This window comes from Schistocerca serialis, chromosome 8 (genome assembly GCF_023864345.2).
Source record: "Schistocerca serialis cubense isolate TAMUIC-IGC-003099 chromosome 8, iqSchSeri2.2, whole genome shotgun sequence".
In the NCBI taxonomy this organism is placed as follows: Eukaryota; Metazoa; Arthropoda; class Insecta; order Orthoptera; family Acrididae; genus Schistocerca; species Schistocerca serialis.
The window spans coordinates 298731259-298875437 of NC_064645.1; the positions used below are offsets into that span (position 1 = coordinate 298731259).

The 144179-nt window shown below is 42.2% G+C and overlaps 1 protein-coding gene across 1 annotated transcript; it reads left to right on the top strand.

Moving 5' to 3' along the window:
- The first annotated feature begins 32033 nt into the window (after positions 1 to 32033).
- LOC126416976 (uncharacterized) lies at positions 32034 to 90966 on the top strand. Its single transcript, XM_050084861.1, has 5 exons — positions 32034 to 32360; positions 38588 to 39078; positions 59921 to 59999; positions 70079 to 70183; positions 90781 to 90966. Exons 1-5 carry the CDS (start codon positions 32034 to 32036, stop codon positions 90964 to 90966), a joined length of 1188 nt encoding a protein of 395 aa, XP_049940818.1.
- The last annotated feature ends 53213 nt before the right edge of the window (positions 90967 to 144179 follow it).

Sequence of the window (144179 nt, forward strand, 5' to 3'; positions counted from 1 at the left end):
AAGGGTGGCTAGCGGACAAATGTAAGGATGTAGAGACTTATCTCACTAGGGACAAGACAGATACTGCATACAAGAAAATTAAAGAGACCTTTGGAGAAAAGAGAGCCACTTGTATGAATACCAAGAGCTCAGATGGAAACACAGTTCTAAGCAAAGAAGAGAAAGCAGAAAGGTGGATGGAGTATATAGAGGGTCTATACAAGAGCGATGTACTTGAGGACACCATTATGGAAATGGAAGAGGATGTAGATGAAGATGAAATAGGAGATACGACACTGCGTGAAGAGTTCGACAGAGCACTAAAAGACCTGAGTCGAAACAAGGCCCCGGGAGTAGACAACATTCCATTAGAACTACTGATGGCCTTGAGAGAGCCAGCCCTGACAAAACTCTACCATCTGGCGAGCAAGATGTATGAGAAAGGTGAAATACCCTCAGACTCCAAGAAGAATATAATAATTCCAATCGCAAGGAAAGCAGGTGTTGACAGATGTGAAAATTACCGAACTATCAGTTTAATAAGTCACAGCTGCAAAATACTAAAGCGAATTCTTTACAGACGAATGGAAAAACTGGTACAAGCTGACCTCATGGAAGATCAATTTGGATTCCGTAGAAATTTTGGAACATGTGAGGCAATACTGACCTTACGACTTATCTTAGAAGAAAGATTAAGGAAAGGCAAACCTACGTTTCTAGCATTTGTAGACTTAGAGAAAGCTTTTGACAATGTTGACTGGAATACTCTCTTTCAAATTCTAAAGGTGGGAGGGGTAAAACACAGGGAGCGAAAGACTATTTACAATTTGTAAGAAACCAGATGGCAGTTATAAGAGTCGAGGGGCATGAAAGGGAAGCAGTGGTTGGGAAGGGAGTGAGACAGGGTTATAGCCTCTCCCCGATGTTATTCAATCTCTGTATTGAGCAAGAAATAAAGGAAACAAAAGAAAAATCCGGAGTAGGTATTAAAATCCACGAAGAAGAACTAAAAACTTTGAGGTTCGTCGATGACATTGTAATTATGTCAGAGACAGCAAAGGACTTGGAAGAGCAGTTGAACGGAATGGACAGTGTCTTGAAAGGAGGATATAAGACGAACATCAACAAAAGCAAAACGAGGATAATGGAATGTAGACGAATTAAGTCGAGTGATGCTGAGGGAATTAGATTAGGAATTGAGAGGCTTAAAGTAGTAAATGAGTTTTGCTATTTGGGGAGCAAAATAACATGATGGTAGAAGAAGAGAGGATATAAAATGTAGACTGGCAATGGCAAAGAAAGCGTTTCTGAAGAAGAGAAATTCGTTAACATCTAGTATAGATTTAAGTGTCAGGAAGTCGTTTCTGAAAGTATTTGTATGGATTGTAGCCATGTATGGAAGTGAAACATGGACGATAAACAGTTTGGACAAGAAGAGAATAGAAGCTTTCGAAATGTGGTGCTACAGGAGAATGCTGAAGATTAGATGGTAGATCACTTAAGTAATGAGGAGGTATTGAATAGAATTGGGGAGAAGATGAGTTTGTGGAACAACTTGAGAAGAAGAAGGGACCGATTGGTAGGACATGTTCTGAGGCATCAGAGGATCACAAATTTAGCATTGGAGGGCAGCGTGGAGGGTAAAAATCAGAGAGGGAGACCAAGAGATGAATACGCTAAGCAGATTCAGAAGGATGTAGGTTGCAGTAGGTACTGGGAGATGAAGAGCTGCATCAAACCAGTCATAGGACTGAAGACCACAACAACAACAACATATATACACATTTGCAAGTCTGAAAAGAACCAACATAACAGCCATATGATGCTTGCTAATGGTAGAAAGAAATAGGCTTCTGCTAGCTTCAATCATAGCTCAGTCTTCTCTGGTACGAAATTTATCAACGAAAACACTCGAATTGTTCTGTAGGATGTAAAGCGCACTGGCAACCAAATAAAATGATAATGAAAGGGAAATATAGGAGCCTTTCAACTTTAATCATCCTCTTGATTAATTAACATAGATTAAAATGTAAAATAGAAGGTGAACTGAAAGGATACTTTGTATGTTGGTTTATGGACCAGCTAACACAATGTTTGTTAAATGTATCTGGGGAAAAATAGACAACTTTGTTGAAAACAAAATTGGAGGAGTGGTAAATTTAACAGTAACAATCAAGGGACATGGGAAGGTTATAACTACACTGATTATTTTACAAAGACTGGACCTAGCGTAGGAATGAGAATTTCAACAGAGAGAGAAATGAGGAAAAAATTTTGAAAGCAGAAACAGACTTTGTCCAGCGCTCAATCGACCCCAGCAGCTATACTTGCTATATGTAATGGGAGCTCGAAATATAACGAAATATTCCGTGGGAGATGCCTTTAATAGTTTTCACGACGCAAATCCAGAGAGATACTGGTAGTATGTAAGGTACACCATTGGCAATACACATTCAGTAACTTCACTGTTCAATTGCCATGGGAATGTTATTGACGACAGTGTCACTAGAACGGAGTTACTAAGCACAATTTCCGAAATCTTATCCAAAGAAGATGATATAAAATTTTCAGAATTCGAATCAGGAACAGCTGCCAACGTCAGTATTTTAGTACATGTTGCATGGGGGCTTAATTAAAAAGAGAAGACTAATATTAATGAATAAATGCACTAATTTTACTAGCTGTGTGACCGGTTACGAAGTCTCGTAACCAGTTGGCCCTGACTAGTATTAGCACGCAATCTGACTGCATAAAATAAAAATAAAAAATGAAAAGGAATTTCCATTAACACAATTGATTAATTAAGTCCCCTGCAACTATAAAAGCTACGAAACAACAAAGCACAAGTGGAACTGTTCTGTGTGTGGCAGTGTGACTCAATGTACATGTATCTGGCTCGGTTCTTTCTTAACACGACAGAATATTTTAAACACCATTTACAATGAACTAATTGAAAAACCAGAAATACTATAACTACACATAGAAACCAGAATTACAAGTCTAATAAAGGAACACGAGCCAGATGCTTTGTTGACTGTACCTGTGAGCAAGAGGGATTGTTATTAAAGAAAACTGTAATACCTTTTTACCTCATTATATATTGACGAAAATATTCCATTACACCAGGATCATAAATCAAAAGCCCATCTCCTTTCTCAAATAAATTCTGACAATTGCATCTTCTTCCGTCTATACATTACACCAACCGAAAAGTACAACATTTCAGTGAACACTCAGATCGTCTACCCTCTCCCCCAACAGAATAACGACTGCTCACGACATCCTCTGAACTACTATTGCGCCCAGTGGAGGCGGCGGAATAAAAATCTATGGCGCAATCTCTGGCGCTGTGACTCAATGTAGCCACCTTTCAATGTCCTCGGTGTAGCGTAGCGAAGCAGCTTGACTCACTTACTACAGGCGGGTATTTCGGTCAAGATTATATACAATCCAGGTTCCTTTCAGAGTGTGCTATTATAACAGCTCCATAATGAGCAATTATATACAACCACTCGCAGGTTAGAATCCTGCCTCGGATATGGATGTGTGTGACTCCTTAGATTAGTTAAGTTTAAGTAGTTCTATGTTTTAGGGGACTGATAACCTCAAATGTTAAGTCTCATAGTGCTCAGAGCCATTTGAACCAACTGAAGAAACAAAAATAGATGGCGCTTTACTTGTCAGACTACATAAATGAGAACACCTGTCATGCGCACAACCCACTGATGTTTTTATAAACACGCCGGGTACACAGCTTTTCCTCCTTTCGTGTCTGCGACTTTTGCCATGACTGTCTCAATGCAGGATCGCGCTCTGCTTGCAAAGCTGTATTACAAGAATGATGACTGTGCACACGTCGTTCTGCAGAATTTCCGGATACTGAAGAGTTTGAAAAATGACGTTGATCCGATGACTCCCGTGGGACTGGGGGAAATGATTCTAAAATTCGAAAAGACGAGTTCTTTTGGTGTTCAACCTAGTATAGGGAGGAAAAGAACTGATTCGACGTGAGTGGAACAGCGGACACAGCAAAATCAGAAGGATACGAGTGGTGTTGTGCAAACGTGTAGTGCACGGACAATTGCCCGAACATTGGATATACACGTGGGCACGGTGCGTAAAATCCTACGAAATATCCTTCTTTGCTATCCATTAAAATTACCCATGTGCACCAGCTGCTTCTTGTTGATATGCCAGCAAGAGAGACCTTTGCTTTAGAATTTCTTGCTAGCACGGAAATGGACAGTGATTGGCCGTGGAAGATTTTATGGACAGACGAAGCCCACTTCCACCTGACAGCAAATGTCAATACACAGTACTGTCGAATATGGGCTTCAGTCCGTAACCGCGCTGCTGCTACGGTCGCAGGTTCGAATCCTACCTCGGGCATGCATGTGTGTGATGTCCTTAGATTAGTTAGGTTTAAATAGTTCTAAGCCTAGGGGATTGATGACCTCAGATATTAAGTCCCATAGTGCTTAAAGCCATTTGAACCATTTCGAATATGGGCAACGGAAAATCCACATGCAAATCAACCAGTACCATTTCATCCTTCAAAAGGTCACTTATCATAGGGCCATATTTTTCGAATAGGCAGGTGCTTCCAGTCCTGTTACCTGTACCGTCACTGGTAAGCGCTTTGAGTGTATTTTGCGTAATGACGTCATTCTAGCTCACCAACAGCTTGGATGTGTGGATGGGATCAGTTTTGCTAGATGGCTCACCTCCGCACATTGCATATCCAGTTAAGCAGCTGCTGAAGCGCTATTTCGGAAATGCTAGAACTATCAGCCGCCATTTCCTTATAGCCTGGCTGTCCAGATCACTTGATCTTAATCCATATGACTTCCCTCTGTGGAGGTATCTGAAAGACGTGATCAGTGTTGCGACTGCAAACTTAGCTGCATTGGAGGCACGCATTGCGTAACACATTCTGAACGTGACCTCCGAAATAGTTTCATTCAGTTGTGGAAGAACCTGTTTCTCGATTTCAACTTGTTGCAGTAAACGGTGGACAGCATACTGAACATGTTTGGTGTCAGTCACATGGAAATTAGTAGTCCGATTTAATTTTGATTGATACTTGCTATGCGTTTTTGGCCTCAAGACAATTAAAAACCGATGTGAGTGATGCTTTTTATTCCATTTTTGCCTCAGAACAATTAAAACCGATTTTTACCTTCCGATGTGATATTACCTTGCAGTCGTGGATGGGCTTACGTAACTAACAGTATCACACATGTACACCCACGCTCACTGAGTAGTACAGTTTGTTTAGCATCAAACGTACACCTTAGGCATTGTTTTATGATTCATTTGTCGTTTGTAGTCGACCACTATTAAATTATGATGCTTACAGCGCCATACATTGCTACATTCTGTAACTATTTATTTTTCTTCTCGGATACTTTTTCCCCCTTCTCCGATAATATTCCATTGCAATTTGATGTCATTCTGACCAGTGATGTTATTTCTACAGCGGTTTGAAAGATTAACTTTAATTATAATCACCCTGTATATTGTGTTCGAACATTATGAATTACTTTGAAGGAAAGACGATTTTTTGACACACAGCACAGATTCAGAACATATCATTCTTTTGAAATACAATTACTTATTTTTGCACATGAAGTAATAAGTATTATCGACAGAGGCTCTCAGACTGATTCCATATCTGTAGATTTGCAGATGCTATTGATACAGTTCCTCACAAATGACTTCTAATCAGACTTTGTGCCTATGGAGTGTCGTCTTAGTTGTGCAACTCGATTCGTGATTTCCATTCAGAAATGATACAGTTTGTAGTAACTGATCGGAACTCATCGAGAAAAACAAAAGTCATATCTGACTTCCCCAAGGAGTTATCAGAGGCCCTGTGCTTTTTATGATCTATAAAAACGATATAGGAGCCAATGTGTGCAGCTCTCTAAGACTGATTGCAGTCGGTGCTATCGTTTACTATCAAGTACAGTCACCAGAAGATCAAAAACAAAAAGAAAAATGTTTTGTACAAGATATCTGTATGATGTGAAAAGTGTCCATTCACTCTAAATAATGAAAAGGAAACCATTAATCTATTGTTACACGACAAATCACACAAATCCAAATGCAGCCATCTCAAATAAATACCTTGGGAATATGGTTATGAACAATTTAATTTGGAACATTTATTTAGAAAATAATATGGGAAACGTTTTTATTGGAAGACCACTTACAAGATGCAACAGTTATACTAAAGAAACTCGTTTGTCGGTCCTGTTCTGGAGTATTGCCGCAGGATATGGGATCCTTACCATAAAGCATTGATGAAGGACATCGAAAAACTTCAAAGAAGGGCAGCTTTTGTTGTACTGTCGCGAAAAACGTGAGAGAATGTCTGGAGTGTGATACGCAATGTGGGGTGGCAGTCATTAAACAAAAGCGTTTCTCGATATGGCTACATATTTTCACCATATTTTGTTGACGCCCACATACATAAGGGCAAATGAGAAGCGCCGTAAGATAAATCAGAGCTCGCACAGAAGATTTTAGTGTTCCTTTTCTCCAAGTGTTGCTTGATAGTAAAAAGGTTGAGAAATAGTCTCAAGTAGTTCAATAAACCCTTTACCAGGCTACTGAGTGTGTATTGTAGATTAGTCACGTGGATGTAGATCAGTAATGAAATACGAGGGCTGTCTAGTAAGTGAGTTCGGATCGGTCGCTAAGTGGAAACCACAGTGAAAATCAGAAACATTTTATTTGCAAGAGTTAGCTACACTTTTCACATACTTCTCTACAGTCGTCGTTCCGACTTAGACATTTGTCGGAGCGTTATACCGAATTTCCAACACCATCGTCATAGAAGGTAGTCGCTTGTGCTTTCCGATAATTCTCTACGCTGGTCTATAGCGCGTAGCCTGCACCTAAGTGTTGTCTTCGTATCCAGCGTTTCATGTGAACAGATATGACACTGAGGACGAGCCAGTTAGGGCTGTGTTGTGGCTGATCGAACACTTCCCATTGAAAAGGCTGCAGGAGCGTCTTCACTGCTCCTGCAGAGTGCGTCTGAGAATTGCCATGAAGAAGGAAGTGCGTGGCAGTTGTGTTAGGTGGGCTGCATTCATTAAGGCGAAGCCTCTCAGCAGGCCCTCCTACTTGGCGGGAGACATCGTTGTTCTAGGCACCTTTACTCGCTCATAGTGCGCTCACGACTCAAAAGAGCGGTTTGATGCGGTCAACGGTCATACTAGAGACACTACCCAACATATCTGTGCAAAGCTTCATCGGGATTTCACTGTCGTGTCCATTTCGCGACCGGTCGGAGCTTAATTTCTGTACAACCCTCGTAGCTGATTCTACTAAGGATTGCTCTATTAACAGCACGAAGTGAGGTGGCGCAATGGTTAACTAACTGGACTTGCATTCGGGAGGACAACGGTTCAATCCCGGGTCCGGCCATCCTGATTTTGGTTTTCCATGATTTCGATAAATCGCTTCAGGCAAATTCTGGGATGGTTCCTTTGAAAGGGAATGACTGACTTCCATCCCCATCCTTCCCAACTCTGATGAGAACGATGACCTCGTTGTTTGGTCTCTTCCTCAGACACAACCCACTATTGATAGACCATAATGTGAGAGCATTTGATGTACAACCATACCAACTTGAAATGAAATAATAAGCAACCAGCTGCATAAGACAAATAAAATTTCTTTTATAGAAGTGGTTGCTTATTATTTCAATATAAACGACTACAGTTGATGAAGATGGATAAAATACTATACATCAACAAGATTACTCAACAACTCACACTCGAATGCTTGGTAGAGAGTTCTTCGAACAGCATTCACACTATTTACTTACCGTTCCTCTCTAGAACAGGACGTGTGAAAAACAAACATTTCATTTCGTTGGCTCAAATGGCTCTGAGCACTATGGGACTAAACCGCTGAGGTCATCAGTCCTCTAGAACTTAGAACTACTTAAACCTAACTAAACTAAGGACAGCACACACATCCATGCCCTAGGCAGGATTCGAACCGGCGACCGTAGCGGTCACGCGGTTCCGGACTGTAGCGTCTAGAACCGCTCGGCCACCCCGGCCGGCATTTCATTTGGAATTATGATTTCCCTTATTTTGTTACGATCACTGTTTCACCACAGGGACCACTTGTAGACATTAATATATAAAACAAAATTGTGACTGTAATGATAACAGAGAAGTGAAAGTAGTTCAGAGAAACAAAACTGCCGTTAATCAAGTACTTTGGAAAGGATTTGAGGGGGATTACTTAGAACATAAAAATGAGAAGAAGTAAAAGTTAATCAGTTTTATTTGGAAGAAGTGGATTTGCAAACACTCTTCTATTGGAACTTTTGGGGAGGGGGGCGTAGGCAGGGTGAAAAGGCTGAGAACTTGGAGATTTAAAACATGGAATGAAAGTCCATGGGAGGCAATGGGTTGAATGATGTTTAATTGAGAGATAATTTGTTAAATGAATATTTGGAGATGGTGAGAAATGAAGAAGAAGATTAGGAACATGTAAGTTATTATGTTGGTTTAAATAAAGAATTTTTATTTGAAAATATGGTGAGGCGAGTGAAGATTCAGATGCAATCAAGTTCTTAGACAAAATGGGGGTTTATCGCAAACTTGTAAGTTATGTATAGTCTGTTGTATTGAAAGTGTCAAAGTCAGCTCGCAGATCGGATGGTACTGGTATTAAAGATGCTTTAGCTACTGAGAAAATGCGGAAGAACAGGTGTAACAATGGGGACAGAGGAAAGGTTTCTCTATAAAATTAGGATGAATGCGTCTGCAATCATGTGGTAATTTCAGTAATCCTCTCTGGGTAATGTTGGCAGCATTAAGTAAACAACTATATGCAGAGTGGTGGATAAGTCATGGGAGTATTTTCTGTAAGTGATTTAAGGGGAAACTGAGAAAACTTGATAAAGAGTTAGTGAAAGTACTAAAAACTTTCGAAGATTAACAGCATCTTTTTGATCAGGAGATGACTTCCTTCATAGTGGCGTTCAAGCTTCTGATTGATGAGAGAAATCACTTGAAATTCTCCTACTGACGGTCGTCACCTGGAAGGTGACATTTGCATGCACAAATGCAGGAAATAGGTAATGCAGCGGTATACCCCCAACCCGTCCTTCACGATATAATAGTTGAGGGGCAGGAGGTGAATGATGACCACCTCTAGCATCACCTATACCCTTAGAAGTATGATTTTGAATTAGAAATTCTTTGAAGACACTCAAGTTCTCGTCTCCAGGTCCACTCACAATGTAACCTCTGTCTCTGTGGAAATTGTGTCTGTCCAAAAGAATTTCTACCGTTTCTTTCATTTCACAATGCCAGAGGGAGCTTGAGGACCTCCATTTCGTCAGAACTGATGGTCCGTCCTCCTGTAAGGTTGTGTTCTGCTACCATTGGCCAGTCGGGGTGGCCGAGTGGTTCTAGGCACTACAGTCTGGAACCGCGCGACAGCTACGGTCGCAGGTTCGAATCCTGCCTCGGGTATGGATGTGTGGGATGTCCTTAGGTTAGTTAGGTTTAAGTAGTTCTAAGTTATAGGGGACTGATGACCTCAGAAGTTAAGTCCCATAGTGCTCAGAGCCATTTGACCCTTTTTTGCTACCATTGATTTCTCAAGATTTCTATAATTCATCTACAAACAGTGAAACCCTCAGCTATCATGCAAACTATCTGCCTGCGTAATTTTCGCCGCATTGGGAGGTCACTTTATAGACACCAAGTACTCACAAGTTTTGGTAGTCTTTCACTGGACACGTTAAATCATTAATCTTCTGAACACAGGAGGGGCGCAAGATCAACCCTGACAAAAAGAGAGTCGCCTCCTTCCTGGTTTCACAATAAAAAAAAGTGGTAGATATTTTCAAGCAGCCACAAAAAAAGGTCCATGCGAAACTGGAAACTCTGAAATGGTAGTAATGAAACAAAAAATCTCAGTTCAGAAATGAAGATGAAGCTGCTACGAAAGATAACTTGTAGTAGACCTAATGATGATAGTAAAAATATAAAAAAATACTGAAGGTACATTACACGTACTAGTGTGAAGTTGGAGCTGGGGAAGGAATTTATGTGGAAAAGATGATAATTATATAGTTGACGTAAAGGTCAGGGGAGCTACAGTAAATCATAGCAGACTAAACATAGAACAACCCTTGATAAAATTTACAATTGGAAGTTTTGCATTCAGAAATGGATTCCTGATTATGCCTGACCTGAGTGAATATTTCATTGTTGGTATCAACTAGTTACACAAACCAAAAGCAGTTGTGAACTGGAAAGAGAAATACAGTTAACTCGTAAATGTGTAGTATTCTGAACTAGAATTTAAAACTTATGGGCTTTCTTTCCCTTAATAGATATTACATTAAATTAAGAAGTAAAAAGTATTGATACGATACTCTGAGGCAAAAATAAAAACCATAAAGTGAAGTTATCCAGCAGGTTTATACAGGGTGATTCAAAAAGAATACCACAACTTTAGGAATTTAAAACTCTGCAACGACAAAAGGCAGAGCTAAGCACTATCTGTCGGCGAATTAAGGGAGCTATAAAGTTTCATTTAGTTGTACATTTGTTCGCTTTAGGCGCTGTTGACTAGGCGTCAGCGTCAGTTGATGCTAAGATGGCGAACGCTCAACAGAAAGCTTTTTGTGTTATTGAGTACGGCAGAAGTGAATCGACGACAGTTGTTCAGCGTGCATTTCGAACGAAGTATGGTGTTAAACCTCCTGATAGGTGGTGTATTAAACGTTGGTATAAACAGTTTAGAGAGAATGGGTGTTTGTGCAAAGGGAAAAGTTCTGGACGGCCGAGAACGAGTGATGAAAATGTAGCACGCATCCAGCAAGCATTTGTTCGCAGCCCAGGAAAATCGACTCGCAGAGCTAGCAGAGAGCTGCTAATTCCACAATCAACTGTATGGAGAGTCCTACAAAAAAGGTTAGTTATGAAACCTTACCGTCTGAAATTGGTTCAAGCACTGTCTGCAGCTGATAAGATTAAAAGAATCGATTTCTGTGATTTTATCCTTGCTCAAATGGAAACAGATGAATCTTTCGTTTCAAAGATTGTGTTTAGTGATGAAGCAACTTTCCACACTAACAGGAAAGTCAACCGTCACAATGTCTGTATATGGGGCACTGAGAATCCGCGGGAAACAACTCAGTATGAACGTGACTCGCCTAAGGTGAACGCTTTCTGTGCCATTTCAGCCAATAAAGTTTTTGGTCCCTTTTTCTTCGAAGGTGCTACTGTAACTGGACTACAGTATCTGGAGATGTTAGAGAATTGGTTGTTCCCTCAGCTCGAACAAGAGGCACAACAATTCATATTTCAGCAGGATGGAGCGCCACCACATTGGCACTTATCTGTCCGTAACTACCTGAACGTCAACTACCCGAGGCGATGGATTGGCCGCCAGGCAGCCCGTGACAGAGCACTTCATCACTGGCCTCCAAGAAGCCCTGATCTTACCCCCTGCGATTTTTTCTTATGGGGGTATGTTAAGGATATGGTGTTTCGGCCACCTCTCCCAGCCACCATTGATGATTTGGAACGAGAAATAACAGCAGCTATCCAAACTGTTACGCCTGATATGCTACAGAGAGTGTGGAACGAGTTGGAGTATCGGGTTGATATTGCTCGAGTGTCTGGAGGGGGGCATATTGAACATCTCTGAACTTGTTTTTGAGTGAAGAAAAAACCTTTTTAAATACTCTTTGTAATGATGTATAACAGAAGGTTATATTAAGTTTCTTTCATTAAATACACATTTTTAAAGTTGTGGTGTTCTTTTTGAATCACCCTGTACTGTAGTGAATGAATTTTAAATACTTCAGATATAACAAGTACATCATACACCAAGTCCAAATTTTGTTGTTCTTACTGGCTTATATTTATGACCTTCACCATAGACTGATTAGTACTGTGTTCTGTAGCACGCAACCCATCTGTAGGGGCAGATGAATCTCTTTGTATATTTATGTATTCTCACTTCTACGAAGTATGCTGCCTAGGAGCTTTGACATCTGAGCAACCAAACTTATGCCTCTTGTGAAAATACATAATTGTTTCTCGCACTGAGATGTTCCCTCGACTGGCGCCATGAATTTTGCGAAAGCCCACAGCAGATGGCAGTGCTAATCTTCCATTTTCGGTAACGCTCTGAATGTTTACTAAGAAACGTGCTCTGCGTAAATGTGACCTGGGCATGAACGTGCTCTAGTCTCCTATTTTCAGAATTTCAAGACTGGTGCTATCTGGAAAGAACAAATATATTTTCATGAAATAATCAGTTCTCTAACACAACAACAGTTTTTTTCAGTTTTGCAACAGAAGCTGATTTTTTAATTTTCTGATTAACAACTTTTATATGTAACAGTGTTTTCTTAATTGTTGTGTTAATTAATTCATTCGTTAATCACACAAGTACTTGATGTCCTGCAGGAAAAATGAACAGTTACTTTTTTAGTTAATTTAATGTAGCTAAATTTTGTCCTGGGATGCGTGTTTGCTAGAGAGGCCATAGTTTTTGAACAATATCAAAAGTGACATTCAAACACGTTTTCTTGAATATAAATATCTTCAACATTTCGCGGCCCTGTCAGGAACTGTATAAATATTAATTTTAAACTGTGCAACTGAGGCTGTTGATTATTAAAATTAAAATTAATTTTTCTTGAATAACTCGAAAACTGTGGCTTCCCTTCGGAGATGTTCCCAGAACAATATATTCTAATATACTTCATTAAATTTTCTACAATAAGGTCCTGGTCATATCTTCTGTAAGACAAATAGATTGTGCACCATGGGCAAGGCAATAATAAAATCTCGTTCATAGTTTTGGAAGGATTAATGGGTTTTCTTCCTTTCTCTTTCAACCTGAAGTGGAATAATGAAGAGGATGAAAGTTGTCTTTACGTTTACTGGTTGAATCGATACATCCAATGAAAAACAAATCAAGAGAGTGGGTCCACTGCCTTAGATGTAAAAGGTGGTCCACAGGGAACACGTTAATTATTGTTTGCATGATGATGAGTTAACGTTTAACTAACATTCAAACTTCTGTACAGTCCACTCACATTAATGTGACCACCGGCTGCGTTCGATGCGAACGTGCAATAATTGCTCACAGATGGCAGCACTAGCAGTGGACGATCTGTAGAGCGTCGCAGGATGACGCAAAAAATAGTGTAGTTGTTACCGCAAAGCAGAAATGGAGCAATTTATCTGATGTCAAAAAGGGATTTTGGGTCAAGAGTGCAAGCATTTAAAATACAACTAATTCTGTAAACTGTTCGCGTGCCGCCATGGTTAATGTATACCATACATGGCAAAATAGTGCTATCCAAAACGGGCACTGAGACCACTGTGGAGTACCATGAGCCATAGATAGCAGGTGTGGACGATGGCTGTGTAGATGTATACGGGCGAACAGACATGCTACTTTTCAGCAACTGACCTCCAGAAGAACCAAGGGGCTACAAACAGAACCTCATCAATCAGGTGCCTTGTTCATGGTCCCAGTCTGACTGTTGTTCATCGGCGACGAAGCTGGAATTTGCACGCCAATACTGCAAGTAGAAGTTCTATGAGTGACGACAGGTGTTTTTGTAAGGTGGATGACGCTTTTACGCTGCATCGGAGAGATAGCTGTTGGCATGTATGGTGTGAAATGTGTGAAACAAAGAGGGATAGTATGGTCTTGATTGTGGCTTCATGGAATTCCGTAAATGATGTCGTCATTCTGGAAGGCACAATGGATAGACAAAAGTCTGTATCTATCGTTGAGAACCATGTCAGCCCCTACATCCAGTTTGTTTCTCCTGGACTCGCTGGCACCTACCAACAAGACAGTGCAACGTGTGACACATTTCACGGTGTGTTTGCCAGGTTCGAAGATTCCATGGATGAATTTGCTGTTCTTCCCGGGCCACAAACTCCCCGGATTAAAAACCGATCGAGAATCTCAATTGGGCTGTTCGTGATATGGATTCTCAACCAAGAAACGTGGCACATCTGGCCATGGCACCAGAGACCACGAGGGTCCATATCCCCATCGGTACCTTCCAGAGCCTCCTTGAGACTCTTTTTGCAGGTCTCGCAGAGCTCTATACTTTTATCAGATGATCACATTAATATGGTTGGTATGTAGGCCACGTCATTCCAAGAGGTGAAAGTTCGCCAAAATGATTGTTTTGTATTTTACCACGTGTGAGCAAGACTTTAATTTTGTTTGTACCTAATAAAATGTAATTTGAAAATATTATTAGCGTTGTTTTGTTTACTCATTACTGAATTTTGTGAAATGCATAAACATATACCTGGGGCACATTTAACCTTTCGATTTGAGCATACGTAGATTTACTTTGTGCTCTTATATGTAATGCTGAGTTAGAAGGATATATGTCAAGTTATACTTTAATGCACATCGTTTAAGACTAAACAATTTTAAGAACGATAAATCCAAATATTTAAAAAAATTCCGAAGATAAATGAACTTAATTCAGACCCTTTCTGAACATACAACCCAGAGAAAAATAAGCAAAGTGATACGCCCTGAAAACCCGCAGGACAGGACGGGTAGTTTAAGGTGTGGAAAGGGCCAAAATAAGCGGCTGTCAGTTACACTCGAACATACAACCTTTTATTTGATCAAACATTACAAGGGCCAAGAAATTTTTTTCTTTAAAAAAAAACACAGCTTTAGTTTTGGAACTCAATTAGTGGCTGAATGCGCCGTAGAATCTCATGCCTTAAGGGCAAGACCACTTTAATTTAAAAACGGCTGAAAGCCAATAAATTAAAACTCAATCAAAATTACAAATTTAAAAGGCAAAGCCTTATCTTAAAACAGTTCCTTAATTAGGCTGGAGGCCCAAATAATCTGACAATTTAAGAGCAAACAATTTAAATTCAAAATCGGATGAAGGCCCAACACTTAAGACTCAATAACATTAGTTTTAAAAATGGCAAGGATTTACGTAAAACTGTTCTTAAATTAGGCTGAAGGCCGAAACCATCTGATGCTTAAGGGAAAAACAACCTTAAATCGGCTAGAAGCCATACAAGTACACACAACAAGAATAAACAAGAAAAGGGAGTACACCCAAGGGAGCTCAGAAGTTCTGAGGGACAGCCAGGAATTCAGACACTAATGCTTGCTTAGGCAGTCGGTCCAACCATTGTCGATCTGACGACAACCCAACTGAAAACGGACCCACTGAAAAAATAGCCTCCGCTTCACCCGACCAGCACACAACAGGGAGTTCAATGGAACAATGTAGAAGGTATTGGCGCCCATAACCAATTATAAATTGAGCTGTCGAACTACATACACACTGTGCTGGACAGCGACAACATGATGAGGAAAATACACTGCCAGAATTTACGTCAACGGCCAGGGCAGGTAACCGGAATGTTAACGGCCACAAGGCAGAAGATTCTGCTAGTGCACTACAATTCAAATAACCAAATACAGTTAAATTCCATCGGAGGGTGGCTAAAATGTGCTAACTTGAAAACCAACGTTGTTGCTCATGAGAATATCCCAACAGCCGACAAGGAACTCCAAACGACACAATGTGAACAGTCGTGAGTTGATGGTAGATTAAGTCAAAACCCAACTTTCATCTCCAGGATCGGTGAGCCACGTACCTCTAAGCAATGGGAACAGCACCACACACTCCGACACAACATAGAGGCCGCCAGCGGGCACGGCCAAACCACACGCTGTGGTGGTTTCCTCGCTGCTCCACACCAACCGAACAACTGCCTACACACACCCATTCAGATACTATAAGCGCCAGACCAAATATAGTCCAAGGTGCGAATATCGATACACACCGCTGCTGCTACCGGCAGAAAGAGAGGATAACAGCATAATCGCGATAACTGAGGAAGACTTAACACAGAATAGCAACCAAGGTTTAATCCAACACGTAGCATGAGCCAGCCACAGCTCACAAAGCTAAGAATGCAATTAAATTATCTTGTAAAAGAGTATGAAACATATGCCATTTTAGCGTCAAATCTCCAAATACTAACAATAAAGCATGTCTGGAAATTCACTGACAGAAATCCTATTTACACCAAATATACTTATAGCAACAGTTATAATGATGGCATGTTTTGCGGGGTGCAAATGCCGAAAGAGCGTATGGTACAGTTCATATACTCATTTTGTGTTCTTTGCACGATCGCTACCGGTGTATATCTCATAATAAGCACGTCGCCTGAAAACAAGCATACCGCCAAAAACTAAATAAGGAAACCTTCCGTTGCAACGTTTCTCTAATCTTCATTAAATTCTCTTAAGTTACATTTAATCACTTCATATCTGATGAGTCTCATCAATTCTCTTCCAACTTTGTACCTATTCTTGCTCTGAATATTACGAGTCTATGATGAGTTGCTCTTCGGACGTAGCGTACAAATGTCACATCAGGTGCAGTTATTTAACAAAACCCAGAACTAATTTCAGAACGACTAATTGAACGTGGCATACAAATGTCACATCATGTGCAGTTATTTAACAAAACTCCGAAGCAATTTCAGAACGACTAATAAAGACCCTGTAAACATTGCACATATTTGAAATTATACGTTGCAATAAATACATGAAACCTATGCGAGTCAGAATGTACACTGTCAGGTGCCTTTTTCGGATATCTGAGAACTATGTCTACAAATCTAACAACTGAGACATCCTCGCATGCACTGCGATCTCACGGGGAAGAAAATAGAAACAGTGCTGTGTTGTACATGCTAAATGTTTTCACCCATACCGCGACACAGAAATGTGGCTGAAGAAAAAAGAAGAATATTTCCTTCCAAATGTTGTACGGCCTGGTGCCACTAAGATTTACCATCTCTCTTTAAGACGAAAGGGGTGGAAACATGTGAAATATGCCAACACTCTGTTCCTGATGTCATCATAAAAGGAAATTCTTCTAGGGGAATTAAAAAACCAACAGAGCTTCCTGATTGAGGTGTGTGTTGATTCCACTTCAACTTGTTTTCCAAAAGGTACTAAAATAGATTTATAAGGTGTGATTTATGAAGTGTATTGTCATTAACGTCTACTTCTGATACTAACAAGCACCAGATGTCCAGAAGCTACATATTCCAAATCATTATGAGATTATTAATGAAGCAGTTAGATGTAAACCACTTATACAAATATTCATCTAAGCTGTGTCTCCTTAATTTGAGTTTAGAGCCTTGATTAGTATGCTGAAATAGCGTTAACAAATATTGTAATTTTGAACCACCTTTTAAATTAATCGTACGATTATTTATATAGGTTATAAGAGTTGACCAAACACCGGTCCTTGTGACACTCCTCAAGTTATGTTCTCTCGTTACGAAGTTAATTTAACGCATGTGAGAGCGTTAATGAAGTGGTCTTCCTTCTGTTATGTAGGTAAGGAAGGTTCCATCCATGGAATGCCATCGGTGAAACGAAACTTCAGTTTGGCGGCTATAACTTTGTGAACATACAATCAAAAGCTTTTACAAGCAACATGATATACCAACAGTATAATTTTCTCTCGTTAGATCTGGAAGCATGTCAGCTGTGAGGTCTTGAACTGCTTTCTCTGCGGAGAATCCTGTAGCACTCAAATACGATGTCAGTGCACTTGTCCGTTATCGGAAAAACACACTGTGACGTAGCACTAAACAGGTATAGTTGTGACTAAGGTAAACTCATTACACTGTCAATGTTTCTAGGTCGGTGGTGCTCACACTATCTACGACGATTACGCACAGAGTCACGATGAGCTGAGCCAAGTGTCCTCACTCCTAAGTGCAATTATTTTGTGGTCGACTAATATGAAAGTTAAAATAAGATGCAGCTAACTAATTATTATTCTTAGATCACTTTCTCAAACATTTTTAAGATGGGAAGGAATTATGCAAATCTCTAATTAGCAGTGGTTTGTTTATCTCCTGTTTCGCTCATAAATGTTACTACAGCACATTTAAGTGCTCCCAAATTTTATCCTAAACTGATAATCTAAACTGTCTCCAGCTGTACTGTTTGTCGGCCGGCCGGAGTGGCCGAGCGGTTCTAGGCGCTTCAGTTAGGAACCGCGCGACTGCTACGGTCGCAGGTTCGAATCCTGCCTCGGGCATGGATGTGTGTGATGTCCTTAGGTTAGATAGGTTTAAGTAGTTCTAAGTTCTAGGGGACTGATGACCTCAGATGTTAAGTCCCATAGTGCTCATAGCTTCAACGTCCGCAGCTTAGCCTGGTACTAAACTGCTGCAACCTGCTGGCTGTCGTCACTGTCCCGTTTGACGATTGCACGCGAACAGCACACGTGCAGCGCCGTGTGCTCATGAGCCGCGTGCAACGTTTGCCCGCCCCTGCGCGGGGTCTAACCGGACAGCTAAAGGGAAATTTCGCATCCAAAATGCTATCGCATCTCCCTCAGGTTTCATAAAGCACCCCGTCTGTATACTAAATGATTAATAATTTATTTAATTGCTATCGTATCACCGCAGTAAATTTTTCATATTAAACCTATATTAGAACAACTCATCTTAATTTTGCTTTCGTATCTTATAAATTATGACTGATATGATTACTACATGGAATCCTGAGTGGTCTCTAGCTATTGAACTGTTCCTTGTACTATTACTAAACCTTCCAAAGTCCAGTGACAGCACTGTAATTTCGCACATCATCATTAGTTAGAATGTTGGACATGGTGCTGCATTTTCTCCATTCTGGCTTTTATGTAACTATGTCATAATCTACCACGTTTCACTGCTTTGTTGCGTCAAAATTTACAATTATTTAAAAATCTTCTAAAATATTAAAGAAAATTCTGTCAAATCCTCTACATTATATTTTTATGTCCATATAAACATACTCTTCAAATTTCAGCTGCGTATATCCTCCTCTGTCGCCTGCAAAGATTACAAAAATGTCAATTTTTGTGGGTATTGCTTTTTCAGCTTTTCTCAAACTTAGTATTTCTTAAAATTGCATCATACTACACTGTTCTATGACAACATTATGATATTCTAACAATATTTCATTTCTGTGTTCTCTACAGTGTGTCCCAAGTCTTAGGGATAGGTTCATTACACCTAAACAAGAAAAAGTCCAGTACACATGGGCTCTAAAGTGCATACGTTAAGAGTTGTCAGCACTTGTTAATCTTCGATTGTATGAAACAGACCTCTTCTACTGCAAGGACATTGCTTTCCTTATTTTGGGAGGAGATAGTATGGACCAGACAAGTAAAAATTTTCCAGTTACCATGGGTTCTAAAATGCATACTATGAGAGCTATGAGGACTTCTTCAAATTGCCTAATGTGAACCAAATCTCTTGTTCTGGAAAACAGCTCGTAAGATATACATTTTGGAGCCCATATTTACTAGTGATTTTTTTCTTGTTTTGGTGTAAGGAACCTGTGCCTAAGGCTTGTCGGTGTTTTTGGGACACCCTATAGTTGTACTATGCTTTGTCTGCCATTACACGGACAAGGTGCGCTCTGTATGACCTGGAGGAAGGGTAGGCAGACCAAAGAGATTCCCTCTTTTTTTTCTCTTTACCTCTCTCTCTCTCTTTCTCCCTCTCTTTCTCTTTCCATGTATCTCTCTAGCTCGTCACCGTTACTCTGAAGCCAAAAGCGCTTGCTTCTTCATAGTACCCGTAACTTTTCGAAGAAAACCTGGATGCTAATCATCACACGTGGCTATGAATTCCCTTAACTGAAGTACATCACATGAAAGTGCCTCTAGGTGACAATTCCACGAACTCTAAATACTCCCTAACGCAGTGCCGGCTGTTTAGATCATATTCGTTAAATAGTCATCAAGAACCCATTTTACATACAATGACAAGTCAAATCAGTGTATCTGGTGTTCGTCTACTGCTTTATTCAACAAAGCAGGCTGTCAGAATGTTATCATAACATTGTCTGAAGTTTTCTTGGCCATCGTTGCATGACATTTGGAATCATGTTCGTCCAAAAATACTAGCTTACTTTTACTCCCCCAACACGACAGCGGATCACCATTTCGTTAATTAAAACCAATGCAATGGTATGCATGCCATCGGTTCAGTCAGCAGTAAATGTGTCGACACAGAGAGGTCCACAATCCTTGATTCATTTCAGCGATGAGACAGTAGCGTAGACGGAACGTTAAAGGCAGACAGGGAGAAAATGTGATCACCCAGAGCTGACGCCATACTGAGTGGTATAGTATATGCTTTTACTTACAGTTTACAGGTAATGTTTTATATCAAATAAGAACGAAACTCTTTGGAGGTAAGGAAGAATATGTTTAATAGTCTTAATCGTGTACTGAACACAGAAGAACGATTGACTGGGAAAGCAATGACATACGATAGTACTGAGGAATAGTATAAATGAGATTACCACAGACTTGAAAAAATTGGTAACCACGGAGTGGATGTACTGAGGGAATTTTAGTACTTCGCCTATATATATCTGCTAGTATCACATATAGGTCTTACTTCAGAAAACAGTACCTCAGGATGTACTTCCAGAATGCAGAGTTGCATTGAACTGAATGAGAGACTGTAGGAAAAGCAGAAGAAAACCGAAATATTTCAGATGTGGTACTACAATAGTACGGCGACAATAAAATGGGCTGGTAAGATGTGAGTAAATGAATCGGAGACATAGACGCTAGCTAGACGGAAGGACAATATGAGGGGGCATGTGTTATGACATCGGGAAATTATTTCGATGGTAATACAGGAAGCTGTAGAGGATACAAACTATAAGTGTAGGCACAGACGGCGATACATATAAAACAATCCAGGAAGTTGTGCTTCTCTAAGATGAAGAGACTGATACAGCTGAGGGATGTGGGATGGACTCGATCAAACCACTCAGAAGAACAAACAAAAAGAAAAACGATCATGAACTTTGTAGGCAACACAGGATAGCTTATTTAGAGTTCCTAATGCACGTGAGGGATGCTGCTGATTGAAGGTGTACCGAAGGGTCGTCAGTCAAGCCTGGAGAGATCATCTGCTCGCTAAAGTTTAAAAAATCGGGCTATGAAAACTGTTGCCCCATTGCTGTAGACGATTCGAATAATCTATTATAAACCTATATTGTAGGGATACGTTTGGCCAACAATTAGCCTTAGCTTCAAGTTCTCTTTTCTTTTGCAGTTGACCTCTAAGGTAGACAGATATTTCTCAAAAGTTGGAGTGGCAATGTCCTATCAGCAAACAACTCTGCCTTAGACAAAGAAATCTAGTTGAAAAATGCGTCTACTTACACTGAGTCGTGCATACAAACGTCTCTCTCTCTCGCTCTCTCTCTCGCTCTCTCTCTCTCTCTCTACAAAAGCAGCGATTCAGTGACGTAAATACTGCTGAGTACCTTATCTGCTGCTGCCAGAGAATTATAACGCAAGAAGAAGAGTACGAAGAAGAAGAGGAAAGAGAAGGAAAAGATAACAGCCATTCAACCAGTTACATAAAAAATTTTCGATTCTCTGGCAGTGAAAAATACTAAGTAACAGAGTCGTTATGACACTAACCCGATTCTCGGTAATTGGCCTCCATAAATAATAAGTTCTCACTTCACTCATTAACTCCGAAATGAAGATGTTAAATTTTTCATATAAACGTTAACTGTGGCCCAGAAGTGGTGAAGCGCACCATTACTTATCTAGAGAACAGAGGCGTGGTTGCCGATGCTGGAAGATTGTCATACAAGTCTTCTCGTAATACGAAAATAATGTATGTGGCGAGTAATGCTGATTAAAGCATACATAAATGACAAGGGGACCTTAAAATCGGCTAGCACAAGAGATTTCAAATAGTTTCTCCAAGCGAGGAGGTATACCATAGAACATCTTCAGGACAAGCGAATTCATCGAGTTACTAAGTTTCCCTGCAAAACGGGACGGTAAGAGCTTTTTAGATTTTTCATTAAATAACAAACATCATGGCAAGTACAGATGCTGTTTTAAAAATTTCATCGCTGACGAAATACCGGTATTACTGATGCAAGGGAAAAGACAAAGATAACTATGCTTTTCGGAATACTAGTGTGGTGTCAATATATCTATAATTAAGTTTCATAACAAAAAATTTCTGTATCAGGCACTTTTCATGTGTTCGAAAAATTGTCACAGGAATTAATACATGCAGACAGTTCGATTGTTGTTCAGTACATCTGCTATGGGGGCATCTATTGTTCTTGGGTGCTGTTTCAACATTAAGAGTTCGTACATTCACAAATTGCTTTAAGTTTGGTCAATAACATTTATGCAACGAATTCTCCATACAACCTTCGTAGGTTTCTCAATGTATTTTCTGTTTAAACAAAATCAAGCAAATCTTTTACGTGCTCAGTTAATTCGGATTGACACGCACACCCTGTGTTCCTTTGAGTCCTTTAATTTATTCCTGTTGACTTATTAGCTATATTCAAATAGACTGCTAATCAGAAAGAAGAAAATATTGTAGAAAGTTAGCAGTTATACAAATCTTCAGTTATCGCTGTATCTTATAAGACAGTTCTTCCATGAGAAGCGAGTTCTTTGCACGCTGTCACCTCTTTGAGATACGCGAGGGCTATTCGGAAAGCGAGGAACGATCGCTAGCGAAATGGAAACCACTTTGAAAATCCGACGAGGCTCTTCACAGACGTTTTGGGTAGTGTCTGTAGTAGGCCCGTCGATCGCATCAAGACGCTCTTTTCAGTTGTGAGCGCACTGTGAACGAGTAAAAGTGCCTAGAACAACAATGTCACCCGCTAAGTAGGAGCGCTCGCTGAGAGGCTTCGCCTTAATGGATGCAACCCACCTTACACAACTGCCACGCACTTCCGTCTTCATGGCAATTCTCAGCCGCACTCTGCAGAGGCAGTGAAGACGCTCCTGCAGCCTTTTCTATGAGAAGTGTTCGGTCACCCACAACACAGCCCTAATTGACTCGTCCTGAGTATCATCTCTGTTCACATGAAACGCTGGATACGAAGACAACACTTGGGCGCAGGCTACACGCTGTAGACCAGCGTATCGGAAAGCACAGGCGGCTGCCTTCTATGACGATGGTGTTGGAAATTTGGTATAACGCTTTAACAAATGTCCAGGACGGAGCGGCGACTATGTAGAGAAGTACTTGGAAGATGTAGCTACATGTGTAAAGAAAACAGTTTTGATTTTCACCGTGGTTTCCATTTCGCGACCGATAGTTCCTTACTTTGCGAACAATCATCGTACATCGTACAGCTGTAAAAGAAGACACTGAAAGAAAATGCCCAATCAGAACTGTTATGTATCGTTAAGCGCAATTCATCAAAAATGCAACAAAAGCGGTTCCACTTAAATTTATGCCGCTTAACTAGTTTAAAATGGTACGAAGGGCAACAGAGTCGAGTTCACGAGCAGCTTAGCAATATTATCCCATTTAGGTAGTTTCACCCGTGTTTGTGATGTCGAAAGTGTCCTTCAGTTTGTTACAACGCCAGTAGAAATGACAACCAACGTAGAAAATATGTATGACTGATAACCTGATACTGTTTGAAATGTGCGACAACCTTTAGTACACTAGATCGCTGCCTTAATACCTGCTTTAACATTTCTCTATACAAGGTACACATTCCAACAGTGGTTTCTGCACAGATCATAATTTTTTAACGTGTCAATAAACGTCTATGGATAACACGTTGAGGTGCGACAACTTATGTTAATGAGACTGTAGTAAAATACACAACTGCTGGTTTTGCTTTTCCAATTGCCGATTACTGAACTTGAAAACAAGAGTACCAAAATAAAATACACTTCTGGGACATAAAAATGGGCATTCAGAAACGTAATACTGTTTCCATAAAGGAGGCTGTATTGAAAACAGCTATAATAATTAACATTTACTCATGTGATCAATCTGTAAACACGGGAAACCAATACAAAAATAACTTTCTATGCAAACTAATAGATTCCTATCCGTAAATAGCTGAAATTGTCTCTGGAGAAAATTGTGCTTACTTAAAATTTTCCAGCACATCAAAACTACGTGCCCCGCCGGGACTCGTTGCCTCTCCTGAAGTGCTTTACCGAGTTCACGACTGATATTGTTATGCACTTCACGTCAGAACTGAAATGAAAGTGGAACAATGGGGGGAACTGCGCCAAAAAAATTAAATCGATTTTACATGGTAAAAAATGGTCAGTTTTTCCAAATATGACAAATTGATTCTTTTCTTTTAATTGCTTTACAAAGGGTTAAACAACAACTACGAAGTGACGTGAAACTCTTTTCGACCTCTGGATGCCAGTATGCCATGGCCTCTGGTTGATAAAGCGAAACAGGTCCTCAGGAGAAATTAACTTTCTGCTTCGTCAACGACACAAGAGCTGGATTTGATACTGAACGTCAACGCTGTTTACTCGATTCTGTTTTGGAAGGACTTTCGAGTCGGTCTTCAGGGACCGATTCTGCCGACTGGAAAAACGACCGTCAAGTCTCGTTGCCCAAACAGGAGACAACGTCGGAAAAAGAGGTTGTTACATAAATAACTCAGTTTTTTCCTTTCAGGCTGTAAAATCATGCTGCGAAGTAAAAGGCTCTGATAAATAGTACGTGCAGAAATGGCGACAACGATGTTTCGAGAGTGTCATATAGAAACGACAGTAATGATATTATAAAAGTTTCTCGAGTGTAGAATTTTCCTTTCACATCTCCAAGCCTGGCTGTTTCTGATAAACTGCGCCCTCGGCAGCAGTTCTAGCAATTACTCAGATACAACTGTTTTCCGCTAGTCGACGTTCAGGTCGTTAGGAACAAGGCAGAAGCTAAGTCGAAGATCGATTGTGAAGGAAATGGACCTTTCATGGTTTTGAGAAACATTACGGCGTTTAGTTAAGAAGTTAAAGAAAATATAAAGTGCTTGAGATTTTGTTCCACAGTTAGTGAGAAAACAAAACGGCTAGCCACTATTTTCAGATTTTTTAGCTTTCGTTCTGTAGGCTGATGTCCTTACTGTCATAAATCTAAATGACCATAATGGGAGAATACAATGCCTCTGAACTTCCTGCGAATCGTACGAACATTGATGCCAACTAACGATTAAAGACTATCAACATTAATATTTCAACTGTTCCTGTGTTTTGCTTCTCAGTCAAAACAGAATGTCATTTGCTGAGACAAGCGTGGAGAACTGCTTAAAAATCACACTCATGATGACTCATCAAACAAACTGAAATCAGACGGTTACACGTACCGAGAGAGATGACGCATTAATTGAGACACCGGCTATGGATTCTCTACGAGGGCCTGAATCGCTTAATGCGATACCAGCGAACATTACATTCTCTGCTCCATTCTCTTTAATTACATTTAATTTAATTTTATAGTACTGTTACTGTTTATAAATTTCAAGAAATCATTGAAAGTGTAGTTGTGGCTAAATACTTAATTACAAACTCCAAAGCCTTGGGTTACAAAAGTCCTGTTTCTCCTTTGTTTGGATTCCATTTTAAAAAGTGAGTTCTCCTCTAGTTTCCTCGGTAAGCCTCTGCTTAGCGTTGTAGACCTGTGACCGCTCCACAAACCAGGAACGCTCTTCCAGTTACGATTAATAAAAGTTTCAGGGTTGTTATGCCGTGGTTGATTGGATTTCTAGTTGAATCCCATAATTTCTCCCGCATCTGCAGAGAACTTTTTCAAGTGGATCGCAGCTTCTCTGAGTGTCCGATTTACACGCTGACTCGCTACTGACTGCAGCAAAAAAATGAAATGAGCGTGTGACATTGTTGGCCGGGAGGTCCCATTCAGGGAAGTTCGGCCGCCAAGTGCAAGTCGTATTTCAGTCGACGCCCCATGGAGCGACTTGCATTCCGCTGATGAGGATGAAATGATGATGAGGACAACACAAGACCCAATCCAGAGGTGGAGAAAATCTCCAAACCAGCCGCGAATTGAACCCGGGCCCCGCTGTGCGAGAGACAAGCACTCAACCACTCAGCTAATCAGGAGGGCGACTGCAGCAAAATTTCGTTTACACATGCTTCCGGTACAGTGGCGTGTCGTCTCAAGTTTCGAATAACTGAGAGCAATTGATCGTTGTCGGTTGCCGTCATCCGCTGTTGCTATCACTCCACGGCGGAAGACTGGTACATTTCTTCTGCATTGGTATTCGGATGTCATTCAATTTCACGTCCTCCTTCTTAGAAATTCCTGGGATATTTAACAATGTCTATGACCTCTCTCTGTAGTCTTATCTGTTTGTGACTGCCAGTACTTCAGTCCTAGCCTAGTTATTGTGGTGGTCTCGCCTCTGCAAAGTGTGTTCCGCAACAGCTGATCTGTCTGCGCTTCTAAAGTTTCCCTTGTTCTCTTCTAATTGTTTTTCACTGTTTTTTTAAGTGTGCCTGTACACGTGCCCACAATTACACGTAACCCTACAAAATTCTTGCTCTCTCCAGCGGTTTTCCAGCATCCTTAGACAAATTTAGTTTGTCCTGTAACTTCTGGGTGAGCTTGTAGATTACCTCGAGGGCCCATTTCTTCTAGATTTTTTTCTATGCAGTCAGTCCTTAATGAAAGGCAGACAAACTCTGGGTTTACACACTTTTGCGCATTCCTATGACTTTTGTGCAAGTGTGTCAACGCTTTTTTTACCTCAGCGGATGAATAGCCATTCCTCAGCAATCCACGGGTGAGGTGTTTTAATTAGCTTCAAGCAGCTCCGGTCCGGAGATGTTCCTTGCTCTATCCGCCAACATTTTTATAATACCTCTCTTTAGTTGTGGATAACGGTTCGAAACCCGCTGTGGTAACGGTCGACATGCATGGGCTTTCCGTGAACTGTGTGGCCTAAGATACCACCTTAATTCCTGAAAATAAGCACATTAAGAGAATTTAATCATCTGCCTGCCTCCTTCTCCATGATAAATTGAAACTTCGCTAAATCCCGTTGAGATGCTTGTGAAAACAACCTAATTCCTCTGCACCATGCCTCCACAGAACAAAGATATCATCCATGTTGCGAAACCATATATTCAGTTTATTGTTGACAGTTTCCAACGCCTGTTTTTCGAATTTTTTCATAATAGAATTCGCTGATCTGGGATTAACTGGCTCCTCAAAGCCGCGCTTTCCGTAATCGTTCCATTTGATGTACGGGCTCGTTTTCTTGTAGTACTGCTTTTTACTATGGTTCCGCTCAGTGAGGTGTTCGACAGTTGAATCGAATTGTTCCACCCAATATTGCAGAACTAAGTATTGCCCTACAACCACGTATTCCAAATGGAAACGTAAGTTCTATAAACAGACAAACGGCGTGGCTATGGGAAGCCCCCGGAAGCCCAGATACAATGGTCAAGAGATATACAGTTAGAAATTGAAATAGGATCTAGCATACCACTGAGCACTCTACTACATGCTGATGACCTGATAAGTATATAGGAAACTGAATATAGATTAAACTGAAATGCAATATATAACAATTTAACTGTGTTTGCGAGTTAGACAAAGACAATGACTTCCTCTCAGACCGAAAATAATACAAGAGAAAAATTTATAACAAGTATACCACTTCAGTTGTCTAGTTTTAACTACGACAAAGACATTGTGAAGAAGATTAATACACATAACAAAAAAAGTTTTGCATTACCCCGGTTCCCAGAATTGCTGAAGATAAACGTTGACTATGGATATTGTATCACAGACACAGTCCCTTTGACTGTTCATAGATGTCACTAAACCCGCCAAAAGTTGTAAACAACCATACATGAGAAGCGCCAATTAGACGGAGGGGGTCAGACAGCCGATTAGTACCAGTCATTCCACCAGGAAGGAGGTACACGACTCGTGTTGTCTGTAGTTAAACCATACCTAGACGGTCAATACCGCGGTTCGATCCCGTCCGCATTGTTACTTTGTGCGAGGAAGGGTTCTGAACAAGGGAAGTGTCCAGACGCCTTGGAGTGAACCGAAGCGATGTTTTCCGGACATGAAGGAGATACAGAGCGACAGGAATTGTCGATGACATGTCTCGCTTAGGCCGCCCAAGGGCTTTTACTGCAATGTATGACCGCTACCTACGGATTATGGTTCGGAGGAACCGTGACAGCAACGCCACCATGTTGAATAAGGCTTTTCGCGCATCCACAGGAGGTCGTGTTACGACTCAAACTGTGTGCTATAGACTGCATGATGCGCAACTTTACTCCCGACGTAGATGGAGAGGTCTCTCTATGCAACCACGGCACCATGAAGCGCGGTACAGATGGGCCCAACAACATGCCGAATGGACCTCTCAGGATTGGCACCACGTCCTCTTCACCAATGAGTGTCGCATATGGTTTCAACCAGACAACCGTCGGAGACGTGTTTGGAGGCAATTCGGCCAGCCTGAATGCCTTACACACACTGTCCAGCGAGTGCAACAAGGTGGAGGATCCCTGCCTTTTTGGGGTGGCATTACGTGAAGCCGACATACGCCGCTGGTGGTCATAACAGGTGTCGTAACGGCTGTAGGAAAGATGAATGCCATCCTCCGACCGATAGTGCAACCGTATCGGTAGAATATTGGTGTGTCATTCGTCTTCATGGACGACCATTCGCACCTCCATCGTGCACATCTTGTCATTGACTTCCTTCAGGATGACGACATCGCTCCACTAGGGCAGCCAGCGTGTTATCCATTCATTAATCCTGTCGAACATGCATGGGATAAATAGAAAAGGGTTGTTTATGGACGACGTGACCCACCAACCACTCTGAGGATTCCACTCTGAATCGCTACAGTGGAGTGGGACAATCTGGATAAACGGTGCCTTGATGAACTTGTGGATAGTACTCCACGACGAATACAGGCATGCCTCAATGCAAGAGGATGTGCTACTGGGTATTAGAGGTACCGTTGTGTAGAGCAGTCTGGATCACCACCTCTGAAGGTCTCACTCTATGGTGGTACAACATGCTATGTGTGGTTTTCATGAGCAATAAAAAGGGAGGAAATGATGTTTATGTTGATCTCTATTCCAATTTTCTTTTCAGGTTCCGGAACTCTCGGAATCGAGGTGATGCAAAACTTTTTTGGTGTGTGGAAGCTACAAGCTACCTGGAGGACAATGGGAAAAACTTTGGGAAGAACAAGGGAACACAAATGAAATTGTATCATGTTATGGCTGAAACCATTCTTGTACATGGTTCAGAATCATTGATAACAAAAAAGAAAACATGACATAACAGGAAGCGGAGATGAAGTTCACGAAATTTGTAAGTGGCTGTAATAAAACTTGTAAGCTACAGAGAGGAGAGCCCAAGTAGGGACACCACTGTGTGAAGTCAGGGTACCTGTTCGAAAACTGGCAAGCTTCTTTGACGCTAGTAAAACAATAGTAGAGTGCAACTTCTTACTCACTTTATTTACAATTCGTTGCTCTCCTCACCAGCTTCTGCTGTTGCTTGATTCAGCTGCGTGTTGGATTGTAGCGAACTGTTGTCCAGTCAGGTCAGAATCTGCACGCCCAGGAGAAAGTGTTAGCGGCCCTAACGACTGCATGGGTGGCTGGCGAGCTGGGACAGCCATTATCCAGCATGAAGTGGTCTCTTGCTGGCGCGTCCTTGGTCCCACTCTGAATTCTACGAGGATATCTGATGACCCAATAGCGGTGTACCTAGAGCCGGTAGTCGTATGCTTGGAAGATTATCTCCACATTGGCCTGGTAGGTATCTGCTCAGAGATGTCTGAGTGTGGACACCAGAGAGGTGCTACTGTTGGCTTTCACACTACAGTTCAAGCTGGCAGGATTCTGCAATGTGGCGTTGTTGCGAGACAGTTTCTCCATCAGTAGATGACAGTTGTAACGTTGCTGCAGCTATTAAGACATAGTTTCACTTCAGTATTGTAATCATGGAATCGAGTGCTGTTACTGTCATTGACATCAATCTCAATGATCAACCGGCACCAGCAGGAAAATTGAATTATTTAAGTGGAGCTTAGAGGAGGCATTCTGTGAGGCTCAGGCATTAATGATTGCGTGTGCCCTTATTCTGCCAAATTCACTTACAAGGTTGTTAACTGCTGTATCAGGGCTGCACTATATGTTCTTGTGTAAAAGATAGATTTTCTGGCAACATGTCTTACACTTGTCTCACAACCTTTGGGTTTCTGTCACAGTTGTCTTTCTGCTTAATGTGTGTTCTCACTCAGCGGATGGTGATGTAATGTGTCTATGCTTGCAACATACTGGCACATCTCTTACTTCAGCCTATATCTCTGTCTTAACTGTGGCAATGCAAACGAGCTTTAATAAAAATTTCTACGTTCCTACAAGAAACTATTCTGTGCTGTAACGAATCTAAGGAATGAAATAATAACATAAGATTTCAAAATCATTTCAGCCAAGGACAAGACAGATGAGAACTGAACGAAATGGGTGTTATTGATAGGATAGTACACTACTGGCCATTAAAATTGCTACACCAAGAATAAATGCAGATGATATACGGGTATTCATTGGACAAATATATTATACTAGAACTGACATGTGATTACATTTCCACTCAATTTGGGTGCTTAGATACTGAGAAATCAGTACCCAGAACAACCACCTCTGGCTGTAGTAACGACCTTGATACGCCTCGGCATTGAGTCAAACAAAGCTTGGATGGCGTGTACAGGTCCAGCTGCCCATGCAGCTTCAACACGATACCACAGTTCATCAAGAGTAGTGACTGGCGTACTGTGACGAGCCCGTTGCTCGGCCACCATTGACCAGAGGTTTTCAGTTGGTGAGAGATCTGGAGAATGTGCTGGCCAGGCCAGCGGTCGAACATTTTCTGTATCCAGAAAGGCTCGTACAGGACCTGCAACATTCGGTCATGCATTATCCTGCTGAAATGAAGGGTTTCGCAGGTATCGAATAAAGGCTAGAGCCACGGGTTGTAACACATCTGAAATGTAACGTCCACTGTTCATAGTGCCGTCAATGCGAAAACGAGGTGACCGAGACGTGTAATTAGTGGCACTCCATACCATCACGCCGGGTGATAAGCCAGTATGGCGATGACGAATACACGCTTCCAATGTGCGTTTACCGTGATGTCGCCAAACACGGATGCGACCATGATGGTGCTGTAAACAGAACCCGGATACATTCGAAAAAATGACGTTTTGCCATTCATGCACCCAGGTTCGTCTTTGAGTACACCATCACGGGCGCTCCTGTCAGGGATGCAGCGTCAGGGGTAACCGCAGCCACAGTCTCCGAGCTGACAGACCATGCCGCCGCAAACATCGTCGAACTGTGTGTGCAGATGGTTGTTGTCTTGCAAATCTCCCAATCTGTTGACTCAAGGATCGAGACGTGGCTGCACGGTCCGTTACAGCCATGAGGATAAGATGCCTGTCATCTCGACTGCTAGTGATATGGGGCCGTTGGGATCCAGCACTGCGTTCCTGGACCCACCAATTTCATAATCTGCTAACAGTCATTGGATCTCGACCAACTCGAGCAGCAATGTCGCGATACAATAAGCCGCAATCGCGCTATGCTACAATCCGACCTTTATCAAAGTCGGAAAGGTGATGGTATTCATTTCTCCTCCTTACACGAGGCATCACAACAACGTTTCACCAGGCAACGCCGGTCAACTGAAGTTAGTGTATGAGAAATCGGTTGGAAACTTTCCTCGTGTCAGCACGTTGTAGGTGTCGCCACTAGCGCCAACCTGGTGTAAATGCTCTTATAAGCTAATCATTTGCATATCGCAGCATCTTCTGCCTGTCTGTTAAATTTCTCATCTATAGCATGTCATCTTCGTGGTGTAGCAATTTTAATGTCCAGTAGGGTATAAAATATACTGCAAAGGTAATGAATTAGTGGTCGGCTGAAAAGAGAGAACAAGGCTGACGTCGCAGGAAGTGGCTCGATGATTGGGACCAGAACAGGTGACAGTGTCTCGTAATGCTTGGAAGTAGATGATAATGATGATGATGGTTGTGACGTATACGTACTGTACTAACGTTACATGAGATGACACTCGGCACATGCAGGTAGTGTGGGCGGGATGGAGCTGCCGCCGTCGACGCCGCCGGCCGCCCGTCCGCCACACGAGCTGGAGTACCTGCTGCGGCTGCTACACTGGACGGGTGTGTTGCGGCACCCGCGAGCAGAGTCATGGGCGGCGGGCGCCTACTACCTGCGGAGCGCGGCCGCGAACGCCGCAGTGGCGGCCTTCCTCTGCTCGCAGGCGCTGGCCCTGTGGAGGGGCGGCACCGCCGACATAGACCGCTTCACACTCCTGCTCTCCACCTTCAACACCGTCGCCGCCTGGCTCTTCCGCCTCGGACATATCGCCGTTCACGAGCGCCAATTTCACTACCTCGCCGCCCAGGTTTGTACTCTACAAGATGAAGTGTCTCCGTAAGGTAATGTGAGTGTCGTGCTAAACAAAAATCAGTATAAATCTTTCTGTCAAATTAAAACTGTGTGCCGGACTGAGACTCGAACTGTTATGGTCTTCAGTTAATGGTCTCTCCGTTCTACGCTATACTGTGCAACCTTCTATACACTCGAAAAACTATTGCAGCCTACATCCTTTTGGACCCGATGACTACGCTTGTCTCCATGTCTCCCACTACAATTTTAACCCCACACTTCTCTGATGATTCCTTCAGTCACAGAATGTGCCCTACAAACGATCCCTTCCTTTAGTCCAGTTGTACCACAAGTTTCTTTTCTCCCCGAGTTTGTTCAGTATCTCATCATTAGTTACGTGATGTGCCCATCTACAGCATTCTTCTATAAGACCACATTTCAAAAGCTTCTATTCTCTTCTTATCTCAACTGCTTATCGTGCTGTCGGCCCCGGTAGCTGCGTGGTCGGCGTGACAGACTGTCAATCCTAAGGTCCCGGTTTCGATTCCCGGCTGGGTCGGAGATTTTCTCCGCTCAGCGACTGGGTGTTGTGTTGTCCTAATCATTATCATTTATCCCCATCAACGCGCAAGTCGCCGAAGTGGCGTCAACTCGAAAGACCTGCACCAGGCGAACGGTCTACCCGACGGGAGGCCCTAGCCACACGACATTTCATTTTCGCTTATCGTGCTCATTTCAGTTTAGAGCAAGTATGATGTATAGCAGCGGGCTCTAACTGTAGAGAAATTTAAGTTACTGCAAGTGAGTAGGAAAAACAAGTACATGATGTTCGAGTACAGCTGCTTGACACAGTCACACAGATAAACATCTGGGCATATCGTTGCAAAGCAGTATGAAATGGAAAGAGCATATGATGATTGAAGCAGCGAAGGCGAATGGTCAACACCGGTTTATTGGGGGAATTTCGGGAAAGTGTTTTTCATTTGTAAAGTAGACCGCATATTTGACACTAGTGCGACCCATTGTTGAGTACTGATCGAGGGATCCACAGCAGGTCTGAATAAAGGCAGACGTGGAAGCTGTGCAGAGGTCAGTGCTAGATTTGTTAGTGGTAGATTCGTACAACACGCAAGTATTAGGGAGATGCTTTGGGAATTCAAATGGGATTCACTGGAGGGAAAGCACCACTGATAAAATATGGAGAACCAGCATTTGGGGCTGACTGCACGGCGATTCTACTGCAGCCAACACACATTTCGCATAACGACCAAGAAGATAAGACTAGGCCTCGCATGGAGGCATACAGACAGTCATTTTTCGCTCACTCTATTTGCGAGTGGAACATGAAGGAACTAGTAGTGGTACACGGTAGTCTCCCTCACGCATCTTGCCGGCTTGCGCAATATGCATGTAGTTGTAGATGTACATGTACAATATTGCACCCCTGACCCCGACAAGTACCTGCAGAAAATACTTCCCATTACTATAATTTCACGTCTCATGTTAACAAATTTCTCTTCATCACAAACGCGTTTCTTGCGATTGCCAATGTACTTCGGCTGTCACCCGTAAATTTATTGCAGAAATAGCAGAATAGTAATTAGATTAGTTAGTAGATAGTATATCAGTTAATAGTTAGTAGATATACTCCTTTTAGTGGATATACTCCTTTTAGTGTCTCATTAATAATCCAATTCCCTCAGCATAGCCTGATTTAATTCAGCTCCACAGCATAACTGCTGTGTTTGTTTTGTTGGTGTTAACGTTATATCCTCGTTTCAACGCTGTGTTCATTCTGTTAATCTGCTCTTCCAAGTCCTTTGCTGTACCTGACAGGATTACGGTGTCATTGAGAAAACCTCATATTTAATTTTTTCTCCATATTTTTCCTTGATTTCCCCCGCTTCCTCAGTGAACAGACTGAGTAACGTTTGGGACGGGCTATAACCTGTTTCCTTCCTTCGCAAACACTATTTCCCTTTCATGACCTACAAATGGTTCAAATGGCTCTGAGCACTATGGAACTTAACTGCTGAGGTCATCAGTCCCCTAGAACTTAGAACTACTTAAACCTAACTAACCTAAGGACAAAACACACATCCATGCCCGAGGCAGGATTCGAACCTGCGACGGTAGCAGTCCCACGTTTCCAGACTGAAGCGCCTAGAACCACTCCACCACGACGGCCGGCTTTCGGGACCTTCGACACTTATAACTGCAGTCTGGTTTCTGTAGTAAATAACCTTACAACTGCACCTTTCAGAATTTGAGACAGTGTATATGAGTCTACATTGTCGAAAGCTCTTTAAAAGTTCAGCTGCAAACACTTAGAAATATTTAGACGAAAATTATTGTGACTCACAGACTTTGCAAATCCTTGTGAATCAAACACTTTGATTCTTGTGAATCACACAGTCAGCATTGATATCACTTCTAAATTGCTCATTCATGCCATCTTTCATTGGGGGACTCTGGGTGTTCCATTAGGTACACTGGCCCTTTGTCACCGTGTTATACGCAAACAGTCACGCTCCTAGAATGTAACAAATACTGAAACATCAGCTTCAGTTGGAACCAGTTTTGAAAATTCACTTACCATTGCCAATCTGCTTGCGTTTCGCACGTCCGTCAATACTTTGGACCATACCTTTTATATGTTGAGATAATTTGTCCCGATGGTGTGCACAGCGGCTGTATGAAGGTTCAGTGCCTGTGCAGTTGTTCTAAGGCTCTCTCGAAAGTCAGAGTACAACAAATCGCGCCAGGCAAATGCCGGCATGGTTCTTTACAAAATTTCACGGTTGATTTCCTTCTCCATCGTTGGCACCATCCGAGCTTATGCTCCGTCCCTAATGAGGTCGATGTCAACTGGTCGTTAAAGCTAGTCTTCCTTCTTTTGTTCTGGAGGCAGGAAGTTACCGACATACAGCAGTTCACTCGACATTCACCAGAAAAATTTTGAATCCCAAACGGTAGCCCCATTCAACTTGCAATTCCGTTATTACCGTCATGAGACAGCGTAGTAATACGCTGATAAGCCAAAACATTGTGACCACTGCCCATCACGAAGTTGGATGCTGCCTGGTGGCGTTGCAGACTCGTGACACGGTAGCAAAAATATTTCAGTGGAGCAGACAAGGACGGGGGATCACCCCAGAGGGGGTATGGACTGGAAATGGGAAATCTTTTGAGATAAGCGACTCTGAAAAGGGGCAGTTTATCGTTATACAGAGCCCGTAAACGAGTGTCTCGAAAACGGAGAAGCTGATAGAATATTCACTTGCTAATGTCGAAAGCAACTATGGAAAGAGGTAGTAGGACAGTGAAACTACCACTAGGCACTAAATGGCTGGTTGCATGGAGACGACTCTTCACAGAACGTGGGGTCCGGAGCTTCGTCTGCGCTGTAAAGCCTGAGCATCTCTGCGGAACGAGAATAATGCTGGTGCACGCACAAGTGTTTCAGAGCACACTGTTCATCCAACATTTTTGGACATGGAGATCTGCCGCGGACAACCCTACATCTTTCCATGTTGACCCAATGTCATTCGTCAGTTACGACTGCAGTGGCCACGGGATTTAACTGTCGATCAATGGAAATGTGTCTGCTGTTTCCGTTGGATTACACTTTTGCTGCACTAGGTCACTGGTTGTCTCCACAAACGACGTCATCGACGTGAACGGCGGTTCGAGACGTGCAGCGCGCGGATGTAGGCTGGTGGGAGCAATAGTATGTTGTGGGAGAAATTCTTCTGCTCTTTTATAGGACTTGTGGTAGTAATCGAAGAAAATCGAAGACACGCTGACAACTTCGAACCACCTGCATCCTTTCTTTTTTGATGTCTTCCCCCATGGAGATGTCACGTTTCAGCAGTATAATGGCCCGTGTGAATGAGCCAGAAGTGTGCTGCAGTGGTTTGCGGAGCATTATAGTGGACTCATGTTAATGCCTTGGTGACCAAATTCACCTGATGGAAATCCTATGGAAACTATCTCGACCACATCGGGCTCCATCACCGCGTAGGCAAATCACCGGCCCGTTATTTACGCAAATTACCTCCACAAGCTACCAATAAATTGTCGGACCCCTGAAGCTCATAATCATTGATGTATTTCGTTCCAAAGACGGACCATCTATTATGCAGGTGATCATAATGTTTTGGTCATCAGTGTATGATCTTTAAATAAGGCACCATCCAAGGTTAACGGTACGGTTTCAGATGTGTAGATGAGTTTTTGTTTCCATTTCATGAATGGCGTTCAGGACAGAATAAACTCTTTGAAACTCTGGAAGTAGCGGGGATAGAGTACAGGAAGATAATCGTTATCTACAACTTGTATAGAAACTAAAAGGCAATCATAAGAACGGTCGGACATGAAAGGGAAAAATTGGTTGAGTAAGGGAAACCCAGAGGAAATTAGGAAAGAAAATTAAGTTGTGGGAGAAGAAAGACATACTTCCCGGTTTGAGGACGACACTGTAATTATATCAGAGACGACAAATGGCTTTTAAGGTCATTGAACAGGGTGCACAGCATCTTGAAAAGACATTGTATAAAAGTGAAACAAAATAGTTGAATTAAATCAGGCGACACTGACGAAGTTAAGTCAGGAAATAAAATGTAATAGAAGATTTTTGCTAATCTGTTGGCAAAATAACTGACAATGACCAAATGAGAGGGGAGAAAAAGGCAGGCTAGCAATACCAAGGAAAGCATATCTGGATTTTAAAAATGCCTAATATAAATTGAAGTGATAGAGAACACGATAAAGAAGAAGGAATCGTCATTTTGGTAGTGGAGAACAAAAATTTAGAAAAAAAATTTGGAGGAGGCCAAGCGTCGACTACTGTAAGCAGATTCAAATTGTTGTAGGATGCCTTAATTTTGCGGAGATGAAAGGGTTTGCAGAGGATAGGATGTTTTGGAACGTTGCATCAACCAGTCACCGTTCTGAAGACCACAACAACTACCTTTTTTATGATCTTGGCTTGAATTTTGTAGTTTACTGTCAGTAATCATATTCCACCGTAACTGTTGCAATAACTATCTCTCTTCGCCAAATATTATATTTGTTGCGCTGAGTAGAGCCGTTACTTTTAGTTGTGTTCAGCACACATCAACTGTCGTTCAAGAGTCACGCTTCTCATTTCACAATCTCTAATTCTTTTCTACTAATCTCCCAGTTTTCTGGTCAAATTTTCTTTGTGTTCTGCCTTGTGAAACCATAATTAATTCAAATGTCTTATCATTTTATTTAGCAACTATTAGTTTCCTTGTTCATAATTTTCCTCTTACTTACGAAGTAATCATTGCTATATTTTGCTACTTTTCTCCGATGTTTTCGTATAATTTCTGTTCATTTCTGCGTTAATTCGAAGACTCATTTATTTTCCAAGGTTTCTTTCTTTACAGTTTATGTAAGGCACCTTCATGGTCTATTCTAACACATTCTTACAATATCATCTTCTCCCTCTAAATGTACTATATAGGAAATTTACTATTCTTTATTCTCGGTTTTTGTTTTTTCCAAAATATTGACTTCTGCAATTAAGATAAAACGGGCAGAGTAAATACCACATATGTAGAAAATATTTATGGTCAGTGATTGACAGTAATATAATATATCAGTCATGTGAAGCTAGCAATGTTCCCCATTTGTTAATGTCGTTCTATTTGAAACTTATTTATTATTTTTAATTGGTTGAAAGTAACAAATATCAATTTTTTTCGGTCATTTGCAGTAGATAAGTGTACTTCACATAACAAATTCTCCTCATAGTATGTTAAGTTGGTCTTGAGTGAGAGATACTGGACAGATATTTGTGAGAAGAGGGGCTCAAATCTACATTTGACTGTCCTGGTTTGGATTTCTGTAGTTCGCCAAGATTTACTTTAAGTGGACGACAATTTATTGAGCGCGGCCATGGCATATTACTACTTTCATCCATCTGCACCATTGCTGCATTACAATGACGTTTATATAGCGGGGATCTGAAATTGAAAACTTGTAGTTTTCATTCCATAAGATTATCTTACGCTGAAATTGGTTATTGTTGTGTATCTTTATATTTTGTGTAAAAGTATAAGTCTACTTGGAATAAAGTAATTTCTTGGTGGTTTTGTGACTAGTAATATCTGACAAATCTATTTTACCTGTTGTGAAGAGAAGAACTTTTGTATTAAAGGCAGTTTATCTCTAAATTAACTTGACTCAGTCACTGTCTTTTTTATCTGTGTGCAGGTGGACCGTGACTTTGGAGACTTCCTGCGCCCACGTGATGTTCACCTGATGGAGACACATGACCAAGATCTGCGCAGATTCGTGCTGGCCTACATTTGGTTTGGCACCGCAGGCTGCCTGTGGTGGATCGTATTTCCGCTGCTTCGCTTTGGTTTCTGTGCTGCAGGATTGCCGTTTATCTTGGAGCTCCCATACGATGTGGCGAGTCCACTCACATTCATCCCCACTTGGGTCTTCTGCAGCTTCATCACTATGCACGTGACATTGCTTACTATAGGTGTGGACTCCTTCAACGTGTCCCTCATAGCACAGCTGCGGGTGCAGCTCATCCTACTCTCCAGAAACATTGTCGACCTTGCTAATGAAGACCAAGACCTTACTTCAATCAAACATATGCCTTCTGAAAATTCGCTCTCATCTGACGCCATGAGTGGCATTCAAATCAGACATCAACTACGAAAAATGATTCTTCACCATCAAGCTATTATTAGGTAAGTGAAGATATACTGGCTTATGATGTACATATTATTTCGAGCTCAAATGCATTATAGTAGCAAAATTTTTAAACACGACGGTTCAGGCGTTAAGGGGAAACTAGTTTTTGGGCTGGCAGGCAGCTCTGCGACTTGTCTTATGTGTAAAACAGCAACATAGAATACTAATTGCAAAACTAGGTGGCAGAAATGGAATACCATGTTTTGACTAATTATTTCGTATTTGACGTTGTGCTAAGAAAGACTAAATATTGAAAGATAAGGAATACATTTTTCACCAGTGTATTATTAGTTAAAATTAGTGCATTGATGACCGTGTGATAACATGATAACTGAGGTTCGTGATATGAGTCTTATTCTCAAGGTTGAGTTTTTTGTGTCACAAGCAGACCGCGCCTACTACTCATCACCGATTTAGTCCAAATTGAAAGGAATTGGCAGAATTGACGGATGTGGAGGCTCCAGAAAAAACAACGTTTTTACCACGGATTTGGCGAAGCATTAGCTATTTGAGCTACTGTTATTTCCAGGCCACTGTCGGTGCAGCAGAAAGAGCACAGGACGTTAATCCATGGTTCGTGTCCTTGACACCCTATGTGGGAACTATCTTTTATTTTCAGTCTTTACGTTACCTCACTGCAGATAAACCGAAACAATCGTCAACGTATTGCATTTATTAATGTTTTCATCAAAGCCATGAAAAGGAATATTTTCACTGATGCAGTTAGGCCCTACGTGCAGGAGACCAAATTCCTTTTCCTGACTGACTCTTGGGGAGAACAGGCAAATCCACAATTATAAATACACAATTATAAATCCAAAATTGTACGAAGAGATTTTTGAATATAAAGAAGGATTGCCATCGTGGAGTATTATAGTGAATCCCCCAAATGCACTCTCTAGTAAAAACCTGCTATGTCTGATTTTATTGTTAGAATTTTATCAAAAAGCTTCAAAACTGTGGGATGAGAGAAAACATTTCATGAATGGAAACCAAGTTGGTATTTCTACAGAGACTTTAAAAGTACCACGTAATTGTAGAAATGCGTCTTTTATAAATTGTGCATGATGCTGAGAAAATTACTGCTTTATCTGTTTTTACCATGAATATGTGTAAATCATCAATTCTATTCGTATGACTTTACAGTACAAGGTATTCATGTTTGATTAAGTTACAGTTTCTGCCTGTTTCAAGCAAAAGAGCGACCAAAATCTTTTTTGATAAGCTGTAAGACCTGTCGGTTACTAAGACACGTGATGCACATAATATCACGCCACTGGAATGACAAGCATAAAGAATGAGTTGGCAGTTAAATTGTTTACTACAGGCATGATGAACAATAAGTTTTGCAAGTGTGAGTGTGATGTGACTAACAATGCGCACATGATATGATTTAGGTAAACTATCAAACTAATATTGCAAATATTCTGTCAGAGACAGCAAAGGACCTGGAAGAGCAGTTGAACGGAATGGACCGTGTCTTGAAAGGAGGATATAAGATGAACATAAAAAAAAGCAAAACGAGGATAATGGAATGTAGTCGAGTTAAATCAGGTAATGCTGAGGGAATTAGATTAGGAAATGAGACAATTAAAGTAGTAAATGAGTTTTGCTATTTGGGGAGCAAAATGACTGATGATGGTCGAAGTAGAGAGGATATAAAATGTAAACTGGCAATAGCAAGAAAAATGTTTCTGAAGAAGAGAAGTTTTTTAACATAGAATTTAGATTTAAGTGTCAGGAAGTCGTTTCTGAAAGTATTTGAGTGGAGTGTAGCCATGTATTGGAGTGAAACATGGACGATAAATAGTTTAGACAAGAAGAGAATAGAAGCTTTCGAAATGTGGTGCTACAGAAGACTGCTGAAGATTACATGATTAGATTACGTAACTAATGAGGAGGTACTGAACTGAATTGGGGAGAAGAGGAATATGTGGCACAAATTGACTAGAAGAAGGGATCGGTTGGTAGAACACGTTCTGAGTCATCAAGGGATCACCAATTTAGTATTGGATGGCAGAGTGTTGTGTAAAAATCGTAGAGGGAGACCAAGAGATGAAGACACTAAGCAGATACGGAAGTATGTCGGTTGCAGTAGTTAGTTGGAGATGAAGAAGCCTGCACAGGATAGAGTAGCATGGAAAGCTGCATCAAACCAGTCTCTGGACTGAAGACCACAACAACAACATTGCAAAGACGCCTTAGGTTACGTCAAAACATACAGATAACAGCCCCATACTCAAGCTAATATTTTGGTTTATAACATGAATATGAAATGCTCACAATGTATCGATCATGGCCGTTGCTTAGAGTTGATATTGGCAAGATTCTTCCTACACACATGAGCATTTTCATGTGCTAACGTGACACATTTATGAAAAATACACCGAAAACGATTTTAGTATTGTTGATGGAGGGAACAGTTATAGAGAACCTGCTGTAAAGAAAACAGCGAAAGTACTAACGTACACTGAGACGTTTGTCGACTACATGAAGGAGATTAGAAGTGCGTGTCGCTGTCACACGATCACACAAAAGGTGTGGTCACTACACTTAGGTCGGTGCGTCTCTCCACAGAGTGTGGTGAGTCAGAAGGCAGTGAACTGCAGCATGTGGCGTTGCAGGATGGTCCATATTCTCCATTGCTGTTGCATTAGGCGCGAAGAACTGGACGGCCGTCGGCACGTCCAACGCCAGCGTTATAACGAGCAGCGGTAGCAATTGCGCAACTGCGTCCATCAGTCGTGGCAGCTGGCCTGGACGTCTGGATTATCCTCTCGTCGCTGTCTTCTCGGCGCGTCGCGTCTCGCCCCGGCCAGCAACACCGACGAGGTTAACTCGTCTGTACTTAGAAAGAGAACTGCTGAGAGCTCATGAGCAATAACACATGAAATGATGTAGAGTAGGTTCTACATATGTGTACCCTATCTAAGGAATTGTCGTTGGAGGTTACTATTGCAGGGGATATCTCGTACAGACAATTACGTGGATTCTCCGGAACGCCGGAACCTAGTTATTATAATGCTCCCCAGAGGAAGAAATCCAACGGCGCAATCCCAGCGTCATACCTCAACGACTGAAACAGACGCGCGTAATGCTTTTTACAACTAGCAGTATGTTGCGTGGCCTTGATTAGGCGTTGTCCCTTAAGCCACTTGTGTTTGCGCCGACGTGGCGTCAGTGTGCATCCATGACATTGTCGGGTCAAACCTTTCAGACTGTAGAAATTCTTTCAATCCATCTATGGCATGGATCAGCAAACCAGTGTTTAATAGTATTAGTTGAAAACAGTCTTGGATGCAATTTTAATTTTTTTATTTATCAACTATGCGTTTCACCTTATTTAGGCATCTTCAGGCTGATCTTAATTTGGTATTTCTTAGGACGATCCATTAGAGAGTGTAGCTAAAGGTCATCGTCGAATACATCAGGCCAACATTGCCTTCGTTAACCTCAATAAATACTTTCTATTATTTGCTCCTGTGAACGTGAACGCGGCATTCAGGTCTTGGAGTCACTCACGTCCATCTAGAAAGTATTTACTGAGGTTAACGAAGGCGATGTTGGCCTGATGTACTCGACGATGCCCTTTAGCTACACTGTCTAATGGATCGTCCTAAGAAATACCAAATTAAGATCAGCCTGAAGATGCCTAAATAAGTTAAAACCCGTAGTTCATAAATAATAAAACTAAAATTGCAGCCAAGACTATTTTCAACTAATACCTTCAGACTGTTGTCCTTGACATGCTGTTGTGTGGCCGAACATGCACAATACTTCGGCTATGTGTGCAGATTCTGTACGGTTGGACAACAAAATGACACAAGACACAACAACTAACATCACTATTACTAACATCACTATTACTAATTCTACAGGTAGGTCCTTAACTAAGCCATGGCTACCCAAGATCTGTAAGTTCCCACGCACTCAACACATTCAGATCATTAGGATACTTAAGTGTACTATGCGGCTACCTATGTACCTGTGAAATTAAAATTGTAACTTGGCCCTGTAAGTGAAAGTTACTTGCCTATGTGCAGACGTTACTGAGCAGAAACCTATGTGGAACATACTTTGGAAACAATATTAGAAAACTCTTAAACTAAGATGTTGTTCCCAAGGGTGGTGCGTTACTGGAGTGAGAGAAGACAGAATAGTTAGAGTCTTGTTTCTTGTCTAAGGTTGCAACTTCTTATCGATAATGCCGCAGAGTTTGTTCACCTACATGAGGGACATATTTCATTATTCATGCGTGACAAGTGTCGATGCTCCCTGGCATCACACTACAACACAAAACCTAAATCCATACTCTCTAGATATGCGTCCATGCATCGGTGGCACGGTTACGTCCCTAATCAGAATTGTACATCCAGAGACCTCGCTGCAGGTGCTGATGTCCACAACAAACGACAAATAAATGAATACCTGCTGTTTAGGAAAATCCTATTCACTGTAGACACAGAAGCCTCATGACTATTATCTTAAGAAGCAGTTGGTTCACCACTTCATCACTGCCGGCTCAAATGTTTTACAATCTCTGTAATAGCAAGTAAAGATAACGAAGACGCTAGACAACATGTCTTCTCTCTTCCATCATTCTTTGTAGACAAAGACTGGCGTTTCTTCTTTGCTCAAGCTAACGGGGAGACACATTAATTGGACCCCTCACATTTTACTAGTCACTACCACGAAAGTTCTCTTTACACAGACTGAAAACGTATATCTAACTAAAATCAAAATTTGCAATAGAAGTTGGAAGTAAAAAAAATCACCCGCTTGTTCTCCATGCAGTGGATTCCCACAATCTAATAGTAGACCAAGCAATGAAGTGTTTCAGGTGGCTGATTTGGTGAATGCCCATGAATTTCCCAGTTGATGACTGCTGTTATGGTTAAATGGGTGATGTTTAACGATCTTCCCTTATACCCCTTCTTGTTCAGGAAGAAACCCATTGTGCCTGAACTCTCACCTATTATCATTTAGGCGGTAGTGCTGGTTGATCCAGCCCCCTGTTTGGATTGTATCTGTTGACACCTGAGACCTATGTTTGCATACCCCACTTTGGAAGTGTTTCTTTTCTTCCAGGTGTTGTATCGGTGATGAGGGCCACATCTCCTTTCAATCGTGCTCTATTCATCCTGCGTATGTTCTAATTCTTACAGAGTTTTTTTTAAGGATTCATTATCGTTACTACATTTTCCAATCAATGTTTATTGATGGTATGGAGCTTCATTCGACAAAAGCCAATTATTCCGGCATTACTGCATAGATCATAAGGGCACTGGTTCCTTTTGATCAGAGCGTCGAAGAATTTGACAGCATGTTTAAATTCTGAGGGGACCAGGCCTGCGTTCCTGCGTCTTGGTAGATCAATAGTCCACCATGAACACATTCCTGAATTATTTGAACAATGTGGATGTTGCAGCGATCGTAAGCGTTCTTTCTGCCTCCCTGTCCTCGAGCTGCCCACATACAAAATCTAGTTTACATTTGAGTAGCCACTGTGGAAGTAGCGAGAGGTCAGCTCTTGGGGTGTAAGATGTTCCTATTATCTACGTAATTCTGAAATTTTTTGATAGAAACAAAATGTTCGAAGTCCAACGTGTCGTTCATCTGTCCGCGCAATGTTTCTCGGAGCTGATTCCGTTTTCACGATGCCATCATCACTTAGTACAGGAGTCGCCACATTGTTCATGTACTTGTCGGTTCTGCATAGTGATATGCAGTTGTCTGCTCCACTCGTCGTTCGGGATATTTGTTCCAAGGGCTCCCGTAATTTTGTAATTTTGCAATTTCGTCACAATGGTCGATGAATTTCACGCTCGCCTCGTCTAGTACTTGCATTCACACCTCGTGACCCTGGTCTCTTGGCCCTCTTGATCTCCTTCTGAGCCTTCTTTGCCTCTCTGTGCATTGTCGTTGCTAAGAGTTTAGCTTCCTTCAAGGCATGCACAGCTAATATTCGGGTCTATTTGCCTTCCTCTTTCACTTCTGCTCTAATGTTTTTGATCATTGATTGTGCCCTATGTTTTGCTCTTCTTTCTGCTTCTTTTTCTCTCTGTGTTGCCCTTTCTTCCATTTTTCTCAGGAGTATTAACCGATCGTCTCTGTTATGTTCAATTTCAATCCTATTGTAGCATGGAGATGTGTGTGAATTTGACCATGCGATTGGTCGACTAGGTACGCCAGAACTTTCCTCGCCATCCAGTCTGTCTTCTTGATCATTCTCACATCATGATGCAATCTCATCTTTGTTCTTATTTACGGTATCATAACTGTGGTGGGCATCAGCCACACTTTGGAAATGATAAAACTCAACTGTGTGGTCGACCCCCTCATGTCACATGTATCGTGCATCTCTTACATCAGAACAGTAAGTTTCAAAATGGTTCAAATGGCTCTGAGCACTATGGGACTTAACATCTGAGGTCATCAGTCCCTTGAACTTAGAACTACTTAAACCTAACCAACCTAAGGACTGCCCAAGGCAGGATTAGAACCTGCGATCGTAGCAGTAGCGCGGTTCCGGCTGAAGCGCCTAGAACCGCTCGGCCACCGCGGCAGGCAGTAAGTTTCACGTGCAACGACGTGGTTAACTTTCTTCAGGAGATGGCATCGAATTACGCATACGTAAATCTCGCAAATAAGGTATTAAAATAACTATAAATACATAGTCCTGCACATTGATGTTCACGACACAGTTTAATAACAGAAAATGTATCATATAGGAAAGGAGTGTCTCATTGCCTCTGGCCCGTTTTAAAATTACTGCAGACTTCATTATTTTGTTATTATTATTTTGTCACTGAGGCTCAAAAAAATCAAAGGACCCCCAAACATTTAAGAAACTAAACTGAAACATATACGCAAAAAATTACATTTATCGTTCAAAACCTTTCATAACTGTTCCTCTTCTTGCGACATCCTACTGATCTTGCTCAATGCCTTCTCTACTCACGTCTATCTGTTCTGACCCTTCAACTATGACTAAATCCTCCATGCTAAAGTGTGCCTTTGCATGCACTAACGCTCATACACACTTTATGTCTGTCTTACTGTGCACCATATTCGGTATTGTGTCAACTTCCTTCTGTCCCCGAGCGTTACTGCACGTGATCATATTCATTGGACATTAATATACAAGATTACAAAATTCGCTTCATGACATAACAGATTTGCCCAGCATCTGGTAACCTTACAGATACCTAGATACCATAAATGAATAAATAACGATCACAATATCTTCTAAATCACATCGCCGGTAAAAACGTCGCCAAACGACAAAGAGACTTTGTGCAGAACCCGCGGAACCAGAATCCGTTGCAAACAGAAGTAAATGAAAAAAAGGCGTCAGCAAATAAAAAATCTTATATGAACGCAGATCTAAGTGTACCACAGATGGTCGCTAAATGAAAATTACAAAATGAACTGCATATTTGATCTACTTACACATTACATGATATAAGAGAAGAAGTTAGTCTGCCCCAGAATCTCGCAAGGTACGAAGACTGAGCATGGTTCGCCAATTTATAGAATTTTCTGCTGTGTATGAGAAGGTGAAACCTATCACAGTAATGGTCCTACCCAGACTCCATCACACTACCCTTAAGACTCGATGTTACCTATAAATTACCCAACGGAATCATTATTTTAAAATGCCCTGACACAGAATCATGTTGCAATAGCTCTAGTATCTAACTATCTGTTGAATCAATAGAATAAATCAATGACTACATGCCTCTTCAAATAAAAACGGAAATGAAACATAAAAATATTGTTTACTAAACAATTACAAAGTATCGGGATTAACATTCTACGAAAACCAAAGTTAATTGCTGACAACAGCTAACAAGATAGGCAAGCAGGGGAACAGGTACCGCATCCTGGCTGCTCATTAAATTACTAATCCAGTATTACCCAACGATTAATCTAGAAACTCCATTAGCCCACTGAATATCATATTAAACGATTCTAAGCCCTAAATCAGGTTTAGCGGAGCTGTGGGAATGGTAAACTTCGTATCTAAATACTAACCCGCATCTAGTGAGCCGAGCTGCTGTATATGCTCACCAGTCTGCGGTGGCGGTAAGTCGGAGGACTGTGGTCATAGTGGAGAATCAAAATCTCACCCGTCAGGACACCTAAAAGTGGCACGACATCTCGAACCAGCGACCCGTCTCCATCCACAACCCAATCAAGAGACTCCCTTTTTTTTTCCACCAGCTCCTGACTCGGCAGTTTGTGCCAATCTGAACAAAAACGTCTATCAGGAAAAATGTTACTGTTTTCCGCCAATAGTGTTTCAATGCCACGTTTAACAAATTCCCACCCTGAAATGTTACCAGTCACAGGCCAATCAGAGTAGCTCTTCCTTTCTAGTTTATCCTAGAAATTTGCGTCAGACGTCAGCTTGCGGCTCCGACTCAGAGCATAGTTTGACACTTCTGAATTTCCCGAGGCCAAATCAACCTGACGTGACCTCGGCGAGGTCCCTGTTGTCACCGTGGTTTGCCCCAATATTCTAAGACTTGCACTTTTCCGTCATAAATTGTGGAGCTGTAGCGATCATATGAAACCGTAGCCCTTGGACATCTCAAGAGAGGGGTCATGCCAAAGGCCGCTAATACCGACTTAGTGAAAAGGACAGGTAGGTTCCGTGAGCTTCCGTTAGTGGCCACGCAAGCCGGCGCAAAGCTTTGAGTGCCTATGTAACATCAACCGCATTCAGAGAAGTGTGCAGTCTGTGTATTTCTCAATTATTTACGGTCTTGAACTGTCAGCTGGTTTACCGAGGACCTCTGAAACTTTACAAAATACATTTCCCTGTAACGAATCCCTATAATTATCTTATGAACTCTAGGCTTCTGAAGCATCAAATAATTTTTAACTGAAAGTAAGTGTGTCGCTGTCTTCGATGGAGGCCGAAAAACAACTTTTACTTTGTCTTCATAAACAAACTGGCCATCAAAAGCGGCAAGGGAATACCCATGGTGACACCGTGAGTCTGTTCAAAAATTTCGTTACTAAATAAAATGTTTGCAGTATTAGCTTCTCTACTTACGGAGACACTTTGAAGCGAATGGGCAGTCTCCGCAGCGGATACGTAAAGCGCTACCAATGAGGCCAAATTTGGCCATAAGGAATGTGGAAGAAGACACACAGAGAGATTTAAATTCATGGCTTTCCCTGTCATATGTGGTAAGCTTATCGTCAAAAATATGGTGGATTCAAAGCAAGCACAAAGTAAAACTGATTTTTCACCTTCCACTGGAGACAGCAGCAGTCTCAGTTCCCGTTAAAAATTATTTGATGCTCCAGAAGGCTAGAGTTCATAAGATCCCCTTCCAGAGTGGCCCATCATACATCGAACAGACGACTCGTACAGTACATGGAAGAGTCAGGGAACACAGCAGGTACACCCGAATCTCACAGCCTAGGCAGAGTACAATGATATGACGCTGCAAATGATCAGTCTTCACGTTGATACTGTACTGCCAAAAACAATGGACATTTTTAACCATTCTCTGACCTCTAGCATTTTTCCAACAGCCTGGAATCTGGGACTCATAAAACGGTTACCCAAGAAGGAATCCTCCTTACAGTCTCCGACTACAGACCCATTCGCATTCTTACGGCATTTTCAGTGCTTTAGAGTACACAGTTCACTAACAGCTTACTAATTATTCGACATCAAATAAACTTTTATATGAATACAAGTCCGGTTTCTGGCAGAACAGTAGCACGAAGACCTCTCTTATAAAAGTGACTGATGAGCTGAAACAAGCTACAGATAAACAACAGGCGACTATTACGTGCTGTTTGCGTTTAGCAAAGCTTTCGAAACTGTCGTCTTTGACATTCGCCTTGATCTCATAAGTCAAAATTTTTCTTCAAGGGCTGTAGAGTAGTTCGACACATACATTACATTCCGCCAACAGTGAGCAATGATTGGAACAGAAAAGCCACAATGCAGGGATGTAGATTCAGAGGTCCCACAAGGATCAGTAGTGGGTCCTTTACTCCATCCTTTATAAGTTAGTGACGGGTCAATTACTCTTCCCCACTGGAAACATCACCTATATGCTGACAATTTTCATTTATATCTAAATGCAGTCACAACAAACCTATGCAAAGCCATCCAGTATGTAAATGCTGATTTACTTGCCGTATCAGTGTGGGTGCAGAGAGTAGGTTCGAAACTTAGCTCATATAAAACACAATTAATCTTAGTCCCTCATAAAAACTTTTTCATCCCGCAGTTCAAATCCTAAAAGGCAGAGAAATAACCTTTTATTCTTCTGCAAATAACTTTACCACAATTCTGAGCCACCCTTTAGACTGGACTGAACACACAGTTACTGTCTGTGAGAAAGTGTCAGCGCCACTTCATTCCCTGCGTAAGTATGAACATGTAGTTTCTTCCACGTTTAAGAAGAAGCACGTAGAGACACTAATACTCCTCATACTTGACTGCAGTGATGTCATTCTCCAAGGACTTTTATATGAACGCTCAAGTATAACTCGATGCTGTACGAAAATACCAGAACTTTATCGTTCACGCTTGTCGGTGTGTGCTGTACTAAAATGTCGAAATTCTAGAGTCTAACCCATCCTTTTGGACTGGGTGGTGAACGATTTGGAATTTATTTGGCGAGAAACTTAACTAAAACAGATATGTGTTCCAAATTGAACAAGTCATAGAATCCGTCACTTTCCATAATAACCTTGTAAGGACGTCGCCACACCACAGTTCACAACGACACATTGACTTCCGGAAGAGGATCGAGCGAGTAATCAGAGGTTCACTTCAAGCGTATGTGTACTTCTTCGCCGCCGACCAATGTGCAGTCCGTAGGGTTAAGAGGACGGAGCGAGTGCTGCAGCGGCAGCAGCCGCCCACACTCAGCACAGCGATGTAACAGCAGGGGGACGCATGTGCGGCCGACTGAGTTTCGACTCCGCCCGCCAGTGTGGAGGAGTGCGCTGGTGACTTGGCTTCGGTTGTCACCGGTCGGCAACCAGTGCATCTCGGCTCGTCGGAAGCCGCAGTCGGTCGCCCCATGACGACGGCTCTTCCGACGAGTGAGACGACGGCATGGGCGTCACTACAAATTGGGGACTTTCCAGCATTGATGACTGATTTGCTAAGTTAATGTGACTGCCTACTGCGTCTTCTAGCTCTCGTGTGGAGGCAGAAAAAATGGTATACGAAACCACCAGACGAAAAGGGCCTGCTACTGAAGAGGACATGCAACAGCAACAGTAAGAAACAAGCCGTCGCCTTTAGCAGCGAGGTTGTTACCTTTCTCAGAAGCAAGAAGGTCTCTAAGAAACGCCTTCACAGAGACTACACGTCCACCAACTAAGGATGAAGAAGTTTTCGCACAATCTCACAGGACAGCCCACGCTGCCAGCTTGCGGCAGCAGACATTGCGATATCCAACAACAACTTCATACCACTGGCAGACATTGATGACAATGATGAACCATCACGCACTACTGCACCAAGGGACCGGTGCACGACACCACTTTCGATTGTCCTGCTTTTTTCGTAACATGACATGACTCTCCACTATCTCGTGAAGCAAGCCGTGTAGGAACACCCATTTCCTTCAAAACAGGCGGAAAAAACACGTATAAAATACGCCCACACTCCCTGGAGGAGAACCACACTATTACTGGCGTGGTTGCAGGATGTGACACTGACTTGATTCATCTACAGAGGCAGCCCTCTAAAGATGTCATAAGGCAAGAATTACAACAAGAAAGTTATGAAGTGTGCTCTCTCAGCAGAATGTAATCACCACTCATAAACTCTGCAGTGCGGATGGTAATCGCTGTTCCCACCAACAACGAGCACGTCCGAGGACTTTGGAAAACAACTTCAATCGCACCATTTGACATAACTGCCTAAGACTTGCGAGCTAAACATCGCCCCCCACAATGTTTCCGATCCGAAGGACTAAATCACGTTGTCTACTGTACCATGCTAGTGCGCTTCGTAAAAGGTAGCCATTAACGTCACACTACGCAAGGAGAATAACAACCCCTTCTGCGTCGACTGGAATAAAGCCGATTCACCAGCTAGAAAGGATGGAAGGTATTCAGATGACTAACCAATAGGCTTGAGAAATCATCCCGCACAGCTACAACAAGACAAGGTTTGTCGTACATTCAAGCCATAGCTTTGAATCGGACACATCAAGTCACATGTTGTGTACTAGTACAACACCCTGCAAAGTCCCCACCTGTACCAATCACGCAAGTTTTCACGCAGCCTATCACCACTAGTGGCTCACAGCTACCCTAGATCGCAATAGATGTAACGCGAGAAACCACTGACGAAATCCTACAGGCTGGAGGCCGAACTACCACCTTTGGCCTTGTCGACCTGGCTAAAATGCTTAGTGTGGTACACCGCACCTTGGATACGATCCTTGCGCAGCTTCTCATAGCTGCAGTACCGAATGGGCTCCAAATTCTGACCCAGAAACCCAGCCAACTACAAGAGGGCTCTGCGACTGGCTCTCCATCTTCTATGTGACTACACTTTGCGGGAACGTAGCTATTGGCTTGTGTACAGCGACTGAATGAACGAATTAACGAATCTAGATACTGAAAGGACGCTCTACTCTCATACCGTTAGCTCTGCATATATGCATACCAGAAACGTGGGCAACAAAGGCTAGTACTGGCTCTGTCTACGATGGCCATATCAATTTCCTGTGATAATAGAATAAATAAATAAAATAATACGTAACAAAACTGCTACTTCGGGAACAGTACTAGGCTCCACTAAAATATGCTTCAAGTAATGGCAGACCACAATAGAAGACTGAAGGTAAGACATAGTTCATCCTAAACCTGAAGAGTTTCCAGCACTAAAGCTCGCGTCGTCGTCTTGATGCGTCGTGCAGAGTCCTTCGGCTCAGTCTGAAGATGGCTGAATGTTATACGGCCGGAATATTAGAAGAAGAAGTGAAGGAGTTGTGTCTCACTCTGTTTTAGATAGATCATCCAACTACAGAATGCATTTAGGCATCAGATTTACTGGCAGTACACTTTTTACCACATAATACAACCATGAAGTCAAGAGACTGTGCTTCTCAAGAGAAGTTAGGATACTAGACTTATATTTTGGAACGCTATGGATGTAAAAACGTGTGATCTCTGTATCTGACTGAGTGAAAGATTACGGAAAGAACTGACACGCTTGTGGTTTATTACACACATTGAGCCTTGTTGGTCAGAACTAAGAGAAAGATGGTGGTCCATTTCTGACAAATAAAGTGGAGTAAATTCGTCTTCACGCCTTGCAGATCAGCTTAAAGCCAGCGAAGCTCGTGTATACAATGCTATGATATGTTTCATCTTAAGATCTATAGAATTTCCAATGAAACAATGACCTATGAGGGCAAGTGGATACAAGGATTCTTATTGTCATAAACCGCACATAATGGAACACGAGTGTACAAATGAGAAGGAAACGAAGCGATTTAACCTTAATGCTCTGCTCTGATGTACATAAGTAGAAAACCCAAACAGTACATTGATTTGCCTATCATGTTGTACGAAAAGAAAGCTCAAAATCAAAGCAGGAGTAGAGGCCCAAGTGAAATTTTAGACTCAGAGGAAGGAATACGATAGGTAAACAAACATCTAAAATGGCGTTCATATATCGGTAAAAGGTTGGAGTAGAACAACATAAACATAAGTAAAATGCCAAAGAATAAACTAAGATCAACACCAGTTACAAAAATACCCTACGGGTAATTTTTAAACAGAAAGAATATTTCCAGCGATTGCTGCAGATTTTATGATACAGCCCTCGATAAAGAAGACCTATGGAAATAATGAGGACAACTTGGTGAGACCGGCACATGGTCACCTCACTTATCTTTTGAGGACAGCGTCATAGGTTTGCGGCCAGCACAACTGAGTCCATAGCAGACACTCAGATTACCTAGGATGTCTTGTCGTGAACAAGCGAAATAACAGAAGAGGTTGCAAACCTTTTCACAACGGGGACGAAAAACCAATGGCTACTTAACGAGGGATAACCAATCCTATAGCATCCAAAGGCAGTACAGTTGCAATGGTAGGATCGTTATCAATAGATATTGATGTCACATTACCACACGTCTCATGTAAACAGATGAAAGAGCTTACCTTACGAAAGTCCCTACCAACAGTGGATGTAACAGCGGTCTGCCTCGATCAGTTAACATTGTTCATATCGATGTTACCACGCAGTGAGAGATCAAAGGTGTCCCTCTCTATGAAATTTGAAATTTTTCTGGATGAAATACCCGATTTAATTTGAAAAATATTTTTCTTTCGCGTCTTGATCGCATGTAGTGGACTTACGATATTTACCGGCTTCAGTTCGTATGAGTCATCATCAAACTAGCGTTTTGGTTTTTATGAAGATAACACGTAAATCGTAAAGTTCAAATTTGTTGTCTCTTGAAAACCATGGGCATTAGGTGACTATAGGGCTCTTTACTTTTCCAAAAAGCAAGAAACTAGTTCCTAAGATGAGACGAGTTGAAGCCAGTAAACGATAATTAATCCACTAAATATGATCAAAACAGGCACGGATTAAAACGGCTCCTTTCCTGCGTCGCTACTTCTTAGATATAAAGATTTATCACTTCGAGTGGGTAGTTCAGTGTCATGATCACATACATACATTAATCCTTGTTCCATTGATCACGAATACGACAATTCGTAATGATGTGGAACGTGTCACTTTAACGTAAGTTTTCTTTACACAAATTAGTTAATAATTTTTTTACAGTTACTACCTCATATCTAAAAATTCATCTGTTGAGTAGACGGAGTTGTCATTCAGAAATTATTTTAATTTGCTTTTAAATGTTGGTTGGCTATGTGTCAGACTTTTAATGCTATTTGGCAAATGACCGAAGATTTTTGTGGCAGCATAATTACCCTTTTCTGTACCAAAGTGAGATTTAATCCAGAATAGTGAAGATCATACTTTCTTCTAGGGTTCTAGTTATGCATTTCGCTGCTATTTTTGAACTGGGATGGGTTATTAATAACACATTTCATAAGTGATGATATGTATAGCCAAGGTAAGTGAATATCCCGAGTTGAAGCTGATCTAGAGTGGCCTGCAGCTATTATACCGATTACATGCTTTTGTGGAATGATCTCTTAATGACGAATTGCCCCAAAATATGATGCCATATGAAAGCAGGGTAAACTACAGCCGTAATAAGGGGAAACTACAGCCGTAATTTTTCCCTAGGGCATGCAGCTTTACTGTATGGCATGGAGAGCTGCATCAAACCAGTCTCAGGACTGAAGACCACAACAACAACAACAACAACAAAATGAAAGCAGTGAATGAAAATAGTCATAGTCGACTAATTTACCGATATGTTTGTCAACAATATTTGCAATCACCCTAATAGCATAAGTAGCTGAACCTAACCGTTTCAGCAGATTAATCATGTAATTTCCTTCACCCAATAAAAATACACAACATTTGTAGTCGAATTTAAGTAGAGAATGTTCCTGGACAGTAAATCAGCAGCACTCTTACGTTGGGCACAAGAGAACAATTTCCTCTTCCTGAGACAACTAATTGACGAACAGTTTTCGAGTCTTTTATATAGTAATGAGAGCTTTCTTTGTAACGAAGTGCTAATGTTTTTCCTTCTCCATCAATTTGCCCACAGGAATACCGAGTTGATGGAGAAGTGTTTAGGCGCCATGCTACTGAGGCAGAGCTTGTCCATCGGGACTGCAGTCTGCTTCCAACTGTTCCAAGTCGCCTTAGTGAGTATCACAGCCTTTCTTGTAAAATTTTTACCTTTGTCAGATATTGTTAAAAATGGTGACTAGGGTATATTTTAATCTCTTACTTGCGATAAAGAGGAAAAAGTAACATTTCTCATAGGAATAGCAACGATCAAATACTGAGAAGCTTTTATCTGACAAATCAGCTTCATGGAAAGTTGAAACTCCTAGTTAGAGAGCAACTGTTACCCTGTGAAGACTCCACCCCCCCCCCCATTTTTTATTTCGCCGTCAACACAATTATCACAGTATTTGTAACAAACTGACACATAATTCTGGTGATGGATAAGTTGATATCTCCATAAACAGGCAATTTATATCGCGCCTTTGACCACCTGACCGATATATCTGTAGCAAATCTCTTACGTGTTGCTGCCCAGAACTAACTGTCGAAACAACTCCAAAACGTAACTTTTACTTTACTTCCCTTGACGTAGCTGAAAAACTAGTTGGTCACAAAAATAATTTTGCTATTTCTCTATGGAATTTATCTTCTTTCCATGAAAGTTCCCTTTCAGAATAATGCGCAACGCTAGCAACAGCTTACCTTTTGACAAATCATTTGGAGTAAATAAATGCTTTGGAAAAGCTGTTCTTGGTTTGCGACCGCATCACAGTGTAAAACGCGGCCGTAGTGAACATTGAGGGGCCGAAGCGTGATAACAGCCGTGCACCGCGAGAATGAATGCCGCGAGAAGTGGGGAAATCCACTGACATGAGTGACTTCGACATAGCCGGCCGGTGTGGCCGAGCGGTTCTAGGCGATTCATCCTGGAACCGCGCGACCGCTACGGTCACAGGTTCAAACCTTGCCTCGGGCGTGGATGTGTGTGATGTCCTCCGGTTAGTTACGTTTAAGTAGTTCTAAGTTCTAGGGGACTGATGACCTCATCTGTTAAGTCCCATAGTGCTCAGAGCTATTTGAACCACTTGAACTTCGAGATAGGTGAGGTTGCGATGAGGCGGCGCCTGGGAACCAGCAACTCGGGACTGGCGAAGCTGGTCGACTGTTTTCGTACTACTGTCGTGAGTGTCTGTGGAGACTGATTGAAGACGCGGTGAAACTGCGAATAGGCGACAAGGTGTTAGAAGTCATAAACTCATCAATGAAGAGGGAGGCCGAAGTCTTGCATCCTCTGTAAAGTAGGATAGGTGGCGATTTGTGGCATAACTTACGACGCAGTACAATGCTGGTCCAAGCACAAGTTTTTCGAAGCACACCTATTGGGCACACATTGTCGATTGATGCAGCAGTCGATCGCTACGTGTTCCCATCTTGTTCCAGAGGTATCATCATTTTAGAGTGCAGTTGGCAGTAGATCATTGAGGGAGGGCCGTGGATCAATGAAAAACCTTCATCTGGGTTGGTGAATAATGTCTCTTGTTACCCCAGGTCGAAGGCCGTATTCAGATACATTATAATCCAGGCGAACAGTTGCTGAAAACACGCTCAGGCGCAAGCCACTGGCAGCAGTATTACGTGGATTTCCATGTAACCTGTAGTAGTAAAAGAAGGTACAACGGAAGCTGTGCTGTACGTGAACCTTATTGCGGAACATGTGCGTACCTTCGTGCTTGATGTCTGTCGCGAAGGGTTTGGCAAATTGTAGTAGGATAACTGTGCCTGTCTTGTAGAGTTGACTGAGGGCATGATGGTGAACTAACAATTAAGTCTTGGCCACCAAATTCGTGTGATCTGAACCCGATAGAACACACCTAGAACGCTACTAAACGCCATCTGCCCACCCATAAACAACCGGTCGGTAATTTGTGGGAAACGCGTGGCATTTAGGTAGACGTCTAGTGCCACTCGAGAAACAAAACAAGGACCTTACGATTCAATGATACACAGAATCTCTGCGTTCTTGCTTTCCAAAGGTGGGCCAGCACACTGGTAGGTAGGTGTATATAGAGCCAAACTCGTACTGGATCGTCGTTGTAAGAAGGTAATACAGTTTGAAAAGGTGGAGTATGTAATATACAACCTCTGACAATAAAGTTCGGTGAAAAGTCCTAGGAACTCTCCAGACAACAAGACCATTGAGCCGAACTCGTACAAGGTGGAAAGATGACATAGAGAAGGACATCGCAGCATTAGGAATTTCCGCAGGGTGGAGAGAGACTGCGAGAGATAGGAGGCGGTGGAAGCAGGTAGTTAATGCAGCGCGTGGTCTACAGGGCCTGTGAACGCGGAGGAGGAGGAGGAGAAGAAGAAGAAGAAGAAGAAGAATAGCCCTGTAACATTAACATAGATGAACTACGAACTACAGTTGCCTTACTACCATTCGAAATAGTCACCTGCCATAAATATGCACCACTGAGTCCGCCAATACATGTCCTGGAAACTTTGCGCGAAGCCTTCCTTTGGAATGGTGTTCAAAAGCCGCGTCACGTTTCGTTGGATGTCAGGAATATCGTCAAATCTCTTTCTTTCAAAGCCAGTTTGACTCGAGGGAAAGGAAAGAGCTGGAGGACTGAGGTTCGGCGAGTATGGTGGATATTCAAGCTGCATCACACGCCTTTTTTGCCAGGGGCGCCAATCTCGCTTCCGTCGGCCGTCGTAATTTAATATATTATTATTGTTATTATTACTTTTTGATTGTTGCCGACTTACGTGGTGGGCCTTCATAAAAATGATATTTCATTCAATTTTGATTTACGATTAAATGCTTTTGTGAAGTTCTCCTTTTTAACAATATTAATCATAAATTATTTGTTACATTAATGAATGTTAGACTCGCTGAATCTTAAAACATGAGCATACAAGTTGAACATTGGAATAAACTTTTCATATTAATTTCCTCGGATAGTCAGTTAACTTTAAAGCAAAAGATCTTTAGTTATTAATTACAATTGCGGCCCACACACGCGCGAGAGTATTTTTTCTTACCTCCGTTAATCATTGTATTCTAGTCGGAGTCCTCGCTCTGGCTCTCGGCTATGGTACTGAAAATAAGAACCTTAAAGCTACGTGTTTTCTGCAACGTCGGGCGGCTGTGGAGAAAAATTAATATTATGTTAATAGCGGGCGATTTTTTTGCTTCAGGTAATTTTTCATAAGTTAATATCGCCACGTAATGTCGTCTTTGGCTGCGTCGACCGCTGCGATTGCTGAACTGTAATTACTTGAATGAAGGTTAATTCAAGGAATGCGGACATGAAATCGGGATCACCTCTTACAAATTAAAAGTGCACAATAATGTTAAATCAATATATTATCTGCTTAACTCATACAAATATGCTTACATTTGCCAGCACTCGAAAGATGTCCGTCTACACGCAATCAAGACAAGAGAAGGAGAGAAGACGACTGAAAAATTAACAAAAGAGCGTATCTTGTCGTGTCTTTAGATCATTTTGTTATATTTCTTTGCATTCGAAACTTAGACAGAGAAATTATTGTTTTACGGCTACATGATAAAAACATATTATTCCGTTTTTAAATGTCTCTTCTTTATAAATACTGTTTTTAAGTGTTTTCGTAGTATAGCACTGGGGACGCTATAAGGGCCTGTGAACGCTGAGGAGGAGCAGAAGAAGAAGAAGAAGAAGAAGAAATGCCCTGTAACATTAACATAGATGAACTACGAACTACAGTTGCCTTACTACCCTTCGAAATAGTCACCTGCCATAAATATACACCACTGAGTCCGCCAATACATGTCCTGGAAACTTTGCGGGAAGCCTCGCTTTGGAATGGTGTTCAAAAGCCGCGTCACGTTTCGTTGGATATCAGGAATATCGTCAAATCTCTTTCCTTCCAAAGCCAGTTTGAGTCGAGGGAAAGGAAGAAGCTGCAGGACTGAGATTCGGCGAGTATGGTGGATATTCAAGCTGCATCACACGCCTTTTTTGCCAGGAACTGTTTGACGATATTGACTGTGTGGGGGCGAGCGTTGTCGTAAGCAAAACACCAGGAACCTTGTGCGTACTGCGGTAGTACCTCGCGTAGACATTGCATGAAACGGGTCAAAATTTCAACGTATGTGCAGTGTTCAACGTCGTTCACTCTGGTAGAAATTCCTTGTGGATAATGTCCTGACTATCTAAAAAGTTGACGAGCACCGTTTTGATTCGTGATTTATCGGCTCTGACCTTTATCCGATGAGGTGATGTCGGAGAACGCCATTCCATGCTTTGCCTTTTCGCTTCAGGGTAGCACCGGAGACACTAGGTTTCATCCTCAGTGAGAATACGGTTCAAGAAATTGGGTGTCGCATGCACCGTTTTGACAAAATCCTGTGACGCCTTTAAACGTACCTGCTTCTGATCGTCAGTCAAGTGATGTGGCACAAGACGAAAACACGTTTTCCTCTTCCCCTAACTCCTGGGTAAGGATTTGTCGTACGGATTCACGGTTCATCTGCAGTTCATCTGCTATCAAGCGCACAATTAATCGACGGTCATTCGTGATTAATGTCATCACTTTCTCAAAGTTTTCATCGCTGACGGCGGTCGCCGGTCGTCCATTGAGGGGATTGTCAAAAACACGTTCCCGGCCTCCTCGAAAACGGACGAACCACTCGTACACACAGTTCATGGTCAGTGCTTGAACCCTTAACACATAGCAGCAGTGCATGTGTTTCTTTCAGTGTCTTGCCAAGCTTAAAGCAAAATTTTAATATATTTAGATTAAAGTTCAGTCTTGATCACGTATGTCTGTTTTAATGAGTAACCGGTTTCGGTTTTTTCTATAAAACCATCATCAGACCCATTGGCTCCCTTGGGTTGGTAGGTGGAGCTCTCCTTGCTGCTGTGCAAGGAGAGCTCCACCTACCAACCCAAGGGAGCCAATGGGTCTGATGATGGTTTTATAGAAAAAACCGAAACCGGTTACTCATTAAAACAGACATACGTGATCAAGACTGAACTTTAATCTAAATATAACAATTAATTGATCACTGAATTCCAAAAATGTTAACCAAAATTTTAAATTGATCCTTTGCTCGTTCATTTTCCTATTGCCAGTTCAGAGCTAACGCACTAAACAAGCGCTTTGTCCAACAGGTCTAACACGGAACATACACACGATGCTCAACTGAACTACGGTTCATGTGCAAACAATGGTGCTGCTTACACCATCATTGTATGCTCAGCAACAAACGGTTCTGTCTCCCCAATGCAAGACGTAGTGCAGTATCCAGATCGTATAACTTCATAGCTGAGGCATGCCTTAGATAAAACCCAGATGTCACACGATTACACACATAGTGCACAGTCATCATACACTGTTGTAATACTCGTAGATAGTGTAACACCAGTAAGGCGAATGTCTGGGGGGGAACGAGTTGGATAATACTCTGTAGTCATCTGCTGACTGATGTAGCGCTCTGCACGACATATTTCGTCCCAGTCGAACTTGTAAATCGTTATTTTAACGACCTTCGATGCATTTTCAATTTATATTCTCGCATGCAACCCCCAGTCATATTGCGCTTCTATACAAACGTTTACACATTTCGTTCCACTGAGAGTTAAATTGCATGTGGAACTGAAAAGCATGGGTATACTCCATGCCTTCTTCTCCAAAGCATGTGCACTCTGTGGCTGCACTAGCACAGGGATGTTGTGCTGGGATGGGTAACATGTTGGTACTGTCCTCCATCTTGCTGCTCTTTAGGACCACCAGCAGTGTTCGATGTCTTGGGAGCTCGCATGTCCTCATCACAGAGATCAATGAGTGGGACAGACAACAACTCCTTGTCCTGCTCCAGCAAGTGGGCTATGTGCGCTACAGGATCCCACGTGGTCGCTACAGGTTCAGACGTGCTGGAGGTTGTTGCTGCTGCAGGTCTAGAGGTCGCTGTAGGTCTCGACAAGATGGAAGCCGAGGTTGCTACAGGTCTGGACACAGCAGAGATCGGCATCTTGGCGCTCGGCCATGTACGGTTGGAGGCATCGATGAATACTGCTGAACAAAGATGAGGAAGCATTACATGTGGACCAAGATGCAAAAACAATCAATAATAATAATACTAAGGACAGAGAAAGATGTGATATGGGATACTCACTTTTCCACTTCTACCTGTTCTGGAGAACTGTGCTGGATTGCAACTGCTGTTGGCGATTCATGGTTCTTCGTCTTCTTCTTCTTCTTCTGCTGCTGACTGACGGAGCAAGACTGAGGTACCAGGGCTGCTGAGCCTACCCTATATCACCTTCAGTAATGTTAGCAGATATCGCCATCCTACTGGCTCAAGTCTAACACATGACTGGATTAAGGGTTCCTATTGGTTCCCGCCATTTCCCCCACCCTGATCTGCCATCTTGATTACGTCACAGGAGGGGTGAGAGTGCCGTCTGATGGCAGTACTGTGTACTAGGTCAGTTGGACTCTGGACCTCGTGGTGAACACACTTGATGGTGGTAGTGCCTCTAATTGTTTAAATAAAGACTGCATGCAAAATAAAGAGTCCTTTTCCCGCCATTTTCTAGGCAGATGACTTATGTTAGTGGAGGTAGCCCAAGTAACATCTTTTGCCACCATTTTCTTGGGTTAGCAGATGTAGCTGTGGTGTGTTGCATTGTCCTGATAGAATTTGAACTTCCTGCTATCTTTTGGGGGAGGGGAGAGGATGGGGCTAGGTTAGTGGAGGTAGCCCAATTGAACTATCTTCCCAGCAAAATTCAAACTCCCCGCCAAATTCCACCATGTTGGTACTCGTGTCATCAGCTGATGTCACGGTCGCCATTTTCGATGATGTTATGTGCTGTTGCCAAGTCTACAGGCTGCCATCATTGCCGCCAACTTAGATACATCTAATGGAGAGTGGTGTGGTAAATACTTTGCCCTACTACTTGTGTCTTCTGTTTCATTCAATAACTTTATGGGTGGTAGATGTGATATAAACATTCGAAGCATACATGCTCGTCACACCAAGTACATCTAACGAATGCAATCTCCACAAACTACAACGTTCCTTCGAAAGATTCGAAGGAAACCAAACTTTTTAGGAATTAATTTTGATGTATACAACAGTTATGATAACGTTGTATGAAAAATCAGCACTGCAAGTTATAATGAATTATGCAGTGAATCTTAATTACAACCATTCGGTTATGCAGTTCCCGCAAGGTTATCAGAAGCAGACTGTAATCTAAAGCCTCGAAATTAGGTATTTAACTTGGTGATAAACATAAACATCACATGGCTGGCACAAAATTGTGTAGTTTGGTGGTATTAATTTTATTGAGTATCATCATCTACAAACATACTATCATACAAGATGGTATTAGTTTGTTCGTTCTAAGAACTCAATATCAGACAAAACTTGTTGTCAGCAATATATGCTTTAAAAATGTTCTCAATATATGTTTTGTAAACAGCATTCTTCTATTCCCCGCATTTCAAGCAAGTGAAGAAAACGATTTTTAACTAGTTGGTTAAATGATTGGTCTCTTCTATATCCCGAGGTCTAAATTAATCATTAATTTATTATAAGCATCAGAAACATTTAGACGGATATTTTTCTGACGATGTGATGGAATATTGCGCCCTGTACGAATGCGTTACGTTATGCGCAAGTGTCAAATTCTCGTTTCCGCAACATCTTATCCGCAATTGTGTTCGTACGACGAGGCTTAAAATTTAAATTCCTTACTACTCCAAGTCGCCTGAGAAAATTATTTGCCCACGTTCTTATTGCTCTTAATTAATTTACTTATCTCCTAATACGATTAGTTTCACTGAGAAAAAATTGCAAATTAAAAAAAGAAGTGCAAAATGCAGCTGGGAATCGAACACACTTTCTCTACTCACAAGCCAGATGCCTTGGTCGCTATGCCAGTGACGCTTTCGTTGAGGAGCGTATACCTAAGAGGCCCTCGTAAAACTTTCTTTACTTGACTTCTGTGAAAACATGCGGTTACGGACCCCATATACATGTATGGAAAATGCTGAATTTTCGATTATCTCTCAGCCGAGTCAGCTCTGAGTCGTTGGCGTATTATGAACTTTAGGGCTGATTTTCTCCGAAATAGGGGCCGTTGAGCCAAAATATCTTCGAGTCTTCCAAATGGCTCTGAGCACTATGGGACTCAACTTCTGAGGTCATCAGTCCCCTAGAACTTAGAACTACTTAAACCTAACTAACCTAAGGACATCACACACATCAATGCCCGGTGGAGGATTCGAACCTGCGACCGTGTAGGTCTCGCGGCTCCAAACTGTAGCGCCTACAACCGTACGGCCACTCCGGCCGGCCGAGTCTTCCATTTTAGGTTGTAAGCGAGTATCCAAATATGAACCGAATCAGTTGGTCGTGTCTGAGGCCTTCCCACTGTGAGGAGCACATATAAATACATAAAATATTTCTTACGTTTCGTCAAAAAATATAGTAGACGGAATACTCTAATTTCCATCAGTAAAGTATTCTAGGCAAGAACACTCCCAATCAACCTGCAGCTGTTTTGAACATCCTCAAAAACTTCACTAGGCACATTTTATTAGGTGCGGTATGCTTTTGCGTTCCTCCAAACTTTGAAATGGATTACGTAGTCAGTTATTGTAGGGCATACAGATTTACGTGAGCTCCAAACTATGGTGTAGATCGCTAAATTTCGCTTCAACAGATCATTACCAGAGGTGAAAGAAAAGATACATAAAAAGTCCAAGGATTAATAGGGGGTGGAAACTGACGATATTACACTGCTTGACAATAGCTAAGGAACAGAGGCACTGTTGGACAGGAATAATCACAGAAAATGATGACGACATGAAACACAGCACGTACGCTATACATCTGTAGTGGTATATTTACAAAGGAAAATTGTATAGAGTTCACCATTTGGGAAAGCTGAATAGCCGCTCGGGGTAGCAGCGTGGTTTCAGGCGCCTTGACACGGTTCGAGCGGCTCCCCACGTCGGAGGTTCGAGTCCTGCCTCGGGCATGGGTGTGTGTGTTGTTCTTATCATAAGTTACTTTAAGTTAGATTAATTAGTGTGTAAGCTTAGGAACCGATGAACTCAGCAGTTTAGTCCCATAGAACTTACCACAAGCTTCCAAAATTTTGGAAAGCTGGAGTACAGACGTAAATAATGTTCAGACTCACCACATAAAGGAAGGAATAAGTCCTCATCGGGCACTAATGAGCATTTTGCATCGGTTATTCATCCTGACTACAAAGCCGTTGAGGAGTCGTTGGTGGATAGTGTCCTGCTACTCCCTGAAGGCGGTTTTCAGTTCTTAAGCGGTTAGGGAAGGGGAGTTCGTTGAAAAAGATATCTGCCAAGAGCATCCTAATCATTCTCTAGAGGTTTTAGATCCATAGTGTACGCAGGCCATTCGATACGTCACTATCTTCAGTTTCCAGGGTGTCCGATACCTTGCTGTCCTGTGTGGGAAGTCGGGACCTACCGCAGCCCTAAACAGACGGACATGCTCTATAATAATCTCCCTGCAATATCGCTGTGCTGTAATGGAATCCTGCGAGAAAAAGGTACAACGGTGTGCGGCCATTCTGCAAAATGATTGCCCACACTACGACGCCTAGACCACCCCGATGAGGTTCGTGAACATTCTGTGGTGTGTAATGTCTTCCCGTCTCTCTTCGCACTAACTGCTGACCAGTATCATGTGCCAAAATGAAGTGGGATTTCTCGGAAAATGTCACTAAGGTACACTGTTGCTGACACCAGTCAACAAGCTCTCTACAGTCAACAATGTCGTGGTTGAAGTGGGATGCATTTCAAAGGCTTCCAAGGATGCAAACCAGCCTGATTTAATCACTGCGAATTGGTTCTGGCAGAGACACATGTACCGGTAGAGGCTGCAATGTCTGCAGCGATCTGCCTAGCAGTGAGATGTCTGCTCCTTTTCACTATTAGGGCAAAGTATCAATCCTCTTGCCATGTGGTGGTCCGTCAACGATCACCAGTAAGTTTTTGCAGAGCATTTCCACCTTCAGCGGCCTTTTTTAACCGCAAAGCGACACTTTTGGAGACATCCATTTCTATGGCCACTTTAGTGACACTTTGACCGACTCCGAGCCGTTCAATTGCTCCTCCTCGACGGTAAGCACCCAAATTATGTCTTCCAGACGTATTGCAATACCACCCAGAATGTCGAACTTAACGGTTCTAAAGACTCCTTTCGTGAACCATCGAACTGCATAAACTACCAAATGCACGCAAAGCGTTCGGCCAGAGGCTTTGGGGCAGTTAACATGTCCAGCCTCTATGTTTCCTTTTGATATCATTCAACGGATGTTGCGTATCAGCTGGAAATGGTTCTATAGGAAGTGTTGGTTGTTCTCTAGCAAATGTCGAGCAATATATGAAGGTTATTTCTATCTTCAAAGACACATCCAATACGTGAACGGCGTTATTAAGATGATATTTGACGTCATCAGAAACGCCACGTAAAAATTTCATAAACGCATTTGCGATATGTGCTCTTGCATTTCTCTGCTTGAAATAACCGCACGTCTTTTTATTAGTTATTGGTTCTCCAACAAAAAAGTTCAGCTCAGTCTAGAATGAAAGTCATGATACATTTTTAAAAAAATGTTGTAGGTAAATGGCTAAACGTAACGTACGAAATGACACAGTACCTGAAAGACAAACTTTCGGATCTTTTTGAACATGGTGCCGTAAGATTATTTTGAAACCCACCGACAGAGGTAGAACCATTTTGAAAAAGACAGCTTCGTAAGCAAATTGATCTTCCGTGACGGAGCCACTTTTTATCTTTTGGAAAACATCAGCCGACACAACACAGGCAAATGGAGCACAAGCAACCACATGACACTACTGAACACATATGTGTTCTGTACCGTGTCCAACAAGGCACTCCACGAACCGTTCTTCGCTGAAGGGTCGATGGTATCGCTTATCTCGACATGTTACAATTGTGGTTCATGTCACAATTAGGATTTCACCAAGATCACACCTCTTCAAATTTACACCGTTGTGTACGAGATTACCTGAATGAGACGTTTCCGCGGTGATGGACACGCTGTGTTACGGCTCACGATCTCGCGCTACTGTAATGGCCACTGATGCCACCGGACTTGTCGCTTTGCGACGCTTTCTTCTGGGGATACAAGTACAGTGTTCATGTTCCGTCTCTACCACAGAACCTCGGAGATTTGCGACGCCGCACTGCAGCAGCTGTACTCACTCTCACTCCGATATGCTGAGTCGCCTATGTGCAGTAGTGGACTACGGGTTAGGTGTGTTCCATGTGACGAATGTTGAGCTCATAGAACATTTATAAACATATGAAAAAGAAAACCTGGGATCTCTTTAAGGTACTGTATAATTTATTACGTTGTTTTTGGCCACTTATATGTACCGATTTTCTGAAATGCTTCACGGACTACCCCGTATACCGCTGATAAGAATTTATGATCTGGTGGAAAAAGTTTTGTCCAGTAATTTATGTTCCACAGACTGCACACCAAACTCGTTTTTTCGCATCATGCAGAAACTCTTTGATGTCTTTCAGAACTGTGACATGCATTGTTCTGAGACTTACGATAAAAGCAACCATGCTTCATCAAAAAAAAAAAAAAAAATAAATTGTTTCATGATCAGGGTCTCCATCATGAACAAAATGCAGCGGCCTATTATTGCACTGATGTCGAGTAACAGTACTTTAATTGTTTAGGCCGTGCGAAACCACTCCTTTGCAAATTTCCAGTTTGCGTTTGTCCACAGTCTGTTAGCAGAAGGTAATGAAAAATCGATCTGAGATGCTAAATGGTAAAATGATTTTTTCAAACTTCTATCCAATTCCGCTCCTCTCTTTCTCTCTATGTCTCTCTCTCGTTTAGTTGAAAACGATACCCCACTTGCCAAAGTACATTTCGGCGCACATGCTGCGAAACGAACCTGCCTCCACGTATCACTTTTTCGTCAACACTGGGCACAGAATTCCTGCGTTCGTGAAAAACCTCTGTTTATGGAGAAACGTGAAAAACCTCTGTTTATGGAGAAACATTATATTTATAAGTAAATCTACGCCCTTTTAATTCGATAATGACACAGACGTCTACGTACATAAAGAGGAGTGTAGGTTTCTTTGTATGTAATTCATACAAATCTACAAATTTATTTCGATATTGAGGGCGGGCTTTGCGAACCAGATTCTGACAAAGATTAATAATGAAGGACCGGATGTTGGCTGCAGCTGGTTCACAGATGATGCACACTTTCACCTGGGTGGAGCCGTGAAGAAACAAAACTGACTTTTTGGGGTTCCCAAAATCCATATTTTTGTGAAGCCAAATGACTACAGTTTGGGCTCCAGTATGTATCAGAGGCATTATTGGCTCTTCTTGCAAGTGAGAAACGATAAGTAGTGAACATTATTTTGAAATTTTCGAACAATTTGTATTAGGGGATTTGCCAGGCCCCGAGTGGTTCATTCAAGGTTGGACCAGACCTCATCGCATCTAACAGCTGTTTCTCTGTCTTGATGATGAAGTCAGGAATACAGTCAGTGCGTTGGAATATTGTGAACTTACTGACGCAGGGATGGATAGGCCTCCACATTCGCCAAATATGACTCCTTGTGTCTGCTTTTATGAGGCACATTGAGAGGCATTGTCTACCAGAACCATCCCATCAAACTGGACGAGCCTTAACCGGCGGTTTGTGTGGCATTTGAATCCATTTCTGTTGGCATATTACAGGGTGTGACGACAAATTTCATTATTAATTTGCGCCATCTCCATATTGGGAGTGGTGAACATTTTGGAAATATTGTGATGGGATTGTAAAGACTGCTTGTAGAGGACAAGTTTAATTATGCACGTGGATACTGTACCAACAACACTGCCTGCAGCGCCATCTGTTAGCAAGTTTTCGAATTATATAGAACATTCTGAGTAAGTCTTGCATAAAATTCTTACAGCATTCGTGATAAACATATGTTTTTTTCCACTCGTCCATCGATCATAGCTCTCGAGATATTTGATTGTGAAATCTTGCACTCCATTGCTATACACCCTGCGAAATAACAATTCTTTCAAACTGCATATAATTTTTAGAACCTCTGTACAATAATCGAAACATATGCAATCCTCTATTTTTTAGTAATGATATAGAATATTTCCCACATTAAATAAATAATGTTTCATGTTTTCTGCATGTTATTTACCTGTGAGAGTGTCGTTATTACAATATCGTACCTTATATCAGTATATTATCAGCCACTTCCAGTTATCATGGTAGAATACATATCTCCATTTAGAGACTACTCAGTCTACATTACCTCATAATATTAGATTATGTGCTACAGATATTAAATTTTTCGATGGACACCTTATTCAGTACTGCACGAGGTATATTTTAGGTTTAATAGAATAACGCTCCATATTTTATTTCCTATCTGCACCAATACCTACGTCCGTACGATACAAATCACTGAAAAGTGCATGGCAGAGAGTACTTCCCATTATACGTTTTATTAGGGCTTCTTCCAAATCTTTCTAAATTCCCTGAAAGCCAGCTCTTAAAGTTTGGTAAGCACACTTTCTCGGCGTAGCTTGCGCCTACCTTCAAGTCTCTGCAGTTCAGTTTCTTCAACATCTCTGACACTATTCCATGGTTGAAACATACCTCTGAACTTCTGAAATGGTTCAAATGGCTCTGAGCACTATGGGACTTAACAACTGAGGTCATCAGTCCCCTAGAACTTAGAACTACTTAAACCTAACTAACCTAAGGACATCACACACATCCATTCCATGCCCGAGGCAGGATTCGAACCTGCGACTGTAGCAGTCGCTCGGTTCCGTACTGAAGCGCCTAGAACCGCACGGCCACCGCTGCCGGCTCTGAACTTCTGAGTGTACATTCAATGTTCCTCCTTAGTCTTATTTTGTACGTATCCTACAAACCTGAGCAGTAATATGGAGAGGTCGCACGAATGCTTTATGAGCAATCTCTTTTGTAGATAGAGTATATTTCCCAAGTCTTCGACGAATACACCGAAGTCTACTACCTGGTTTATCTGCGAGTCGTCCTATGTCATCGTTCCATGTAATATCCATGCAAAGTGCCCCACTCACGTAACTGTATAATTGACGGATCCCAACTGTGAGTCGTTAATAATGTAGACATAGGGTACTACGTTTCTTTTCTTTTTTTCTCTTTTTTTCTTTTTGAAGTTCACAATTTAACATTTCGGGCATTTAAAGCAAATTACCCATCTTTCCACGACTTTGATATCTTATGAAGATCTGATTATCTGTGCAACAGTAGATAATCGCATCATCTGCAGAAAGTCTGAGGTTAGTGTTAATATTGTCTGCAAGGTCATTTAGATACGGCATGAGCAGCAAGGTTCACAACACACTTCTTTGGAGCAAAAATTACTTCAATGTCTCTTTTCTTTTCGGTTTCTTTTCTGCCTGTTATATAAAGTCGCCAAGTAGGAATGAAACCAATGTCTATCGACACCAGCAGTGTTGCAAGTTTTAAAAACCTCTGCATCTGTCGACGACTCTCCGTCGAAGATAGTGTGCTGTGTCTACCATACCTATCAATCTACAATACACTACTTTAGATAATAACTCAAGGTGTGAAACTGAGTCAGATGATATTCGGAAGTCAAGAAATACGGCATCGACTTAACCGCCTTGATCCATCGGTTTAAGGATGTAATTGGAGAAAAGTGCGAATTGAATTTCACATGACCGATATTTTCTGAAATCTACGATGGTTTGCATGTAGGAACTCATTCTGTTCGAAATATTTAATTACTAGTGAGCTCAGAATATTAATAAGATACTGCCATAAACTGATGTCAATGCCACTAGATGGTAACTCAACGGTTTACTTGTGCTACCCTTCTGGCAGACGGGTGTGACCTTTGCTTTCTACCAACCACTGCTCACGGTTTTATGTTAGAGGCATGTACGGGAGATTACTGGTACAAACGAGTCTAACTCACGCAAAAATCTGGCATAGAATCTGATAGAAATCCCATCGGGTCCTGGACATTAATTCTGTTTTTTCGATTTCAGCTGTTTTTCAGTACAATTGACTTTGATATCAATCGTTTTTCTAATGATGCAAAAATTAAATTGGAACAATACCCTTTGGTTTTCATTTCTGAAGGAACACTTGAAAGCAGAGTTCAGCATTTCTGCTTTTGATTTGCTACCCTCAATTGCAGTCCTTGTCCATGAATATGTAGACGTTTGTTTCCTTTTCAGAGTGCTGAAAGCCTGGCAGAGGCCGGAAAGTTCGGCTGCTATCTGTGGGTCATGCTGGCACAGCTCTTCGTCTACTGCTGGTTCGGAGACGAATTCATAACGGAGGTGAGCTGCACACGCCTTGCTAGGTTGACTGAGTTTCCAATTTGAGAATGAATGTTGTATTGATACAACGATATGATAAACCGTTGACCTCCGTGTTTAATGGCTACCCAGAGGCTTGTTGTGTGTATTTTGAATACAGTTAATATTGGATTTATGATATTACTTATTACTCTTACAGATTAGCACTAACATATACATAATTCATTCCTGCTGACGGATCTTGATTTTCTATGCCATACATCAAACCAAACTTTAGCACTTAGAGTCTCATTGCGCTCATCCACTAATGATAACTGGCTGTTTAACTCGGAAGAGTTGACTAGTAAACCACTTGCATATGGTGTGACACATAAGGTCTATAGATTTAAGAAGCCACAATTAACGTTTACAGATGTGATTCTTGAAGTTTTCTCGGCGTACTGAGTATTCTATGAGGTTTCGAAATGGCAGCCGGATCACGTTAACTTCTTGCAACAATTCTTCTGAGATTCATTCAGCTATCTTCAGGTGCGTGTCAGTCACTGGAGACTGCTGTTTTTTTTCCTTTATTGTGATTTCATTCCTCTGTCCCATATGGGCAGGGGAGGGCTGGCAGCGGCACAATCCGCCCCTCTTCAGCTGAGTGACATTATAGTTAGTAAAAGGAGGATAAAAAGGGGGCCATAAGAACATAAGAAGTGGAGACAATAGGGGTTAAAATATACATTGACACAGAGACGTTCATTTTGGGACAGATAAAAAAGTTGACATAAAGTTAAAAAACAGAGATGGCGATTCGTGGAGCAGGTAAAGTCATGCACACAAGTTAAAATTAGGCCACAGAATTAAACAATCCTGAATGAAGACACTTTGAAACCACTGTCACAGATGGAGCACACAAGATGAAGAACAAAAACTGCCGGGAGGGACCTGACGAGGGAAACAAGGTCTGAGAGGAGGGAAAAAGATAGGAGGGGAAGATGCAGCTGGAGTAGGGGCTGGAGGGATTGAGATGAAGAGAAAATTGGGGTCGGGGGATGCACCAAGGGGTGGAAGATGGAAAGGGAAGGCAAGTCAGCAGGGAGCACAGAGACACAGAAGGGGTGTGCAGGAAAGGAAGGGAGGTGGAGGAGGTAGAAAAACCGCTCAGGAGAAGGAAAGAGGAGGGGAGAGGGAGTCCTGAGGAGTGGGATGGAGGGAGGTAGGGTTAGAATTGGTAGGATTGGTAGATATCAGAGTGAAGCTCATCATCCTCGAGGGGTAAAGGCGTGGAAATGGGCTTGAGATAGAGAGGGTGAAAGACACCAGGGGGTGGGGGGATCGAGTCTGCTAACGCTGTACAGGGTGCAGACATGTTCGAGGAAAAGGAGAAGATATGGGAAAGGGATGAAGTCATAGAGGATCTGCATGGGGGACAAGAGGCAGATAAGGAAGGCAAGGTGGAGTGCATGGTGTTCAAGGATTTACAGGGCTTTATAGAATCTGGAAGAGGCGGAAATGCAGGCAACACTGGCATACCAAAGGATGGGATGGATCAAGTATCTGTAGGTGTAAAGGATGGTGGTAAGATGTAGTTCCCATGTCTCGCCGGACAGGAGAATCAGGAGGTGGAGTCTATTGTGGGCTTTGTGTTGGATAATAAGGAGATGGGAGTCCACGTGAGGTGGCGGTCGAGGGTGAGGCCAAGGTATTTCAGGGAAGGACTGAGGTCAATAGGACATAAATGATGTAAAAATCGTGGAGCCAGAACGAGCGGTTAGTATGACCTATGATGATTGCCTGGGTCTTCGAAGTGTTGATACGAAGGAGCCACTGGTTGCACCAGGTGCTGAAGTCGTTGAGGCGGGTTTGAAGGGTACTTTGGGACCGTCGAATCGTAGGATAAAGGGCCGTGAAGGCGTTGTTATCAGAGAATTGAAGGAGGTGAACAGGTGGGGGAGGTATGGGCACATCTGCAGTATACAGAAGATAGAGGACAGGGGAATGGTCACAGCCTTGGAGCACGCCAGCAGTGGTATAGTAGGTATGGGAGTTGGTACTGTGGATAGTGACATAGGGTGGACAGTGGGAGGTAAAGGAAGCAAGGACAGAAGAAATTGATGGGAAGAGTGTAGGTCCTGAGTTTAAAGAGGAGTCCATGATGCCAGACATGGTTGTAGGCGTCCTGGAGCTCCATGGAAACAAAGACAGTGGAGTGATGGGAGTTCAGTTGGAGGGAAAGAAGATTGGTAAAGTTAAGGAGTTTGTCATAGCTGAGAAGGAGGGCCAGAAGCCAAACAGGGTAAGGGTAAGGAGATGGTGATGGTTAAGGTGGTGATGAATATGGTGGGAGAGGATGGACTTGAAGACCTTACTGAATATGGAGGTGAGGAAGATGGGACGATAAGAAGAGGTGTAGGAGGGAGGGTTGTTGTTTGATGTCATATGCGGTAATGGAAGTGTTTATGTCTGAGGAGAGTAACTGCTCCAAGTGCTCCAGAAACTGGCAGCCAGTGGCAGGACAGAGATATCGGTGCATTCCAGGATTGTGGGGAAGAGGGAGTAGATCAAAATGGGGATTGTTGGGAATGGAGAAGAGTTGGGAAGCAAAATAGGTAGTCATACCGAGATTGTCAGGGAAGGGGCAGTTGTCATGGAGAAGAGGGTAATGCATGTCAGGATGGCTACCAGTAAGATAAGTGGAAGGCAAACCAGTACTTGGAGGAGTTGACAGGGAGGGCAGAGTTGAAGCATGTATGTGTTTGGCACCAGTCCCGGCGTTTCTTTGCTGTGAGGAGTTTTTGGATGTGCCATTGAAGTTGCCAGTGGTGGAGGAGTGTACCCCATCATGCCCACAGAGGACATCCTGTGGAAGAAGAGTAGGTTGGCGAGGATGGACGTGTTTGGTAGGAATCTGGGCCTCCACATCGTCAGAGGAAGAAAGAGTTAGGGGTGACGTCAGAAGGATGGTGAAAGGTAAGGGGGTGGCTTTGGACCAGTGAGGCAATGGATTCCCAATAGGCTTCCCAGTCGACATCGTGGTAGTCATGGAGGGACTTCAGAGGGGCAGCAGGGTGAGCAGCAGGAGGGGGGCGATGGGAGACAGGGTGGTGAGAATGACTGGGAGGTGGTAACTGCCAATGGGTTCGAGGTCATCTGTGGCGATATGACCAAAGAGGCTGGGGGAAGTGAGGAAGACATCTGGAGTGGAGCTACTATCAGAATGGGTGTGCTGTGAGAGGGGAACAAGGTCACCATGGAGGATGACAAGGAACTGATGCTACAGCCAAAGGGTGGCAGGGTCACAGCTGTGGATGTTGAGGTCAGCAGCAATCACATATGTGGAGAAGGTTCGGTCAACATGGGAGATGAAGTCATAGGGGAGATGAGCTGTGGGATGGATATAGACAGCAGCACAGGTGATGGTGAGGGAGGGAAAAAAAGACAGGAGATGGAGTCATTGAGAAGGGGTTGTGGCCGGACAGGGATATGCTTGAGGTGGCCAATAGCGACACCACCTTGTGAAGAGGGTTGTCAGTGTGGTGAAGGAGATAGGGAGAGGTGTGGACTACATCATGAGGTTCGAGGAAGCTTCTTTTAAGGATGAAGGAGTCGACCTGGTGCTGCGACTGGGTATGCATGAAGAGGTATTTGTTGGCAAGGAGGAAGCAAATGTTTAGGTATAGGAGACAATACTGTTGGCACCCCAGGAGGTGGGGGGCGGGTGGGAGCTGAGGGAGGAGGACAGAGAGGCTTCAAGAAGGGAGTCTAGTCAGGTGAAGGTAAAGTGGGCCTGGTTGTGGGAGTATAGGTATTCAGATGGAAGACGGAGTGGGCAGCAAAGGAGATTTGCTGGAGGGTGTAAGGGGGTTGGAAGGGGTTGATATTCTGGAGGATGATGTGTTCAGCCATAGGTTGGGGCAGAAGGAATTGTTGGAGTGGATAGACTGTTAGATGTGGCGAACAGGGACAGTGAGCTCAGGGTTGGTGGGAGGGGGTTTGACTTTGCATTTCGAAGAGAAGGTGTAGTGGGGTGTGTTGCAGGTGTTGCAGGGAGGAGGTTAGGACACCGTTTGAAGAAGTGGGAGGCTTTACAGTGGGGAAAGGTGTTTTTTTTTGTTTTGCAGTTTTGGGTGAGGTGGTCATTGTAGAGAAGACCGTGTTCATACCAATAGGATTGAGGAGGCGATTGGGAGGGGTCAATGGGGTAGGAATGGCTGAAAATCAGGGGTCCCTGAGCGAGGAGGTGATCTGTAGAGGAGGCAAACCATGTAAACACAAACATCAGGAAGGTAGGGCCGGAGTTGTTGTAGATACGTCAGTCCAAGCTGATTTCCAGGGCAGGGTGGCATTCAGTTACGACAACACCTCCACCTCCATGACCACAGGGCTGAGTTCTGTGATCATGGCGGTGAGGGTTGGTGGACAACAAGGGGTTTTGGGCTGATGGGGAGAGGAGGAGGTAAGGTAAGGTGTTTGAGGCCATTTTGACTATTTTTCGACCGTGACTGTCTCAAGAAATATGTAAAGGTTTTTTAAAATTACCGCTACCAGTCACAAACTTAGTCAACTATTGTATTAATTATTTATTGTTTATTTAGCGACTTGTTTCGAGGGTTAAACCTAATCTTCAGGCTAAATGGTAAGGTGTGATGGATGCATGAGGGCCAAACCTAATGCAGGGAAGTTTCTGGATTAGATCGGTGTGGAAAGAGGGAGAAGGGGATAATATGAGCAATGGGGGCACTGGAGATATACTTACAGAGTTTGAGGGTGCAGGCAGCACTGGGGTTGGAAACGATGAAGGTATACAGGTTGGGGACTAGGGATGTGTGAGGAGTGGTGGTGTCCATGAGGGGATCAGATGTGAGAGAGGTGGGCAGTGGTTTTTTGGAGGAAGGGGTGGAGGCGAGGTGGACACTTTGAGGGTTTTTTGACAGGGATGGCCTGGGGTTGGGGTGGATGGGGAGGTGAGGGAGGCAGGCCACTAGTGTGAGGCAGAGACACTTTGAATGGATGGTGAGCGCTTTGTGGTGGCGACTATGGTGCAGCAGGCAGTGACTCTGGCAGGGGAAGCAGGGGCAGTCGTAGCATGGGAGTGAGGAGTGGGGGAATGTCGTCCAGACAGGAGGTAGCAGCAGGAGGGGGAGCAGGAGCAGCAGTGGGAGCAGGAGCAGAGGGAGGAGGAGGAGGAGCAGCAGGAGCATGAGCAGGCGCAGGAGCAGCATAGAGGTGGTGATACAGGGGTGGGCAGGAGATAGAAGGGGAGGAGACTGTGAGGAGGTGGATGGGGGAAGCCCAAAACGGACACTCCATGAGGTAACAATGGGTGCAAGGGAAGGGAGGTGTATATGATGGTGGTACTGGGAGTGCTGCCTACTGGCGACATGTGTCACTGAGGTGTGTCCCCCAATCCCCACTCGCATGCTACGACTGCCCCTGCTTCCACTGCCAGAGTCACTGCCTGCTGCACCATAGTCGCCACCACAGAGCGCTCACCATCCATTCAAAGTGTCCCTGCCTCACACTAGTGGCCTGCTTCACCCACCTCCCCATCCAACACGTCCCCAGGCCATCCCTGTCAAAAAACCCTCCAAGTGTCCACCTCGCCTCCACCCCTTCCTCCAAGAAGCCCACTGCCCACCTCTCTCACATCTGATCCCTTGTGGACACCACCACTCCCCACACATCCCTAGGCCCCAACCTGTATACCTGTATAAAGACAGGCAGCGGCGACGACGAACACTGGGCAGCAGACAGCAGCAGACTGCGGCAGCAGACAGCGACTGGGGAGGCCTTCCAAAACTTCGATTTCACCATGAGAGTAGTCCAGGCTACAGAATCTTCCGTGTGGACAGTGTGGGACTCCAACCCACAGAATCACCAAGACTGCTAGTTCATGGTGTTGGCTTTACAGCAAAAATGGTTGCAGAGGCGCATGTCCATTGGCCCTCTCAGAGGAGCGTCCTCTGTTGAAATCCGCGCCCTTTCAAAGTACAGTTCCATCTGTGGTGCGCAGACGTCTAGGTAAAGGTGAAACTACATTTCCGCCCTCTGTCGGACCGCGTGCTCGCCGCGCTACAAACAAACGTCACATGTCGCTAGACGTTCACTATGGTAAAATGTTTTCTCTGAGAAGAAATTAAGGAGATCACTGGATCCGAAGCCTTGTCCAGCTGAATGCCGCCCTCCAATTTTTAAGACCTTGCGCTACACGTATTTCCACAGGTTCTTTAATTACAGAATCAGAAAATCATCTCGGCGAGGCCATGAATTTCGTGGCAAAATAATCCATTGAGTGTCCTGTGGTAATAAATAGCTACGGCCGTCTTACTGGGCTGTGAAAGGTCTGTGTGACGCTCATATTTAACGCACCTTTCATGTACTTTGTGGATCGTCTGACCTACCTTTGCCACACTGGAAAGGAATTTTGTTGATTCTGGCCTTCCATGGTCTCAGATCGTCCTTTACTGAACCGAGAAGAGCACTAATCTTCAACAGTGGGAGGAAGATTACTTTAACATGATGTTTCCTTAGGATCCGCACTTCTTTAAACTAAAGATTAACGACGTTTGGAATGAACGCTCTGGACTTGTGCAGCTCCTTACCTCCTTGATGTTGTGGGTGACCACCTTACTTCCTTCATTAGCGCTGTACTAATCTAATGTGAAGAGTAATTATTATCTTTGAACACCGACTGTAGATGTTCTATCTCGTTTGTAAGTCTGTCTCCATCAGAAACCACATCTGCCCAGTGCTCCAACTTTCTAAGGTTCAAATGGTTCAAATGGCTCTGAGCACTATGGGACTTAACATCTATGGTCATCAGTCCCCTAGAACTACTTAAACCTAACTAACCTAAGGACTTCACACAACACCCAGCCATCACGAGACAGAGAAAATCCCTGACCCCGCCGGGAATCGAACCCGGGAACCCGGGCGTGGGAAGCGAGAACGCTACCGCACGACCACGAGATGCGGGCACTTTCTAAGGAAGCTGGTAGTTTGTGATGGGGGATGGTAGCTCGACGCTTGCAGATGGAGATCCACATATTGTGAGGACTTATTCTATATGGAATGCCCTAATGATTCATCCACTTTCCTAGTAATCAAGAGGTCCAAAAACGGTAAGCAACCAACCTACACGATTTCCATCGTGAATTGGGCATTCTTGTGGCTTGAATTAAAATGTTTCAAGAAACGCGACAGTTATTCTTCACGGCGGGGCCACACTACAAAAATGTCATCTACATATCGCCAGAATCTCGATTTCAGTTGTGCTTCATCAAGTGCTCTTTCCTCAATGTCTTCCATAAAAATGTTTGCTAGCAGAGGGAAGACAGGACTTCCCATGGCAACACCGTCAGTTTGCTCAAACTAATCATTGTTAAATAAGAAGTAGGTTGAGAAAAGGGCATGATGAAAAAGTGCTGTTATATTGGCTGTGAACTTAGCTAATGAGTGACAAAGAGACCGTAAGAGGAACCTTAGTGGAGTGTGAGATGAGATACAAGCTCACTAGTAAGTCATTTCACAGAATTGAAGTGACTTCAGTCCATTGATAAAGTCAATAGAATTCCAACCATGGTGCGTGCAATATGTCATAAAATGTCTCTGTAGAGAGGCAAGATGTATAGCCAAATGATATGTGTGGGTGTTTATATTATTGACAATTTAATGGAACCTTTCCTACTTTTTACTTAACAATGACTATTTTGAGAAAACTGACGGTGTTGCCATGGGCAGTCCTCTCTCCCCTTTGCAGCAAACGTTTCTGTAGAATACTTTCAGGAAAGAGCCCTTGATTCGGCAGAATGGAAACCGAGAGTCTTCTGGCTATTTGTAGATGACACTTCTGTAGTGTGGCCCCATGGAGATGAATAATTGTCACGTTTGTTGCAGCATTTTAATTCAGTCCACAAGAATGCCCAATTCACGGTGGAGGATGGTTGCTTAAAGTTTTTGGATGTCTTGGTTAGTAGGAAGGTAGATGAGTCATTAGGGCATCCCGTCTACTGTATGTCCACACAATATGTGGATCTCTATCTGCAAGTGTCAAGCTACCGTCACCCTTCATGAACTACCGGCGTCCTTAGAACGTTAGAGCACCGAGCACGTGTTGTTTCTGATATATGCAGACTTACAAACAAACTATAACTTCTACACTCGGTGTTCAAAGATAATAATTACTCTTCACATGAGATTAGTACAGCGCTAAGGGGGAAGTAACGTGGTCACCCACAACATCAAGGACGTATGGAGCTATTAAAGTCCAGGACGTTCCTTTCCTACATCGTTAATCTTTCGTCTAAGGTAGGCAGGAACCTAAGGAAACATCAAGTTAAAGTAATTCCGGCAACCGTCGAAGATTACTGCCCATCTCGGTTCAGTAAAGGAAGATTTGGGACTTCGGAAGACCGGAATCTACAGAATCCCTTCCCAGTGTGGCACAGCTTACATGGATCAGACGATACGCATAGTATGTAAAAGTTACGATGAATACGAGCACCACACTCGCCTTTCGCAGCCCAGTAAGTCGGCTGTAGCTTCTGTTTCTTCTTTTTGTCGCTTTATAGAATGACGTCCCATCGTCAAGAAAGTGGCTCTGAGCACTATGCCTCGGGCATGGATGTGTGTGATATCCTTAGGTTAGTTAGGTTTAAGTAGTTATAGGGGACTGATGACCTCAGAAGTTAAGTTCCCTAGTGGTCACCGCCATTTGCACCATTCTGAATTTGCCTTTGGTTTTCTTCATAGTTTTACGTGTTTGAGCAATTCGGACTTTTGGCAGTATCGGAGCCATGAGTTGGGGCAGTGGTTCGGGAGCTGCAGGCTCCTGCGGTGGATCGTCTCTCAGAGCATCACCTCTTCGAGCCTCACTCTAACGACCAGCGGACGCTGCGGTGAAGGACCTACAGAACTCCCAAGTAACCATCAAGAATGTCATATCCTGACAACCTCCATTCCACAACAAGCCTTATCTCCAACAGCCATTAAGAGATTTAAAAAATTTTAAATCACTGACATCTTTCCCACTCCCACACTTTACGAAAAAAAAAAAAAAATGAACGTGAAGACAGCATGTGGATACAGCTCCACCTTCTCCAACTTCTTTCCCTACCATCGACACCTTCATCCTCTGCAAAACTGACCCAAAGTTTCTTAAATCTAAATCCCTCAGCTTCGAAATCAGGAAACACTTGCCCAGCCTCCACATCCAGCAAATCATCACAAGAAAAGATTCCATCTTACTAAAGCCCCTTAATCCCATCTTTCATACTGCCCTCCTCTCCAAAATTCCTCATATTAACTTTGGTCCCAAAGCCTCCTTAACACCTCTCACCACCACACCTAAACAACCTCACCCTCCCCACCATCCTCCCACTCTCATTGCAGTGGTCACAAATGTCAACCTTGGAATCATGGATGAAGAAGTGGCATCTGAGCTGGACAACCACCTATGGATTAAGAATGACCAGAGTCCCACTCACCCTGTACATGTCTTCTCTGATTCTGCCACCACAAATCTTCTGCTTAAAGAGGGATCCCTGATCTACCACCACTTCCACAAGGTTGCACCTTCAAAATCCCTCACAGTTCTATCACTGCCAAAACTGTCTACATTACAATGACCACCTTACTGCAGATTGTAAAAGCCCACCTACCTGTCTCCACTTTAAAGCCCCCCCCCCTCCCCCTAGCATCCCCTCCTTCCTGCAACACCTGCAATGATTCCCACCCCCCTTACTCTGTGAAATACAAAGTTAAGCCATAACCCATCAAACCTCACTATCCTAATCCCTCCCAATGATGGCCCCACTCATCCCAACAATTTCCTCCCTCAACTTTCACTACTGAAGATATGATCAAATTCATTACAATCGTCCTCCAAAACATCCATCCATTTCAATGTCCACATACCCTCCAAAAAGTGTCCCTCGCTGCCCACTCCATATCCCATCTCAGTTCCTGAACTATCTACTCACACAACTAGGTATACTTCTTTTCACCTGCCTGGACACCCTTGTCTATAACTACTCCGACCTCATCCAAACAAACCATTCTCATAATGGCTCGACAACACCACAAAATCCTGCACCACAAGATCTGCTCCCTCTCTATCAATAAACACCTTTTAATGCATACCCTATCCCAACACAACGTCCATACATTTATCCTTAACGAAACGTACTCCAATACTATCACACGATCTGCACCCCTCCCTATAGCCTCTACCACACAGGTAATATCTTTGCCCTGGTCAGAGATGGAGTCGCAGTTGGCCACAATAAGAAAATTCCTTTTTGGACACCACCATTATACAATACTCATACCGAACATTTTATCCTTAGCCTCTTTCCTCCACACCTTAATCATTATCTTTGCCTCAACCTACATCTGACGTAACCACCCCATCCTAAATAACTTCCTCACCCACATAGATTGTACCTTTACCACTTATATTATTACCACAGACCTCAACATCCATAGTAGGTCCCCCACAGATCTGTGCAGTGGTGTCAGTTCATTGATACCCTGCAAGGTAACATTGTTCCCATCCCACACTGCACATGTCACGAAACAACACTACGCCTGTTGTCATCCTAGTAGCTCTCAGTCGCCTTGGACATCTCACTGCAAAAGTCCTTGATACAACTGGAAATGAACACCTACCGCACTCTTAACCATGTCCTCCACACAGCCTCATCCCCATGCACCCCATTCGAATCACTATTCAAGAGTTATCCAAAACCATTTCCATACCAGCTGGGATACCTATCGAGAATTCATACAAATGCAGATTGTAAGTCATCCCCTGTCCTTCCAGCAACCTGATGATACCCCTCATGCTGCGTCCTTCCTACAGCGACCTTGTCAGACGCTATATCCATACCATTGGCCCTTCCTACATCCTCAAGTCCTATTAATCCGAGAATCCCGCCACATGTACCACCCCTTTTTTGTAGACTTGGGACGGATTCACTCTCACGCCACCAGCAAATACAAAGATATATCAGGAATTTATTAAATGAAAAAGAATCGCCGTGACTAGCGCCAGACATGCACCAAACTCAGTGCTACGCTCTTAGTTAACTCTTCCAAGTAGTGGAAAGTATTCCATCGACTCACTGGCTGTAATCGCATCCCTTACTGCGTGCTTCTCCACGATAGCCATCCCATACCTGACAACCTGAGCAAGCTTTGCATCCTACCTGTCTGATACCTTCTCCATCCCTGAAGACCCAAATTTTCATTACTCTCTTTCCCCTACCATCCATTAACGGAGAAATACCACTGGCTCGCCCCTGGCTCACAGGTTTCACCACTTGCGCAACATAAAACACACAAATTTAGATACACCAATTACAGCAAGTGACATAAAACAAGTACTCCACAAACATGCAACACTTTCCCCAGTTACAACTGCATTACATATCGACATATCGATACCGTGAAGAATGCACCCTTCCCTTCCTCATTACTCTTGCAGCCTTTACCCCACTATCCTCTCCACATGTTACTATAGTCAACAATGGAAAACATCCCAAATCCTACTTTTCCTCAAACCCCCAAAACCTCATACTGATTCCCCCTCCTAATACAACATATGCCTTACCACAGTGTCTAGAAAGGTCTTCAAATCCATCCTCTCCCGGTGCATCCACGAACACTTGAACTAACACAAACCTTCTTCCCGTTAAACAGTGTGGCTTCCGTCCGAAATTTTCCTTTGGTGACGAGCTCTTGCACCTCACTCATCTCCTATCCTTCAAATCTGCTATTTTTGTCTTCTTTGAGATAGAAAACGCCTACAACTGTGTATGGAATTTCAATTTCCTTTTCAAACTCCAGACATACGCACTTTCAGTTAACCATGTCCGCTTTATTGGATCTTTCCTATCTTATCACCCATCCTCTGTCAATTAACAACACCAATTCCTGTACATTCCACCCTACTGCATGAGTTCTATCTCTCTCCTCCCCTTTATCTCCCCTACACTGTTGATATGCCCACACCAATATGCTGATGACACCACTTACCTCGCCACCCTACACTCCAGAAATCCCAACGCTTCCTCAAAATTCATCTCTATCAGTTTACCTCCTGGTGTAACCAATTGCTGCTGAAGATCAACCACACCAAAAACCAGGCAATAATTAATTGAATCGGTCAGTAGAGAAAGGAACTATGTGACTTTTTATTGCTTTGCAGAAGAGACAAGAAAATGTCTTATTGTTAAACTGTCCGACAGTTTGCACTGACATCTTCGGGATTTGTTGCACGCTGATCATACATATTTTGAATTAAAATAATTTAAATGTATTCTAAAAGTTCTTCTGAAGAAACAAATTTAAAATTTATAAAATAGTTTCTTTCTCCAGTCAACAAGGGAATTTAGCACTTTTCGCGAGTGTGACACACTCAACATTAAACATTTCTGGTCTAAAACTCAAATTTAATGATTAACTAACGACAAATTATCTTCAACTGAAAATGGAAACAACTACTTAATGGAATTAAAAGTTCTCTACAGTTCATAATTTATCACAGTGAGTTGTCACTTGTAATCGGCCATTTCAATATCTCCTCATAAAAAATCTCAGCGTCTTCTCCATGGATGTGCTTAACAAGTTTCTGAATGTCTTCAGTTTTCTTTTTATTGATTCTAACCTTTTTCCATCACATAGCCTTTGCAACCCAATTTGAAGGGAAGCAAGTTTAGTTGTTGCCATATTAAAGGAGTGACTTATGAACTAACTGACACAGCTGTTTATGAAAGGATAGGCAGTCATGACTCCCAGTTTCGTTGCTTCATAACGAAATTCTTTGAACATTGCCCCATAAAAATTTTGTTCTTCTTGACGAGGCGTCTTGAGAAGTGCTGCTTCACTAGACTGCTATTTTTGGTAATGACGAGGCCATTTTTATTTTGACCAGGTTCTCCGTCTGAGAACAGGTGCACTTCTATAACATTCGTTGTTATATAGTTTTCAATGTAGTAGTACAGGAATTAACAGACTTCATTCGCTCCCTTTTTCGCTTCACCTTTATGATACAAGTACACCCTGGAAGGCCTGGATTTTATATCATAAATGCACTAACAGTTAATCCGCAGCTGAGTAAATGGAAAGTTTCCTGCAGTGGAATGTTTGGCAGAGGCAAGTTTTGCATGAAGTCGAAAGCTAGTCCAACAATGTCATTGCTGCCCATACATTCTTGCTCAGTTACTTTCATGAATTTATAAAATGTCCTGCTGCGCCGTTTGTGAATATCAAACTGAAGTTGTGCAGTTCTTTCACTGCTGTCAGAGATATGAGGACTTTTTAACATAGCCTGAAGTTCCTCATATTTGGCAAATACATCAATTTCGGGACGACCGAAAGGAAAATTGTAATTTTCACGAAAATATTTCCTGTAGAAGTCGTATTTCACATTTGCTTCTGGATACTTCTTAAGGAACATTTCGTGCATAGTTTTCAGCTCCAAGTGTGCATCAAGGTATTTTATTTCCTTCCCAGGACAGTGAGTTTCTTTGAGTGGGAAAGATGCAGTGTGGGTATGTATCAACTTTATTACATTTTCTGGAATTTTAGTTATGCATGGATTTGTTCCATGTATGTCCTTTGGAATTTGGCCTTTTTCTAGTACTGGCAAATACGAAAAAATACGTTTCTGCGATACAGCATGAAGACTCAGGAAAGCACGTTTGTAGAGACGAACTCTTCTACCGCAGACAATGGTGTGATAAACAAAGGAATGTTGTTTCTTGATGCTATCGATGTCACTGACAACTTTTATTCGCTCTCTTTTCGTGATGTTACCTGCCACAATTAAACCATGTAGATAAATATCCTTACTATCTTGTTTTCCACGTTTAAAATTTTTTAAAGTATCACGATGCGATTATCTTTACTGATATGCTGGAAACATTCCATTTGGCATCTGGAATTTATTAAGTAATCTCAAAGCATATAGCACATGCTATGGAATTTGTATTACACTGAACATATTGAATGGGTAACTGTCAGTACTTACCTGCAATTAGCAGCGATAGATTCTTCAGGAACTGCTTTCCCACTGTAGTCATTAAATGGCAATCCATGAACTCTAGCCTCCTTGATCCTCTTCCTCTTGTTCTCATTTTCATTTCGCTATGTTTTGGAGACATTTCGAAATATGAAATTCAATAACTTAAAACGACAATCAACAATAACTATGAAACTGAAACTTCCTGGCAGATTAAAACTATGTGCCGGACCGAGACTCGAACTCGGGACCTTTGTCTTTTGCGGGGAAGTGCTCTGTGGGGACGCGGCGTGAGTCGTGCTTGGGTAGCTCAGTTGGTAGAGCACTTGCCCGCGAAAGGCAAAGGTCCCGAGTTCTAGTCTCGGTCCGGCACACAGTTTTAATCTGCCAGGAAGTTTCATATCAGCGCACACTCCACAGCAGAGTGAAACTCTCATTCTGGAAACAATAACTATGACACATTGCGAAATTTGCTCCAAGTTAGTGTTTTGTTACGCTTTCTGCTCCTGCTGCTACAAACCAACGCCATCTAGTTTGAAGGAGAGGTAATACAAGGTCATTGACAGTACAGTCTGCTGGTGGGACGCGACGTGCTGTGGAGAAAGGAACTAAGTCACTAACTTGATTCCTTTCTCCTCAGGACGTAACAAATCTACCTCGTGTTATTCCCACAGGAAGGAGTCAAATATAGTTCGTTTCACGCCAGTAAGGTGCGTCTTGACCTGTTTAATACATTTATGTAAAAAAGTTAAAATCGCCAAAAAGTGACTGAGTTTCTATCTCCACCGCTGAATTAAATTATAGGACGAACCACTTGCACCTTGCAGCTCAATGACTTTTACCTTATCAACAGTTTTATTCAGGTAACTAGCACACTAAAATATCTTCAACTAACACTCATCGGGCAACTAATGTGGAACCCCTAACTACTACCATCCAAAAGAATGCCTAGAGTAGACTAAAACTACTCAAACCACTACGAGTTCGAACTTGGGGACTACACCACTCCAGTATTCTCCACACCTACAAATTTCTTACCCAACCTATCCTTTGTTATACAAATGTTGTATGGATCTCCACCCCACCAAAGTCCTACAAATCCCTCCAAATCCTTGAATGCCATGTTTCCACATTTGTTTACCTTCCCCCACCTGAATCCTCTACCATCTCATAAAATTCCTACCGCTCCTCACCCACAAAGAGCATCTACGTTTCTCCTATACTGTCTGCAAACCCCATTTTCTTCCCTTAGATCACCAACCCTCGTACGCTTCCATGCCTTAACCAACACATCCCTCCATCCCTACACCTCCACATACTCCATATCCTATCTCAACGTAACTTCAAACATCTCCTGCTCCCAGACAATGAGATTCGCCCTGATATTTATTCCTCCTACCAGCTTTAACCCTTCCCCACCTATTTAAATCCACATCAGCGCTCCTCTCTCCTTTTGCCTCTACATCCATCTTTATCCTTTTCTTCTTGTGCCTCTACCTCCCCACACCTCATTACTCCCCTTCACCCTGAGTCCTTCCCAATATCTATATTCCCACTATCTGCTTCGCCTCCTATGTATCATCTCCATAGTTTACCCAACTAACACATCTCTATCTCCTTAAGCCCACCCCCCCCCCCTCCACCCACCCACCTACCCAACGTCAATGGAACATATTTCCCTCTTCCCAGAATACTTTTTCACCCTGTGCAGGTCCTTCGGATTTTAAGTGAAACTGCAGTGGTCCAATGTTTTATCAGAGAAGAATTTAACCTTATAGAAACTGTATTTTTAAATTGATATATTCTTTTACCTTTTAGCTGTCTGTCATTAATTATTGTTTTAACTTACAATGTAAACACTTCTGATACTTTTATTTTTCAATCACTTTTATTATCTTTTGTGAGCACACTTGGCTGAAGAATGAGGTATTATGCTGCTGTCAGTCCACCCCTGTCCATAAGGGGCGCGGGGGAATGATATAACAATAACGAAAAAACGTAACAGACTCCAGGGGCGGCCACTCACCTGAAGATGGCTGAGGCGAGAGGGCGAGAGGGCGATGTTGCGTTGACGTGTACAGTTCATAACCTTGTACTAGGTTTGAAACCGAAATATTTCGGCAAGTTTCAACTTGACATGGCTGCAATTCCAAAACCTCATAGAATGTTGGCAGATGCTTTGAAACTGCAATTTATAGACATACTAAGGGCTCTTATATTAGAAACCGTGCTCCCCCATTATGCCATGCCATGCCATGGCTAACGTTGGCGAACAGAATCTTCGCTTGCAAGATTTCGATCCCTCAACATAAAACTCAGATTCACCGCTTTTCAATATCACCTTTTTACACGTTTGGAAGATTTTGCGAAGGCAAACGTTATCGTCACGATCAGAATTTGTGAGAAACACTCATCAACTTTCACAACGTTTTTGTGAAATTTTGTAGCACAGATGGATTGTAATGTAAATGCTACAATTCTGAATAAACCTTGCCTAGTACTAAAAAACCATTGATCTCTAATTTTTAGATTGGAAAGAGTACTAAATTCTGGTCGCTTGTAGTACGTTGTCTTTTCTATATTTTATTGCCCAAAATTCCTTAGTGTTAGGTTTAGGCCGGCGGGTGGAGCGAAAGTAGTAGTTTTATCGCGAGGCACGCAGCAGTCTCATGTACTCACAATTTAGAGATCAAAAATTTCGCAATGACTTTTATTGAATATCCACTGGCTGAGGCGAGAGGGCGATGTTGCGTTGACGTGTACAGTTCATAACCTTGTACTAGGTTTGAAACTGAAGAAACTTCTTGGTGCATGGATGCGGTAATACAAGTAATTTGAAGGGATGTCGTGCAACTTCACGTATGCTGAGTGTATTAATATACACATTATGAAATGGAAACAATCTGACTCTTTATGAAGAATGGTTCAGATGGCTCTGAGCACTATGGGACTTAACTTCTGAGGTCATCAGTCCCCTTTTGAAGAATGCCATAGGTATTTGCCTTCATGGAGAATACGGTTCGGAACACTCAACTCCTTTTTCCAACAAACTGTAAACAAATTTATTGTCAACGGGGACATTTGCAAAATGTGGATGTAATAGAAACCATCTATGTTTGCACATTTTCGTCGTCAGGTAATGTTTTATTGAAGGAAAAATATCTTGAATCTTCTTCACTGAATTGTTAATACAGCTGGTTGAATATTAATATCCCCAGGCATAACACATTTAACAATTTGTGTGAGAGAAACAGAAATTCAGGGTACAGAGAGAACTTACACACAACACACAAATTAGTTATGTACAGTTCTCTCATGGAAGTGGTTGAAACTCCGTCTGAACAACAATATACAATGTCGTAAATAGGGCTGAAAACATTAGCATAGTTGGTGCGGCGATTTTGAGTACTAATTGAAAGGGTTTAACACAAATGTTAGGACACTGATACATTTTTTCGTATTACAATAATTTCATGTTAAATGATGCATACAACATAAAATTGCGTTTTGGATCTCCACATATCGCATAATAGTAAAGACAGAGTTCCTGCTTTCAGTCTGGCGGGTATATACTGTGCAGTGGAAGTTTATATTCTGTATTTTATTGTCTTTTGGAAAAATCAGTTACTGATTTTTGTAGTTTTTCAGCATCTACCTTTCAACAAATTCTTCGACATTGTCTCTCGTATTCTTCATTTTCTTAACAGATAAGCATCTACATACTGCGGTTGTTTTCCACGATGTTCTGCAATTCTAATACAGTAGAGAGAGAGAGAGAATCAGTATTTATTTAATTGTCAAATTTGTCGTTGTACTCTACAGCGACGACATGTTTCGAGCTGTGAACACTTCTCAAAATATCTTCAACCGTCACAATCGCACTTGCACAGCAACATCAACTGTAAAGGCGGGTCCACACTGAGCGCACCGCGCCGCGCCGTGCTGTGCAGCGCTGCTGCACCCGGCGCACAGCTGTAGCAGAGAAGCAGAGAGGAGAGTCCCGTCCGCGCCCCGCCGCGCCGCTCCGAGGCCCGCGCTGTGTTCCAGTTGGAGCGCGCGCGTGGTCTGAAGATGGTGCGAGCCGAAGCCTAGTCTAAACTGAGCGCGCGCCAACGCGCCACTTCCTTTGATGTACCGACAACAGCCGGAAAACTGCGCGGCGCGGCACGCTCAGTGTGGACCCGCCTTAACAAATTCCTCTAGTGCTGTTGTAAGAAGGGTAGAAAATTTTTCCTAATCATTTCGTTAAATGGTGGTTCAGTTTTCTTAAGATCAGCTTGTTCCGGAGGCGCCAAAGATATGGTACTTTGGAGAAAGCTGCTGAGCAGAAACAATTTTAAATCGTGTTTGGCGTTACTAGATTTCATGCAGTATTTAACATTTGTAATGTATCTAGTACACTCATGGAGAAATCTTTTACTTATATTTTGAGCAATATTTTTTCAACAATTGCATTCGCCGGCCGCGGTGGTCTAGCGGTTCTAGGCGCTCAGTCCGGAACCGCGCGACTGCTACGGTCGCAGGTTCGAATCCTGCCTCGGGCATAGATGTGTGTGATGTACTTAGGTTAGTTAGGTTTAAGTAGTTCTAAGTTCTAGGGGACTGATGACCACGGATGTTAAGTCCCATAGTGCTCAGAGCCAACAATTGCATTCGATAGTGAAATTTCGAGTCTTATGTGGTACCTTGATGACATTGTTGTTAAACGCTGGAAATGTTCAGAGGTAAAAATAAGAAGCATAACTTTTTACTTAGTATCAGGACAGTTATAACAAATAATTACATATTTACGACTTGACAGTAAAAAATCACTTATCCAATTTGAGACCCTTGTCGGTAAACACAGTAGCCTCCATCCATTCAAGTTTTTCTCGCCGTATAATCGGTTGCTAATGTAATTACATTTTTGAAAGTAGGTTTTTGAAATTCATCTAAATTGCGTCATACCAATATCAAAATGATTTCCTTGGAGATTTTTACACGGAAAAATAAATTCAGGATAACTGTATCAAAAAACCAACACGAAACGTCATTTAACACAAAATCAATAATTTCGCTACACAGTTCGACACACTCATTACTATATTCGAAAAGTGACTGAAGTAATTAAAAAGTTGCAGTACCTGAAACAACAATGAACATACCAACAGCAGCACCCAATTTTAACTTTGTTATTTCTAACGGAAGACAGGAAATATGGCGCGACGACAGAAAACATATATTTGATCATCCACGAGCCGAAAACTTTTCCTGTTTGTGATTTTTGTTTCGTTTAAAAAACGTGTGAAATTATGAAATACTTTTTCAGGACCGCAGTCGTATTTTGTATTAATCGATAAACGTGTTAAACGTTTTCGTTATAAAGGTTTAGTGTTAAGCATTCTGAAATTAATCTCGTTTGAACATAAATAAATATTAACTGTGCAAATAGGAAAATGTCCCAAGTGCCATTTTTGAAAAAAAAGTCTTTTCATTCCCTTTTTGTTCTTGACAGTCAGCTAGTTGCCTATACCTTGACTTGATCCAGGTCCAAACCGTGAAGAAAGTCTCTGGAACAAGCGTCAGTGGACGGTGCTTGGTCTTTTCGCCAAAGACCAAGTTCCGAAATGTAAAAGGTATGCGAAGTGCTTTTTTAACAGAAATCTGCTAGTTAAAGAAATTATGCTGTATTTGTGTACTCTTAGTACCACAAATGAAACGTAGAGCTACAGTATTAATCACACTTAGATCGAGGTCATTATTCCTGCTATTCTGTCGAAAAATTGGCATTTCTGGGACAGTGCCTGTGTAAAAAATGCAAGCTAATTTTTGCACGAAGGAAACAGCCATCAGCTACTCTTAATAAATAGCGTCGTTACTGGCATCTGAGTCACATGTTCATCTTGAAATGGCTGTTCTCGTTTATATTTTATTTACCATTGTTTGCCTTAGTTGTTGGAAATACAGCCAACAAGTAATATAAACAACTACAAGGGAAACATAAATTTGAACATGTCTGAAGATTAATGTGGCTGTTGGAAACTGGTAACGGTGCTATTTTTGGTAAATAAGTAGCTTTATTAGCGGTGGCTAGTTGTTGTTTTGTTCTTTGCAAGAATAAGCTTATGAAAACTTTCTTATTGGCACCTGTAACTCAACAGTTTGCTCGTGTGACACTTAGAATGTTCTTAATACAGTAATTGTTTTCTGTTTGTCCCATTATTTTTCTTGTGATGCGGTTATAGCTGTACAGTCTGTTTGATACCAATCAGGTATAAACAAAGAAATGTCGGATTTGGCATTTAAAACGTTTTCCATTTCCAGTCTTTATATGTCCATTAACTTATGTATGTATCTTCGATCAATTTACTGAGATACTTTTATGTGCAGCATTGAAACAACTTAATGACATTCCCAAACGAAATTAGCCACCTTTTTATAGGAATTGTGCTCTGTGATATTTAATTCATATTGAGACACCCACTCAAGGGAATGCAAGTAGTATTGCTACTTAAGTTCTCATTAGAGAGCAGTCACATATTATGTCAACTGAATGCATTGCACCAACAATTTCAATTCTCCCTTAATAGTAGTTTATGTTTCCATGACAACTGACAGTCTCTTGTTGCAGAGCGAGAAGGTGGCGCTGGCAACCTACTCGACAGTGACGTCACTGCAGGGAATCCCTCTCTCGCAGAAGCGGTCGCTGCTGCTCATGATGGTCCGAGCACAGAGGCCTCTGCGCATAACAGCCGGCGGCTTCTTTCCTCTCTCCAGGGAGTCCTTTGTGTCGGTGAGGGGCTGTTCCTTAACATAAAATGCATTCTACGCCTTTTACGTGTGTTCGTGCTTACAGAGTACATGGGTAATTCTTGGACATAGTATTCTAAGTTTACTGCCACATCTAGTATAAGTGAAAAGACAAATTTTCGACGACTGTTCGAGATTCATTTCAGAGTCCGGCTTTTATAATTGGTACTGTAGTTGTTTATTACTAAAAACTAGCATGCCATGAAAAAGGGAAGCCGGTCTCTGTGACCGAGCGGTTCTAGGCGCTTCAGTCTGAAAGCACGCGGCTGCTATGGTCGCAGGTTCGAATCCTGCATCGGGCATGGTTGTGTGTGATGTCTTTAAGTTAGTTAGGGTTAAGTAGTTCTAAGTCTAGGTGACTGATGACCTCAGATGTTAAGTCTCATAGTGCTTAGAGCCATTTGAACCATTTTTGAAAAAGGGAAACATTTACCACGGAAGTTACTAGTGACAAATTTGGACCCTTTCCCCCCCCCCCCCCCCCTCCCTTGGATTCCACAAATGGTATATGTATTTATTCTTTTACTATCAGAAGCACTTCCGCAGATCTACAGTTGCTGTAATAGGGCTACAACAAGATCCATAAAGTCGGTTAGCTAGACTATAGTTCTCTCAATAACAATTTCCCTTGCATAGACATTAATGTTAATTATTAAATACATTGCACATTGTTTGGTATGACTGATCAATAACGGGAATCAGTTACAACTTTAAGTAAAGGTACCCTTTTGGAGTCTTGAAAGGTGGAATAATCTTGTAAATACCAAAATATGGGCACACAGAAGTGCAGGTATTTCTGTTTGACAGAAGACGGTGTACTTCATAACCTGACTTCAGTATTACGTCATTTGCAGATTAATAATTATATCATTTAGGAGTAGTAAGTTTTTAAGTTGGTTAGTATCTTAAAGTACTTGTGGGAATAGCAAGTGATTAATGCATATTTTACCTGAGTGGCAGATCATATGATGAAGTGCAGATGTGTGGACGCCACACTGTTACGCTATACTGACAGATGTAGTCAACTTAATGGGGCAAATATGACCATGCAGGAAACATCAGGTTGTAAAGTTAGTTACGCGTCTGTGGAAAGGCTGTTTGACACAGAGAAAAAGAAAACAATCACCACTCTAATGCGTACATGTCTTAAGGTACCAACATAAAGATATTTGAACTTTTACCATCTACAGGGTAGATGGTGGAGACAGAAGGTGGACTAAGTTTTCTGAGTGGCAGTACAGTTGCACCGTTTCAACGTTTAGAAAATTCACGGTTAGAATTCGAGCAGCCACATGGTCTGAGTCTTTGTCACGCTCCTGTCGAGTAATGTGTTCTTTCTTGAGACTGAAAAATATTAAGTTGCCGCTATTGATTGTACATTGTGATGAACTATGAGTAGTAGCGCAATATAACTGCGGAAATTCCAGAGTACTAATTCGTCGAGATTTGGAGTTGGATTTCACAACTGGGTTAGCTGAATGTATGGGAGGGCTCCCCCAAACAGTTCGCATTTTATTCAAAGCAAATGCAATCGCTGCAATATTTGTTTTTCAAGTTGAGTAGCATGAAAATAGATTATTCCACTTTTAAATAGTTATCATAATTGTGTTGACTTCATCAGTCAATCTTCTGTTTTATTTATTTTCTAAATTTTCTTTAGCGTATTATATCAGTTATATATTTATGTGCACTTTTGGGTGACTTTATCTTTATGTGATGGGTGATCGCCAGGAAAACCTTACCATTGAAAGCGAATGCTGTTACTAAGATAGAAAAACTTAACGTCGTTCCCCAAACCCTCAGATACACGGCCAATCGAGTTAATAGTGGGAGAGTTAAGTTACAAGTGTACCATTGAAGTATCAACACTGTAACACAAAAATGACTTTCAGTCTCATATATTAACACACAAGATAGTTACCTGGAAAAACATACCTCGTGCACGTGCTGGTGTTGAGCGAAAACACAAGCAAAATGTTGCCTGGAATAAACTGTTGAAAATTCTGAGGTACTATGAATAAAATACACGGAGCAAATGGTTATTCACAGCTCATACGGAAACCACGCTGGAGTTGCCAAAGTCGAGGAACATGACAGGCAAGCAGTAACTGAGACGGTAATGAGACCGGTTTGTAACATGTCCCTGATGTTATTCAATCTGTATAATGAACAACCTGTAAAATAAATGAGGGAAAAATTTTGGAAGACAATTAAAATTCAAGAAGAATAATTAAAAACGTTGAGGTTTGATGACGACATTATAATTTTGTCAGAGATTGCAAATGAATTGGAAGAGTGGTTGAATGTAGTGGATAGTGTCTTGAAAAGAGATTGCAAGAAGAGAATTCAAAAAAGTAAGACAAGCTCAATGGAGTCCGATCGAATTAAATCAATCGATGTTGACAGAATGAGATTAGGAAATGAGAAAGTAAAGTAAACGACTTGTTATTTCGGCAGCAAGATTAGTGCTGATGGCATAAGCAGAGTGGATATAAAATGCATATTGGAAATAGCAATAAAACAGTTCTGTAAATGAGTAATTTGTTAACACACAATATGGATACAAGTGTTGGGAAGCATTTTCTGAAGGTACATGTGTGAAGTGGGCCTTATGTGGAACTGGGAAGTGGACGGTAAAGAGTTCGGACAGAAACAGATTGGAAGGAGCTGAAATGTGATACTAGAGAAGAATATTGAAACTTAGATGGGTAGATCGAATAACTAATGAGGAGATGCTGAATCAAACAGGACAAATTAAGTTTATGGCACAGTTCGACTAAAAAGAAGGGCTTGGTTGACATGACAAGTCCTGAGGCATCAAAGAATCACAAATTTGTTATGGAGGGAAGTGTCGTGGTAAAACTGTATAAAAGACCAAGGAAGTTCAATGGAAATTCCATGCAGTTGCAAGAGAAGTTTGCAAAGGCCGGACTATCTGGGAGACCCGCATCGAACCAGTCTTTGGAGTGAAGACCACAGCAACAATGGAGCTGTAAATTCATTTTAACTGACATAACTGTATAGCTGATGATAAATTTTAAGATACCATCACGTTATCGAAACACCGTAACGCATCTCGACAGATGGCTTTAATTGTACTCGCAGGTTTCTTAGGTCTGCCTAAAGTTCTTAATTTTTTTTTTCGCGAGATTTCAACGTATTTTAAACACTTAAGAGTTATAGATGACGGTCAGCAACGATTTTTTTTGTGAGATCCGTAATTTCTCTTTAGTTGGCTAGTGCCGTACTTTGAGAGAAATCAAGTAATTTTGAATGTTTCGAAACTCAACAGAAGTGGTACGCATATAAGAGAAACATTCAATAAACAATGCAACACATTATTTTCTCAGCCATTTGCGCACTTTGTTGTGGGATATCATGGAATTTTCCCGCTTCAGCCCCTACGGTTTCATGAAGCTGCGATAGGCGACGGCGCTATACGTAGCCTTCAGAATGGCGTCTGTGGCGGACGTAGGTTTCAGGCAGAGAGCTGTCATTTAGTTACTTTCAGCGGAAAGCCTGAGAGTCCGATATTCATAGGCGCTTGCAGAACGCCTACAGAGACCCGGCAGTGAAAAAAAAATCACGGTGAGTCGTTGGAATAAGCGTCTGTCATCATAGGAACAAACCTGTTCCATTACCGCGTGCCGGCCGGCCGCACACAGCTGTGAGTCCTGCAGTGTTCGAACGTGCGGACACTCTCAGTCGAAGTGTTCTACGGGTCACAAACACCTCGCTGCTCAACTGATCGTCTCTGTTGGTCACGCTGACACTCTCGTTCATCAGTTGAAGTACCCAAATGTGCGTGGTCACCGGCTTCCTCGTCGCTTAACAGCAGGATATAAAGAGCGACGAAGGACAATGTGCGCGGAACTGCTTGCGCGTTAAGAGGCTGATTGTGACAATTTTTGTCGAACATCGTCACAGGCGATGAAATATGCGATCATCACGTCGAACCGCTAGCAAAATGGCAACGCATCTATTGGCGCCACAGCATGTCTGTCTGGAGAAAGAGTTCAAATCCGCACTCTAAGCCGGTAAAGTAATGACGACGGTTTTCTGGGTCTCTGAAGGGGTTCTTCTGTTTGTGTCCTACATCGTGATGCAACGATAATGCTATGTCCTGCCGCATTCACCTTATAAGCACGTGGTTGGGTGTGGTCTAGCTGAAAAGTGATCTTTATCATGTCTTGTCTATAGGAAAGTGCCATAGCACATTGAATGTAAAAACAAAACTAAACTGCGAGCTCCGAGGAAGTAAACGTAAGCTCCTCGCTTGCGGCCTCACGGGTGGAACGCAGCAGACCTTTCTCGCCGCTGCTAAAAGTGGATTGGTGCTTTGGCTACCTCAGCACACTTCATGCAGGTAACCTGACTCCCAAATGTTCCAGTGCCTCCTTTCCATAGGGCTCGCAAAATTATGAGATTCCACCAAAGGGAGCGACTAACTTAGTTAACTTTGACATGAAATACATTAATTTAGTGTCTTTGTTTGACTATGTCTGTAAACTTTACTGACACTGTCAAATACAGACACTCCACAAAAATGAAATTACGGCGGGCTGCATTTATTTCCTCCAAGCCTTCGGTCAGCCTTAGTCCCATTCCTTTTAAACAAGATGGAATTACAGAAGCAGTATATTTCGGAGCTGTGTGGAAATGGTTCTAATTTTGCGCGCTTAAGCTCTGGATTCGAACTGCACTTTCAGTTAACATTTTTAACAACCACGAAAAGACACTCTTCATCCCTGTTAACATCAACCGAAAGTCGTATGACTGCACCCACGTTGTAAACCCACGTTGAATGTGATGCAATTCAATACCAACAGGAGCAGGGTCGGTGTAGGTTGGTCCATCTAACGCGTGGACATCTCATTTAACACAGCTTCGGTCACCAATAAGCTTTCTTACATCAGAAATTCTACTTAGTTAATAACATAATATTCATTTATTTCTTATTGTATTTGAAGTGGTTCAAAATATTGATGCTGGACTGTGATTGCACCTTAGATCTCCCCTTCCGCCGAGTCTGACACCTTCCCGTCGATACAGTTCGAACTTTCCGGAGTTCCCCCAAGATTCCAAAGCTATAAAGGTTTCCACGAAAGGCGTGTCACTGGTTCCAATTCTTATCCAGCACAAAAATTTTCAGCATGTCATTTCAATCTGTAGCATGCGCACTCCATAATTGAATAGTGTACCTCAGGGTTCCGTCCTGAGCGTCGTCCTCTTTGCTATCGCCATTAAACCTATAATGGCCTCTGTCCCACAGGGCGTCTCCGGCTCCCTGTTTCGTCGGTGATTTTGCCATCTATTGCAGTTCTCCGCTGACCTGTCTCACTGAGCGGCGTCTTCAGCGCTATCTTGATCGTCTTCACTCCCGGAGCATCGACAATGGATTTCGCTTTTCCAGTGATAAAACTGTCTGTATGAATTTCTGGTGGCGCAAATGGTTTCTCCCACGATCTCTACATCTTGGACCTGGTCCCTTCTGTTCGTTGACACTACGAAATTCCTGGGGTTCATGCTCAATAGGAAACTCTCTTGGTCCTCCCACATATCTTACCAGGAAGCCCGCTGTACACGGTCCCTCAATGTCCTACGTGTCCTCAATGGTACTTCCTGGGGTGCCGATCGAACCACCCTCCTCCGTTTGTAACGGTCCCACGTCCGCTCGAAACTCGACTATGGGTGCTTTGTTTATGCATCTTCATGCCCACCGCTTTTACGCCGTCTAAACACTATCCATCATAATGAGATTTTCACTCTGCAGCGGAGTGTGCGCTGATATGAAACTTCCTGACAGATTAAAACTGTGTGCCGGACCGAGACTCGAACTCGGGACCTTTGCCTTTCGCGGGCAAGTGCTCTACCAACTGAGCTACCCAAGCACGACTCACGACCCGTCCTCACACTTGCCCGCGAAAGGCAAAGGTCCCGAGTTCGAGTCTCGGTCCGGCACACAGTTTTAATGTGCCAGGAAGTTTCATATCAGCGCACACTCCGCTGCAGAGTTAAAATCTCATTTTGGAAACATCCCCCAGGCTGTGGCTAAGCCATGTCTCCGCAATCTCCTTTCTTTCAGGAGTGCTAGTTCTGCAAGGTTCACAGGAGAGCTCCTGTTAAGTTTGGAAGGTAGGAGACGAGGTACTGGCAGAAGTAAAGCTGTGAGGACGGGTCGTGGGACGTGCTTGGGTAGCTCAGTTGGTAGAGCACTTGCCCGCGAAAGGCTAAGGTCCCGAGTTCGAGTCCGGCAGACAGTTTTAATCTGCCAGGAAGTTTCACTATCCATCATCATGGTATCCTTATGGCTTTCTACTCAGCAGATATGCGTGCCGTTTGTGTGCCATGCGTGGCCACCCCTCCTATGCCTCCTTCTTTGATGATTCTTTGATCGTCGGTATGGGGCTCGTCCCTTTTCTTTGTTACCTCCTGGAGTCCACTTTCGCCACTTCCTACGGTAGCTTAACTTCACGCTACCTGCAACTTTCTCAGTGGGTGTGAAACCACCACATTGGCTTCGTGAAGCGGCCCATGTTAACCTTGCCTTCGTCATTGGCACCCGTGTCTTTCGATATCGGCTTCCGGCACATACCTCCGTATTTACAGCCGAGCTTTTCGCCTTTTATCAGGCCACGGAGTACATCCGGTGACACAGCCTTCCCAATTGCGTCCTCGGCTCAGACTCACTCAGCGCCCTTTAAAGTCTCTGTGCGCTATACACTGCTCATCCCTCCTTCGTGCAGCGGGTCCAGGAAAACTGTCACTTGTTCACTCTTGGCGGAGCCAATGTCATGTTTCTGTGGGTCCCTGGTCATGTCGGTCTGCCAGGAAACGCTGCTGCCAAGGCTTCAGTCCTCGTACCTCAGCCCGTGAGTACCTATATTACCTCCGATAATCTCTGCCTTGCCGCCTGTCAGGAGGTGGTGTCTCTTTGGCATCGCCCATGGTACTCTCTTCACGGGAATAAGCTTCGCGTTTTTAAGCCTCTCCCAGCGCCTAGGACGACCTCCTCTCGGCCCTCCCGCTCGGAGGAGGTTATTTTAACTCGGCTGCATGTTGGGCACCGCCTTTGTAGCCATCGTCATTTGCTCAGTGGCGCTACCTCGCCACTTTGTACGCACTGCGGCCAAATTTTAAGTGTCCGCCACTTCCTGCTGGAACGCTCTTTTCTTTTAACAATTTTCGTTCCAGCTTGAGTTTGCCGTCTGATTTATCAGCCATTTTGGCGAACGACGTGCGAGCTGTCCACCGCGTTTTACTTTTTATCCACTGAAGCAATATGGCGAAGGACTTTTAATTTTGGTCCTCTGTTTTTGTATGGTGTTTTTTTAGCTCTTTTTCCACGTGCCTGTTTTTAGATGCTCCCTATTCTGTCCAATGGAACTGACGGATAGTCGTTTCCCTCCTCTCTGTGCTCGTTTTCTATTGTTTGGAAATTTTCGAAAATATGTGGTAAGTTCTATGGGACCAAACTGCTGAGGTCACACAACTTAATTTAACTTACGCTAGGCCGACCGATGATGTGGCCGAGCGGTTCTAAGTGCTTCAGTCTGGAATCGCGCGACCGCTACGGTCGCAGGTTCGCATCCTGCCAGGGGCACGGATGTGCGTGATGTCCTTCGCTTAGTTAAGTTTAAGTAGTTCTAGGTTCTAGGGGACTGATGACCTCAGATGTCAAGTCCCATAGTGCTCAGAGCCATTTGAACCATTTTTGAAAAAGAATTTCTTCTTATGTAGTAAACAACAATGATACGTGCAGCTTCGACTCGAAGTCAGAGCAAAAATATTTGTCACGTTATTTCCAGCTAGAAGTACCGTAAATGTCACTACAGCTGAAATAAACCGATATTTAGCGTATATTAGTGGCTAAGAAAGAACAGCGGCAGGTGGCGGACTCGAGTCCCATTTCGCAGTTTCAGTCATCACCCTATTGGTAAAAAATTTTAATACCTAGTTCTTCATTATCCTTAGTTAACAGTCAATTTGTGCCGGATTTAAATACCAGTAGAACACAAAGCTTTACCTCGTCATTTCAAGTTGCAACGTGAGTACAGTTCGTTACTTGTAATCGAAATCATATTAAAAGTTTTTGTGGCTAGTTAACCGGGACAATAGATGCTGGATAGGATTCCTAGCTCCCCGCCCAATACTATAGTTTTGTCATGTAATTTAAATATTAAACTTGGTTTTAGGAATGCCATTTATCATAACAAATTACCTTCAGAAGCTTTAAAGACTGTCCCATCTCTAATAACGCGTTTCCTGGCATTTGCTTTATTGTGGTATCAACTTGCATCTGAACTGATTGCCACACAGCAGTGGTCTTCAGCGGCCTCTTGTAGTAATCGTTCTGTATAGTACTCGCAGAACGACTGTAACGAAAAGAGGTAGAGGAACTGTAAGAAGTTACGTTATGGAGTTGCAAACAGATCAAGCGGAAAAGAATTCAGGTTGTCAGACACTACTGCGCATGTTAGTACATTCTCTTCATTCTGAACGTCCACTTTTTGTTAAAGTTCTTCTTTTGCAGTATTTCACTCTTCTCAAGAATCTCTCTCCAGCTTCTTATATTTTGTTGCCATATGCATCTGCACATAGATTACGTCCATAGGTTATACCTCAAAAGCAGGAAATCCTTACACACAACTCGAAATTATCATATGCGAAGTTTTCTTACACAACTGCTAATTGAAATGGTTAGTTCGTCAGGATTTTAATAACATATGATGGATCACAGAAACAGAGCGTTCCCTCGTATAGATTAGAATATAATGTATTTATAATAATAAATTTTTCAGATTAATTTTTGTTTTTATCTGCTTCTAAATGTGCTGTGTAATGTTTTGCTCAATTATTAAAGTCATCAATTCACACATGATATTTATCAGTCCTATAGTTGCTTAGTGGTTGCTAAAGAAATAGTTGAGACTACAGCCGTGAATGTTTTGTAGAAATTATTTGACTCTTTTGAATATGTACCTGTGTGAATAATGTTTCTCTTCTAGATTCTTGGCGCAAAACTTCACTAAAGAAATGTTTATAATTTTTTCATAGGTCGTCAATATGTCTTATTCCTTCTTCGCCATTCTTCGCAACTTCAAAAGCGACTAGTGATGGCACCTGACTTCAGTTAGAAGAATTTCTCTTCTAGGAGGTAACACAGTACACTTCTACGCTGCATAATGACACAATTATCAGAATTTTTTTTCGCGAAAAGTTCTTCTCGTATTTAGACAAGTCAGCCTGAAAAACAACAATAGTGGGCGCAGTTTCAGAGAAGTCATGTACTACGCATGACACACATTAAGTGTCACCGTATGGGAATTCATCAAACTCTGTATCTGTATCTGTACCTGTACCTGTACCTGTATCATTTCCTAATTTTTGATCTTCATTGGAATAAAAGCATCTTACTTATGTTGAAAGCTACTTTTGCAATAAGACACACATACAAAACTCAGTAAAATGAAGAAATAACATCTAGAGCTACAAGAAATAAGAGGAAATTATAAAGCACTGACTTCAAATACTGTGTTTACTCACATAAGAACTGTATGGGATGCAGGTGATAATGCGTTGTTCTGGCTCCACTGCAACAAGATCTTCAGCGTCCGAACTAAAATTCTATAAGGTGAGTGTGAATAACAGCGATAGAACACTAAAGGAACTGCAATAAAAATATCCTACACACGCACACACACACACACACCAGTTTGAAAACTTATAATGAAAGGAGAAATTTAGTGGATAGATAATTGTAGAGTTGATGGCTGTGGCTGACTAATCATTGGCTTAAAAACGATGAGCCAGTCACTTTTCAACCCACTTATATCTCCACCCTAAAAACGTTGGCTGGAGTTAAAACAGTACGCAAAACTTTAAAACATTGACCACAGAATTCTCGTCAGCAAGTGAAATGGAGGTAGAATACTCAGCTATATGTGTATTTCATCGCAACATAAAATACACTCCCTCACTTTTATAGTGATTTATATACTGCAGGTATTGCTGAACAGTGGGGAGCGGTGGGGGGGGGGGGGGAATACGGTAGAGTGTGGAGCTTGTGTTACCTGCTTCCCTGTTATTGAACAGGGAGTGGCTTGTCAGTTTGTCTTGCAGTAACTGGATGTTATTGTCGGCTGAAAATTTATTGTAGTGCTTGTAGGGTTCTAAGAGAAACTTTTGCTGCGAAGAAGCCTCATCTTATTAAGTACCTTCAGAATGTGATGGAACTCTGCAGTAGATACCTCAACGGTTCGTTACAATTAAGGAGGTTTTCTCGTCCTCAGTTCGGAACGCAAACAGATTTCTCGGTAGAGAAATTAAAACCTTTTATTTTCTGTCGTCCTCCAACCTTTTAATAGTCAGCTGCAAGAGAGGCCTCCCAAAACGGTCGATTAAGGTCGCCAGTCGTTCCAGAGTTGAATGTCCAGTTAGGCGTTCGTGTTGTGCAAAAGTAGCTACCTGTACGGTAGCCACCGTATTCGATTGCATTTTTGGGAACAAACCTCGATGAGTTGCTCAACAACTAGTCTTGCAGACTGAAGGGAGAGCCAGCGTTTACAACCCTCTAGACTTACGTACGTTTATAGCCCTGAAGACCTTAGGTCACCTCTGGAACGTGACTGATTTGTGTGCTAGCCGTCTGGATCACAAGCACGGACTGATAGGAACACTTATGCCTATTCTCCGTGCTGGGGATGATATAACTCTTCCAAGGCTTATCACTGTTCACGTGTGTTAATAAACTCTGAGAACCCTTACACATTTGATAGGTACTGATTTCACAGGTCCTACTGCCACGTGTGATTTATGGCAGGACTGATGCTGCGGTGTGAGTGAAAGAACATTGGGGGAAGTGTATGGAGGGAAAACAGCTAGTGGTTTCAGGTTACATGACTTGTCAATCAAATTTTGTGCCTCGCCCTGTTAACTACAAAGTGGATGAATAAATAGTAACATTTACCTTAGAAACCTAGCTACCTCTACTGTATTTGTAACATAATAGTCGTGTACTAGTATTAACAGAACAAGAGAAGAATACTAAGTTAAACAAATGTCTGCAGATGTCTTTTGCTATAGAGGCAACAAGTTGAGAGGAAATTCAGATGTAAAAATCATTGTAAGCAACAAAACAGAACTATAATAATGATACAAGTTCAAGAAATAAATTAACATTTGCGCCGCCGCCCAGACTTGAACGCAGGTCTCCTTGTTTTCTATGCAGATATGTTAGCCAGTACACCACCGCAACAGTATTGCTAACCCACCTGCATGGACTACCCTAGTCCAACGCCCACCTGAAGACACACTTGCATTCACGTCTTGAGCTTATTTTCTCATCCTGTAATGGTGTAATGGCTAACACATCCGTCCAGTAATCAACGAGACCCAGGTTGAAGTCCCCGCTGTAATAGAAATTTTAATTCATTTTTTGAGCTTCTATCATTATTGTAGATAAAGATGATACACAACTGTCTCAAACAAAATTGAATTATACCAGATCTATAAAACTGAGCTAGTATGAGGGGATATCGCGCTGGTTGTTGCCACAACGTTTATGCAATGTAGTGGGACTTCTATGATAGGAGATACGCAGCGACTTGTAGGCAAGGGATTAATGTGATAGTCATATCTTTCCCAAGTGGGCGTGGAAAATGCCGAAACGTAGACTGTGGCTACACTACTACAAATGCGTCCAAACACGACCATTGTGTTTTTGTTGTTCTTTTCTTGACTGCCGAAACACAAAGACCGGTAGACCCCCATCCATTTGAGAATGAAGAATATGTATGGGGAAATTAAGAAGAAATGACCAGGGAAAGTGGAACAATGGGTGCTGCTGCTTCTTGGTAACGAACGTCCCCATACCACAAATATCCCCATGTGATTATCACGCCTTCAGTCCCTTGAAAAGTGTCTTGAAGGGTCGACGATTAGTGTCAGACGAGGATGCGCAGCAGGCAGTTACAGACTCAGTAATTTTTGAGAACTTTTCTCTTGGAATACAGTGGTTCTTTGTTACATAAAAGTGAACATGAACAGACACAACCACAAGAAATTTCTTTTTTTTTTAGGTTACCGATTTCGGTCTGTTGTAGACCATCTTCAGACCTCACACGTTGCTGGAAGTCGGTGGTTACAAACAGAGTAGGTGCTACGGCTCCACAAACCCTAACGCAGTGAGGTCTGAAAATGGTCTAAAATAGATCGAACCCTGTAATCTCATAAAAATAAGAAGTTTCTTGGGTTGTGACTGTTAATGTTCATTTTTAAGTTACAGACTTATTCAAACAATAGGACACGTTGGTTTACCGAATGGGTATCTTAAATCTGGTGCTTTGGTGTAATGGTTGCCTCAATGCTCACGGCGATTCTGGACTGTACAGCCTTCGAACAGAAACTTTTTGATCACCCCTTATGCTACACATATTCAAGGAGCTTGGTACCGAATTGAGAAACTTGTTTTAAAAAATAAACAGAATATACTATCGAGAATCGTCTTAATCCTATATCTGATCATCTTGAAACTGATGTATTGTTAACGAACGACATATGTAATCGTGACTCTAAATAAACTGTTGGTAAAGTTATTCCTTGGAAATAACTCACATCCGCGCCCGAAGTATTCATATACTGATAAAGAGATAACTCAGAAAATAGTTATGGAAACTGCTAAATAGCACTACACCCAACTTTAAGGTGATAGTGGATGATTTTACACAAATGGCAGTACTGAAACAAAACAGACATTCAGACATTCAGTGGATATCTTTTGATACGAGAAATGCTAGAGGTTGAGATCTACTAATACTTCGTTATTTTTTTCATGAGAAATAAGAAACGATGCTCCATCATCAGTTTCTCAAATCGACAATGCCTGTGCATATATATCCTTGTGGTCATTGGTTTATCCATGATCTCAGATCCACATATCTGACTATGTTGGAGGTTGCCTTAAGTATACAAATAACGACCAAACGTTTGCGTGATGCTTGTATATCAGGCGTATTGGTTAGTAGAAAAATCAGGACACCTTACTACAATACCATCTGGTGCAATCAGAGTTGCAACCATGGTACCAAATTATTGGAATCACTATCCTAAGTAACTCGAAACTCCCAAGAGCTGTCCACCTTCAGCTGAGCTGCTTACTTATTATGATGGTTTGTGACATTATTACTATGGTATCAACAAGCTCCACATCAACATTACTGAGTGTCTTATAAACTAAATAAATATTTGAAAAATTTCCAAAGGAATTCACTGGATCAAATTAGCATTCATGAACCCTCTCTGACTGCCGGTTCTGTTTGCCTGCAAACATTGATAATATGCGGACTGAAGCAAACTGACATGGTAATAAAAGAGCTAACAACATACAAAAACGAAAATTACTAGAAGTGTGAAAATCAAAATTACACAGAATGCAGTTACACTATGTCAAACGATTACATTTTATTCACAGATTATAAATTTGGACTGGAGTTTTCAACGGTAAATTTTCTCATTTGACATTTTGCATTACAAATTAGTAAGGAAATGGGAGAGCAAAATTTTCTAAGTTCGAACAGGTGGCATTACTCAGTCATGCAAAAGTATCAACAGCCACCAGCTGGAAAGCGTAAACATTTTCAACATCGTTAATTAGTTAGGCAGACCCCAACGTCGACATTCTTGAGCGAGAATGCGAGCGAACTCACCTGAAAATTTTCAGAAGAGTGCAGATCGAACTGCTTACGTAATATTATGTAAAAGAAACCACATACGTCGCAACATCTTCTGGCAAGGGTTTGACTAAGCGGAAAAGTTACTGGAACAAATTCGTAGAGCAAATTTAACGTAACTGAAGACTTCTGACGACTCAAGAAGAGCAGAACCGATTCGGTCTTTACGAATCACCTCGTAGAGCACAACCTCACTTCGACGACCCCAAGTAGCCTAGTCCTCGATCAGTAGGACCGATGGCAGTTTTATCGTTCGCGCTCGATTTTCTGTTTATGGTATGGTAAAATTTGTGTGTGAGATTGGTCAATTACTAATCTTTTACTGATTGATGCCTTATAAGAAAATCAGCATTCCGTAACCACGGATCATGAAATGCACAGTATTGAAATCAGAACAGGAGCCAGCACTGATGGGGGTAGTCCACGGGTCTACTAACACGTCTAAGGTCCAGGCCAGAAGCTGCACTAAAACTCCAGCGTCGCACTAGTCTGATGGCGGGCCAGGTTCAGCTTACAGTGCGACATCACGGCATGTGACATTTGGTTCTACGTGATGCGACAATTCGGCCAGTGAGTGACCTGGGAGGGATTGAGTATTCCCCAAAAAGGTGTGTGAATCAAACAGAAACCTCGCCGTGAGCGCCATCTCCAACTAGGGCTACCCAGGGAGCGTGCATCCCTCGGCAGTGGGCAGCAAACCACTGGACACTGCTGTCATCGACTCCAAGATGATGCAACGTCCTTAGCAGCGTTGAGTCCGCTGTTGGATGCAGCAGATTCCTCTCCGGATTACATAGCGACCAGCACTCGCAGAAGGCGTGGCAACGACTTGTATTCTAAGTAATAAATGAAATCATCTTGAATATTGTTGTACTGCGTGTAACCACACCATACAGGTCCTCGATGTGCATCCTGTCAAAAGAGTAAGGGATTCCAGCCCAATAGTGGAGCGACCCCTACTAAATCAGTTCACTCTTATCAGTATCTAAATTCATTAATATTACTTCAGACACTGTATCTATGACACAAATCACACATATCTATTTCGAACTTGTACATCGAGAGTAACACTTAGAAAGTACCGATAGCCTACTTTTACTAGTAAGTGGTCGTGACAAACAAGAATGACAACGAGGTCGATAGCCATTTTGTAGCTAAATAAATTCCAGGTCAACGCATGGCACATATGTATATAATTCCTAATCAGAGCATATCAACTAAGGTAATGTCTGACTGTTGTGTAAAACGCTGAAATTTGCAATAACATGTATTATATGACTAACTCACACACTATACATTGTCTTGTGGTACACTGAACAAGGAACATGAACTCAATAACTCTAAATACATTTAAAAAGGAATCAAATCATTATCACTAATTTGTTAGTGGATAGCTCATCGTGCTACCCACAAGAGCATGACACACGGCTTTGATATGGAAAGACAGACTGAGATGCAATAGTCGCTTGTACTTCTTGAGTATGCGAATAGTTCAGAGAAATGGCTATTAACGCACTACTAGAGTAGGAAAGCATACGAAAAGACAGAACAAAACGTACGTTGCATATACAACAGCTACGAAAACCTTAACTGGTTTCATAGCACAGGCCAACTGACCTATGACCACGTGGCTAAGTTCACAAGAAAAACAGGAAATTAATCAGGCAATTAAACTGTTAATGTATAGGAAACCAATGAGCAAACCCTTCCGTAGCATTTTGAACATTGAAAGGCGCGCTATGGAAATATTTACTTATCTTACAGCTTTACTAAACTGGAAGACAAACAAGTAACTTACACCAAAATTATACACAAAACACATGTAGTGCATGAAGGAAACACATATAATGCAAACCTATCAAGTCCTCACTCCTGGCCGAGTATACCTCTGTGGACCAACTAACACTAAAATTTCTCAAAATTATGTTCCCCTCACATCTGGCCGAGTATACCTCTGTGGACCAACTGACACTAAAATTTCTCGAAATTATGTTCCCCTCACTCCTAGCCGAGTATACCTCTGTGGACCAACTGACACTAAAATTTCTCGAAATTATCTTCCCCGTCAAGTGTGTGTGCAAACACAGAGCCAAAGATACACTGCGCAGCTCGTCTGAAAAACTTGGCAAGATCCTTACAGGTTGGCAAGATAATATCTACGATTCTTGGGCTGACAGAAGAAGAAGAAGATCAATGGGAACACGCCTTAATGTCGACCAAATACTAATCATTTCTCCAACTGTATAAATCGCTTTCGCCTTATAGTGTTTGGGAATTAATGTGGCTCGAGTTATGAAAACTATCGCCACATTAGTGGCCAAGGCATTTCATCACATAGCAGTTCATTAAAAAATGGAAAGGGAATGCCTTTCTAAATATTCCAGAGGGACAATACACAAGCATTTTTGTATTAAGCAGTTGGGTGGAGGTGATAGTGGACATAATTCACATGAGTAGCTATTCATTCAAGTCACTACCCATACCCTACGACAGTGGCTTAATTTCCACAACCTCAGCTATACACACACTCAGCCATTGCCTGGGTGGCATATATCCATAAAGTCAGTTAAATATACACTCAACAATTGCTTTTGGTGCTTATATTACAAATACGAGATAGCGCCAGACAAGGCCCTAACATTCATTAGAAAGCAGCTATACGTACATACCTTAAGACGTATCTCCAAAATAAAACCTTACGCAATTAACATGGTTGAAAAAAGTGTGTGTGTTGGTTTGTGTATACGCAACGATATATTTGAAAGGAAGACATTTGAGTATTAGGCATGACTATGAAAGATATATGTGTAAGTTGAGAAGAAAATATATGATAAGAAGATTTAGCGACTAAACGTTGTAAAGAATATATAGACTAAGCTGACAAAAGTTGTGGGAACCTCCAAATATCGTCTCGGGTCTCCTTATTCTTGGCGTAGAGTAGCATCTCGACTTAGCATGGACTTAACAAGTAATTGGAAGACCCCTGCAGAAATATTGAACCAAGCTGCTTCTACAGCCTTCCACAATGGCGAAAGTGAATCTGGTGCAGGAATTGTGCACGAACTGACCTCTCAGTTACGTACCATAAACTTTTAATGCGATTCATGTCTGGAGACGTGAGTGGCCAAATAATTCGCTAGAATGGTTAAGCGTATGCTATAACTAACCGCGAAGAATTGTGCCCCAGTGTCGTGGCACATTGTCATCCATAAAAATTCTGCCGGCCGCGGTGGTCTCGCGGTTCTAGGCGCGCAGTCCGGAACCGCGCGACTGCTACGGTCGCAGGTTCGAATCCTGCCTCGGGCATGGATGTGTGTGATGTCCTTAGGTTAGTTAGATTTAAGTAGTTCTAAGTTCTAGGGGACTGATGACCACAGCTGTTAAGTCCCATAGTGCTCAGAGCCATTTGAACCATTTGAACCATAAAAATTCTATTGTTGTTCGTTAACGCGAATTGCTGCAAATGGTGTCCAAGTAGCTGAACATAAATATTTCCAGTCAAGGTCCGGCTGAGTTGGACAAGAGGACTTAGTCCACTCCGTGTAAACACAGCTCACACCAGTATGGAGCCACCACCAAGTTGCACAATGCCTTGTTGACAATTTGAGTCCATGACTTTGTGGGTTCCGCGCCATACCGTTACCTCTTATCAATTGATGTCGGTACTCATCCGATCAGGCGACGGTTTTGCAGTCGTGTAGGCTTGAACTAACGTGATCACGAGCCCAGGAAGGTTGCTGCAGGTGATGTCGCGCTATTAGAAAAGGCAGTCGGGTCGTCTGCGCTGCTGCCATAGCCCATTAAGGGCAAATTTCGCCGCACTGTCCTAATGGATACGTTCTTCGTACGTTTCACATTGATTGCTCCATTTATTTCACGTAGTGTTGTTTGTCTGTCAGCACTGCCAACACTATGCAAACGCTGCTGATCTCGGTCGTTAAGTGAAGGCCGCCAACAACTGCGTTGTCGGTGATGAGAGATAATGCTTAAAAATTCGTATTCTCGGGACATCTTATCACTATGTGTCTCGAAATATGGAATCCACTAACTTATTTCCGAAGTTGAATGTCCCATGCCTCTAGCACCAGCGACTATTCTACGTTTAAAGTCAGTTAATTCCTGTCGTGTGGCCATAGTGGCCATAGCCACGTCGTAAACTCTTTCATGTGAATCATCTAAGTACAAATGACGGCTCCGTGACTGCAGTACCCTTTTATACTACCGATATCTAGATACGTGCATATCGTTATCCCATGACTTATCACCTCACTTTACATATTACACGCACGGGAAATTTCATTTTGGAAATAGTTACGGGATTTAGTACTGTCACAGTGTCAAGAGCGTGCACAGAATAACAAATATCATACGTTACCTCTTACCACGGACAAAGCAGTGGTCGAAAACGTTCATTTAATGGCCGAAAGCAGCGACGTTTGCGTAGTATTGTCAGTGCTAATAGACAAGCAAAATTGCGTTAAATAACCGGAGCATCTCGTGTTTGTGGAAGGCTCTGTCCTACATTGTGCACGCGTTTGGTTCGTCGTTGGGAGGCATCCATGCCTTCAGGTAGAACCCATAAATGCAGCACAAGAATAAGAGAAGAATTTCGTACAATGAATGGACTGCGCGCTCATTGGTTTAAGAATATAGGTAGAGTGGTTTATGCATACGTTGTGCAAGAAGTAGGTCATCGTCAGATGGATTAAACGTTGCTTGTTGTTCATTAGATCCATCTGAATCACATGAGTCAGATGTGTGCACTGGAACAAAATTGTCATTCATATTCTTCTCACTATGGGATTCATCACTCTAGTGCAATGGTGAAACGTGGTCTGTGTACTTTAGAATCTCGGCCTCTGTAAGGCCATGTCTTCTTGCCATCGCAGCTTCAGTGACTCGAACTCGCGGAAATGAACTGCAAGCTCACGTCGCTGGCTTCAGGACTACGTCAGCTCACTCGGCTTGACCACAGAAAAAGATATACTGACAGGAAGCTCCTGTAAGGGCGACGCGTCCGACATCTGCCGTCGTGTAAGAGAACTATTAGTAGTGCCGCAGACAGCTGTATAGGAAGGGGGGAGGCATCCCCTCTGTATAATATGTTACTCTGTGGCTTCCCAGTGTCACTTATTCGGTTTGGGTATTGCCAGTCTGTAGAAAACGGAAAGCTGCGCTGGTGTAAAGTATCGCCCCACCTCAGAATTCTTCGTATTTTACTTTATTTTTGGCCCAAAGCGTCATAACATACTACAAGATCTCTTGAATAATGTCTAGGCACCCACAGAAACTATTCAGTGTCTGAAAACCGGTGTTACTGATATCAAACTGCATTAAAATTCGTATGGGTCAAAAATGCCCAACTTGGTACTACTGGTATTACAAGTACCTTTTCATAGTTTTAGGTGGCCTAGGGTGATAAAATTTTGTTGAGTTGTACAACCCAATAAAAGATTACAGGTCATGGGAGCGTTTGGTCCTGTGATGATTGTGGAGGGGTAGGGCGCTCCACAAACCCTCGTGGGTCAAGAGTGATCTTAAGTCGCACGTCTAGTAACGAAGGGCAAAACTACATTTATAGCAGTTTAAGAATTAGAAAAAACTTTTGAAAATGTTGAGTAGAATACTCTCTTTGAAATTCTGAAGATAGTAGGGGTAAAATGCAGGGAGTGAAAGGCTGTTTCCAACTTTTAAAGAAAACAGATGGACGATATAAGAGTCAGATGGCATGAAATGGAGGCAGTGGTTGAAAAGAGAGTGAGACAGATTTGTAACCTATCCCCATTGTTATTAAAATTGTACACTGAAGAATCAGTAAAGTAAACCAAAGCAAAATTAGGAATGGGGGTTAAAGTTCAGGGAGAAGAGATTAAAACATTTTTGTTTGCTTATGAGACTGCAGATATTTCTCTGGAGTGTAGCCATCTATAGAAGTGAAACATGGACAACAAACTGTATAGATGATAACAGAATAGAAGTTTCTGAAATGTAGTGCCACAGACGAATGCTGAAGATTAAGAGGGCCGATCGTGTAACTAATGTGGAAGAACTGAATAGCATTGAGGAGACAAGAAATTTGAGGCACAACTTCCCAAAGGAAGTCTCGGTTGAAAGGGCACATTCTGTGACATCAAGAGATCATCAGTTCTGTATAGGAGGAACTGTGGGAGATAAAAATCGTAGAGGGGGACGAAGAGATGAATACAGTGAGCAGCTTCAGGAAGATGTAGGTTGCAGTAGTTATTTGGAGATAAAGAGCCTCGCACAGGATGGAGTAGCATGGAGAGCTGCATGAAACTAGTCTTAGGACTGAAAACCACAACACCAACAACACAAGCAACACAGTAACGTAGTGTAGCGATGCAAGGGGTACCAAATTTGTCGTAAAAGTCAGTATATCACTCAACAGACCTTATTTTCCAGTATAGATATTTCGTTCATTCCAAGCAAGTGTCGATTCATGGCGTCATCGTCCAGACACGAGTTGCCTGTAATCTGAATCCGTTTTGGCAACCTAATAGTTTCTCTCAGGAGATAAATTTTATTGATTATGAAATAAAAGTTCTTGAAGTTTATTCAGAACCGGATATGTTTATTTAGTAATTGCATGCCATAATTTATCTGTTTAATATAAACGTTTTGATTTTTGTATGCCTAAAAAAGTGTGAATTTATGTGAGGCTTTTAGTCTGAGACGAGTTATCACTTAGATTGCAAAAGTGCGCGTGTACAGCTCGCTGACCTGTGCGGTGAATTTTATTCTTATGATTTTGACTCAGATGGAGACAAATCCAGTTCCAGTTAGACTTTACGTGAGATCACGTTGTTACGAAATTAGAGAAAACAAACTTGCGGATCCGATTTAAAATACGTTACACGCCAGTGCGTAACCGAGCTGTCGTGTAAATCACACACAATAGTTACAAATGCTCTGCGACTTAATACACTGAGTTGGAAGTTAATTTTGAGACAAGTACTGATTTTGATAAAAATGTCCGGAAAGTTTATTTAAAATATCGAGGTTCAGTTTTAATTGAGACACGTATCACTGTGTTGATTACGTTGCCTAGCAACACTTTAACGCAGTTTAATTAATTTATCAGAACGATTAATGACGCAGTAAGTCCCATTACACACACAAAATGTTACACTTGACCGCATGAGAGTATGAGAGTGTTTTCTTTCCATAAATGCCAGTAAACCGGCAGTTTCAAAAGTTAAATCACGAACTGTTCCGTAACTTCATTGTATCACTACGGAACTTACTATATCGTGTCTCTTCACTAAGAGTTCTCAAGAAGCCGGGACAAACAAGAAAAAAAGAAGAAGACGACTAAAAGAAGAGGTATCGGTATTGTTTAGGTTTCTATGTTGGTAACGTCACGTAGCGCTCTGTATGAAAATCACTGGTTGTGCTGTGTTTGTCTCTGATTTTGTTCTATTGTGTCTAAATGTTGCTGTGTTTGTCTCCGGTGTTGTTCCAATTTGTCTAACGTTTGAAGCTTTTGTCCCATTTGTTGTATTAACTGTAATAACAAGGCACTGGTGTCTGAAACATGTTCCTCAAAGCTAAGTGCATTTGAATCGGCAATATTCGCATTTTGAAAAGCAGAAAATGTCTCTTATTTGAGGAAACGGCGAGGACGCAAAACCTGAATCTACGTACTTGCAAGATTGTGTCCTGTCATTTCGGATTCCTGAGGCAAGCTGTTGCCGATCGATCGATCGATAATGCTTCCCTGTTCTCTAATTGTTTCACTGTCTACACCACTATTGGCCACCGGGTCCATTTCCCTATGCATAACTACCAAATTACAATGTTGAACATTAGTTAATTCATTACACTGTAGCGATAACACACTGCTCTTGTCTTCACTGTCATTTCTCAGTTTACTTTGGAGCCTAGTATTACGTTTTCTCATATGCCATAATTGTCACAAAATTTCACACGGTAACACAGAAAAGCACAATTTGAGGAATAAAAGAAGAAAACATATTAAAATAGCACTGAAAATAATATGTAATTAATTGCAAGCACAGGTGCGAAATTCTTGATGCAAATCTACAAGCATGCCACAACTGTTTTACAGTACAACAATGAAAAATCACAACTACAAAGGAGATTCTCTCTACAATTACGCGCTAGCAATAAACAATAGCTACGCTAATTACACAAACTTCAAGAAAAAATCAGAAGATGCCAGTGAGGTATCCTCGGCTAAGGGTCGACATATGGAACATCCCCTCCGAAAAATTATGAATGACTGTGCTGATAAACCTCTTACGTTATTTGATTTTCAAACAGCTGAGCAGAACTGAACGTACTCAGACATATTTCTCTTTACTTATAAGCCGCTAGAGAAGCATGTAGGACGCACGGTGAAAGCGGTGAGGCAACTCGTAGAGGAGAGTAGCGTAATGGAAGCTTGGCATGCAACTCAGATAGGGACATTGGAATGGGAAGTGCTGAATAACACATGGGTGCTCCACGCATTAGTAGTTCAGGTAGTGGAATACGCTAAGGCGTCGGAAGACGTAATAAATCGTAACCTGGGAATCCTACAGGGGGATCTAGAAGTACTAGACAACATGGTGGTGTTAATCAGACTTTTTTTGTTGTAAAGAGTAGCTGACAATGCGTGGGGTTTGCAGGGAGTAACGAATCTGCAAGAAGCGCTGCATCATGCATTGCAAGGCCAGATAAATACCGATTTGTTACCACCGTACTAATATTTACGTGGGTTGCTCAAGGTGCAGTCTGAGATGGAGCACCAGTGAGGTGCGGACAGCCACTGCTCGCTGACCGCTGGCGACAACCATGAACTGTCTGACGTAAGGATATTGGAGCGGGACGACCATTGGTTGGTCGTACGGTTGGTCGTCTCATGGGGTGACGTGTATTAACCATTTCGGGGCCTCGTCACTTGGTCATCGACTGTAAAAAAAAAGTGGAAGCATGCTGGACCCCTAACTCAGAGGTCTGTGGATCAAAACCATGCTCTGCTACCAGTGAGACACCCTACTAAACCCACAGGACGGGACAGATAGTTTAAATTGTGGAAAGGGGCCAAAATAAGTGGTAAGTGGATGTCAGTTACACTCGAACATGCTTTATTTATTTGACCAAACATTACAAGAGCCAAGAAATTTTTTAAAAAACAGAGCATTAATTTTTGGAACTTAATTACCAGTTCAATGCGCCATACAATCTCATGCCTTAAGGGCAAGACCACTTTAATTTAAAATCGGCTGAAAGCCAATAACTTAAGACTGAAACCAAAATCAGAAATTTAAAAGGCAGAAGGCCTTATCTTAAATCAGTTCTTTCAATTAGGCTGAAGGCCCAAGCAATCTCACACCTTAAGAGCAAAACAACTTTAAATTTTAAAAAAATCGGCTGACGACCCATCTCGTAAGACTCAAGCCAAAATTAAATTTTTAAAAGGCCAAAAGGCCTTATCGTAAAACAGTTCTTTAATTAGGCTGAAAGCCCAAACAATATGACGCCTCAAGAGCAGCCAGCCGGAGTGGCCGTGCGGTTCTCGGCGCTTCTGTCTGGAACCGAGCGACCACTACGGTCACAGATTCAAATCCTGCCTCGGGCATGGATGTGTGTGATGTCCTTAGGTTAGTTAGGTTTAATTAGTTATAAGTTCTAGGAGACTGATGACGTTAGAAGTTAAGTCGCATAGTGCTCAGAGCCATTTGAACCATTTGAACCTTAAGAGCAAAACAACCTTAATTTAAAAATCGGCTGGGAGCCATACAAATGTAAACAACAAGAACAAATAAGAAAAGGCAGTATAACCAACAGCGCTCAGAAGTTTCCGAGTGTCGTCCTGGAATTCAAACACTAACGCTCGCTTGGATGAGACAGGCAGTCAGGCCAACCATTCTCGATTCGACGACAACCCAACCGGCAGACAGTCAACGGACCCATAGACAAGATAACTTCCTCTCCGCCCGAACAGCACGCAACAGGGAGTTCAATGAAACAACGTAGAAGGTATTGCCGCCCACAACCGATTGTACATTGAGCTGTCAAATGACACGACAACACGATGAGTAAAATACACTGCCTGAATTTACGTCAACAGCCAGGGCAGATAACCGGAGCGTTAATGGCCTCAAGGCAGAAGATTTCGCTGGTGCACTTTAATTCAAAATAACTAAGTACAGTTAAACTCCACCAGAGGCTGGCTAAAATTTGCCAATTTGAAAACACACGTTGTTTCTCGCGGGAAGTCCCAACACCCGACAACGAAATCCAAACGACACAATGTGAACAGTCGTGACTTGCTGATAGAATAAGTCAAAACTCAACTTTCGTGTCAAGACTTCCGCTGCCGATTTCCACCCCTTCCTTTATTCCTCGGTGACTGGGTACAATCCCCCTGCACGTGTCCCATACGACCACACTTAAGACATTTCACACCCACTGTAAACACTGCTTGCCTCTCGCGTACCCCTGTTGCCACGTCTATTTCCTCACATTGAATTGCCAGCCGAATGCCCGAATGCAAATCTTTCGGAGTCCCTTCACTCACTTTCCGTGACATATGCGTCAGTAACCCTCTCAAAAATACTACAAGTGCCCTTTGCTCGGCCTCCTGCAACCGAACGCTATTCGCTTCATCGCTCTGACCCAACTCGTAAGTATACTCATTTATTTCCCTTATCCTGTCCGGAAATTTCTCCATCATCTGCCCCTGCCTCTTTGACATTGTACTTAACCTCTCTGTAAAGTATCGAGCGGTCTTCTGTTTTTTGTACCTTTGTAAGAGCCCTTCCTCTAACTACTTTAACTGTCCTGCCTTCCTTAAGGCCTCAGATCACCTCACATATGTATTTGCTTCACCTGTTAATTTAATCTTGGCTCTATGTAACAAATGCTCATCAGACCAACCATTCATCACCGCTGAAGTCTCGAAATCCTCTACAAATTGACGCATATCCTCAGATGCCTTGCTACAAAACGGAATAATCAAACTCGCAGCAGCTGGATCAATCTTCTACACCCTAGGCAACAACGACTGATCAGATGAGGTTTCCCGCTCACTTCTAGATGTTAATTCATTAATAATAATAAAAAAACAGTGGAGAATGTTAGGTATCACCACACAATTCATTTAGCCGATAAATGTAATGAGCTGTTCGGAACTAGACGTTACTACACCATGCCAGCTTTTACGTGGACAAGTATCTTCAACAACCAATTTGGTACGGCTTGTGAGACCTATTTATACTGATATTTGTGTATTAGACCTGTGAAAATTCAACATGTACCAGCTTCATCACGAGGTTGCTGAAAGTCATTTTGAAGTTCCAGAGCTTCTTTATATGGATGTGGATAACCATTTGCAGGATGAAGGGCTGTGATGCATATGATGAGAAGCATGTGATAACGAATCACAATAATACGTTCTACATGATACATATTCCATATGTCATAAAGCTGGTAAACAGAGTATTGGCTTGATGAAAGTCAAGGGAAATGGATTACAGATTGTGAGGTTTGTGGTCTATGAGCCAAAATGTTCGTATACCATATATAAAAAAGTCACATTATATGACAGGCTAAGAGTCTGTAAGTTGGGTTCCACCTTATCTGATAACGGTAGCGATCTTACTGCTGTTATCCTATGCCTTAGGAAATCCACTTGGGTTGTCAAAGACACTTGTAGCAGTGTGTATGACGACGGCACGGTGTTTCAATCGCTTGGACAGTTCCATTAACACTCTGCTTACCAGAAAATCTGTATAACGTTGCCAACCAGTCGGAGCTCTAAGGCCCGTGTTGTTTAAATTAACATAAATTAGACACCATTTTGACTACTTTGATGTGAACGGCTTTTGAGGTATAAATACTTTTAAAATAATTTTATTTATTTGAATTTTACGTTTTAAAAAAACACAGTTATAAATTTTTATTTGTGGTTTTTATTCTTATTGAAAATTTGCGCTGGGTTACAGACAATAGTGGAATGTTCCGGGGATACAGGTTGGTGCATTTATAACATGTAGTTTGACTTTTTTTATCTTTCTTCTCTACACAATATGCACATGTTCTGCTTTCTTTAGCTGGTGCTTTCACTGCCATTTGTGACTTCTTTATCCCTGCTAGTTGCTTTCCCAAATTGATGATAAGTCCAACATCTCATTTTTTTATTGGTAGCCGGCATCATCCAAATTATGTATGCAATCATTACACTCTCATCGATCTTGTTGAAGAAAACCACCAATGGTTAGCGCCTTGTTTTTCTCTTTCCACTATAGCATCGCGTCCACTGATCCATTGTGTCAGCACCACCCTTTGTGGCATTGTCTGTCTTTATAATTTCAGGCTTCTTTGCTTGTCATGATGACACCGTTGGTTGTTCATGAAAAGAGCTAAAGATGGTAAAAACATTTTTCGTAATGGCATAGAGGCTATCATCACAACTGGTTGAAAACCAAATAACGTAGTGTAATAAAATCGGCAGGCAGTTCACCTTTGACTTTCTGTATAGTACCGACCAGTGTACGACCTTTTGACAAAAAATAATGAGCTAAATCGAGAGATGCAAAAAAAAATGTCGTTGGTGATATGACTTCCAAATTTATGAAGTTCAGTCACCAGGGTTTTCACAACATTCTCTCCAAGTCCCATGGCTCTTTGCCAAATACCCTTTCTTCTTCCAGCAGTACCTTTTGCACTGTAACAAACTGTCTAGAACTTTATTCTATATCTACCTGTTTTTGATTGGATGTATTGTCGAAATGCGACTAACTGTTCATCCACAATCATGCACCATCGTAGAATATAGGCATCCCTAAGGGCAATTTTCCACATCTCAAAAAGCTCTCTGATTGCTTCCAATCTGTCAGTTGACCTGTGTTCGCGTCGGGCTGCTGCACTGACAATGCGCAATACCCTCGCAATAACGTGGAAGCGGTTCTTCTTCTTCTTTTCCTTCAGCGTTTGTCCCGCGCCTGCGGGGTCCGCTACATGTCTTTGTTGTCTCCATTTCGCTCTATCATGGGCTGCACCTGGTTGGATGTTCACGCATTTCATGTCTTTATGAATCGTATCAGCCCAACGTTGATTAGGTCGTCCTTTGGGTCTACTGCCGATGACTTCAAGTGTGTAATCGGCCTTGGCAATAGTCATCACCGGCCAGTAAATCAGGCCCAAACCATCGAAGACGACTCTCACGTATCTTGTCTTGGTTCGGTGCAACACCAAACTGTTTCCTAATGCTGTCATTAGAAACGTGAGCTAACATAGTGAAGCCCACTGTCCACCTTCGTTTCCATTACACTTAGCTGGCGTTCTGTCTGAGCTGTAGTCGGCCAGCACTCACAACCATACAAGACGACTGGTCGGATGACAGTGCGATAGCTTTTTGATTTTAAATTGTCTTTCATTTTGCGGTCGCAAGTGACTCGGGTTGTTGTTCGCCACTTCATCCAGGCTGCCTGAGTTCTGGTGTTGACCTCTTCGGTGAGTCAGCCGTCAACGGTGATCGTGAAACCAAGGTTCTTAAACTTACTCACACGAGTCAGATCTACACCATTAATCGTGATGGTTCCCATTTCGTGTCTGTCTGATGTCATGTACTCGGTTTTCTTAAAATTAAGGCGCAAACCGTGCTGTGTCAACTGGTCACTCCATTCTTGAGTTAGGCTCTGCAGATCAAGCTTGCTTTCTGCTGCCAGCATCACGTCGTCAGCATAAAGTGGAATCCATGGTAATGCCCGGTGCAGGTCAGCTGTGACGGTGTCCATTGCGAGAATGAACAGAAGTAGTGATAAAGCAGAACCTTGATGGACGCCGACTGTGATGGGGAAGTCCTTGGATAATCCTAAGGTTGTACAGACATAACTTCTTGGCTGTGCATAAAGTAACTGCACCCAGTTAATAAGTTGCTCGGCCACATCATGCTGTCAAAGTGCTAACCAGGTGAGACTGTGTGACACTCGATAAAAGGCCTTATCGAGATCCAAGAATGCTAGAAGCTGCGGCTTGGCTTTCTTATGATGTTTCTCGACTAAGAGTCTTGCAGCATGAATCGAATCAGTTGTGCCGTAGATCTTCACAAGCCCAATTTGGTTTCTGGAAATCTGTATGATGTCACGGATCCATTGGTCCAGAACACGCTCAAAGATTTACATGGTGTGGCAGAGAAGTCGAATTGGAGAGTAGTTTGTGCACTCAGCGGGATTTCCCTTCCTCTTACAAACAGGCACGTTGATGCTCTGATGCCAATCACTTGGTGTTTGTCCCTCGTCAATGATCTTCCATTAACCTTTCGGCTGCCTTCCAATGATGGTAACACCATAACTCTGCTGAAAGGTCATCTGGGCCGGTGGCTTTTCCAAGCTTCATTTTCCTCAAAGCAGTCTTGAACTATTCGACTACCGTTTCTCTTATGGGCCCTTATACAGCATGGCCGGTTGGTATTGGAGGAAGAGGGAACTCTTCTGTTGAGATTTGCTTGAAGTAGCTGCGCCATCGTTCTCTGACCTTCTTCCAGTCAACTAGCAGATTACCAGTCTCATCACTGACTCCGTAGAACCGATGAACATCTTTTGAATTGCCATGTCTTGCTTTAGAGAGTCGATATAAGTCCCGCTCTCCTTCACGTGTGTCAAGTTTTGTGTATAGATCAGCATAACGTGAGAATTTGGTCGCTGCTACAGCCTATTTCGCATCTCTTCAGGCTGTTCTGTAAGTATTCCATCGCCCCGGTGTTTTATCGGCAAGAATCTCATAATACAATCGTTTTTTTTGTGTGTACCGCACCTTTGACGGTGTCATTCCAAAGCCACGTATCTCTATCGATCCTCTGTCGCCCTGGTTTTGTTGTCCCAAGAATTGCATGTGCAACTTCGTGAGCAGACTCGTTCAGTTTCTCCCAGATTTCTTCAACTGTGGTAACTGGTGGCAACGTAACTTGGGCTATGATGTCGGCTTCCTTATCCTTGAATTTCCACCATCTGATTCTCGCAGTTTCTGTGCGATCTACGGGGTGCTTGTTTATTGACAACTTGACTCGTAGCTTACAGGTAAATGGGCGGTGTTGTGTAGCAACTGTTTCATAGGGGATGACCTTTGCATCAAGCACATCTTTGAGATCACGGCGCCTCACGATGATGTAGTCGAACTGCGTGGTGACAGTGCCGCTGCAATACGTAATTAGATGTGAGTCACGCTTTCTGAACCATGTGTTCGCAATTGCCAGGTTATGAGCTTGTGAGAAATCGAGGATACGCTGACCGTCGTCATTCTTTTCTCCGAATCCATGCCCACCATGAGTAGTATGTTCCTCCTTTCTGCACCCGACATGCCCATTCAGACCATCAGTGATGATGATGTAATCTTCTGGGGGCACTTCGGCAATCTTTGCATCAAGCATCCTCCAAAAGGCGTCCTTGATGGAAGTTGCCTCTCCAGTTTCTGGAGCGTAGGCACTGAAAAAGTGGATGTTTCTGTCATCTGTACATCAGAGATATTACCGTCAAACTTGGATGATACTATAATGCCAACGCCACTGGCTGTTCCTCGTGTGCCCTTATACATCAGCTTGTAACTGCATTCAATGTGCTTCCGCTCCACCGTGTTTCTTGCACCGCACAGATGTCTATGCGTCGGGTTTCAAGGGCTTCGTTGTACCGGCCAGTCATGGTGCCGACGTTGAGTGTTGCAAGAGGGGGTGTGAGGGCTCGCTTATTTAGTCGTCGCCGCCCGTGCGACGGTAAGCCTTGCATATTTCTCACGCTGACCGAGCCATGCCAACGCGCGTTGCCTACTGGGGACGCCCTAGCCTTTGTACCTGATCCAGAAGACAACATTTCATAATAATGTGACAGAATTTATACGGTCTGCTCCTCACATAGCTTGTCAGCAAGCATTTTAGAGCTACTTCCAGAAGGAGGCAAGGCCGCTCCTGACATGGAGAACAGACACCTGATGCAGCCGCTTCTAACATGGAGGACAGACGCTGCTGAAGTTGATTCTTCCACCTTCTTCGCCTTTGGGTTTTCAGACCTCGTCTGCCGTGAAAACTGTTGACTAATTTCAAGAGAAATGGAAAGAGCTCTGGCAGTCGAAGAATGAGCTATCGGAAGCACAAGGGCAAGGGCCATGAAAGGCAGGTAGAGGGAAATGAAAGACTCCCTAGGCCTTGGAAGCCCCAATACCGTCGGGGTCGGAAGTGAGCAAGAGTTGGCCAAGGGTGGTCGGTAGGAAAGAAAACAGGAGAGACCTGGAACGAGTAAGTGGAAGCAATGCCAGGCCCAGCTTGAGGCTCCGTGCTCGCCACTCACGTCACGCAAGATGCGTGTCCCTGAAGAGAGTAACATGGAAAATCTTGGGAGACATAATTTCATTGAACCGTGGTCGGCCATTCTCAACACTCCAAAGATGACTCATATCTAAATTTCCTGACTTGTCAATTCCAGTCAGGATCAGAACACCAAGAAACTTATTCATTTCATTCATATCTACACCCACCCAGACCTCGTAAGCGATTCGACCTTCCTTGTTGGTCCACATACGCACTTTGTCTATGGGAGGTACACGAAAGAACAACATGAAACAAGATTCTTCATTGTCACAGTCCCTGATCGAATAACTTGTAGGTCCCTGGTCTTCCTTTTTGCTCCGCCTACCAGAAATTCCAGCCTGAGGAACTGTACCCCATTTTTCATTCCCATTACGAAAAAACAAGAAGTCACACTCAACAGAATTTGCACTACATTTTTCTTCTGCATCTTCGTAAAGTGATTCTTCACTATCATCATTTTCGTGTAGCTCTGATTTTTCAGCGACTTCTGCCTCATTATCACCATCACTGAAAGATTCACATTCAGTAGGTGGGTTTTCATAATTAGAAGACTGCTTCAACAATTCCCTTATCTCGTCATCTGATAGTCCTCTTCTCCGTCACTTTTTCAGTTTGTAGAACAGACTACTGTTATGAAATATTGCACCAAAACAAACATGTGTATTGTCACAAGGAGAACTATTGAACACAGAAAGAATAACAGCACGAGTCAAGAATCGCAAAAGACGTAACAGACGCTACGCATTCAGACATATCGTAGTTGAAACATGCACCTGCACTTTAACACTAAGCCATAGATAAATTTTTATAATTTTCTCCTAAATTGTGACTAACTTGACAAATTAGGAAAACTCATAACATTTCTTTAAAAAAATGTGTGGTTATTATAGAGAAGATATTAAACGTCACGGACGGTCCTCTGAGGCCCCATAGTAGTTAAAGGGATAAATGCTGCCGATGTTGCTATGCGACGACAAAAAACTAAAATATCGTCCAGGTAAGCGAAAGAAAAAGTTAGGCCCTTTAGCACGGAGTCAATGACGTGTTGCCATGTTTGAGCGGCGTTCACGAGCCCAAAGGTCACAAATTTGCTCTCAAACAGGCCACAAGGAGTGATATTCGGTGTCGTGAGAACAACTAGTTAGCTACAAGGAACTGTGTACGCTTTTGCACAGTATAAGATGCTAAATATAATTGCACCACTCAATGCACAGTTAAAGTCGCGTAACGGCATGAGCTGTTAAACTGAGTGTGCGATAATTCTCGCACTTCTCAGCTCTTGCAGTCAAGGGAATTGTGTGCATGATTCTTTTCTGAAAGTCTGACGGTGTATCCCCAGTCTCATATATTCTTCATACCAACGCGAATAATCGCTTTGTTGCCACTTCCCCCAATGATTTCAGAAATTCCAATGGAACGTTACCTATCTCTTCTGCATTATTTGAGTTTAAGTCTCCGAAAGCTCTTCCAAATTCTGACATTGGATCTCCGATGTCTTCTCTATCCAATACCTTCTTCTATCAAGTCATCAGATAAGTCCGCCCCCCCCCCCCCCCCACAGAAGCCGTCAGTGTACTCTTTCCACCTATCCACTCTCTCCTCTGTTAAATGCAGCCTTTCTACACGAAAATCAAAAGGTGATCTTGTTGCACATGTAGCACGGTGCTTAATACTGACCAAAGCAAATTTACCAACTTTGAAATTGAAAATTAATACAGTTCACAACACGATCTAAAGAAGCGCTCTGAAAGTGATGCAAATGTTTTAACGAGTAATCTTTTATGTGATGTTTATGACATATTAGACAATCCTGCACGTAACTGTAAATCTTAAACACGGGTCAAACTCCAGCAACTGTGTGACAGAAAACTTGGAGAGCTTGAAAAAATCTGCCAGCCAGTTGTAAATAAAGGATTATTGGAACCCTTGACCTGGGTTTCGACAATTTTAAAATTCTCTGCTTCGAAAGGTGTAATAGACCAGCAAGGGACCAACTGCGACTGAAGAGAATCCTTTAACGTGACGAAAGTGCATCTTAAGCAAACTGCTGCAGATTTCAATGATTTCAATGTTGGGTCATAAACGTCAGCGTGCGAACCGTTCAAGGAAAAATCATTGATATGGGGTTTCGGAGCCGAAGGTCCACTCGTGTACCCTTGATAACTGTACGACACAAACCTTTACGCCTCGCCTGGGCCCATCAACGCCAACATTGGACGTTTGATGACTGGAAACATGTTGCCTGGTCGAACGAGTCTCGTTTAAAATGTTATCGATCGGATGGACTTGTACGGGTGTGGATACCACCACCTGAATCCATGGGCCCTGCATGTCAGCAGGGGACTGTTCAAGGTGCTGGAGGCTCTGTAATGGTGTGGGGCTTGTGCAGTTGGAGTGATATGGGACCCATGATACGTCTAGACACGACTCTGATAGGTGACACGTACGTAAGCATCCTGTCCAATCACCTACATAAATTCATGTCCACTGTGAATTCCGACTGACTTGGACAATTCCAGCAGGACAATGCGACACCCCCACCCCGCCTCCCCCCGTCCCTACCTCCAGAAATACTACAAAGAGGCTCCACTCTTTCGAGTTTAAACTCTTCCGCTGGCCACCAAACTCCCCAGACATGAACGTTATTGAGCATGTCATGAAACATGCTGTTCAGAAGAGATTTCCACTCCCTGGTACTCTTACGGATTAATGGTTTCAGTTTCCTCCAGCAATACTTCAGACGTTAGTTGAGTCCATGCCACGTCGTGTTGCGGCACTTCCGCTTGTTCACAGGGGCCCTACGTGGTATTAGGCAGGTGTACCAGTTCCTTTGGCTGTTCAGTGTACGACGTGTAGCAAAGTTGAGGCGACATGGCTAGATGAAAAATGTGTAGAAACCGAAAAAAAAGATGGTTGGAACGACTAACTCAGCATATATAGAATAATCAAAACAGCCGTCAGTGAAATTAAGAACACAAGCGGAATTCCACTGTTAAATGCAGAGGAGAGAGCAGATGGGTGTAAAGAGAACACTGAGGGCCCTTTGAGAGGGAAGACTGGTCTGGTGACAGAAGAAGAAGCAGAAGTCGATATAGAAGACATAGAGGATCCAGTACTAGTATCAAAATTTAAAAGAGCTTTGGGTGCCTTGAGATCGAATTAGGCAGAACGGATAGATAACAGTCCGTTATAATTTCTAAAATCATTGGATGAAGTGGCAACAAAACGACTATTCATGTTGTTGTGTAGAATGTATGAGTCTGGCGATATACCTTCTGAGTATAGGGAAAATATCGTTCACACAACGCCGAAGATTTCAAGAGATGACTAGTGCTAGAACTATCGCACAATCGGCTTAACAGTTCATGGTTCCATGTCGGTGACAACGATAATATATAGAAGAAATGGTTCTAAGCACTATGGGACTTAAAGGATATAGAAGAATGGAAAAGAAAATGGAGCATGTGGTAGACGATGATCAGTTTGCTTTAGGAAAGGCAAAGCCATCAGAAAGGCAGTTCAGTCGACGCGGTGGTAATGGACGCAAGTCTAAAGGAAAATCAAGACATGTTCATAGGATTTGTCGACCTGAAAAAAAAGTGTTCGGAAATGTAAAATGGTGCAAGATGTTGGAAATTCTGAGAAAAATAAGGATAAGCTATATGTAAAGATGGGTAAAATACAAGATGTACAACAGCCAAGAGGGAACAATAACAGTGGAAGGAAAGCCAAGAAGGAAGTGCTCAGAACGAAAAGGATGTAAGATAGAGGTGTAGTTCTTCACTCCTACTGTTCACTCATTACATCGAAGAAGCAATGACAGAAATAAAAGAAAGATTCATGGGTGGAGTTAAAATTTCAAGATGAATGTATATCAATGATAATTGTCTTTAATGACACTGCCATCATCAGTGGAACTGAAGAAGAATTACAGAATCTGTGGAATGGAATGGTCTAGTGAATACAGAATCTGGAATGAGACTAAGTAGAAAAAAGACAAAAGCAATGAGAAATAGAAGAAATGAGAACAGCGTGAAACTTAATATTACTACTGGTGATCAAGAAGCAGATGAAGTTAAGGAATTCTGATACCCAGGCGACTAGATAACCCACGATGGGCAGAGGAAGGAGGACATAAAAAGCAGACTAGCAGTGGCAAAAGGGGTATTGCTGGCCAAGAGAAGTTTCCTAGTATCGAACATAGGGCTTAATTTGAGGAAGAAGTTCCTGAGAATGTACGTTTGGAGCACAGCATTGTACGGTAGTGAAACATGAACTGTGGGAAAACTGGAACAGAGGTGAACAGAGGCGTTTGAGATATGGTGCTACAGACGATGTTGAAAATTAGGTGGGTTGATAAGGTAACGAAGGAGGAGGTTTTGCGCCGACTCAAAGAGGAAAGGAATGTATAGAAAACACTGTCAAGAGGAAGGGATAGAATGATAGGAAGTTTGTTATGATATCAGGGAATAACTTCCATGAAACCACAAGGAGGTGAAGACGGTGAAAACTGTAGAGGAAGAAAGTGATCGGAATACATCCAGCAAATAACTAAGGAAGTAGGTTGCAAGGTCTATCCTGAGATGAAGAGGTCAGCACAGTAGAGGAATTTGTGGCAGGCCATATCAAACCAGTCAAAAGACTGATGACTCAAGAAAGAAAGAAATAAGTGAATAAAACCCCAAACATACTTGTGACAGGAATGCTCACAGATGCAAAGTTGCAACCTGTCAAGTGGCAGACACAAGTAGATGTCGTAATAGGAAATGGAGTTATGTTATGCTCATTCCTAATTCTAAAGGGCCCCATTGTTGAATGCTTGCAAGGATGGAGCTTTTCCAAGAAAAGTGTGTAAAATTAGATTTATCTTTGGGTAAATGCTATTTGAACACTGGATGCAACTATATAGTAATTGACTTAAGGTGAAGTGAGGTAGCAAATGGCAAATATTACCAGGATATTGAGATAAAATACCTAAAAACAAAGAATGCAGGCCTAAGTAATTTTTCGTCTCTCTATATTAAGAATGCGGATAACAAAACTTACATCTGTGACAGACTAATGGAACCCACCTGTGTCCATACATAACATCAACAAAAATTAACAAGCATACTTATGAGGTATTTGTAAATATTTGATGAGAAACCAAGTGCAACAAATAGTTATGTGCGCATGGACGTGCCACCAGTCGCCACATTTTGCTGAAACTCCGATTCCATCCATGGGCAGAATGAGAACGTGTAAGTTGAGAACTAAAGATTACATTAGATTGGATTAGATTTACTTTCATTCCAATTTATCTGTAGTGAGGAGGTCCTCAAGGATGTAGAACACGTCAGAAAAACAACAGTACATGACAAATATTTACAAATAAAACAAATAAGCTAATGTACCATTCCCAAGTGGAATGATCGTCATTTTTTAATGAACACTATATGAAAGAGTCATTTTACAAATACTAATGCACTGATTTAAAATAAAAGTTTATTTATTTATAAGGTAATAAACGTGTAATACGACTACTATAATACTTATTTACAATGAACACATTACTGCACTGAAATGGTGCAGAAGTTAGAGTGTACTTACACACACACACACACACACACACACACACACACACACACACACACACATATTTACAATAAACACATCACTGCACTGAAATTGTACAGAAGTTATATTGTACACACACACACACAGTTGGTTTTACTGAGAAGTTCATCAATGGAGTAGGAGTTGGCCACCAATAAATCCTTTAGGCCATTGGTTGTTAAGCTTTTTATGACTGCTGACAAGTTATTGAAAATGTGTGTTCCTGAATGAAGCACACCTTTTTGTACAAGACTAAGTGACTTTAAATCCTTGTGGAGATTATTCTTATTTCTAGTATTGATTCCATGAATTGAGCTGTTGGTTTGAAAAACTGATATATGTTTAATGACAAATTTCATTAAGGAATAAATATATTGGGAAGAAGTAGTTAGTATCCCTAGTTCCCTAAACAGGCTTCTGCAGGATGTTCTTGAGTTCACACCACATATAACTCTTACTGCACGTTTTTGTGCCCAGAGAACTTTAGCTTGTCTTGATGAATTACCCAGAAAAATAATCCCATATGACATTATGGAATGAAAGTAAGCATAGTATGCCAGCTTTTTCATTGTTATATCCCCTATATCTAACACAATTCGCACTGCAAATAGAGATTTGTTAAGATACTTCAGCAGTTCTGTGGTGTGCTCCTCCCAGTTGAATTTATTATCAACCTGTAATCCAAAGAATTTAACACTGTGCACTTCTTCTATCTGCTTGTCATCATATGTTTGGTGTATACCCGAGGGACACCCCTTATAAGTTCTGAACTGCATGTAGTGCGTTTTTCAAAGTTTAGTGACAAAGAATTGGCTAGGAACCAGTGATTAATGTCCATAAATATTTTATTAGATGATCTTTCTAAGACTCCCCTTGATTTGCTATTTATTGCAATGTTTGTATCATCAGCAAACAAAACGAACTTGGCATCTGGTAATGTTACTGATGAAAGATCATTGATATACACAAGAAAAAGTAAGGGCCCTAAAATGGAACCTTGTAGGACCCCACATGTAATTAGTTCCCAGTTGGATGATGCCTGATGGCTTGATACATGTCTCTTTCCTAATAACACCCTTTGTTTCCTGCCAAAGATTTAAGATTTGAACTATTTTGCAGCATTTCGTCTTACACCATAATAATCTAATTTACTTAAAAGATATTGTGATTTACACAGTCAAATGCCATTGACAGATCACAAAATATACCAATTGCCTGCAATTTTTTGTCTAATGAATTAAGCACATTTCCACTGTAAGTTTAGATAGCCTTCTCAATATCAGAACCCTTTAGAAATCCAAACTGAATCTTTGACAGTATGTTATTTGAGATAAGATGGTTACAAAGCCGATTGTACATGACTCTTTCTAAAATTTTTGAAAATGCTGGCAACAGTGAAATTGGACAGAAATTTGATGCTATTTCTTTATCTCCCTTCTTAAACAGTGGTTTAACTTCAGCATATTTCAACCATTCAGGAAATATTCCACTGATAAACAACTGGTTACACAGATAGCTTAATATGTTACTTAGCTCAGAATCATATTCTTAATTAACTTTGTTGACATTTCAACATACCCTCTAGATGTTTTTGATTTTAAAGATTTGATGATGGACATTATTTCTGCTGGGGTAATGTGGGTCAAATTCATATTGTGGAAGTTACTTGAAATGTCTGGTCTGAGATATTCCATAGCAGCATCTACCGAACCTGACAACCCCATCTTTTCAGTAACAGTTATAAAATGTTTGTTAAAAAGTTCTGCAACACTATACACATCTGTCACCAATGTGTCATTTACTCTTAATGCTATTTGTTCCCATTCATGTCTGGTTCTATCGGCCTCCTCCTTCACTATATCGCGTGTTGTCTTTATTTTGCTATCTGATATGACTATCTTTTCCTTGTAGTATATTTGCTTTCATGTCCGTATTACAGTCTTTAATATCTTGCATTATTTCTTGTAATGTGCTATAGCATCAACATTGGAACTGTTTCGGATTGACAGATACAGTTTTGTTTTTGTTTTACAAGATACCCATATGCCTTGAGTAATCTATGGCTTTTTTGTAGGCTTTGCTCCAACCTTGGTAATTTTTGGGGGAAAACAGTGTTCAAATAAGGTAAGCAAAAGTGTAATTTTTTTCATTCATGACATGAGCACTGTAAACATCAGACCAGTGAATGTCTCTGAGGAGTGTCCTAAAATAATCAATTTTTGGCTTATTGATTACCCTCTTGAGCTCAGATTTAACAGATTTTATGTCCTGTTCAGTATTAACATTTAACAGAAGGAACTGCACGTCATGGTCTGAGAGACCATTGAATATTGGTTTTGTAATATAATTTTGTTCATTGGACTTTTCTATAAAAATATTATCAATGGCTGTTTGTGAGCAATTGGCTACCCTAGTGGGGAACTTTACAGTGGGAATTAAGTTGAATGATAGTGTTACTAACACAAAAAAGTTCTTATTGCTTCAGTCTTTAAGGAAATCTATATTGAAATCACTAACAACCACAATTTCTTTGTTTTTGGTTGTTAAATGGTCCAGTACAGCTGCAAGGTGGTTTACGAACAGATTAAAGTTACATGCAGGTGCTCGATATACAATTAATATTATGAAGGATTTTTTGTGAAATTCTGCTTCTGTTGCACATGCTTTCATATGCTGTTCTAGGCAAAATTTATGAGTGTCTATGTATATTACAGTTCCGGACGAATGTGGCAACTCCTCCTTTCACCATTTCTGATCTACAAATGTGAGATGCAAACCTAAACCCTGTAATACTTGAAAATTCTATACCAGTGGTCACATGATGCTCAGAGCTACAGATTATGTGAGATGGGTTTGAAGACTCTAATTCATCTATGCAGATAGTTAATTCATTAATTTTACTTCTCAGTCCTCTAATATTTTGATGCAATAAAGATAGCTGACATTTCATATTGACTGAGTTGAAATTGGGTAGGGTTAAAATATCTGCTGACTGTTGAAAGTTCTTAACCTATAGCTGTTTATGCTGATGTAATAAGCTAGAATTATGATTTTTGGTTTCTTTCTCAAACTGAAGGTTGGTCTCAGTTCTAACCTCTCTTAAAGTTTGGTTTCTTTCTGTCCTCCCTACCCTAAAAAGGATCTTTTCTGAACTCTATAATCACTGATATTTTACCACTCATGACAGTGCCTTCCACCTTTAACTTTCCTGCTATTTTTCCAGCCAATTTACCCTTCCCTTTCCTGTTGAGATGAAGGCCATGACTAGTATCATCCCACCTATTGATAGAATCAACAGGAACCACACCAATGTGTGAACCTGCATCCGACATAAGCAGCCATTCCAACTCCAAATTAACTCTCTTGACAGAAGAGTTCAAATGAGGTCGGTCATGGCGCCCAAGAACAGATACAAACTCAACACTAGTATGCTTCGATGCTGATGCAATCTTTGCCAGGTCACACTCTATACTATACTCAGGATCTATTACCACAGTGTCTTCCTTAGTGAAATCTTTGCAAAGTGATCCTAAATCCTCTGTCACTTGCTCCAGACCAGCACTAGGTTTAAAAAAATTGGTGACCTGGTATTCTGATCCTAGTTCATCCTGCAAAAGTTGGCCAACACATCTTCCTTGGGATCTACCTAACAAAAACACTTTCTTTCTCTTTACTGATTTCCCTACATTTTTACTTTTCAATTTGGTGCTGAAAGTTTGTTGTGCCCTGTCTACACCTGCAACTGCTTGAGGCTCACCAGCTTCTAACTGAAGCAACAAGTCAAATCTATTTTCCACGTTCACCACAAAGCTGTCAGACAAAATTCTAGGCCTGTTCCTCCTGTTGCCTGTTGCCACTTCCCACCTCTTTTTACCCTTCTCCCTCCTTAACCTGTCAAGATCTCCCTTGGCCTTGCCTAACTCAGCCTGAAGGGCAGCAATTTTCCCCTCCTGTTCTAATATCTTCCTATCTCTACTACAAATCCTACAAAACCACTGACGAGTCTCATTTACTTCCCCTATTCCCACGCCACTACAGTCACCTACATGGAAAAAACTACAGCACCCATCACACCAAAGCCCCGACCTAACAATCCTACGGCAAGTCAAGCACTTTTCACTCATGATAAACGTAATAGTTTATTAAGAATAAGTCAGTTAAATTACAGATAAACAGGAAACATTGTTCAACAAATTTGGCCTATACGCAACTGTGTGTAAACAAAAACAACACTGCAAAGTTTCTGAAACAAAAACTTAAACTTTACGCTTCTTTCCGGAAATGCCAGTTAAATAATAAAGAAATACGCTAAGTTAAATTGCTGGAAAGTGCAAAGAACAACTAAATGAGATTCTATAGATTTGCTGCGGCAAAACGTAAACAGAAAATACGACTGTACGATCTCTTCGAGTTTTCTGCCATATTGCGTAAAGAAAAATAAAACCTTTAATGGCACACTTAAAAGGCACACTAATACACCTATTTACCACGTAATCAGTACTAAACTATATGTTTTATAATTTGAAATGACTTATCTTTACGAGAACACCAAAACTCGCGCTAGTCGCCTGGCTGCAGGGCTGTTGGCTGGAATGCCATTGAACCATTGCCCTCTCTGTACTGTTGTCCATTATTAGCAGTAGATTAAAATAATGGCCAAATTACTTTAGTCCTGGATACATACGCTAGTAACAAAATAATTTTTCCAGTTTGTACACGGTCTGAAAGTTTACACAAGTTCTTGCTAAAATTCCACAGTGCGCAATTTTTAGTTAGGATAGATATTTTAGATTTTCTTGCTGACAGGTCTTATTGTCCAAAGAATCTAGAAAGCTTATGGCTTTTGTTCATAGTGGTAGAAGCTACCATTTTTGTGCGTTACTCTTTGGAATCAATGTAAGTTTTAGAGTGTTCATTGCTGCTCTAGATACATTTCAAGGACCCAGATTGGTGGTATAATGACATTGTATCGAGATGAAATCTTAACTGCTACAACTATGAAGGAGGAACATTTTGATTTACTTGATAGGACATTGAGTGACAACCAACGTCCAAAACTAAAAATTCAGCGGAGCACAAAATAAATTTTTGAGACATATTATCTCAAGAATTACATCTAATCCTAGCAAAATAAATACAATTAAGAGCTTCACAGCTCTGAAGACAAAGTGAGTGCTGAAGGCTGCTATTGGTCTCTGTTCCTTATTCCGTCGTTTTGTACTAGATTAACTGCCCAGTAGCCGAGCACTGTCAAATTCGTTCAAAAATACAGTATGAAGTTGAATAGAAAACTATCAATCAGATTTTCATAATGTCTAAAATGCTTTGATAAGTTCTGGAACCTTGTGCCATCCTGACATGAATGTGGCCTTCTGTATTGCCCCACACACATATTTTCCCGCACTTGGAGCATCTCTGTAGGTATGAAGCTAACACGATTAGTTTTGCAAGTGGAACACTTCCAGAATGCGATCATGCATATTTGGCTACTCTACTGGAAGTTTTAGCTGTACTTTGGGCTTTCATGAAGTTTAACTGTCACCTTTATGGCAGACACATTGAGGTATTTTGTGATCACTAGGCACTAAGCTTTTTATTAACAAGCAGGTTATTTCATGCTCGAATCATAACTGATAGTGTAGTGGCGGAGACCTAGTCCCATATACCACGAGGTCTGAATTACCTTGTAGACTAAGCTGAAAAAATAGTGATTACCAAATCCACCTAATGAAAGACATGCTTTATAGGCAATACTGCTTAGATAAGTGCACTGTCAAGGCTACACTACACACACTACGAGATGCAATTTACTGTTTTCGAAAAGTGTCAAACAGTATGCTATATAAACGCTGACAGCAGGTGTGGTTATCAGAAGATTTGTTAGGAACTCTATACCGGAAGCAGGTAAGCCTATCACTTCACTAAGAGATAATGCTTCAAACTTTACAACCAAAAATAGAAAGACGTCCTGCGGGACTGTAACATCAAACGTATTTTGATATTCAAATTGCGTCCGCAAAATTCTCAGAGAATGTAATCATTTTCTACAAACACACGACTTGCAAGCTGAGTAAAATTTATGGAAACATTTGAACCCTGCCAATTTACACAGCCCCTTACACACCTCAGATCTCTTCATGAATAGGAAAGAAATTAACAATTGGTTAAATCCACTGCCACACCTGCCTAAAGGAAAATTAACGCTGGAAGAAAAGATAAGGAAATGAACAGGCTAGATCTCGAAACAATGTTATGGCGAAAGATTATGGCCTGAACAAGTATATTAAGTAGGAGAAACCATGTTGTCAAAGTTATATCGAAAATGACGGAAAAGAAATAGTAAATGGCAGCTACCACACAGGACCATATATGATTATCCAGATCCTGCACCCATGCAGCAACATTTAGGGTCTTTCAAAAACAACTAGAATTAAAGGACTTTACAGTCGTCATCATTCGAAAAGTTATATGCAAGGGTAGTAGTGATGATTGCTTTCCTTTGAGAAAATGTCAAAAACATAAAACTTTAACTAATGGTTACATAAAGCAATGTTCTAAATGAGTTCATATCTAAAATACACACATCAAAGAAAGTTTTGCATCACCTGCTTCCCAGAACTCCTGAAGGTAGACGTTGGCTGTGGATATTGTATCACAGACACAGTCCGTTTGACTGTTCAGAGATGTCACTAAACCCGCTCCAAGATGTAAACAACCATGGATGAGCAGCACCTACTAAACGGAGGGTGTCCGACAGCCGATCAATTCCAGCCATTGCACCAGGATGGAGGTACACGGCTCGTGTTGTCTGTAGTTCAACCATGCCTGGACGGTCAATACCGCGGTTCGATGGCGTCCGCACAGTTACTTTGTGCCAGGAAGGGCTCTCTGCAAGGTAAGTCTCCGGGCGTCTCGAAGTGAACGAAAGCGATGTTGTTCAGACATGGAGGAGATACAGAGAGACAAGAACTGTCGATGACAGCCTTGCTCAGGCCAGCGAAGGACTACTACTGCAGCAGATGAACGCTACCTACGGATTATGGCTCGGAGGAACCCTGGCAGCCACCGTGTTGAATAATGGTTTTCCTGCAGCCACAGGACGTCGTGTTACGACTCAAACTTTGCGCGAGAGGCTGCATGATGCTCAACTTCACTCCCGATGTCCATGGCGATGTCCATCTTTGCAAGCAAGACACCATGCAGCGCGGTAGAGATGGGCCCAACAACATGCCGAATGGACCGTTCAGGATTGGAATCACGTTCTCTTCACCGATGAGTGTAACGTATGTCTTCAACCAGACAATCGTCGGATGTTTGGAGACAACCCGGTCAGGCTCAACGCCTCAGACACACTATCCAGCGAGTGCAGCAAGATGGAGGTTCCCTGCTGTTTAGGGGTGACATTATGTGGGAGCGATGAACGCCGCTGGTGGTCACGGAAGGCGCCGTAACGGCTGTACGATACGTGAATGCCATCCTCCGACCGATAGTGCAACAATATCGGCAGCATATTGGCGAGGCATTCGTCTTCATTAACGACAATTCACACCCTCGTCGTGAACGTCTTGTGAATGACTTCCTTCTGGATAACGATACCGTTTGACTAGAGTGTCCAGCATGTTCTCCAGAAATAAACCCTATCGAACATGCCAGAGATAGATTGAAAAGGGCTGTTTATGGACGATGTGACCCACCGACCACTCTGAGGGACTTACGCCGAATCGCCGCTGAGGAGTGAGACAATCTGGACCAACAGCGCCTTGATGAACTTGTGCATAGTATGCGACGACGAATTCAGGCATGCATCAATGCAAGAGGATGTGCTACTGGGTATTAGAGGTGCTAGGGTGTACAGCAATCTGGACTACCACCTCTGAAGGTCTCGCTGTATGGTGGTACAACATGCAATTTGTGATTTTCATGAGCAATAAAAAGGGCGGAAATGATGTTAATGATGATCTCCATTTCAATTTTCAGTACAGGTTCCGGAACTCACGAAACCGAGGTGACGCAAAGCATTTTTGATGTGCGTAGCTTTATTGTAGGGTAACAATATAAGTTCAGTGAATGCTGCATAATGTCCTGAACTGTTTTTGACAAGAAGATGTATTTCGTGTACGGTATGTCGATATGTGACACGGATACGTACGAAAGAAAAATAAGCACTCTAATACTAAACTACAATATGGTCTGAAGGGAGACTCGTGTTTTTGTGTAATCCCAAGGTGTAGATTTTCTAAATACACTCCTGGAAATGGAAAAAGGAACACATTGACACTGGTGTGTCAGACCCACCATACTTGCTCCGGACACTGCGAGAGGGCTGTACAAGCAATGATCACACGCACGGCACAGCGGACACACCAGGAACCGCGGTGTTGGCCGTCGAATGGCGCTAGCTGCGCAGCATTTGTGCACCGCCGCCGTCACTGTCAGCCAGTTTGCCGTGGCATACGGAGCTCCATCGCAGTCTTTAACACTGGTAGCATGCCGCGACAGCGTGGACGTGAACCGTATGTGCAGTTGACGGACTTTGAGCGAGGGCGTATAGTGGGCATGCGGGAGGCCGGGTGGACGTACCGCCGAATTGCTCAACACGTGTGGCGTGAGGTCTCCACAGTACATCGATGTTGTCGCCAGTGGTCGGCGGAAGGTGCACGTGCCCGTCGACCTGGGACCGGACCGCAGCGACGCACGGATGCACGCCAAGACCGTAGGATCCTACGCAGTGCCGTAGGGGACCGCACCGCCACTTCCCAGCAAATTAGGGACACTGTTGCTCGTGGGGTATCGGCGAGGACCATTCGCAACCGTCTCCATGAAGCTGGGCTACGGTCCCGCACACCGTTAAGCCGTCTTCCGCTCACGCCCCAACATCGTGCAGCCCGCCTCCAGTGGTGTCGCGACAGGCGTGAATGGAGGGACGAATGGAGACGTGTCGTCTTCAGCGATGAGAGTAGCTTCTGCCTTGGTGCCAATGATGGTCGTATGCGTGTTTGGCGCCGTGCAGGTGAGCGCCACAATCAGGACTGCATACGACCGAGGCACACAGGGCCAACATCCGGCATCATGGTGTGGGGAGCGATCTTCTACACTGGCCGTACACCACTGGTGATCGTCGAGGGGACACTGAATAGTGCACGGTACATCCAAACCGTCATCGAACCCACCGTTCTACCATTCCTAGACCGTCAAGGGAACTTGCTGTTCCAACAGGACAATGCGCGTCCGCATGTATCCCGTGCCACCCAACATGCTCTGGAAGGTGTAAGTCAACTACTCTGGCCAGCAAGATCTCCGGATCTGTCCCCCATTGAGCATGTTTGGGACTGGATGAAGCGTCGTCTCACGCGGTCTGCACGTCCAGCACGAACGCTGGTCCAACTGAGGCGCCAGGTGGAAATGGCATGGCAAGCCGTTCCACAGGACTACATCCAGCACCTCTACGATCGTCTCCATGGGAGAATAGCAGCCTGCATTGCTGCGAAAGGTGGATATACACTGTACTAGTGCCGACATTGTGCATGCTCTGTTGCCTGTGTCTATGTGCCTGTGGTTCCGTCAGTGTGATCATGTGTCAATAAAGTTTCCCCTTCCTGGGACAATGAATTCACGGTGTTCTTATTTCAATTTCCAGGAGTGTAATTGCTACTACTTTAACAGCAAGTGTTAGTAGTTGTATGTGCATACATTAGTCGTTAACATCTTTGGTAAGTAATGAGAGGTTATTTAATTATGTCACTGAAGTGAATGAATTTAACACGAGTTCTCAAGTGGAGCACAAAATATGACCATTTATGGTATAATGGTTGGGCTACAGCTGTATAATTCTCTGACGGTTTATATTTGTGAAATAAATTCCATTAGCCTATGTGGGGCAAATTTCTAGTCCAGTAGCTGTAAAATCACATAGCAGAGCGAATTTAGGTGCTTCAGTCTGGAACCGCTCGACTGCTACAGTAGCAGGTTCGAATCCTGCCTCGGGCGTGGATGTGTATGATGTCCTTAGGTTAGTTAAGCTTAAGTAGTTGTAAGTTCTAGGGGACTGATGCCCTCAGATGTTAAGTCCCATAGTGCTGAGAGCCAGTTTTTTCGTAAAACACAAGAAGATATAGCTCAGAGGCGGAAGAATTAATGTGAAAGCTCTACATATAATTAGACATGATGCTCCTCTGATTGAGCATAACTTTAGAATTTCAGTTGGATTTGCATGTATTTGGCACACACGCACGTCAATTTTTCTGCTTTGAGCAAATGGGCTACTTTCACGAAGTAGGTAAAGATTTGTTGATCATATTTTAAATCGTGCTAGGTCTGTATGACAGTAAATCTGTAATGCGGAATGGGCTCAATCTAATATGGAGTTAAACAATAAAAGGACACCATTATACAATGTATGTACTTTTGTTAAATAACAAGAACAGAATGTATTGATAAATTCGAAACTAACTTTCTCGATGTAAATACAATGAAGATTTTTGAGTTCCAGTAGGACTGAAAAGATCTGTGGGCACTATTTAGAGATACGTTCATGTAACATAAATGGTAGAATTGTAAAGTGAACCCCATGTCGAAGTCATTGTGAAATTTGTTCGTGTATGTGGGGTCCTGCCCAATCGTCTCTTACAGGGTGCCTAAAGGGTGTTGCTCTCTCGGATAGCTCTACAATAATTCAAGAAAAAACACATTAATAGATTTTATTATATTAAAGTAGATTGAAAATACTTAACTTTGGCTTACAAGAACGTGTCGCAAGCGATGGGCGATGCAAACAGCCACCGTCCTTTATTATGTACAATGTCCATGTAAGCGTTCACACTCGCGTGTAAGTCACTGGTATCGTTAAGGCTTCACTGCTAGCGTCCGTCTCCTACTGTCCCCGAGGCTTGCAGGAGCAGCGCTTATATTCTCTTCTTGGAGACGCCGCTCCTGTCGTGATCGTGCTGAAGGTCCTAGTCAGCGGGCTATTGGGTGACGTCTCACAGCATTCTCTGCTCTTGCGTTCTTCATCTTCTGCCGGCGCTAATCGTTAGGCTGGAACAGTGTACATAAAAACAACTTAATGTTTTTGACTGCAGTAAGGCTATTTACAATGGGGGTGACGTGTGAGTGGGCAACGGCCTTGCCGCAGGGGATACACCGGTTCCCGTCAGATCACCAAGTTAAGAGCTGTTGGTAGTGGCCGGCGCTTGGACGGATGACCGTCCGTGTGGCCATGCGCTGTTGCCATTTGTCTGGGTGCATTCAGCCTCGTGATGCCAATTTAGGAGCCACTCAACCGAATAGTAGCGGCTCCGGTCACAGAAAACCATCATAACGACCGGGAGAACGGTGTGCTAACCACATGCCCTCCTACCCGCATCCTCATCTTAGGATGACACGGTAGTCAGATGGTCCCCATTGGCCACTTGTGGCCTGAAGACGGAGTGCTTAACGTGTGAGTCCTATGTCTAATGTGTATTGTGTAATGTAACCAGACGCAGACGCTGCAAAGTGATGGAAACATTACTTACCTGTATTCAGTTCCGTGAGTCGCTACTTTGTGTTTCGATATGTAGAAGAATGATGTTCTTGAGCTAATTAATTAGGAATCCCACACAACCACGTACAGGAACACGCTAGTCGCCGCACTGTATCGTCAACTGATTGTGAGCCATAGTCACGCACGTACTCGACAACAATCGCAGGGTCGCGAGAGGAGTTTGACTGTCAGCGCTGTGTTGGGCAGGGGGCCCCTTTAAAAAACATCCGAAACACACCGTCAGAGATCATACGAAAACAGGTCTGATGAGGAGGCTTATTGTGCATGCTGTGAACCTTAGTGAAATATGAGGCTGAGTGAATGCACGTTGTGGTGCGTCATAAATGAAGAAATAATAAATTCCGGTACAAAATAAAACAAAAAGCTTTTATAGAAAATAATGTCCCCAAAGCAATAACAATGTCATGCAGGTCTCCTAAACCTATTTATTACATAATCTATGTTAGACACGTAAGAAAAAATTGTTATAGCGTAACAACAACCTTTTTCCAGCACAATCTTTAAGAGTTGTGCGAAAACATTTCTGATTCCACTCTATGATAGTACCATGAAACCTGGATCCATATCGAACACCTGATGCCTGTATACAACTGATTTGTGATGCTTCATCCCAGTCAAGTCTTGCAACTCATCACCTGACCCCTGTCTTTCTTAACGACACCGTTTGACAACCACCGACGTGACCTGTCACCTGTCCATGGAAAATGTGTTAACTAGATCATTTGAAGATCCTTGCCATTGAACAAGGACATAAATATTTAGTCTTCATCAAATGAAATGAAACACTTGTTTACCTGCATCAGTTACATAAACACTACACTTAATATGAAAAAGTGAAAAATGATGAAATGTTTTAGCTATGAGATACTACTTACAAATACGAGTGAGTGAAATTTGACGGTAATAGACAAGGAGGGTCAACGAACTCACTTGTAAGTACATGCAGAGTGATGATTCGTTAAATGGCGTTTTCCAGTCGACTGCAAGGAAAGAATGTTGTTGTGGTCTTCAGTCCTGAGACTGGTTTGATGCAGCTCTTCATGCTACTGTATCCTATGCATGCTTCTTCATCTCCCAGTACCTGCTGCAGCCTCCATCCTTCTGAATCTGCTTAATGTATTCATCTCTTGGTCTCCCTCTACATTTTGTACCCTCCACGCTGCCCTCCAGTAGTAAATTGGTGATCTCTTAATGCCTCAGAACATGTCCTACCAACCGATCCCTTCTTCTAGTCAAGTTGTGCCACAAACTCCTCTTCCCCCCAATTCCATTCAATACCTCCTCATTAGTTATGTGATCTACCCATCTAATCTTCAGCATTCTTCTGTAGCATCACATTTCGAAAGGTTCTATTCTCTTCTTGTCTAAACTATTTATCGTCCATGTTTCACTTCCATACATGGCTACACTCCATACAACAACTTTCAGAAACGACTTCCTGACACTTAAATCAATACTCGATGTTAACAAATTTCTCTTCTTCAGAAACGCTTTCCTTGCCATTGCCAGTCGACATTTTATATCCTCTGTACTTCGACCATCATCAGTTATTCTGCTCCCCAAATAGGAAAACTCCTTTACTAAGGTAAGTGTCTCATTTCGTAATCTGATTCCCTCAGTATCACCCGACTTAATTCGACTACATTCCATTATCCTCGTTTTGCTTTTGTTGATGCTCATCCTACACCCTCCTTCCATGACACTGTCCATTCAGTTCAATTGCTCTTCCAAGTCCTTTGGTGTCTCTGACAGAATTACAATGTCATCGGCGAACCTTAAGGTTTTTGTTTCTTCTCCATGGATTTTAATACCTACTCCGAATTTTTCTTTTGTTTCCTTCACTGCTTGCTCATTATACAGATTGAATAACATCGGGGATAGGCTACAACCCTGCCTCACTCCCTTCCCAACCACTGCTTCCGTTTCGTGCCCCTCGGCTCTTATAACTGCCATCTGGTTTCTGTACAAATTGTAAATAGCCTTTCGCTCCCTGTATTTTACCCCTGCCACCCGAAATGGTGCCTCCTTTAATTCTCACACATGAGAGTTTCCACTTACGGAGCTTGGCATCTGGATCTATTCATATCAAATAAAGATTGGGCTTTCTAGAAATGGTCTAAATTCTGGGGATTTCTAGTTATTACCCACAAGATGCAGATTTAATCTCAATCTGAAAAACCTATTCACTAGCATAGCTGCCGATAACAGGTACACATAACTTTGAGTACATTCATACTAGTGGGTAGCTCAAGTTTCCAATTAGCAAAAGAATCCCATGCGCCTGATAGTATAAAATTAGCAGTATTATTCTGGACAACGTATACCTTCGTATTTTCTACCATTTTAGGAGTGAACCTTTAGTAAAATAGTTATAAAAGTAGTTAATGGGACTTGAGGGCTGATACACGCTCTTTACAGTGTGCTGGAGGAAATTAATTTGCGGTGAGACATACCTTCTAAAATGTTATGAAATGTTATTCTGTGTGAGCTCTTTTTCGTTAAAATATTTTCGTGAAAATTCATCAGCCAAGTTTGATCAACAGAGCGATTCGCTCCGACGCTGCATATGTACTTAAAAAATGAATAGACGAAGTGCACTAGCTGCGGATTTTTCTCCAACATTGCGCTTTGCATACGCTGTAGGTATAGCAGTCTCTCTGATAAGATTCTGCTGACACTTCCTTACTGAAGAGTCTGTAGGAGAAATGCGTGTCCACACTCTTGTTGACCAAGATCAGCTCTCATACCAATATTTTCTACTGTAGCACCGGCAAAACTTAGGGTTTTATGAAATAAAATCAACGTAAATACCAGAAATTTTTTTTAAATATAGGCAAGACAAGAAACAAACGTAAGTAATATTTAAAAGAATTGTTTACACTTGACAATTATAATTACTGCATTATTATACTCGTCTCTTATTCTACCTCTGTGATGAGTAGCAGTACTTCCGTTTCACCAAGTAATGCGAGATCTTTTTACACAAGTTACAATATCAATGTAGTCGGAAAAAATTCTTAGTTGCTCATTATCATCATCGTTTTCTGATGACTCACAAGCTGAATGCGCAGAAGGAGTATATACATTGTCCGAAGTGCCATTTTCATTGTACCAACTCGCAAACTCTTCTACTTTGGAGTGAGTTGGAGAAGTCTGAAGATCTTCATTTCAGCTTTACAAAGGCCACAGCCTTGATAGCGATCCATTATAGCTGCCTGGCGAACTGCTGCTGACAACAAACAAAAGTGTAATACCCATTACAAGTAAAATGTTTGAAACTTATCATTCTTGGCTGACAAAAGCGTCTAATGTACCACATAATTATAATGCTCTTAAGAAGCGGTATTGACCGCCGTCGGGAAACAATGGTAAACGAGTAACTATCTTAAAATTTTGTAGTTACAAATTAAAACTATTAAGAGAAATTAAACATTGTTTTAAACAATTGAAGTCAGAAACCACAGGCGCAGACTATTTAATCACTGAAGATATTCGCATCTTAAAATTAAAAGAAAAAGGTCAATTGATTCCTGCCTGGTTTTCTAATAGTGAGAGTGGTCATCATGGAGGAGTGAAGCTATAGGCATTAGTGACCCAACCCCTAACATAATTCTCTAAGTTGGTAAGAAGAGAGAGTGACATCGAACGCCACAGCAAAATGCAGTATCAACAGAAAGCTTTGAAACATGCTAAGGACCTTCTGATTCCTTACAAAATCGCGAGAAATCCGGTGAAAGCCTAGTGGGCACACACAGAGTGAAAGGAGCAAAAAGAAATCGAAAAGTTGTCATTTTCACTGCAGAACACTATACTTACTGGGATCCTAGGAAACGGATTTTACAATACTGGGTTTGATGAGACAAGTGATAGTCACAAAACTAGTTTAACCGTTTTTTCGAGACATCTTTACCAAGATATGATCGGACAACACGTCATAGGTTTTCTCTATTCGCTGAAGCCGAGAAAGAAACTCTCAAAGTTCACAATCAAAATCAAGTAAATGCATATTTATCCACAACTTCAGAAAGTGACAGTGGTCAACAGAAGTCTTCTGAAGATGACGAAGTTAACAGTATTTGTGACAAAGATAAAGCAGATGAAGAGAATGAGGACCCCAGAATAAATAGAGTAAAGTTAGATAAAACTATGTAAAACATTATGAATGGTCTGAAGCTCAATCTTAGTAAATGCAGTGCTATCACAAGATGATTTCTATTGCAAAAGTTCTGAGGTTGTTGGAGCACTCACTACAATGAAGAAATAATGTAATAGTAAACGAGACCCTTGTTTTAATCATTATTTAAACTTGTCTATGTGCTCTGACATGCAATTAGTGCGCAATTCTTACCTTTGAAAATGTCTCTTTTTTTGCAGGTTTGTCGAAAAGAGAGGCCTTAGTCACAAAGTAGGTAGGGAATCAGCTGCTCTCCATGAGTGCCATTTTACTGTCGTGTGTCTTGCTGATGTGCACAGCCAAGCGTTACGCAACAATAGGTATTTCCAAAAAGAGAATACTGATGTTAGCAAAGCAACTGAGATCTTGACCGATACCTCCCAGTTTTAAACATATTCCGAGAATATTAACTTGAAGAACTCAGCTTCCTGTACAGTCAATGGACCTTGCGATTGGTGGGGAGGCTTGCATGCCTCAGCGATACAGATGGCCGTACCGTAGGTGCAACCACAAAGGAGGGGTATCTGTTGAGAGGCCAGACAAACATGTGGTTCCTGAAGAGGGGCAGCAGCCTTTTCAGTAGTTGCAGGGGCAACAGTCTGGATGATTGACCGATCTGGCCTTGTAACATTAACCAAAACGGCCTTGCTGTGCTGGTACTGCGAACGGCTGAAAGCAAGGGGAAACTACAGCCGTAATTTTTCCCGAGGACATGCAGCTTTACTGTATGATTAAATGATGATGGCGTCCTCTTGGGTAAAATATTCCGGAGGTAAAATAGTCCCCCATTCAGATCTCCGGGCGGGGACTACTCAAGAGGACGCCGTGATCAGGAGAAAGAAAACTGGCGTTCTACGAATCGGAGCGTGGAATGTCAGATCCCTTATTCGGGCAGGTAGGTTAGAAAATTTAAAAAGGGAAATGGATAGGTTAAAGTTAGATATAGTGGGAATTAGTGAAGTTCGGTGACAGGAGGAACAAGACTTTTGGTCAGGTGATTACAGGGTTATAAATACAGAATCAAATAGGGGTAATGCAGGAGTAGGTTTAATAATGAATAAAAAAATAGGAGTGCTGGTTAGCTAATACAAACAGCTTAGTGAACGCATTATTGTGGCCAAGATAGACACAAAGCCCATGCCTACTACAGTAGTACAAGTTTATATGCCAACTAGCTCTGCAGATGATGAAGAAATTGATGAAATGTATGATGAGATAAAAGAAATTATTCAAGTAGTGAAGGGAGACGAAAATCTAATAGTCATGGGTGACTGGAATTCGTCAGTAGGAAAAGGGAGAGAAGGAAACATAGTAGGTGAATATGGATTGGGGGGGAAGAAATAAAAGAGAAAGCCGCCTTGTAGAATTTTGCACAGAGCATAACTTAATCATAGCTAACACTTGGTTCAAGAATCATAAAAGAAGGTTGTATACCTGGAAGAATACTGGAGATACTAAAAGGTATCAGATAGATTATATAATGGTGAGACAGAGATTTAGGAACCAGGTTTTAAATTGTAAGACATTTCCAGGGGCAGATGTAGATTCTGACCACAATCTATTGGTTATGAACTGCAGATTGAAACTGAAGAAACTGCAAAAAGGTGGGAATTTAAGGAGATGGGACCTGGATAAACTGAAAGAACCAGAGGTTGTAGAGAGTTTCAGGGAGAGCATAAGGCAACAATTGACAGGATTGGGGGAAAGAAATACAGTAGAAGAAGAATGGGTAGCTCTGAGGGATGAAGTAGTGAAGGTAGCAGACGATCAAGTAGGTAAAAAGACGAGGGCTAATAGAAAACCTTGGGTAACTGAAGATATATTGAATTTAATTGATGAAAGGAGAAAATAT

Coding starts and splice junctions, on each gene's coding strand:
- LOC126416976 (XM_050084861.1), top strand. CDS start 32,034: ATGGAGCTGCCGCCGTCGACGCCGCCGGCCGCCCGTCCGCCACACGAG. Junction 60,000..70,078: donor GTGCTGCTTACACCATCATT/GTATGCTCAGCA, acceptor TTTCCTTTTCAG/AGTGCTGAAAGCCTGGCAGA. Junction 70,184..90,780: donor GAGACGAATTCATAACGGAG/GTGAGCTGCACA, acceptor CTCTTGTTGCAG/AGCGAGAAGGTGGCGCTGGC.